The sequence below is a fragment of the Natrix helvetica genome, assembly GCF_964273705.1.
Source record: "Natrix helvetica genome assembly, chromosome: 7".
NCBI classification, from domain to species: domain Eukaryota; kingdom Metazoa; phylum Chordata; class Lepidosauria; order Squamata; family Natricidae; genus Natrix; species Natrix helvetica.
The window spans coordinates 53,146,296-53,290,474 of NC_138558.1; the positions used below are offsets into that span (position 1 = coordinate 53,146,296).

A 144,179-nucleotide genomic window follows, 5' to 3' on the forward strand; every position below is an offset into this window, starting at 1 on the left:
TATGTGTTTTCTGATGGTCTTAGGCGACCCCTGTGAAAGGGTTGTTCGACCCCCAAAGAGGTCGCAACCCATAGGGTGAGAACCGTTGGCTTAGATGGTGGGGTGGGGTTTTAACTAGAGCTTATGTGGGGGGGTAGGACTTATATTAGGTGTACACATAAAAAACAAGCTAGGGCTTATTTTTGGGACAGGTCATATTTTCAGGGGAACACGGTATTGAGCCAAGTTTCACCTAATCACCTAACAATTGTTTTTTTCTTGCGTAAGTGTAAAACCTTAGTTTTCTTTACACTGAATTTCATTGTTATATATGTCCCGGTGTTCAAGTCTGCTGTGGTCCATCTGGATCTTGAGCCTATCTTCTGGGATGTTGACTATTCCTGCCAGCTTGGTGATATCTGCAAATTCGATTTCTTTCTTCTATTCCCTCATCTAAATAATTTATGAAGCATTGAAGAGTACTGGACCTAAGGCAAAACTTTGGGATACCCCACTGCTTACTTCCCTCCATGTAGATGTAGTTCCATTAAGGTCTACACGTTGATTGTCAGTCATTTACAAATCCATCTAGTGGTGATGCTGAATATCCCATATTTTTCTAGCTTATCAAGAAGTAGGTTGTGATCTGCTTCGTCAAATGCCTTGTTGAAGTCTAAGTATACTATGTCCACAGCATTTTGCCGGTCCTCTAATTTAGTTACTTTGTCAAAGAATGAAATAAGATTTGTTTGGTATGATGTGTTTTTGACAAATCCATGTTGGCTTCTGTTTATATCTTTGCTTGGTATTCACACACCTGTGTCTTGATTGTCTTTTCTATGATCTTTCCAAGTATTGAAAAGTATTGATGGATTGGTCTGTAGTTTCCTGGATCTGTTTTTTTCCTCTTTTTTTGAAGATGGGAACCACATCAGCTCTTTTCCAGTTCTCTGATAGTTCCCTAGTGCTCTAGGACACTGGTGGGATTCAAAAATTATTACTACTGGTTCTTTGTGCGTAGCTAGGTGACCATGTGACTGGGGTGGTCATGTGACTGGGTGAACATGGCTAGCTGGTCACGATCCTAGTTTCCCCTATGAGGATTTCCCCATACAGACCTTTTGCAATTCCCCAAAGGGTCAAAGGAAACCAGATTTCATACAACTCTGAACCCTTAAGGCAAACCAAATACAAGCGGTCCTCATTTAATGCCAGTTGCTTAGCAAGTGTTCTAATTTATAAGTGACCTCTCCAGAGCTACTTGACCTGTTTTTGGAGTTTTGACACACACACACACACACACACACACACACGACCAGTTACAATATCCCACACAGGCATGTACTGAGGTTTTCTATGTTTTTTGCCAGTTTCCAACATTTCCTTCTGGTTTCCGGTTAAAAATGCCCATAGGGGAAAATGGACTTGTTTAACAACCACAGTGTTCGCTTAATGACCACAAGGTTCACTTAACGACCATGGTGTTTGCTTAACCTAGGGGTCTGCAACCTTAAACACTCAAAGAGCCATTTTTCTATTTTCTTTTAAACAGGCATCTCTCTGTGTGTCTCTCTATTATCTCCTTCCCTCTCTCATCTCTTTCTCCCTCCCTCTCTTTTTTTCTCTCATTTCTCTCTCATCTCTTTTTCTTTCTTTCTCCCTATCTCTCTCTCATTTCTTTTTCTTTCATTTCTCTCATCTCTTTCTTTGGAAAGGAAGAGAAGCATGATGGGAGGAGGCTTGGTGGGTGTCAGAGGGGCGGTGAGCGCTTTACGGCTCCTAAGGGGGGTTGAGCCTCCCCATTCCTGAGGGCCGTGAGGGCATTCCTGCAGTCACTTCCTGTGGTTCAGGAGATCCGTGCTCTTCCCGCTGCTGCTTGGCCTCCTCGATGTGCAGAGATGGGAGGCGGCGGTTTTGTTCGCTGCCTGCGAGCTCCGAGTGGTGAGAAGCTGAGTGAGCAAGCCAGCGATCTGCCGGCTGCCTCTAATCTGCAGTTTACTCATGAGCACCATTGGCCTTTCTCCCTGCCTCTCCTGGCCAATGGTGCTCACGAGTAAACTGCAGCTAGGAATCTCAAATATGGCTGGGAATGAACGTTTGTGTGGTAGCTGCTGGCTGGAACTACTAAACAGGTGGCCAAACTAAATGCCTGAAGGACCCCATCCCATCCCTGGGAGTCCAGGCAGCTTGCGATTGGTGAGCAGCTAAGCTCCTTGAGAGACAGTTCACAGGGAGCTGATCTACCACTGGCTACAATTTCAATTTAATTCAGTTCAATTTGAGGGGTTGTTACAAAGAAAAGGAGGTTAACCTGTTTTCCAAAGCATCAGAAGGCAAGACAAGAAACAACCAATGGAAATTAATCAAAAAGAGAAGCAACCTATAAGTAAGGAGAAATTTCCTAGCAGAATAATTAACCAGTAAAAAATTTTCCCACAAAGAATGTAGTTATCATGGAGGTGAGAAGAAATATGGAAGTCTCCAGATATATTCATCGACTCTAGAATTGCTAATACAGAGTTGGATTAATTAATGGTTTGACTTAAAAATCTACAGAAGTTGATCTATTCATTTTTCTCTATTATGCTTGCGATGAAATCATTCAAAAGGTAATTGTAATAGCATGTCTTGTTACCCCAGACTTACCTCTTTTTAAAAAATAAAATCTTTACTACTGATATCTATGTTTTCATAATAATTGTTGTTCAACTACTCAACTAACTCCTGCCATTCACAAGAACCTTGTCATTACTCAATATTTATTGTCTAAAATATTATATTTATTTGTATTTAAATACTATTAAACCTGTTTTTTTAAAATTTCTTGGATTCCATAAAGAAGCATACAATCATTAAAGTTTCTATTATTTGAAAATAAATCTTTCACTTTGGGGCATTTGACAAAAAAAGAAAAAAAGAAAATTCCAGACAAAGGCATAGTCTTTATTAAGAGGGAAGGGCAGATTCTGTCCGCTGCCTTTTGTTCATTTAGAAGTATGTAGTCATCTCCATCACAGGTCATCTTCCTCTGACAGAGCATCAAGGTAGTCTGTATCCACATATAAGAGAAATCCTGAAAACAGACTGTCTGCCCACGTGGGATCAGAAAAAAGGCCATTTTGGTCAGTGTAGAAGATCTCAAGCCAAACCTCATCCTCAGGCTGAAGGTAAATCACAGTTGACCCGGATGCCACATCATGGTTTCCTGTGTTAGCATCAAATGTCTTTATCCGGAACTTTCCATTATGAACTAGACCAATGGCAAGGTGTTTATTTGCCAATGTAATGTCATAGGAGAAATAATAAATCCCTGGGAAGGCACAGATGAATTTTCCTGTTGAAGGATTATAATGTCCCCCTTCATTAAAAAGGACTTTGTTAAATATGATTGGCAATCTTTCCTCTGGGTAACTTGTAGTAATACCCACAGAGAAAGCTGATCTCAGTATGATTTGCCCACATTTACAGATTCCCGGTGGACCTGTTTTTCCTCTTTCTCCTTTCTCCCCTTTTGGTCCTACTGGACCAAGAGGTCCCATGTCACCTTTACCTCCTACTAATCCTGTAGGCCCTCTTTTGCCAGGCTGCCCTTGGTCTCCTTTGTCTCCAGTTTGTCCTGCAGGACCCATCTTTCCTCTTACACCTAAGAGAAAGGAAACCATTTTAACCATACCATTATTTTATACAGTATTAATAAACACAAGATAATAATTCTCTTTGGCAGGGAATGGTGCATTTTGTTCCAGTAGGATCATTGCAAGTTAGGTGCACCTCTCTCTCTCTTTTACTGAAGGCATTGTATAGAAGTCTTGACTGATGAAAGCTGTAATAGACAGAGGGGGCCAAAGCCTCCCACACCCATCTTGTGGCAACCCACAGCATATCAAAGATGATAACTTGGAACATGAGAAAAGTAAAGAGAAAAGAGCATGCGCTGATGAAGAACATTCAAGGAAGCAAAAGAGGTAGCTTGTTGGAGTGTGATGAAAGGATGTAATTTGTGGAGTACATGTAGTCTTCATTTAACAACCACATATTCAGCAACCATTCAAAGTTACAATGAGACTCAATGACGGGGACTTACAATGGGTCCTCAGAGTTGCATCCTCAGAATCACTTGATTGCATTTTGGGCACTTGGTGACCTGCTTGCAACTAACATTGCAGTATTCCACAGTCACATGATCATCATTTGCCATCTTTACTGACAGTTTCTGAAATGCAAAGTCAATCAGGAGGGCAGCATGGATTTGCAAATTGTGGTCATCTGACCATGGGACACTATAATCATGTGGGATTTACCTAATGATGGCAACTGATGCTTTTGCAACTGTCATTGTAAATTGGTGCAGTCATTTTATAACTGAGTTGTTTAGCAATGTTGCTGACCCTAATTACCATTATTAAGCAAGAATTATCTGTAGATAAATATATAAAAGGAAGTGGAGTAGCATTATTAGAAATAGGAGTAGCATTATTAGAAATAGAAAAGCTAAAGTGTATGTCAGAAAGTATCAATTACAAGGTGTCATCTGATTGCTGTAGGTATAGTATATGTCAGTAGGAATCTACTTTAGGTTTGTGAGAATGCATGTTATGCTCCAATGAATAACAATAATGTAAAGAGCAGAATAAATGGGGAGAGGATTTGTAGCTTTCTGTTGAACACACTCCAGGAAATTTTTCTGATTATATGAATTGATGGGAAGAAAAAAGATCAGAGAGCACAGAAAACATAAGTGATTGAGTCAATTAGAGACTCAAGAATGAATAAGAATAATGTCTTATAAGAACGAAATAACTCTGTTTCATATATGTAAGTAAATAGATTACTATACTCACTCTTCTTAGGCACTCTTGACAAATCAGTTTAAAAGCCATATGTAATTTTATAAAGCTTGCAAGCTTTTTTGTTGGCTTTTCTTTTTCTTTCTTTTTGGCTTCTTGGTTCTGCTTTTAAATATGATATAGATAACAAGAAAAAGTAAGCTCAATTTACTTTCCTGTTTATGATGGAAAAACTGACAGAATTAATGAAGGACAAACGAATGAGGAAGGACCCTGAATGTAGGACAGCCCATTATTTGGTAATGTTAACTGTGGATTGTGGGAAAATAGATATGGAAGGAAAAGATGAGAATGAAAATGTGAAAGAACCTGGAGTGCACACTTCATATAGGAGTACTTTTTCCTATATGAAAAAGGAACAGTTCTCAATAGAATGAATGACTTGATAGTAGAGATTAAGAAGTAAGATATAGAAGTTGCTTTGAATATATTGAATATATTGAAAAAAGCTAAGTGTCAGGGTTAGCATCCAAAAGTAAATCAGAGTCCACGGCAAAATATTGCTCAAAGTTCCAATTTATTAAGAGAGCCATGTTGGCACATCTGGGAAAACCCCAATCTGAAAGCTTCCCGGTTTTCCCCACCCAGTTGAAAGTTCAAGCTCTTGCCCCCATACCCACAAGTCCATCACATGGTCCAATCTCCCACTGCCATGCTGGCAGTTCCACCCATTCAGTTCCGGTCAGGTGCAGAAGTGCAGAGACAAAGGATGACCTTGGCTTTCTAGAAAGAATTTTGTTGTGACTACATAGTATATGACTCCTTACAATCCCCTCTCCCATTCTCCCACAATAGAAAATGCATAGTAGAATAATAGAAAGTAAGGCAGGCCAAAGACCCAAAGGAAAAGATGGCTGTAGGCCTCACAGGCGGCCTCTCCTCAGAAGAAAAGCATATCCTGAAAAGAGAATAATGTGGGGGTTAACATGAGCATAACTAACCCCCTCCCAGGGGGGTCCTTTGACATTGAGAAATGTATCATGGAATTGTTCACTAACCTATTGGCTTTTACATTCCAACTTTTCATCCATGTAGCTTCAGACAATGGGTATCCCTTCCAATGCACTAAATATTGTAACTGACCTCTATATAATTTAGAGTCTAAAATTTTCTTCACTTCATAGTGAGTTTCTCCTTGTATCACTACTGGAAGAGGGGGAGGCTGGGTCAATGGTCTTAGATTGGACCCAATCACAGGTTTCAGCAAGCTACAATGAAAGGTAGGATGAATTTTCCCTAGAATTCTGGGCAGACTGAGCTGAACTGTAACTGGGTTAATTATTTTCACTATTGGGAAGGGACCTAAAAATGTTGGCCCTAATTTCTTGCTAGGCATTCTTCACCTTATGTATTCAGTAGACAAGAAAACTTTATTCCCCATGCAGAAGGGGGTTTGGAGCAAGCAGTGCTTATCAGCTTGTTTCTTCTGCTGCTTCTGACAGAGCTTTTTTCGTATTCTCCCACCCTTTTTAAAGGGCATCCATCCATTCAGTCAGAGACATGGAGGAGGGGGCAGTTCAGGCATGGGAACAAATTCCATGCCACTGGTAACTTGAAAAGGAGTTAATCCAGTGCTGCTGTGAACAGCGTTGTTATATGCAACTTCGGTGAATGATAGCAAATCCGACCAGTTGTAATCCACATAACAACATATGTATTGTTCCACCATCATGTTAATTCATTCTGCTGCCCCATTCCTGTTTGGATGGAAAGCCGAACTAAGTCCTTGTGTGGACCCAATGGACCTCAGCAACTCCCTCCAGAACTTGGCGGTGAACTGAATTCCGAGGTCTGAGATGATTGTCCTGGGTACTCTGTGCAGGCGGTAAATGTGTTTAACAAACATCTTTGCTAGCTTCTTTGTGGATGGTAATCCTGAGCAAGCAATGAAATGAGCTTGCTCGGAAAATAAGTCAATGACTGTCCAAATTACTTCATTTGCGCCTCTGTCTGGGAGCTCTACGATGAAATCCATTGCGATCTCCCATGATCTGCTAGGGCTGGCCACCTGTTGCAGTAATCCAGGGGGTTGCCTGGCCATATTTTCATGGTTGCATAAGTGGCACAGCTTTTCACGTAGTCTTCAACTTCTACTTTCATTTTTGGCCACCAAAACTGATGTCTGGCAAGGTGGGGCATTTTTAGGAATCCAAGGTGACCCCCCAATTTCATGACATAACTTCACTGTAGCCTCATTCACAGGAACATACATTTGGATCAGTGGTGGGCTCTGGATCAGCATCCACATGGACGTGTGCAGCATGTGCGCACATGCACACATCACGCACATGCATCTTAGCACCTCCGTGAGCTTCCACGATGTTCCAGCTACTAAGCGGAGCATCGCACAGGTGCTGTATGCGCCATGCACGTGCGCAGGTGTGCCAACGACTTAAAACACCAGTAAGGAGCTGGGGCAGGTGGGTGGGCCCTCTGGAGCACTGTACCGGAACGGTATCCGGTGCTCCGGGCAGGCTCCAGTACACCCGTACCAGGGCGTACCGCCTGCAACCCACCACTGATTGGGATCCTTTCCAGGCTAAGCCACCTCTCATTGTCAGGATGTTGTGGTTGAGCCAGGGGTCGTTTGGCAGCACTGATTTCATTGCTGTGGTCAGCTTGTCCTGGAAGAGGTCTGGCCTCTAGTGGTGACTTGAGCCGCCTTTTGGTTGGGGGGAATAATGGGGTCACTTCTTTTTTTTATAAAAAAATGTTTTTATTTTTAGACAAACATAAAACAAACAGACATAAACACACACAAAATAAAAACCCTTTTCCAATTACTTACAGTGTGTCGATTGGTTACAAAACGTTTGTGCTTTCTCCCAATAGACTTCACTTACAATTTACATAAAGACTCATATTCATCATTCTAATATTATCATTATTAATCATTTATTTAGCTATAACTATTATTACTTTATTTTATACATAGTACTCTAAATTTAACTAAGTTTAACTTAATTTTTATTCTAACATTTCATTTCATTATCCTGTATCCTTCCAGTAATAGTGCAGTCCTATATCTCTTGCCATTTGTGGTATTTGTATTCTAATTGTTTTCTTGATAAGTCTTATGTGGACTTCTCTTGGCACCTTGTTCCTTGCATATCTTGTAAGTACTCGAAACCCTCCATCTGTTCCTTCCATCCGCTTGCCTTTAGTTATCACCGGTGCTTCTGCCAGAATTTCTCTCATTGTTTCTGCCAACTTTTCTCCCTTTTCTTCTTCCATGTTTTGAGGTTTGAGATAGGTTTCCAGTTCGTTAATCTCTCCTTTCAACATTCCACTCCTGTTGTTTCCAACCACGCTCGATTTGCTGACAATATCAACAATTTTCTTATCACTTTGTTCATATTTTTCTTCAATTTTTTGAATTCTATCCTCAAATTTCATCATTGTTTTATAAATATTCTCAACTCTTCCCTCTATTTTTTCTGTTTTTTGTTCTATGTTTTCCATCCTCTTTTCAATGTTTTTGTACTTATTTGTATTTTTTGACTTTCTAACATAATCATTTGCAATGTTAATTCTTTTTCTTCTTCGGGGTGAATCACTTCTTCCCTCCGACTCTCATACTGTGGTTTTCTCGATAAGGCATCTGACAGCAAGTTCTTCCCTGTAGGGATGTGCTTCAGTTTGAATGTAAACCTTCTGAAATATTGTGCCCAGCGCAATACTCAGAAAAGATGAGCATGTTATCAAGGTTAATGAGCACCCCTTTGTACAAGTGCTCATGCAGCACCTCACTAATGAACTGCATGAAGACTGCAGGGGCCCCTTGTAGCCCAAATGGCATGACTTTGACTTGGAAACTACCAAGGGGGCAATTAAAGGTGGTCTTCCATTCATCTGCCCCCCTAATTTGTATGCGTTAATATCCTCTCTCAAGTCCAGTTTGGTGAACACTTTTCCTTTAGCCAAGTGGTTCAACATGTCTTTCATGAGGGGGAAGGGGGAGGTGTTTTTATGCAAATGCAGTTGACCCCCCAGAAGCCAATGCAGAGCCTAACACCTCCCCCCATCTTTCTTCTCTTTGAAAAGCACAGGGGCTGCTACTTCTGACTTGACTGGTTGGATAAAGCCCCACTTCAAATTGATATTGATGTATTTCTTTAATTCTGCCATCTCTTTAGGAGCCATGGAGTACATTTTTGGCTTTGGTAGGGTTGCCGCAGGCACGAACTCTATCGCACAATTGGTGGGTCTGTGAGCGGAGATATAATTGCAATCTTTCTCACTGAAAACCCCTGCCAGATCCCAGTATTTTGGGGTATTTGCTGGATGCCTGGTAGTTCAGTGTCTGCTGCCAGTGCTGCAGGCTCTGGATGGTCTGCTTTAAGGGGTTCGATGGTCCCTGGGTGTCCTTCTGGCTTTACAGTGGGTAGCGCCCAATGCCTTTTGTCAATTTTCGAATGCCGTCCTCCCACTTTATAAGTAGGTGCCCATTTGTCCAACCATGCAAGCCCTAAGATTATTGATTCATTCATTTTTGGTGCTATGATGAATCTGAGAAGTGCCTAGTGGCATCCAATCTGCAACTTCACCAAGTTGGTTATTAGCTTGGCAGGCCCCCCTCAAATTAGCATCCCGTCCATTTGCTCAAACCGAATGGGATTGGCTAAGGGTCTTGTGCATATGCCCAGCTGCTCCACAAGGACATGCTGATTAAGTACCAGGTGCAGCCCGTGTCCACAACTACCTCAACTTCCCCTTCTACCCCATCTTGGGCACTATGAGTTTGGCTTTGATGGCAAAGGGGCGGATGATACACTTACCATCGGGTAGTCTTTGCTGCTTTTTTCCTCCTCTGAACTGGGAGGCTTTCCCCATCTGGTATAGTATCCATCTCCTCAGGCTGGGGATCAGATCCTTCCATTTGTTGGGCAAGATGACTCTTTTCAGGTGGGTTTTGGGGCCCTTTTTTGTCCCACTGGCAGCTTGGGTGCACTCTTGTGGGATTGGGGTCAGGGCCAAGCATTCCGATGCTCTGTGTCCATGTTGACCACGCCGGTAACATTTTATTGCTCCCGCAGACTTGGGAGGAGGCGTCTCTGCTTGCTTCATTTGTGTTTGGCAGCCCAAAGGTCTTCTAGCCAGCTTTTCAGCAGTGGGCTTTCGATGGGGGGTAAAGTTCGTGAGCCAGAATGACTGCAGTGTTGTACCAATTCTGGATCCTTTCTGGCACCCCCCCTTAGGCTGCATGCCTTTCTCAGTTCGGGATCTAGGGCATCTTTGAACATGTGCACAAGGAGTCATTCTGGCCCTTAGTTTTCTGGCTGCCCTTCTAAACTCCCAAACTAATTCCTTCACGGGATAGCCAACTTGTTGCAATCTTTGGATCTGCTCTTCTGCTTCCACTAGTTGGGCCACATTGCTAAATCAGATTCGCATCAGCTGAACAAACCCATCTGCATCTTCTAATTCAGGAGATGCCTCATTGTGGAGCTCCGTTACCTATTCAGCCAATTCCCCTTCATTCAGCCCATCAGTTATCACTAGAATCAGCTCTTGGTCAGAAGGGTGTTGATCCCCAAATTGATCAATGTGTGCCCAGACTCGATTTAGGAAATAGGCTAGCTTCCCAGGGGTCCCATCAAAAGTTGCCCGAAATTGAGGGGGCATGGGAGTCAGCAGGGCTGGTGCCTGGATTTGCACAGGCAGTTGGGGCTGGAGCCCCCTTTGTGGCACTGCTCCTGTGGCTGAGGTTGGGCAGGAACCTGTTGGGGCATTGCGGCTGGGGGCTGCCCCTGTGGCAGCGGTTGGGCCAGAACCTGCTGAGGGGTCATTCCCTGGAGTTGCCCCAGGCCAGTTATCTGAAATGGTGCCATCTGCTGAGGAGAGGTGGCCATCCATTGGTATTACACCCAACCATGGCCTGGGAAGAAAGTCCACCCTGGTGGGACTTGACTCGCAGGCTGCAACCCAAACAACGGTGTCTGGCTAGGGGGTGAAATCCCCCACCCCCTCTGCTGCTGGCTGGGTTGACTTCCCCATCTCGGTTGATGCCATCTGCGCCCCAGGGTGAAGGGGCCATCTGCGCCCTAGGGTGAAGGGGCACTGGCATTGGTCTTATTCCAGCGGCAAGGTTTTGGGCTGAAATGCTTGTCGCTGTATGGAAGGAGCATAAATCCTCACTCCACTGCGTTGCAGAGTCTCAACCCAAGAAAGTAAACATTGGCTGGGTCATGGTCCACCTGGGTGGTTTGGAGCTAAGGCAAGGGTTAATTCCACTCACATTAAGCTGTCGGAATTGGTCTGGGAGACCGGTCAGAGACTGACTGCATGAGGGTGGCTGGGATCCCCAATCATTGGAGCGCCCAGTTGGCATCTGCTTTGGTCCCCTCCACTCATGGGTCGAGGCTGATCCTGCACCCCACTGTGGCTCCAACAGCAACTCCTTAGGGGAAGTAAATCCCATGACTTCATTTTGCAGAATTAGCTCCAATTGTGAGGGATGCCTAGGGGCTGGCTCTTTGCGCCTGGCTCCCAGCTGGTGTTCCCTCTCTGCCTCCGCAGCTTCCACCATGGCATGTAGATGGTCTTGACATAGATAGGCAATCCGTCATCTGCTATTTTCTCCATGGGCTCCATCTTCCCTGAGTCCTTATTCCACCCGGGCTCAAGTCGGTGCTGGGGCTCAGGATCCTGGATAGCAGCCCGAAATTCAGGGTGGCTGGTGAAGTATTTTAAGGGAGATTTGGGTTAATATTAGGGTTCCAAAGCAAAGTATTGCTCAAAATTCCAATTTATTAAGAGAGCCATGTTGGCACATTTGGGAAAACCCCAATCTGAAAGCTTCCCGGTTTTCCCCACCCAGTGAAAGTTCAAGATCTTGCCCCCACAGCCACAAATCAATCACATGGTCAAATCTCCCACTGCCATGCTGGCAGTTCCACCCATCCAGTTCCAGTCAGGTGCAGAGGTGCAGAGACAAAGGATGACCTTGACTTTCCAGAAAGAATTTTGTTGTGACCACATAGTATGTAACTCCTTACAATCCCCCCTCCCATTTCCCCACAATAGAAAATGCATTGCAGAATAATAGAAAGTATGGCAGGCCAAAGACCCAAAAGAAAAGATGGCTGTAGGCCTGACACTAAGTTCCAGAAAGTTGTGCTAAATTCAAAAAAGATATTTGTTTGCAATAATGATATGAAAGAGTCTGTGAATGATAAAAATGATTATAAAAGATTGATTGCTCCAAAAATGAGAATGAAATAATAATATTATATAATGTATATATTTAAAGATACTTACCAAAGAGAACAAACAATGGTTAACAACTATAAAGAGAGAAGGAGAAAATGCAGAGAGATATTGTTGGAAATTAAATAACATTTTGAAAAAGGGTGAAAATATCTAAAAATGGACCTTCTAGAGGAAGAAATGAATAGTAATTATTTGAATGAAGCAAGTCAGAGAATGCTGCAAGGAGTATTAAAATTGTATGGGAAATATAATTGTAATTGTAAACAATGATGAACAGGATGTAATAAATTTTTATGACAATATTGAAAAATCTTATAGCTGCAAGGTTTAATTGGAGAACTATGAAAATAGCTTTTGGGATGCCTAAGTGACTGTTCTAATAGGTTGTGAAGACTGCATCAGTATGTGAAGATTGGTAGAAAAATGAATGTAAAAATTAAAAGGACATTTGTTTAATTAAATATTCCTGAAAAAGTATGCAGTAGAAGTCTGATTTAAGAGACTACAAAAGATGACAATGAGCAAGATTTAGGAAATGATGATGGGGAAGTAGTATAAATGTGGAAAGCTGTATTATACAAATGTTGATTTATAAAAGTATAAAAGTAACAGACTTCCATTACAGAACATTTTGTGTGCATATTATATTAGAAGCTTATTGGTAAGAGTGATATATGATGTAAATATAAAATAAGCAGGGGGTTGGCCCAGAAGACCCCCAAGGTCCCTTCCACCTCTATTCTTCTATGGGATGAATATTTGGGAATCATCAAATGCTTAGCAAATAGTTCAGCACTGAGCAAAGAGTAGAACAAAGATAAGTGATGTTTACTTGGCTGCCATTATTTATGTAAAATGAATGCTTGCAGCAATATTAGCGTTTTGAGCTGTTTGGGAATGTCACTGTACATGTATTTTTTGTATGTAGACAATGTTATTGACTGAAAACCTGAATAATTTTCAGTGACTGTTGGGTGATTTGTCTGACCAGCATGGATATGAAAACTGCTGTTATCAAAGGTTATGTTAGTTGTTTTTTCCAGAGAAAATGGGATGAATTGTTAAAAACTTTATAAAATGGCAGAAAACAAGAGCAAGTAGATGTATTTGTGAACTTTGATAGATTGTTACTGAAAAATGGGAAATAGAGATATTTTAAATGCATAAATTATGCTAAAAGGGTAATAGAGTATGTAGAAAGAAGTGAAAATGGCTATATATCAGAAAAGACAGAAATAATAAGTTTAAAGTACAAAAAGCAATTTATGATGCAGTAAATGGATATAGTTGTAGGCTGGTTGGCTAGGACATACATTTTTCCTTGCATTAAGTTTTATCAATCGATGAGTCCATTGTTCAAGCAGTATATATTGAAGGAATTTTGTATCTTTTGTTAATGAAGTTACTACAAATTGGGTAAAGTGATGCAAATGACATAGTTGCACAAATAATGTACAATAACACAAATGACATAAATATATTACTTAGGAATTTATTGCACATTCTAGTTTAATGTACATCCCACTCTACTTTCATAGGCTGTGAACCCAAGGGTTTCTTGCATTTCTTTTCTTTTTCTTAATTCATAATTTATTTGACTTATTTCCTTTAATTTCTTTTTAGTGTTTGGTGCATATGTTTTTAATCATAGCTAAAAGAACAGGGTTCCTCCCTTCCTCTAAAAATTTCCATTGGGAAAATTTCCCTCATTCACTATCAGCAATTTCAGATTTGTGTCATTACTACTTAAAGTATGCATTTAATCCTATTAATCTTTTGTGTGACCCAAACTTTCATTAAATGAATGCAAACATTAGCATGACAATTTTTAAAGTGACTGAAACTGAAATCTGGATACATGACAGCATTCACATCTGCCATGAACTGATTTATTTAATTTCATTAATTGAGAACTGTATATTAATTACTTGAATTGCAGGGTTGCTTGATTTTTACTGCTTTTGGATCCAAGACTTTACAAAGTAATTTAGAATAAGGAGAAATTTAAACATCTAAATATCAATAAACATGTTTTACTAATTTTGACAATTCCATTGTCTTTACATCTGATTATGAAATTAGACTCCACCCCTTAAATTATATCATAATGCACTTAAGACTTCCTTCTTCCCATAGAGATGTCTCACTAAAACAATATTGGAATAAATCCTCATTACTAGCAGAGGATTCATTGATGATCAGAATGATGAATCAAATGATTTATAACTACTTTTGTTCGGGGAGTAGGACACATAACCACACCGAGTCCTGATAATGGTAACATCCTGGTTTCCCCTTAATGTTCCTCAGGCAACTTTCGGATAGTCTCTAAAGAAATCAGATTTTCTTCTTTTTCTCCCTTTCCCTAAATGGGCCATTCTCTTTAGCTAACAGCAAAATAAGAGACGATTTCAGAACTTAATATGGTTTCTCTCCCTCCCTCCCTCCCTCCCTCTCTGTCTCTGTCTCTGTCTCTGTCTCTCTCTCTTCTTTAATACAAACACATAGCACTTCAAAAATGTCTGCCAGTTGCATCCTTACCTAGATTGGGAGGCCCTGCACGCAGGCACTCATGTCTAGTCACCTCTTGGTTGGATTGCTGCAAAACGCTCTACATGGGGTACCCTTGAACAATATTCAGAAGCTAGAGCTGGTGCAGAATGCAGTGATGCACACAATTCTGAGGCCCCTGGGATGGCATGGATAACACTGCTATTGTGCAACTGTTAATTGATTACAGTTAGCTTCTGAGTCCAATTCAAAGTGTTGGTTATTACCTTTTAAATCGGAGGTGTCAGACTCAATTTCATTGAGGGCTGCATGAACGTTATGGTTACCCTCAAAGGCCCAGTTGCATGTAAGACTATGACAACTCACAGTGGCTGGGTGATCACAGCCAGCTCGCCATGACTAGGTGGACGTGACACCACTTATTGGATATGGCTGACTCGAGATGGCTGGCTCAGGACTGAACAAGTTGCATTGGTTAACTCAGCATGGACACAATTTGGTGCCCCACAAGCTCCTTGCCTTCCCAAACTGCTGGCGACCATGCGTGTGTGTGCTCGCACACATGCACCACCACCCCCATTCTAACTTTGAGGACTTTTATCCACAGAGGAAGGAGAGGGTGTTCTCCCCAAGCCCAGAGATGATTGGCAGTTTGCAAGCTCAGATTTGGATAAGTCTCCAAGAATGGAATGGTGTGTGTGTGAATCCTAGACATTATTGCCATTTCCCTGTCTGGTGCTGCTTCCCAGCAAAGCAGTAGGCAGAGGATGACACTGCTGTGTGTGAAAGTGCAGAGGAAAAAGTTTGCAGAAAAGAGTTTTCTCCAAGTCGGACTTCTGCCTTGACAGATCTCTGGAGAGCAAGAGGAGGAGGCAGGAGAGCAAGAGGAGGAGGCAGGAGGCATATGATCCTATATGAGGGAGGCTGGCTGTTATCGAAAGGGAATCCCTGTTTCTAATTGTGTGTGATAAGGTTGCTGGTTTGTTGGGGCAGACTTCCCTCATGCAGGTCCCCTGCCACCCCCTCTTCCTCTCCAAAGATCTGTCAAGGCAGAGGTTGGACTCGGAGGAAACTGCTTCCTGCAAACTTTCTCCTTCACGCTGCCACATATAGCAGCATTGTTCTCTAACTTCTGTGGGGGGCCAGGCAAGGCTTGGAGGTGGGATCTGAATGTCTCCAGCAGAAGAAGGCCAGACCAGGATGAGTGCTAGAGCTTCATCCACCAGAGAAGCCTTGCCAGCTCTCTCAGGCCACATGGAAGACATACCCCGGATGGTAGCGCAGGCTGTCTAGAACCCTGGACAATGGAGGGCAAGTGCCCAGCCCTCGAGCTCCCGGGGCACCAGAATCCTGTAGCCCAGCCCAGCCCTGCTTCCCTGAGGGGGCACCTTGCCACACCTATCTCCTCCTCGAGGCTGCTGCTGTGCTCACTCTCCTTGTCCAGGTTGTTCATGGTGGGTGCGGGAGGGCGAAGTGCTTGGGTCAGAGGGAGGCCCACTCCCTGGAGGAGACCCAACTTTGTAAGCTATCAGCGATAGGACGGGAGACCCCCAGGAGAGGCCAGGAGGAGGGGTCAAGGGGATGGTAAAAGAGGTGGCCAAGTGCTAAGGCAGGACTTCCCTCAGATCCTCCCTCCATCTCATTCCAATTTCCTTCCTCCCTCCCCCCTTTTCATTCCTATCTCCTTCCTTCCTTCCCTCCCTCCCTCCATGCCCAGTATTGAATATTCAATTAGGGGTGAAGCCGACATAAGGCTTCACTCATTGGTTCATTTCTCTGGCAGGAGAAATGAACGAGTGTCATTGGTTGAAGTGTCTGGGAGCTGCTGCGGTGTGGGAGCTGCCACTACCAATGTTCCCTCTAATTTTTTTTCAGTGTGCATGGAAAAGTATAGTGTTTGAGCAGCACATTTTCATGCCTGAGCACCTGAATTAACTATATAATATATATAGTAAGTTGAGGACTACTTGTATTCAACTTCAATGGATAACTCTCTATGGGAAAAGGATCAAAACTTCCCTCTATCCACATTTTCTATACTATGAATCACTTTATATGCTTTATACTTTCCCCCTTACTATCCAATAGTCTGCAGTGATATTAGCAAGTTATGAATAAATTACCAATTGATGTAGATTAGCAATTGGGGTATATAAAGAAACAAACCTGTTATTTATTGAATTGCATGTATACAACATTTATATATTGGCTGGCTGTAAACTATATTTAACCATTTGTTTTTATATGATGAGCCAAGAACTGGAACTATTTGCTGTATCAATACGATGGATGGTAACACCTAGCTGACCATGGCTGATCTCCAAAAACTAGTAGACTTTGTACTGCTGCCAAAACAATCTACATGGAGGTTAGCCAATTTGAACTTGCTAAAGAAATCTGATCAGTCACTTTTGAGAGGATGAACCAACAGAAAATAAAGTTGTTTTCAATATATTAAATGGCTCATTTAATATACAGCCCTTTCATATGCAAATAATATAATAATGCATGGAATGTGTGATGAAATGTTGATTTGTAAGTACTAATTTTCAGACGTAAAAATGCAAAGATGCATAAAAGATGTGAAACAATACCGTAGGTCAGTTTTCTGTTTCCTGAAAATTATCCCTTTCTTCTCTTATGCCATTGGTAAAAAAACATAAGACTAATTCAAAGCATTTAAAAAGAAAATATATAATGACAGCATGCAAGTGTCAGCAAAGCCTTCCCCTGACAGATAAGGGAAAGAGGTATATGACTCTACACTTTCAGAATCAAACAGAAAGAAATCCTCTCCCAGACTAAACGTGTGTGTGTGTGTGTGTTTCACGCCTATATTTTGCAATAGATAAGTGCAACAGACCGATCGGGAACCTGAAATCCAACTGCTTCCTCAAAGGCAGAGTGCTCTAATGTGCTTCCAGCAGCCCTTCAGGGCTGGTGGTCCTGTTCACGGTTATCACAAGGAAGCCCTGCTCCGTTAAGTGGAGATTACTTTCAGGCAAACAATTTGCGAACTCGCCGCCTGCCTTATGTGCTCAGAGCTTCAAAAAACAGTCCCGGATAGATGCCAATAAGCGATGGGGGCTGCAGGTGCTGGGTGATTGAAGAGCTCCGCTCTACCCAGAGAGAAAGAGGAGGAGCCTACCAGGAGCAGCCCCAGCGCCCACCAGGCCACATGGCAAAATGGATGCCACGTGCCCGTCCGAACTGAGGCATGAGCCGCCACCGCAATTCCCTCTCCACCACCGCCTCCCTCCCGTCCATTGCACATTTCCTTCTGTGGAGACCAAGTCTGCTCCCACCTTTTATTCCTGACCGCCTTTAAGTTGCTTGTGCGGTAATTGGCTGCGCCTGCCGAAAAACGGAACTGGCTTGGTAGCGCAGCCACTCCTTGGCAAGCTTGAATGGAGTCCTGGGCCAGGGGTTGCTGGTGGTGGCGGCGGGGGAGGATTTTTACCTGGCTGACTTGTCAATTCCTCTTGGTCCTGAATTGCATGGCATCATTTCAGCTTCATTGCTCGCCCCGGCTGGGCAGTTTCATTTCGGGAGAGGAAGGTAGCTGGCAGAGCCGAGGATTCATTATGCTAAAAAACACTGCGCAGCAGTTGGAAACTGCTGTGTGGCGTTTTCTTGACACGTGCGCGGCCATGCAGCTGCGCAGCTTAGAAGGAACATTGGCCACTACCACTGACCATCTTCCCAGCCTGATCAGGGTAGAGTGGTTCAATGTCTCGGGCTTGGGACTGACTGGCATCAACACTATACAAGAGGACGACATAGAAGCTGTGATAACTGAATTCAGTGACATCTTTGATGGAAGCCTAGGCAAGAATAAGGGGACCCCTATCTCGTTCAATCTAGACCCTCAAGTTGCCCCTGTCAGATTGAAGCCGCAAAGAGTCCCTTTTGCTCTCTGGCCCAAAATAGATGAGCAATTAGACAAACTAATTGCACAGGGGTTTTTGCAGCCAATTGATCACACGAGATGGGAGATACCAATTATCACACCAATCAAGCCAGATGGCTCAATTCGCCTCTGTGCTGATTACAAATGTACAATCAATTGCAACAGAACGTATATCCAGTGCCAGTGGTACAACACCTGTTGCATTCTCTGGGCAAAGGTTTCTTCGCCAAACTCAATTTAGCACAAGCCTATCAGCAGTTGCCTATTGATGCTGCTACTGCAGAGACACAGATGATTGTAACACATAGAGGGGTATTGCCATTTGAGATAACCGTGGCCTCAGGACTTTTCCAAAGCCTAATGGAGTGCCTTGGCACTCAAGAGGTGGTGCCTTATTTTGATGATGTCCTCATGGCAGCAAAAGACAAAGAACAACTAATTCATTGATTATGGATAGTCCTGAGTCGGTTTCAGGAAGTGGGACTCAAGGTGAAGAAAGAAAAATGCCAGATAGCTGTATCCCAAGTTAATTTTTTGGGATATTTAATTGATGAGTCGAACATTCACCCCACCAACAGCAAAATAAAGGCAATTCAGGAAGCCCCCACCCCAACCAATAAAACAGAACTTCGAGCATTCCTAGGCGTGTTGAACTTTTACAGCATCTTTCGGCCACAAAAGGCAACAGTTGCTGAACTGCTTCACCGGTTATTGGATAAAAAGTGGGCCTGGGGAGGTGAAAAGAAGCATCTGCCTTCACAGCCATAAAGGAACTTTTAACATCAAATTGTGTTCTTGTACAATACAATGAAATCTTACCCCTCATATTAACCTGTGATGCATCCACTTTTGGCATCGGAGCTGTCCTTAGCTACCGGTTGCCAAACAGTGATGAGGCAACCATATTTTACTCAAAGACATTGTCAAAAACCAAACAAAACTACAGCCAGATGGATAAGGAAGCACTGGCTGCAGTAGCAGAAGTCAAGCATTTTCACAAGTACCTATACGGAAGGGCGAATTAATCACAGATCACAAACTGCTATTTGGCATCATCGTAGGGGACTGACCAACACTAAACATATTGTCACCCAGAATGATGAGATGGGCTGTTTTCCTATCCGCTTATAACTATCGTCTTGTTTATCGGCTGGGAAAAACCATTGATCATGCAGAAGCCCTCAGTCAGTGCCCACTATCAGACCTTGTTGAGGACTAGCACCAGCCACATCCATCCTGTTAATCGAAGACTTTGCAACTGGCCCCATCACAGCTGCCAAAATTGTGAGACAAACTGCAAAAGATAGAACTTTGGCACAAATTTTAAACTGGATGTGGAGTGGGTGGCCAGAAGGAATAATAGGAAGTGAATTCAAGCTGTCCAAAACTCAGAAAGTAGAATTGTCCACACTAAAGGGGTGTTTGTTATGGGGGTTAGAGTGGTGATACCACAAGTATTAAGGGAATCCATATTAAAAGCATTGCACATGGGACATCCTGGCATGGTCAGAATGAAAGCATTAGCTAGGAGTTATGTCTGGTGGCTTGGGATGGATAAGGAGATAGAAGAATGGGTCGCAAACGTGTATGCCTTGCCAGGAATCCAGACCGGTACCACCTGTTGCACCCACACATGAATGGGAGGTCCCTACAGCACCCTGGACACAAATGCATATAGATTTTGCAGGGCCATTTCAGAGACAAACATTCCTCATCGTGGTAGATGCCTATTCTAAGTGGCTCAAAGTAGCAATTATGACCAGTACCACAGCCGAAGCGGTTATCAGGATTTTGAGGAAACTTTTTTCCACACATGGCCTGCCAGACATTGTAGTGTGAGATAATGGCCCACAATTCACGGCAAATCAATTTGAGATTTTCTTAACGGAGAAAGGAATCCACCAGGCCTTGTCTGAACCAGGACATCCGGCTGCCAATGGTCAAGCAGAAAGGATGGTGAGATCCACCAAGGAAACACTAGCATGAATGGGCCCCGGGAATTGGCAAGCAAAAATCGATAAACTACTATTAGCACAACACATTACACCAAGTGCTACCATACATACTAGTCCAGTAGGACTTTTAATGGGCAGGAAAATAAGATCACAGCTGGATAGACTTCACCCGCTCTACAAAGAAGAGACACCCATGGACTCAATCAGTAAATGTCAGTCATTTAGTGTGGGCAATCTAGTATATAGCCAAATTACACTACATGAGTGCCAACCAAATCACAGGACCTTGATCCTACCAACTAGAATTAGAGGAGGGTAAGATCTGGAGAAGGCACATTGACCACCTCTGGGGACAAACAAGCCATAATTACAGACAACAAGCAGAAACAGAAATGGCCCTAACAACTAGGGACACTGCAAACCAATTCAACCACACACCAATGCTAGTCTCAAGCCAGGAGGAGACACGCAAACACTTATCTGGTGAACCAGGTAAGGAGGGAGGGATCTCTGAATATCCAGGGGTCCAGCAAGGGGTCTTGGAAGAAGTCAGGCCATGCCACAAGACGACTTTGAGGCAGTTCCACAGAAGGAGGCGGGAGTGGCAAAAGACCTGCCTGCTCAGACCACTGCCGCCAATCTGAATGAGCATCATAGGTCCAGCTGCACACACCGTAGCTCCACCTATCTACGTGACTATGTGCCTTGAATGAAAATGATTGGGTAACACATACCATATTTTTGGAGTATAAGACACACCTTTTTTCCGCAAAAAAGAGGGTGAAAATATGGCTGCGTCTTATACACTGAATACAACATTTTTGGCCTCCTGAAACCCCACCCCCTTTGCAAAAATGGCCGTGCATAGCTTTTAGAAGGCTCCTGGAGGTTAGGGAGGGCAAAAATGAGCAAAGAACAGGCCATTGTTTTGCTCATTTTTGCCCTCCCCCCAGCCCCTAGGAGCACTCTATAAGCCCCCTAAAGGCTATGCATGTCCTTTATTTGACAAAAACAGGCCATTTTTGCTCATTTTTGCCCCCCTTAGCCCCAAGGAGCACTCTACAAGCCCCTTAAAGGCTATGCATGCTTTTTTGACAAAAAAACGGGCCTGTTTTCACAAAAATGAGCCATTTTGGGGAGATCTGCAGAGTGCAAAAACTTTTTTTTTTTAATTTGCCTCTTTAAAATCTGGGTGCGTCTTATACTCTGGTGTGTCTTATACTCCAAAAATATGGTTGTTCAGGAGTGGAGGGGTGTTGAATATTCAATTAGGAGTGAAGCCGACGTAAGGCTTTACTCATTGGTCCATTTCTCCGGTGAGAGAAATGAACGAGTGTCAGTGGCTGAAGTGCCGAACAGTTCCCTGTTAAAGGGAGTTGCTGCTGCATGGGTTTTTTTTTCTGGAGCTGAAATAAAGGATATTTCTCTAAATGGAGCCTCCTGCCTCTTCACTCATACCCCCTATCTAACACCCAGGAAGGCACAAGGGGAGGGGGAGAGTGTGGCAGTGCTCCTGGTGGCTGTGGCTTTCCCATGCGGGGCAGTGATGGAGGCTGTCCCGGTGAAAGGGAAGTGCTTGTGGGCTGTGGGGCCAGCGGGGAAAGGGCTGGCAAGTGGGCCATAGAAGCAGCAGAGGTATTAGTGGTGGGTTTGGTGCTGCTACTGGGACTCTACTAGATGCTGAACTACAACAACTTCATGGTGGTCACCAGGACCAAAATGCAGTCAGTCTTAAATCTGGCCTGCGGGGCCACCCTGGAGACAACAAGGGGCTGGCCCCTGCCACCTTGGCCCTGGTCCACCCCACCCTGGCCAGGTGCTCCCCCCTGGGTGTGCACACAGAGGCAGCAAGCACACAGGGGGCTGGCATCCCCAGTGACTGTCTTGTCTCCCAAACTAATTGCATTTCACCAGGGGCACCAGTTCCCATGTGCTCAATGCCTCCTGTGTGTGCACCCAGGGGGAGTGAATGGCTGGGCTAGGGTGGGCCTGGGCTGAGGCGGTGGGAGCCCACCCCTTACTGTCTCCAGGGTGGCCCTGCGGGTCAGATCTAATCATATAGCAGGCTGGATCTGGCCTGCAGAACCTGACTTTGACATGTCTGTTTTAAATCTATATCATATGGGTACAGGATATCTGAGGAGCTGCCTTACTCCATTGCTATTAGCCCACCCCACTCACCCCGGTGGAAGAGGTGTGCTACAGATCCCATCTGCCAAGGAATTCTGCCATGTGGAACTAAGGAGAAGAGACTTTTCAGCTATAGCCCTGACCCTGTGGAATACTCTGCCACTGTAAGTGAGAATTTTGCCCCCACCATTTTGGTCTTCCAGAAGGGCATTAAAATTTGGTTTTGTTGGTTGGTTTGGGGTCCTGGGGTGGGGCACTTACAACTGCAGGTGGTTGCCAAGGTAAGAAGACCCCATTTCTGTACTATTGGTTCCTGTACTATTGGTTCCTGTACTATGGGGTTCCTGTACTATTGGTTCCTGTTTGTTTACATAGTTTTAAAAAATTTAAGCCACCTGGTGTCATCGAGGAGATGGGTGGCATATAATTTTAATAAATAAAAAGAATCCATTTTATGGCTGTCTGAAAATATAAATAGGAACTTCATCATTGGAAGCATACAAATCCTCATATCCACTACTTTTACCACCAGTTACTCTGTCAATGTCAATATTACGCAATATTTTGCAATATTATTGTAAAAGGGGTGTTCACTTTGAGAATAAAGAGCTCGTCAAGATTTAAAATGAATTTTTAGCATCAATTTAATAGCTTTCAAATGTGGTGGATTACAAGTTCATTCTTCTCTGGAGATCATGAGTAGTAATACCACACCTTTAAAAGGAGGCATGTCAACAGGACTGACATGATTACTATTTTGTAGCCACCTGGCTGCACTAATTGTAGATAGTCTTACTGTTCAGCAGTTCAAGATTTAGAAAAACTGAAGGTCTTATTTGGACTAAAGCCTGTTTTGGTAAGTTTTTTAAAAGGTTTGAATATTCAGTACCTGCATTTCCTTTCTCACCCTTTTCTCCCTTTTTGCCTTCTCGTCCATCTCGTCCTGGGATCCCAATCCGGCCATGTGGTCCAGGTGAGCCATGGTTTCCAGGAGGGCCTGGGGGTCCAGGTAACCCAGGTATACTACAAACATATTTTGTGGAGTAGTTTTCTCCTTTAAACTGGCTGTGGAGAGGTTGGCCATTGATATAGAGAGCAAAACCTGTTACACACAGCAGCACAAACATCTCTGGTGCTGGAAAAAAAGAAGAATGCTGATATGAAAATAGTAAAACAATAGTAAAAAACCCATCTTATTTAAATTAAGTGTTAAGATTAATATACAGCATACTCTTTCCCACTAGACATGGTAAAAAGTTAATATGGAAGCTATGAGAGTATAATCAAAGCTCCAATTGTTTTATAATGTACCACATGTTGCAATGGGCATAAAAAGAGCAGAGCTTAATCAAACTCTCATGATTGTCGTCTTGGGTTTTTTTTTTTACCACTCTGTGGCCACCCATAATCACTTGCCAAAAGTACAATTTTCCATATATACTGTATCTTAAATGAATCTTAAATTACAATGTCTTCAAGATGTTTGCTTCTGTTTGTAAAAGAAAGTATAATTGAATGGTGTAAATTAATCTCCAAGTAATTTTTTTTTTTACTAAATAAGATTTCACTGACACATCTTTCCCACAACTTCTGCATAGTGAAGAAAATAATTCTTAAGCAATATACAATATGTGTAAGGTAAATAACTGTATAAAATATTCTAAAAACTAATTATATATGTCACCGTGAAAGACCGAAATTGGTGAATGTCGACATTCACCGGTGAATGTTGGTGAATGTCGACATTCACCGGTGAATGTCGACACATACCAATTTCGGTCTTTCACGGTGACATATATATAACGAGTCAGCGTAACGCTTTACTTTTGCTTTTCAATTCGCGGTCCTGGAAACTACTCGTTCTAACCGCGCAGGATCGCAGGTTTTAAAAAAAAAGAAGTCCGCGAATAGAAGATGCTTAAAAGGAAGCGAGGAGCCGAGGTGTCGAGAGGATAAGGGTATTAGGGTAAGGGTGTCGAGAGGATAAGGGTATTTAGCAAATATTTCGGATATACACCAAGCGACTATGTGAATGTCGACATTCACCGGTGAATGTCGACATTCACCAGATTTCGGACTTTCACAGTAACATATACGCTTGTATGAAATATGCCTAAAATACAATTTTAGCCATCAACTTGACAACATACTTTTTATAATAGTCTTAACGTTTTTTTAAAGTACTTTTCATGTAAAAAAATATTTATAAACTTATACTAAACATCCATTCCTGAAACTATTATACCCCTCTAGCAATTTGTAGAAAAAAGTAGCTGATGGCAGTCATTGCTGTTGGTTTTAATATTCTATAGATCTCATGTGGAAATGATATGTAAAGAGCAATGTAAAAGGGAATAAATAAATATATTCAGGGCTGTAAATATTCAAACAAATGCTATTAAACCTGAACATTTCTCAAAAATGTAATTTTGAAAGTAAATCTCAGGATGTAATACATTGGTGTAATTTAGAATTGTGAATTAATTCTAAGGCTGAGTTTGAAACCTATTTTTCCCCTGTCATAAATTTTATACTTTTCAGTTTAATGCCTTTTTATTGGTTCCCATACCCTTGGGTATTTTTGTTTAAGAACTATTGCTTTTTATTGCTTTAAATTATGTAGGGTTAGAACTTCATCTCTGTGATCTTCTGACATCTCATGTGAAAATCTTTTGGTTTTCATGGATATCACTTAGGGATGTTAAAAGCACAGGACCGGTGTGATGACTTTTGTGTGAATTATGTAAGGTGGCAATGGTGCAGAGAGCCCCTGGTGAAGACTTAAGAGACTGCCAAACATGAAAGTTAAAAATATCAGAAACCAAAAATGTTTGCTCTATGAGCAAGATGTCTGCAGCATTGAAACTGTCTTACTGTACACTTAATGCTGTGTTTTATAAAGTTGTGCCATTAATCCAGTTCACTGACCTAATTTATGTGGAAAATGAATGAAATACAATGATCAGCAACCAAAGAATAGTCATTCCCTCCAAGGCACCCCTCTTAGTTTTATTGTACAGGAAGTCCTCATTCAGTGACTAAAACTGGGATTGGCAACCTGGTCATTAATTGTAGTGGCTACTAAGTGAAACTACACTTATGCTGATGATCTTACTTCAGCTCTCCTTTGTTTTATGGACCTACAAAGGTTGTAAATATGAGATTGGTCATGAAGATACTTTTTCATCTCTCTCATAACTGTGAACAATCCCTAAATACGGCAATTGCTAAATGAGTTGCTGTTAATCTCTGTAAAAATTGAGAGAAATCTTCAAGTTGTGAATACGGCAATTGCTAAATGAGTTGCTGTTAATCTCTGTAAAAATTGAGAGAAATCTTCAAGTTGTGGAGTGATCCAAGAGTGGAAGAATTAAGAATTTTGTTTCTGCAGCAGAGAAACAAAATAGAATATTGGACAAGATGGATCCATTGTCATCTGCTCTATTCTATTCCGACCTGAAATAATTTGCCTGCTGGAAATCGAGACAAATGTAACTTTCCCTGGACTATTGCTGCCTATTCTTAACTTACACAGTGCTGTCTTGGAACACCACCTTCAACCAACCCTCTAGCCTCTGCTTGCCTTCTCTGAAGTATCTACTGTGGTTGTGCAGTGCACTTTCAGTTTTACTTGGCCTCAATGGGCAGAACAATTTGTAAGTTTGCCAAAGCTTCATGGCTGTTTGCCTAGATTTGTTGATGATGCTATGTTGTTGGATTGTTTTCATTTCTTTTCATTCTATCAAATGCCATTAAAGTGATGATTCATCCCTGTGCCAAATGTTATACAAGGATACACAATAATTGAACCAACGTAATCTGCCAACAATCCAATTGAAATAACTTAAGGCTTCATCTTAGACCAGGGGTGTCCAAACCTTTTGCAAGGAGCACCAGATTTGGTGAGGTGAGAATGTGTGGGGCTGACCATTCAGCTTGACATTCTTTGAACCATTAACATTAATGTGCGGTGAAGGAAAAAACGCCGGCCGGCGGGGATGAGTGACAGGCTGAGCCGGCGGGGAGAAGAGGCTGTGGGCCACTCAAAATTTGAAAATGGGCCGCAATTGGCCCCCGGGCCAGACTTTGGACATGCCTGTCTTAGACAATAGATAGAAAGCCACAAGAGGAATAAATTAAACCAGACTTTCAGTGGGTCTTTGTTTTGACAAACACATGGAAATGCAACCCTTTGCAATTGCCCCGTGAAGCAACACAGAACACAGAACATAGAATAATTCAGTTGGAAGGGACCTTGGAGGTCTTCTACTGTGACCCCTTGCCCAGGAGACCCCATATTACTCCAGCATTTCTTTGGGCTTGATGGGATCATAGACAGAGTAACAGAATAACCAAACAGAATAACAGACTTGGAAGAGACCCTGGAGGTCTTCCTGTTCAACCCTGCCCCCCAAGCAGGAGGTGCTATACCATTTCAGACAAATGGCTGTCCAATCTCTTCTTGAAAACCTTCAGTGAGGAAGCACCACCACTTCTGGACACAAGCCGTTCCACTAGTTACGGTAATTGTTCTCATTGTCAGGAAATTTCTCCTTAGTTCTAGGCTGTTTGTCCTTTGATTAGTTTCCATCCATTGTTTCTTGTCCTGCCATCAGGTGCTTTGGAAAATAGGTTGACCCATTCTTCTTTTTGACAGCCCCTCAAATATTTGAAAACTGCTATCATGTCACCCTTAGTCCTTTTTTTCACTAGACTAGACATACCAAATTCCTGCAACTCTTCTTCATATGTTTAAGCCTCCATCCACATAATTATCATGGTTGATCTTCTCTGAATTCTTTCTAGAGTCTCAAGACTCTCAACCACAGGTGGTATTCAGCAGGTTCTGACCAGTTCTGGAGAACCGGTAGCAGAAATTTTGAGTAGTTTGGAGAACCGGTAAATACCTCCTCTGACTGACCCCATCCCCATCTATTCTGTCTCTTGAGTCCCAGCTGATCAGGAGGGAACGGGGATTTTACAGTATCCTTCCCAGGGGTGGGTTTCAAAAAATTTTACTACCTATTCTGTGGCCATGACCTATTTTGTGGGCATGGCTTGGCAGTCATGTGACCAGGTGGGCATGGCCAACTTGTAAAATGTGGTGGAGCTCATTTAACAATGCTCTTGCTTAGCAAACAAAATTTTGGGCTCAATTGTAATTATAAGTCAAGGACTATCTTTGCCTTCCTTTGCATGGCAGCCTTGTCCTAGTAAACTCCTTCTCCTTTCTGGCAATTTTCCTCTCTGTTAGAGGCACCAAAATAATCCAGACAATGTAAGGTTTCCTGCTGCAGCAGGGGGTTGGACTAGATGACCTCCGAGTAGCCTTCTAGCCCTAAATTGCTGTGCTGTTTTTTTCTTTCTTTTTCTTTCTTTCCTTCTTTCTTTCTTTCTTTCTTTCTTTCTTTCTTTCTTTCTTTCTTTCCTTCCTTCCTTCCTTCCTTCCTTCCTTCCTTCTTTCTTTCTTTCTTTCTTTCTCCCTTCCCACTGTGGGAAGCAACCCCCCTGCAATAAAATATTACTCATAAGAAAAGGCTCTCAGAAAAGGAAAAATCAAGCTGCTAACAAAGAAACCTGCCTGAGGCTCATTCCACATTCCTGCTAGATAGAGATAATGAGATAACGAGCCTATAGAAAGTTTGGCTCCATTCACACAAGCAGGGAATCATCCAAACACAAAGCCCATATTGCACAGGAGTCACAGCAATTGCTCCATCAGGCTCTGGAAGATTCCCGGCAATGGAGATGCTGAATTGTAGCCTGCGGCAGCGGAAAAAACCCCCCAGTGGGTGATAATGGTCTGGGCGGCAGTGGCCTCATCATCTACCAGGAGCTGCTGATAGGCCTGAGCTATATCCAGTTTCGCAAAGATGCAGCCCTGCCCCAAGGAATGGAGCAAGTGCTGCACCACAGGAACCGGATATGGGTTTGCCTGGAGGTCCTTGTTGATGGTCGACTTATAGTCAGCGCAGATCCTGATGGACCCGTCGGTCTTTATAGGGACCACAATGGGGATCTCCTACTTGGAGTGGTTGATGGGTTCAAGCTCCACATTAACTGAGGCAATCGACCTGGTTCTCCTCAAGGTCATCTAGAGGGCCAGCTCGTCAATGAGGCAAGTTCTCAGAGGTGGCGCGACCAGTTCCTGGCATCTTTGGATTTTGGCTGTGGACCTGTCAGAAAGTTCTGCGGCCCTGGCTTCATCCACAGCCTGTTGTAAGATGATGTCTGAGCATGCCAGCAACCTCCGCTTAAAGCAGATGTCACACACCCAGCAGACAAATTGTTCCTGCAGCGAATCATCCAGGTCTGTGAACTTGCATTGGATGGCCGCTGTTCTAAGTGATTGCAGGAACTGGTTGACAGTCTCTGTGTCCTTCTGGACACATTGGCAGAAGGCATAGCAGCAAGTTAGGTGCGATGGTGTAGGCACATAGTGTTTTTTTTAGTTTTGAAATTAAGGTGTCCCACGATAAGCTATGGACTGCAAGCAGCGAGGCTAGAGCTCTTGTGGTGGTAAACATATCAGGACTGCAAGAGCTGAAAAATACCTATCACAAATTAAGAACCATAGACCCATCTCCTTGCTGAATTCAGACTATAAGCTATTTGCTTCGATACTAGCAGAAAGACTTTAAAAATATTTAAATGGTTTTATTCACCCCGACCAAAATGGGTTCTTACCAAAAAGACAAATTAAAGATAATATGAGAATAATTTTGAATACATTGGAGTATTATTTATTATTCATGCTTCTAGACCGCCCCCTCTCCCAAAAAGGGACTCGGGGCGGTGTACAGTCCATGCAAAATACATCAAAATACAATAAAAATTGAATATGTACAGTTGGAATGGAGGAGGTTAAAAATGGAATTAAAAGAACTGTACAAAGCAATATATATAAATATAGGATTTTGAACCCCTAAAACACACACAATAAGTTAAAAACAATACCCCTAAAATAACCAGTTAATACATTTGCCAGGAGGGACAGTTGTAATTATGCCAGGCCTGCTAATCGGAACAGGTGAGTCTTCAATTTTTGCCGGAAGGAGCGGAGATCAGTAGTGATTCTAATGTCGGGGGGGAGGTCATTCCAGAGGGTTGGGCCCATCACAGAGAAGGCCCTACTCCTTGGTGTCGCCCGTTGGCATTGCCTAGTGGACGGCACCAGGAGAAGTCCCTCTCTGTGTGAGCGAATTGGCCGCAGGGATGTATGTGGGAGGATGCGATCCCGCAAGTAACTAGGTCCCGTACCATGGAGCGCTTTAAAGATGGTAATCAGCACCTTGAAACGCACCCGAAAAACCACAGGTAGCCAGTGCAGCTCGCGCAGGAGAGGTGTTACGTGGGAGTACCTTGTACTCCCCATCACAGCCCGCGCGGCTGCGTTCTGAACTAACTGCAGTCTCCGGGCGCGTCCCAAGGGCAGCCCCATGTAGAGAGCGTTGCAGTAATCCAGGCGGGACGTCACCAACGCATGAGTGACCGTGCGTAGGGCATCCCGGTCCAGTAGGGGGCGTAATTGGCGCACCAGGCGAACCTGGTGGAACGCCCCCCTTGCCACGGCTGCCACATGGTCATCCATTGACAGCCGGGCATCAAGGAGGACGCCCAAATTGCGCGCCCGTTCCACAGGGGGCAATTGTTCGCCCCCTATGGCCAGCGATGGAATCAGCTGGCTGAACCGAGGTGCCGGTAGCCACAGCCACTCAGTCTTGGAGGGGTTGAGTTTAAGTCTGTTGTCCCCCATCCAGACCCCGACGGCTTCCAAACACCGGGACATCACTTCGACAGCCTCGTTGGGGTGGTTTGGGGTTGAAATATACAGCTGAGTATCATCAGCGTAGAAGTGACACTCAACCCCAAAACCACGGATGATCTCACCCAGCGGCTTCACATATGTGTTGAACAGGAGAGGCGAGAGGACCGACCCCTGTGGCACTCCACAAGTGAGTGGCCTCGGGGTCGACCTCTGTCCCCCTGTCAACACACATTGCTTCCGGTCGGAGAGGTAGGAGCCGAACCACCGCAGAACGGTACCTCCGACTCCTATCCCCTCCAACCGGCGCAATAGGATACCATGGTCGATGGTATCAAAAGCCGCCGAGAGGTCTAATAGGACCAGGATAGAGGAACAACCTCTATCTCTGGCCCTCCAGAGATCATCGACCAACGCGACCAAGGCTGTCTCCGTGCTGTGCCCGGGTCGGAAGCCGGACTGGCGTGAGTCTAGATAATCGGATTCGTCAAGGTGTCGTGGAAACTGCTGCGCCACCACATTCTCAACAACCTTCGCTAAAAAGGGAAGGTTGGAGACTGGACGGTAATTAGCTAGCTCCGTTGGGTCAAGCGAAGGCCCCTTAAGTAAGGGCCTCACCACCGCCTCCTTCAAGGCGGTTGGCAAGGATCCCTCACCCAATGAGGCATTCACCAGGCCCAGAAGCCAGCCTCGGGTCACCTCCCAAGATGCCAGTACCAACCAGGAGGGACACGGGTCCATTAAACATGTGGTGGGTCGCAGCCGTCCACGCAACCTATCCAAATCCTCGGGGGCAACAGAATCAAACTCCTCCCAGGATGGTCTCACAAAACTCGCTGTTGGCGGCCCGTCTGGTCCACTGAGGGGGGCCCATCCACTCCGGATCTGAGCGACTTTGTCCTGCAGATATTCCCCAAACTCCTCTGCTCTGCCCTGCAAGGGTGCCCCCCGCGTCCTCTGTGACAAGAGGGAGCGGGTCACCCTAAACAGGGCGGCAGGGCGGTTATCCGCGGACGCAATAAGAGCGGCGCAATATCTATGTTTGGCCACCCTTAATGCCACAAGGTAGGTCCGTAAATAGGCTCTTACCTGTGTTCGATCAGATTCGGAGCGTGAGGACCTCCACCTGCTCTCTAGACGTCTCCTATGGCGCTTCATCACCCTCAGCTCCTCGGTATACCAAGGAGCCCGGGTGGGTCGCTGTCGCAGGAGAGGTCGCAAAGGCGCAACCCGGTCCAAGGCCCCAGCCGCCGCCCTATTCCAGGCGGCCGCTAGGTCCTCCGACCGAGCGCGGGTCAGGGCTACAGGTAATGGCCCAAGCTCCGTCTGGAACCTCCTCGCGGTGGGGGGTAGCGCCAGGGAAGTCCAGCCAGAGACATGAGTGATCTGACCATGACAGGGGTGTGACAACCAGGTCCCCTATACCCAGATCACTCATCCACTGCTCAGATACAAAAACAAGGTCCAGTGTGTGGCCGCCTTCGTGTGTGGGGCCCTGAATTAATTGGGTCAGGCCCATGGCTGTCATGGAAGCCATGAACTCCCGAGCCACCTCAGATGCTGCTCCCGTCGACGGCAGGTTGAAATCCCCCATAACCACAAGCTTGGGGATCTCAACCGCCGTCTCCGAGATCAGCTCGAGGAGCTCGGGCAGGGCCGCTGATGTATAGCGAGGAGCCAAGTATACAATCAGCAAACCCACCTGCCTCCCTGGGCCCCATTTCACACCAAGGGACTCACACCCGGATATCTGAGGAACAGTGAACTCCCTCGGCTCTAGACCTTCCCGTATAACTACCGCCACCCCACCACCCTGTGGCGCACCCTGAAAAACAAATGGCTTTGATTTTCTTAGATGCCCAGAAAGCATTTGACAACATGAATTGGCAATTTATGTTCTTACAATTGGAACAGATGAATTTTGGTAAGAAATTCACACAAGCCATTCAAACCATATACCATAAACAAACAGCAAAGATAATGATAAATGGAGAATTGACGGACTCCATTGAAATAAAGAAAAGTACAAGACAGGGTTGCCCATTATCACCTTTACTCTTTGTCTTAACATTAGAAGTATTAAATAGAAAGATCAGAGAAGAAAAATAAATAAAAGGAATGAAAATCAAAAAAGAAGACTATAAACTATAAGCATTCGCAGATGACTTGGTTTTTATGCTCGAGGATCCACTTGAAACGGCACCTAAATTGATTGAGAGAATAGAGGAATATGGGAATGTAGCTGGTTTGAAAATAAATGAAAACAAAATGAAAATTTTGACAAAGAATATAACACCGAGACAAAAGAAAGAATTGGCAGAAGCATTGGATATCCAAGTTACAAACAAGTTTAAATATTTAGGGATATATTTAACTGCAAGATGTAGCACTCTTAAAAAGAATAATTATTATAAACTTAAACAACAGATTGCGTCTGATCTAATGAAATGGGAACATTTACAATTATCAATGATAGGGAGAATTTCTACAATCAAAATGAACATTTTACCTAGAATTTTATATCTGTTTCAGACAATTCCAATTAGACTAGGGAAACTTTTTTTGACGAATTAAACAAAATAGTACTGAAGTTCATTTGGCAGGGGTGAAAAGCAAGAATAAAATTAAAATCATTATAATATGCTAGTTCAAGAGGCATGGGAATTATATCACCAGGCAACTAGCTTGATGTGGGTTAAGGAGTGGATAACACTAAGGAATTCTAGATTATTGACTCTAGAAGGACATGACTTATTGTTGTGACGGCATGCTTTTTTATGGTATAAAGGTACTAAAACAGGGTTATTTCAGAAGACATTATTTAAGGGAAGCTTTGTTATTGAATTGGGAGAAGATTAAAAAACAATATTACTTAAAAATACCAGTCTGGCTATCAACTATTGAAGCCTTTTCATATCAAATAATATACAAAAAGGAACAAACGGTTAGATATAGTGAAATTTTGAATGCAGAGGGTAAACTCAAATCTATGCAAGAGCTGAAACAGGAAGGAATAGAAATGAATTGGTTTTCATATGTGCAAATACAATCTGGATATGACAAAGACTGCAAAATGGAAGGTTTTTATGATAAAAAAACAGATTAAATTTTGACAGGTACTGATGAAAAAGTAATTTAAAAACTATATGGACATTTACTAGAAGTTAAGCTAAAAGAAGAACAAGTTAAAGAACCTATGGTAGCTTGGGGAAAAAAATTTGGACATGGAATTGAACTAGAGAAATGGTAGAAATTGTGGTCCCAAAATTATAAAATGACCCCCAATGAGAATAGCAAGAATGTCCAAAAACAAATCAGAAAAGTGTTGGAAATGCCATCAGACACCGGGATCATACTACCACATGTGGTGGACTTGCACAGAAGCTAAAAGGTATTGGACTAAAATCCACATGTGGTTGGAAAAAATGACACAGAAATGCATAGACTTTAAACCAGAGACTCTTTTATTGGGTATTATACCAGATACATACAATAAAGACTTGAAATATTTGATCATAAATATTTTAACGGCAGCCAGAATTGTATTTGCAAAAAATTGGAAAAATGAGAAAATACCTACGCAGGAGAAAGTGATTCAAAAAAAAAAAAAAAATGGAATGTGCTGAAATGAGTAAATTGACATTTGAAATCAGAGAACAAGAGGATGAACAATTTTATAAGATTTGGGACTTGTTTTATCAATGGATACAATTACCATAATCTTGAATTGTAATAATAGAATATTATAAAGACATATTACTTTTATATAGATTTTATAGATTTATATCAATGTAATGATATTGGTATATATATATATATATATATATATATATATATATATATATATATATATATATATATATATATATATATATATATATATATATATATATATATATATATATATATATATGAATTGAATATATAGATTCTATAGATTCATAACAAAGTAATGGAATATTGGTATATATATATGAATTGAATATTTAGAATATCTTGTTTAAAATGTAGAAATAATAATTGTAGTTGATTATATGAGATACAATGATAAAGATGTATTTATATACATTTGATAGATATTTTATAATTTTACATTAATGATATACAAATACATGTTGGTGAATCCTTTTTTTATATATTGCAAGAAATATCAAAATAAGATAGATGATATCATAAATATATGTTATTATTTAATAGATTTACAATGATGTAACAGATAGTTAGCATTTATATGAATTTAATCTTTAGAATACATGTTTAACAAGAAGAAATTATGAGAAAACTGATCATATGATTTACAATGATAATCAATGTACTAACGTATATTGGGCTGATAACTACTGATTCTATATGCATTTGAAAGCGGTGATGCACAAATGTTTGTGACCAAACAACATGCTAAATAGATATGTAACTGATGATATTTTTATGTATATTTTTGTTTGTTTAAAAATAAAAAAAACTTTGTAAAAAAAATAACTGCACTTTCTATCCACAAGAAACTGATGGTAGTTGTTAGTGATTAGGATGCATTCGAACCTCTCAAGGAAACCAGCCCACGATTCTATAGTAGAACCGAACGTGCGAAGTGAGGGAGCGAAGCCATAGCCAAGGACTGGCGCTGAGGAGAAAGTGTGAGAAGAGAAAAAAAATCCTTCTTCTTCCGTACCTGTTCAAGTGGGTCGTCCCTCAGAATCCCACCTTCGTTGCCAGTGAAGAAGACTGGGCTGACAGATGAGGCATCAGACGGCTGAGGTAACTAGAACAGCTGTTTATTAACAGAAACGCTAGGGAGAGCAACTATGTACAAATTCAGGACCCTGCCCTGCTTGACAGCTATTTATACGAGAGCTGTCAAGCAGAGCAGCCAATAGCACAACAGCAGAAACCCGCTTCCAACCCAGCACGTCTTAGGCAATAAGTGCGAGCCCTTGGTTGCCGGGCTGTCAGTCATATGTCAAGGACTTGCAGCCAGTCGTAAGTCGAGGACCTAAGACTGGTCGCAAGTTGAGGACATAACACCAGGGATAAGCCATTCCCTGAGGCCCCGGAGCCGCCGTCCACGTCAGCCAAGTCAGGGAATGAGCCATTCCCTGGCTTCAGCCTTTCCTTGGAGCCACTGCCCACTCACTGTCCACCTCAGCCGGGTCAGGAAATGTGCCATTCCCTGGCTCCAGCCTTGCTCCGGAGCTGCTGCCCGCTCTCCCTTTGCCAGTCGCAAATGCCCTTGACTCATAGAAGAAAGGAATGTTGTTATAGCTAATCCTCCACCACTCCTTGTAATTCCCCATCCTGTTTTCCCAAACACTAAATGTGGCAGCCCTGAAGTTCCAACAAAAAAGATGGTTTCCAGGGCCGAAAGCCCACACATTGTCCTTCTGCTGTAGTGGAGAGTCATGTTACCATTTATTTCAGTAGGAATCTATGGAGTAATCAGGATTAGGAGAAAGAGAACAGAGATGAGCATACAGATTAGACAGATGCTGAAACAATCAAAAACATTCATGAGACGAGATGGGTAAGGGAAAAGCAGGCAGAATTTGGAAAGTTCAAGACTGAAAGCTGTCATTGGGAAAGGCAGTTTCCCCCTGTCTTTATACACTGAAGGAAGCCAAGAACAGGAAACACGTATGTGTGCACAAACAAGCAAACTGGAGTTCATACAACAAACCATCTTGCTGCTGCTACGAGGGTGGGGGGGAGTTATGTTGTGGATTTTTAATGTTGTAAGCTTCCTCTCACTTGTATGTGAGTTGGGCATCCATATAAATTTGTTTAATAAATACATAAATAAAATCTATATGCAAAGTAAATGATATTTTCAGGCATCTCTGTGCCAAGCCACTTGTCTTAGGAAGAGGGAGCAAAGGGTCATGATTCTTAGAAGAAGAAGGTCTGGTATTATTTGTTCTATTTCAGTCCATCATCTAGACATTTTGCCCGGCATTCATCTCTAACATATTCCTCTGAGCAGTCATGCACAATATACATAAAAAGCAGATGGAAGTTCAAATGCAGCTTTATTGACTTTTTTGACCATACCTGCAGACCTCCCTTTTAAGCAGTAGCCCAGTCTCTAGAGTGCTAGACTTAATTCTCACTCTTCAAATTTCCCTAATTTTGAAGCACAATCTATTGCTCATTAGTCATTTAGTAAGCAATGGAATTTAAACGAATGCATTGTAAAATGGCATGAAATTTGGCAATGTAGACCAGTGGTGGGTTGCTCTTACTGTTGCTACCGGTACGCTGATCACACACTCGCGTGTTCTATTTGTGCATGTGCCTGACTTGCGCTGTGTGTGCCTGCACAATCCACCGCCCCTGCAACAACCAGCCCCTTTTTGGGACTCGCGCAGGCACCGCACGCTGTGCGCATGTGTGCACTTTGCCGTTTGCGATAAAATCAGCTAAAGAACGTGGGCGGGTGGGTAGGCCAAATGAGCCACTATACCGTTACGCTCTCAACTGCTCCTGGCCACTACCGGTATGGCCGTACCGGGCCATACCCACTGCAACTCACCTCTGATGTATACTTGAAAATGATATTTCACCATTCTTTAGAGGGTTTACTGAAGAACAGCTCCCCCCTCTTTTTTTTAAATGTCTGGCAGTTGAGTTTCACCTGGTTACTCCAATGAATCAATTGGCTTATTAGGAAGTCTATTTAAAATTACTTTTACAAATCCTAACAAACAAATGCTTTGGTCTGATATGAACTAGGATGAATTCTAGTCCTGTAGCTTCAATTTAATCTGTGGTACCTCAGTGTTCATTAGGCAAACCATGCCTACAATAAAAACTCCTTCCTAAATATGATTGGTCAATTGGCACCATTTTGAAGTCTTTGGACTAAAATGATGAGAAATCTGGTTTTCAGAAGAAACCTCTGCAAACACACATTCTCAATGGAGAGACTTACCACTGCTTCTCTCCTATGTGTGTGAATGTATGCTTCTTCATATTTCTCTATGTGGTGGCACAACAGATGGACTTTGTGGGAATTGTTGCTTGGAGCTATATATGTGGACAAGGCAAAAAAATGGATAGCTATAAATTTAGAGAACATTGTAAGATAGTCCTGTATTTATTTATTTTTTGCAATAGAAGACATATTGAAACAGTCTTCATTTTTTTTCTATCTAGCATTTTGTCTTTCTTAGCCGAGTGTCTGTTTCTTTTGCACTGCCTTAACATTACTACATATATAGTAATATCCATATATGTATAGGGAAGTTATCAATGAACAATGCAACGAGGAGGTTGTTTCAGTTGGTTGTTGGAGAGCCTGGGAATAAAATAAAATGGTACATAGGCAACAAGATCGTACCCAAGATATAGCTGTTCAGTTTGGAGGCTCACTGTTTTTCTCTCAGTACAGTATAATTAGGGAATGAATTCCAGATTAACCCTGAATTTATACAGCTCTGACAAGCATTCTTTTGCATAGTTGTCATAAAACATTAAAGCTTATAATCCAACAGAAAAACATATAAGAAATGTGAAGAAGAAACTGGCCATCACAGGATGAGACATATGGTTTGTTAGCTCTGTAGCCAGGAAATGACATCATATTCCAATCAGAAGAAGTCTTGTTTTGGTGGAAGAAATCTGGACAATAATACCCAGCACATTCCTTCAGGCAAAAAATATATGAGCAACGCATTGGTGGATTAAGAAGAAATGAAAAGAAACTAACATCTGCAGACCAAAGGACATCTGTTTGATCAAAGAGATAAGGAGAATACCTAAAAGCTTTATTCTGCTAAATGTACATCTGTAGTGGATCAATGAAACTTATTAGCAATAACAGTGAGCAGCAGCTCCTCCTCCCCCTCCTCCCCCCTAACTCAAACATTAAAATACAGGTTTTTGCCTACTGCAATAGAGTGGTGATGTCGAAGTTTCAAAAGTTTTATTCTTCGGAAATTTACACCTCCATTTTTTAACCTTCCACAAATGATGAGAAGGAAAATCAGATTGAATGAGGTGGACCATTCAGCATTAGAACATTTTAGCAGGAATCAATTTTTTGGGTATCTAAAAGGAAGTCACATGGCTTCTGCACATTCCAGGAAAGCAAGTTATATCTGTGTTAAGCTGTATATGATCACAATATTAATATTTGATCATTATAGAAAAAGGTAAGCTGCCTAGCATAATATAGGAATATGCCATAGAAATGACTTGTAGATTTTTTTTTTTAATTATTAGAAAAGAGATTGAAAACAATGGCCCTAAGAATGCAAGAATAAATGCTGGCCATTTGAAATGTCGATTAAAGAGTAATGCATAAATAGTTTTCATAAAAGGCAGGGGTGGGTTCCTGCCAGTTCTAACCTTTTCTATGGAAGAGTTTCCACAAATCTACAGTGCCATTTAGAACCAGTTCCAGCTCCCTCCTCCCACCGTCCGCACATCATCAAGATGAAGAGCGAGAGGAGGAATTCTGGGAGTTGAAGTCCACAAGTCTTAAAGCTGTCAAGTTTGAACACCCCTGGGTTTTTTTTCTAAAGGGTTAGGGGTGCAAGGGTTTTGTAACTTGACAGCTTTAAGACTTGCGTGCTTTAAATGCCAGAGTTTCTGAGCCAACATTTTGGTTGCTAAGCAAGAGTGTTATTAAGTGAGTTTCATCACATTTTACAAGTTGGCCAGTCCCACCCAGTCACATGACTGGCAAGCCTGTCCCACCCAGTCACATGGCTGGCAAGTCACTCCCACAAAGCAGGCCACACCTACAGAAGAGGTTCTAAAATTTTTTGAAACCCACCACTGATAAAAGGTTATATAAAGTAAGTTAAACCTAAAAAACAAATGAAAATAAATGGTTTAGCATCAATGCAGTGGTGCTCAGTAGCTTAACACTCAAGGAATATCCATAATTTTATGTTTCCAGGATGTTGATTTTTGCACATCCTTCTTTTTTTCTATTTATAATAAAAGAAATTAACTTCCTGATTTAAAAAAATCAAGCAACTGACTATATCAGTTCCAAATCAAGCGTCTACAGTAGAGTGTGACTCTAAGTAGAGTCTCTGGTAAAAGTCTTCTGCTTATGTAAATAAGAGGTTTCTGGGAGCATATAGAAGGAAAATGCCCAAGGGCTGTTGAAAGAGTCATCACATTAAATGTAACAAAACATGAAATCTTGAATTCCCCCAATGGTGCCTCTACATCTGAAATAATGCTATGGGCGTAATTTTTCATATCGGTTTAATCTCACATATTCAATAAATTCCATGTGGATTTGATCCAAACTGACTAATTTAATTAAATTGTGAAGAAAACTGGCTTGTCACAAACAAGGAAAAAACCCTGATTATCTAACAAATACGTAACTTAACAGAGCAGATATGTCAGAATTTTTGCATTTTCTGAATAGCACCTCTGTATAGTAATGTAAAGAAAAAGAAATAGCTGTACCTTTTTATTGTACGAGCAATATTGTTATCAAGCTGCCTTCTCTATTGTTAAAAATGTTATATATTTTTTCACTATAAAGTTACTGGAAAGAGAGAGAGAGAGAAAGACAAGATTGCGAGGGAAGGAAGGAAGGAAAGAAAGAAAGAGAAGAAAGAAAGATAGAAGAAAAGATGAAAAAGAAAAAAGAAAAAAGAAAGGAAAGAGAAAAGAAAAAAAAGAAAAAAAAGAAAAAAGAAAAGAATCTGATATATGCCATACTAATTTCCAGTTTCCTGACAGCATCACCCTCTGCAAAGAAATGATACATATGAGAAAACAAACAATCTTTTTTTTCTTGCAAGGTGAAATACAGAGTGAAAAATTCAGTGCATTGAAAAGAAATGTCTGGCTAAGGAATAGGATAGCAAATCACTAAATTTACATGGAAAACATTCTCCTATCTACCATGGCCAGACACTATGAAGAAAGCAAATGAATAATGTCTTTGGAAAATGAAAGTTTTCAGGGTGTGGAAGAATAAAGGGAGAATAGGATTTAAATAAATAAAAGTTCTTTTTTTACTTACATGGCTTGAAAGAGTTCTGAACAGCTGGATCCTCAACAAAGTCTGCAGATGTTGTGTTTGGTTGAGCCTACCCCTCCCCGCTCAAACTTTGGCACCAACATTTCTGTAATGCTTAAACTTGATAAATAATTTCCTGGTTCCCTTTCCAAAATTCTCACATATTTGATCACTGATCTACCCTAATGGCAGAAGAATGCAGACTAAATTAGGCAGCCTGTATTTCTCCCTGAGGAGCAAAGCCTCTCTGGCTGCCTTGGTCTAAGCTGCCCACTCCCTCCAAATATTATACCTTGGATCAGTGCTAAATGAATAGTTCTGCAATAATACATGAACAAGCCACAGTATAACATGGTGGCATTTACCATGTGAATTGCAGACACATAGAAACACTGTCCCAGAGGCAGGTTGAATGTCCCTAACTGAGAATGTAGAGCATTTGGGAATCATCTAACTTAATCTGGAATACAGTTGAGAACTGTTAGCCTATTATCTATCCTTCTATCCAATCACATTATTTACAGTTTGTTCCAGTCTTGTCAACTTGTCTTATACCAATATTAGAATCTGTTCCAGACTTCAAAATATTCTGATTCCCCTTTATTTTTTAGTTCAAGGGCGAGCCTATCTGCTTCCGCACAGGCCAACATTTTTCTAAGTATATCTAACTCTGGTGGTGTATTTTCTTTTTTCCAATACTGCGCATAAGTTATAAGTGCCGCAGTTAGTACATGTATAATTAGATAAAGCACATCTTTCTTATACCCCTCCAGTATTATGCCTAGGAGAAAAATTTCTGGTTTGAACAAAATTTGATCTCCCACCATTTGTTCCAACCATGATTGTATCATTTTCCAGTATGTTTTTGCCTCATTGCATGGCCACCACATATGATAAAAAGTGCCTGGTGTGTTTTTTTTGCACTTCCAACAATTTTGGGGCCAAATTTTTAAACATTTTGGAGAGCCGTGCTGGGGGAAGATGCCATCTGTAGAACATCTTATACAGTTTTTCTTTATAAGCCATGGCCATTGTTAGTTTCCGATTAAGTATCCAAAGTTTTTCCCATTTAACCAAATCCACATTATAACCAAAACTTTTCACCCAGGCGACCAGTTTCTTTGACATGTTCTTGTCAAAGTTTATATTCTAGCAAAAATCTATACAGCAGTTTGATCAACCTATCTTTTGTCTCTATCAGAAGTTTATCTAATATTGTGTAATCTTTGGCAATACCTTCCTTTTTCCTGTCCTGTGCAAACCTTGATTGTATCTGTAAATAAGACCACCATTCTAGTTGTACACCTTGTGATGCCAATTCTAGTCTAGTTTTTATCTCCCCCAGTCTGTTCAATAACTCTTTGTATGTGACAATTTTTTCCATGTTAATTAAATTTGGATGTATGTATGCTTCCATCATAGATAGCCAAATGGGTATTTCAATATAGTGGTCATGTTTAATTTTGTTCTATACTAATAACAGGAACTGGCTGATGTAGTGTCTATAAAAATATTTATGTGTAGATCCTTTTTCATACCATAGGAAGGCATGTCATCCTGCTTGGAGATCATGACCTTCCAATTTGAGTAATCTTTTATTTCTCAACATTATCCATTCTTTTAACCATGTTAGAATGGCCGTAGTATAATAAAGTTCCCAATCTGATACACCAAATCCTCCCTTTTCCTTAGTATCCTGCATAGCTTTGAGTTTTATTCTTATTTTTTTCCCCTGCCATATAAATTTAGAAACCAATTGATTTAAAATCTTAAAAAAACCTTTTTCTAATTTAATGAGAATGTTCTGAAACAGAAACAGAAATTTTGGTAGTACATTCATCTTTATGACTGCGATCCTACTCATCAGGGACAGATGTAGGTTTTCCTACCGTTCTAAGTCTTGCTTGGTTTATTCATCAAATTAATATAGTTGTCTTCTTTGATGGACACACACCTCAATGATAAATGTATACCTAGATATTTTACTTTTTTGACAATTTGAATACTCAATTTCTTTGTTAACTCCTCTTCAATTTGAATGTCATATTTTTAACCAACATTTTAGTGTTTGTCATATTTATCTTTACTGTTCATACTAATCCTAGAAGTTTTAGCTAGGAATGTGCATAAAGAGGAACAGATAAAGGGACTAGAAATTAAAAAGGAACAATTTAAGTTACAGGCTTTTGTGGACAAATTAGTTTTCGTGTTAGAGGATCCTTTAAAGTTTGGTATGAAACTTATTGAGGAATTAACATGGGAAAGTAGCAGGGATAGGGGGCAACCTTGTCTTGTACCTTTCTGTATTGCTGTACTTTGCATTAATTCACCATTAATTATTACTTTGGCTTTTCAATTTGTATATATTGCTCTAATCATGTTTATAAACTTATCCCCAAATTCCATGTGTTCCAATTGTTGATGTAAAAATTCCCAGTTCACATTGTTGAATGCCTTTTGGGCACTGAGAAAAAGTAACACAACCTGTTTTTCATTATGCACTTCATAATATTCGAGAATGTCCAGCATAGTTCTCAGATTGTTTTTAATTTGTCTTCTGGGAAGGAATTCATTTTGAACTGTGTGGTTAAACAATGTGAAAAAAAATTTCAACCATTCTGCAATTATCAGAGCAAAAATCTTATAATCTGCATTTAACAATGAAATTGGTCTGTAGTTTTGTATAGACATCTGATCTGAGTCCTCCTTAGGTAATAAGACAATGTTAGCCTCCATCCATAATAGTGGTGTCTTTGCCTCTTTCAACACAACATTATAAACCTCCATCAGCATTGGAACAAGCATATCCTGGAATTCTTTATATATTTCTGCTGGCAGTCCATCCAGCCCTGCTGCTTTATTATTCTTATGCCTTTGTATGGCCTCAGTTATCTCTGATTTTTTATTTCCTCATTGAGCATATCTTTTACTTCCTCTGGTATCTTTGGCAGATCTGACTTTTCCAGATATTGTAGTATTCCTTCCTTTGTATAGTCTCAGTTTTCTCTATATAATTGTTCATAGAACTTTTGAATAATCCTTTTCTTTTCCTCTAGTTGATAGCAGATCTCGCCTTTTTCATCTTGTAATTTATTGATCCAATTCTCTTGCTTCTGCTTCTTCAACCTATAGGCTAGCCACCACCCCAGTTTATTTGCATTCTCAAAGAATTTTTTTTAATAGACTGTGCCAGTTTTGCTTTTTCAAATATACCAATTCATGTTTAATCAATTCCATACTTTCTTTTATACTATTTTACGGTTTCTTTTGAAGTTCACTCTCTAAATTTATGTATCTTTCTTTCAATTCTCTTGTTTTTTTATTCTTAATTTTTTTCTTCCTAGCTGTAGCCGATATCGTGACCCCTCTTATAAATGACTTAGTTGTATCCCATAGGTTTTGTATGGATGTGTCTCCTGGCCAGTTTTCTTTGAAGAAAAATCTCAGTTCCTGATTGACTCTTAATATATTCCTGATCTTTTAGGATTGCTCTATTGAATGACAATAACTGCCCTTTTGTTTTTTCCATGTAATCATCATGGGATTGTGATCAACCCATAGATTGGGTTCTATGTCTATCTCCTTCACTTCCGAAATTAACTCCATTGACATCCAGACCATATCTATCCTTGACCAGGATTCATGTCTATTCCAGTAGAAGGTACTGTATATTGCTCTCCCTCTGGTCATCTTTCTTGCCATACATCATAGATATTTAATTCTTCGGCCATTTGGAAGAACGATCTGGGCAAATTTCTTCTAACTCTTTTTCTCGTCTTTCCACTTTTATCGTCCCATTTCTGGTCAACTATAGCATTGAAATCTCCCATTAAGCAAACATTTTTGTTTCCCATCTCTTGAATAATGCTATGTAATCTATAATAATTTTTTTTCCTGACCTTCATTAGATGCATATATTACAACCAGTAACAACTTTTTTTGGTTTAACATTATTTCTACAACTAATATTCTCCCATCCTCATCATGATAGATTGGTTTAGTCTGGATCGTGTCTTTAACATATAACACTATTCCTCTTTTATTTTGATCAGCTAATATCATGTAAAGTTTATCCAATCTAAGATATTCCAAGGTCTGGATCTATTGTTTGGTTATATGGACCTCTTGCAATGCAATTATATCATAATTCAGACATTTTAATTTATTGAAGGTTGTTTTTCTTTTCTGGGGTGAATTTAGACCATTGATATTCAGTGATAGGATCTTGACTTCTCCCGACATAATTCTATGTGTATTTAGGTTGTGTGCTTCTTGTTGCCCTTATCTCTCTCGCTTCTTTTGGTTCTTCCTGTTTTTCTCTAAAACAGCTTCTTTCTCCTTTCTTGTCTCAGCTAGTTCCTTTTCTCTTCTTATCTGTGCCCTGAGTCCTTGCATCCTTGTTTCCAACAGTTCTCCTTCATTTTCCTCATCCTCCTGACCAATAAGTTGATTGTAGAATTCTGCTGCTTGTTCCACCATGTCTATTCTGAATCTTCTATCTCTTCAAGTTACCAGTATGCCCTCCGGAATCAACCATCTGAAGTTAATTTCATATTTATTCAGCATTGATGTTAACAAGGGCCTTCTTAGTTCTCTGATTCTTCTCGGTACCTGTTTTAGGATTGTTAGTTGTCATTGATTGCATACTATTGGGTCGTCTCTTGTTCTATTCAGCACCTCATCATGTATTGATTTCATAATGAACTTTACATGAACTTCTCCCAGGAGATTGTTCTTTTTTGCGCAGTTTGTCTGGATTCTATATGTCTCATTGATCTCATTTGCCATCTCATCCTTTCCTATTTCCAAAGCCTTTGCTATGAGATCTGCCATCATATCCAGTAGATCCTCACTTTTTCCTTTACTTTCTGAAACTGTAGAAATTGGGCCGCTTTCTCCAATTCTAACGTGAGGACTTTTAGCTCAAGTTCTTTGTTCGCCTGGATCAACCTAGAACTCAGCTCCTCCATTCTTTTCTCTTCCTTCTCCATCCTTCCTTCTTTTGTATTTATTCTTTGTTCGTTTTTATTAATCTGTTCCTGAAACTTTTCAAATTTATCATCCATCTTCTGCATTTTTTCCTTTAGTTCCTCAGTGTCATTTCTTACTTTTCCGATATCTTTTTCCCTGTTCCTCATGGGTTCTAGCCATTGTTTCTTGCATAGCCTGCAATATCATCTGAAGATCCTTCACTGAATTAGATCTTTCTCTCTGGAGCATATCCTCAGAGGATCTCTGATTTGAGGGGCTGGAGGCCACTAAAGACGTCTGGGATGCTGGCTTCCTCCCCGTGCCAATTTTGGTTAGAATTGTAATGCTTGTCATTTTTTTAAAAAAATGGATCCCTAATTTAGTTATTTTCTAGAACTCCCACTTTTTTCTCTCACCCGTAACTTTCTCCAGTCCTTCCTTCCTTCCTTCCTTCCTTCCTTCTTCCTTCCTTCCTTTCTTTCTTCCTTTCCCCCCTCCCTCTCCTTCTCCCTCTCCCTCTACTCAATAATCAATTTTAAGGAGTATTAAGGGATAGTATCATCTATATGTCAGTAGATCTGGAAAAAGGTACAGAAGCATTCAGCCCTGCACAAACAGACTGTGTAACAGTTTCTTTCCACAAGCCATCAGACTCCTCAACACACTCTAAATTCTTAGATTGAGAGCTATATGTAGTTCTGTGTTCTGCTCTTTTTCTTTTTATCTACGTTGTCTGATGTAGCACCTTGGTCTTGGGGAAATGTTGTTTCATCTCACTGTGTACTGTACTGTATATTGTTGAAATGACAATAAAACCTACTTGACTTCACTTGAGATTAGTATACTATATGTAAACAGCTATCAGAGGGTAGAAAGAGAATGAGAGAAACTTATCCATTTAGATTTATCTATCTATCTATCTATCTATCTATCTATCTATCTATCTATCTATCTATCATCTATCTATCTCTATCTCTATCTCTATCTCTATCTCTTTATCTATATCTATCTATCTATATGCAGGTCTTGGCATATTCAGGTCTTTTCCCATGTAAGATTGACAGTATCTTGGCGACATTTCAACGAGGTCATACTCATCATCTTCAGGCTGGTGCCTTTGGCTTAGTGCTTGTGCGAGCAAAGTGTGATAGGAGCTGCCATTTTTTTATAAAATAGGGGTGTGTGTGTGTGGAATGTTGGCTTTGTTGCTTTAAATGGATTGGTTGACCGTGTTGTCATATCTTGCTTGGTTAATGGAATTGATGTTTGGTGAGGGTGATTGGTGATGGTGTCCTGTGTTGTTCTGGGTCCTGTGTTGGTTTTTGTGGCTGGGACTCGTTTATTGACTAGCAAGAGGTTCCAGATGTCAAGTGGGCGGGAGGTATCATCACGTTTATTCATGGTGTGTGTGTGTGTGTGTGTGTGTGTGTGTGCGTGCATTAATATTACTATATTTCTATTAATCTAAGAGTAAATTCTAAGAGTAAATTCCTTATAATTATTAATTCTATTGTGAACAATCCATCTCCTTAATCAATAATAATGCCAATAATATCAAGAACAGTAGAGTTAATAATCTTATAGCAATAGCAATAACAATGACAATAACAATGTTTCTTTGATAGTAGTATTATAACATTAATTCCTAACCCTTAAGTTCAACTTTACATATGACCCTCCTATATTAAGTTCAAAAGTTATCATCAATGTCCTCCAATAGTCAGGCCTCTGCTATCCAAGCGATATAGTCAAATATTCTGCTTTCTCTTGAAGTATACCCTAGGGCAGTGATGGCTAACCTTTTTTTCCTTGGGTGCCAAAATTGTGTCCACGCACGCTGTCGCATGCACTCGTGTGCCCACACCCATAATGCAATGCTCCTCCCATGCACCCACTGCACATGCGCATGAGACACCTCCCCCAAGCACTCGCTCTGTGGATGCCTACAACATCCCCCCCCCCTTTTGACCTCACATCTCAAAAAAGCTCTGAGAGGGGGGAAAAGCCTGCCATCGAAAACAGTGCTGAGTGGCGTGGGGAATCCTCCCTTTCCTCCTCTTGGTGATCTTTTGCAAAGAGAGGCTTTTCCTCCTCTCAGCGATCTTTTGTGAAGGGAAACAGCTCTGAGGGGGGGGGGAAGCCTGCCATCGAAAACAGTGCTGAGAGGGGTGAGGAATCCTTCCTTTTCCTCCTCTCAGCGATCTTTTGTGAAGGGAGGCTTCTCAAAATGGGATGCCCCCATCTCTTTGCGCCCTTCAAGCCGTCTCTCTCTCTCTCTCTCTCCCTCTGCCCTCCCCCAATGGCTCAGGTGAAAAACTGGGGGGAACCGTGCAGAGGAAAAGGAAGAGGAAGGAAAGGGGGGAGGGAAACGAATCACCCAGGGTAAAGCCGGATGCTTTCCTGTTTTCCACGACCCACAGACCTGCTGTGGACTGAAACGTTTTCTTGAAATCTGCTTCTCATTTTCCATGGGAATTGACGTTCTCTACCTCCCACTCTCCAACTCTCTCTGCCATTTTATTTAACCCTTGGATCTATTGAACCACCAAGTCCAAGCCCCCAAACCCTTTTCTTAAAAGCAAGCCCATCAGGGCTCAGTATCTTCTCTGTTGCATTTCTCTTTTTCTCTGTTTCTCTTCCTCCCTCTCCCCCTCTTTCTCCTCCGTTTCTCCCCCCCACCTTTCCTTCCTCCTCCTTTTCCTCTGCGAGGTTCCTCCCAGTTCATGCTGAGCCATTTGGGGTGGGGGCGGAGAGAGAGAGGGAGACAGAGAGAAAGAGAGAGAGGGGGGGGAGGGGGATTGGGGAACCTCGGCCAAGCATGCCAGGGAGCAAAGAGACGCGGACGTCCTGTTTCGCAGCCACAGTAGCTGCAGATATTTTGGCGTTTCTTTTTATTTGCTCACTCTTGGAGAGTTCCCCCCCTTTTCTTCTCCTTTCCTGCCTGGCTTTGCAGGCACCCGCAGCTGCGGGCTGTGAAGAAGGAGCCCTGAGCCCTGATGGGGGCGGGAGGAAGGGGGGGAGAGACAGAGAGAGGGAGGAAGTCTTTTACGCCTCTTTCCTTTCATTGGATTTATATTAATTGTCCTTTCTAGTCCTAGACCCCGTCCTGAAGCCTCCAGAGACAAATGACCCAATGTGCAAATCGGAAGTCCGTTCACGAACTTCCAGTTTGCGTGTTGGGTTGTTTTTCGCCCTCCGGAGGAAAGGGGGAAAATGGCCAAAAATAAAGGCCAAAAATCAGCTGGCCAGCGCACACATGCGCACTGGAGCTGACAGGGCAATGCCTCGTGTTCCCTAGGAAATGGCTCTGCATGCCACCTGTGGCACGCGTGCCATAGGTTCGCCATCACGGCCCTAGGGGAAAATTGCTGGTAGATATCACTCTTCCGTAAGCAATCAAGATACAACAAAGTGCACAGTCAGTGTAAGCCATTTTAACTTCTTTCTCAGACCTTCAATAGTTAACTTATTTTCCCTTGGAGGCTTCCATGTTATCAGAGTTATTCAAAACCAGCCCTTGTTATGTTAACTAATTAAGTTTAGATTTGGCTCCCCAGACAGTTCAAAGAAGAAAAGAAAAAGTCTCCAGCCTCCACTGCAACTCTCTGATCTTCTTGCTTGCTTGCCGGCATCCAACTTCGCTCAACACTCTCCTCTCACTGCTATGGGGGGGGGGGAATAGAAAGGAAAAATCCACCCCCAGTCCTAGCTTCAAGGCCCTCAACCTCCTGGGCTATTTTGGAATAAAATACCTTCCACCAAGATCAGGAATCTGATAAGCCACTCGCAACTCCTGCAGCTTTCTCTGCTTGATCCCTGCTTGCTTTGAACTGCTGTCAGCACTCTGGGACGGCCATTACAGATCGCCCTCTTCCAAGCCCGGGGTTTCAAGCTGAGACCATGAACTGCCATCCTATGGCCACGCCAAACCAACCTTCTTCGGTTTTCCCTTCAGAAAACCACTGGTTTACAAAAACCTTGCAAAAAAACCCTTTCCCGGACACCAAACCCAGCTGCTCTTCACGGAGCTCTCCATTCAAGCAGCCATTCGTGTTGGCAACTAGCAGCTAGGTGAATTATGAAGACAAGGAGAGTTCATATTGAATGTAAACACGGGCAAGTTCTACCACTCTTGTCTTCAAAAATGCAATTGCTTCTCAACAGAGTTTTGAATATAGTGATGCATACGCACTTCTGTCTATAAGATGAGCATGACTGCTAGAAAGGCCTTATGGTTTTGATGACCAACAGCACCACAACTAGTAGTGCTCATCACTGCCACAAAAAGTTCTTTTTTTACATTTCAGACCTTACATGCGCAGGTCTGAATCAATCTTTCTGCACATTAAAGTTAAAAATTATTAAATATTTCCTACTCACCATTCTCTTTAATCACTATCAAACCAGAAGGTAAGCTGTCAGATTCCTTATATCCATATTTACCAACCTGCCTGTTTTCTGTTTGATTTTACAAACCAGTCTTATTATTCCAGTCACTTTCCATCACTTGTCAAATTCACACCCGTGAATCTGACTGATTATGCATGCCCTTCCTATCTCAGCATTGCTTGACAGAAGTGTCCAAATTAAAGAAGCAGGAATGAACATGACAAAAGAGAGTCAGACTTTGAATAGGATGGCATACTTTATCTGTAACCATCTACAAGGCTAGCATTGATATAATCGGAGTCTTCAACATCCCAGATTGCCTGCAGGCAAACCCGTGTCAATTCATAGGGCATGATGTTCACTAGGCGGTTTTTGAATTTGTTGCCAGGTCAAATTTTCTCTGCTTTTATAAGTAGCATTAAATTTTAGATGTTGATTGGGATGTGTTGATAGCTGGTTTTGAGGTCATTAGCTGTCATTTGCTTCTACTGCTTAGCCCTCATCTTCTAAGTACTTGCCACTTACAACAGGCACTATAAATACATAAGAGCACACAATCTGCTAGAGAGAGGTTCCCAGAAGATGGGCTCCTGCACAAATCCAAAAGCTTGGAAGACAAAACCTCTGGTCCTGGTGACTAACCTAGATTGGACCCTGCATCAACAATTAAGCTCATTTTAAGTAGTCAAATCAGAATCATAGAGAAGAGAAAATAAGAGAAGAGAAGCAAGGAACCTTGGAGGTCTTCTAGTCCAACCCCCTGCTCAAGCAGGAGAAGATATGGCTCAACCATAGTTTTACCATATCGCTCCTGACGGGTTTTTTAATTGTGTATTTTGTATTTTAATTGAGGGGATTTTAAATTGAAATTTAAATTCTTTTTTATTCATCTGTTTACCTCCTCCATGCATATGTATATGTATATGTACTGTTTATATTTGTATATTTTATGTGTTTTATTGTACGCCGCCCCGAGTCCTTCTGGAGAGGGTGCGGCTAACAAATAAAATTTATTATTATTATTATTATATACTATTTCAGATAAGTGACTGATTACAGATTACAGATTAACAGAGTTGGAAGGGATCTCATAGGTCCATGATGGCGAACCTATGGCATGCGTGCCACAAGTGGCACGCGGAGCCATTTGTCAGGGCACGCGAGGCGCTGCCCTGTCAGCTGGCCAGCGCACGTGCGCGCGCTGGCCAGCTGAGTTCACCTTTTTAAAAGCTATTTTTCGCCTTCCCCAGGCTCCAGAGGCTATATAGGAGCTTGGGGAGGGCGAAAAGAGCCCCCCTGCCCGCCCTGGAGGCTTCAGGGACCATCCGGAGGCTTCCCTAAAGCCTTCGGAGCGCTTAAAACGACCCTCCGAGCAAACCGGAAGTGACTTCCGGGTTGCTCGGAAGGTCGTTTTAAGCGTTCCGAAGGCTTCAGGGACCGTCTGGAGGCTTCCCTGAAGCCTTCGGAGCGCTTAAAACGACCCTCCGAGCAAACCGGAAGTGACTTCCGGGTTGCTCGGAAGGTCGTTTTAAGCGTTCCGAAGGCTTCAGGGACCGTCTGGAGGCTTCCCTGAAGCCTTCGGAGCGCTTAAAACGACCCTCCGAGCAAACCGGAAGTCACTTCCGGGTTGCTCGGAGGGTCGTTTTAAGCGTTCTGAAGGCTTCAGGGACTGTCCAGAGGCTTCCCTGATGCCTTCAGAGCACTTAAAACGACCCTCCGAGCAACCTGGAAGTCACTTCCGGTTTGCTCAGAGGGTGGTTTTAAGCGTTCCGAAGGCTTCAGGGAAGCCTCCGGACGGTCCCTGAAGCCTCTGGAGGGCCTCCGGGGGGGAGGCTCTTTTTGCCCTCCCCAGGCTCCTATAAAGCCTCTGGAGCCTGGGGAGGGCGAAAAAAGCATGTAAAAATGGGGGGGGGTCGCGCGTTGTTCGCGCACGCGCACTGGGGGGGTCATGTGTTGTATTATGGGTGTGGCACACCTGCACACAACCCCCCTGCACTCCCCCCACTTGTGGCACATAAGCCAAAAAAGGTTCGCCATCGCTGTCATAGGTCATCTAGTCCACTCAGTGGTGGGTTCCTAACAGTTCGGATCGGTTTGGGTGAACCAGTAGTGATTTGGCAGCCTGGGTCACTGCAACCGGCAGAGACCCAGGCCTGCCATGACCCCAAACTGGTTCTCTGGGTGGCACCATAGGCACCGCCATCTTGTTTTTTGCTTCTGCACATGCGCAGAACAATTTTTATTGCATTGCACATGTGCACACAGTGTGCATCAAGCGTGAGCATGGCATGCCCACAAGTGAACTGAAAGTAGTGACTGCTGGAACCCACCCCTGAGTCCAACTCTCCATCCACGCAGGAGATCCAATCCCCATTTCTCACAAATGGAGTCGTCTTGAAAGCCTCCAGTGATAAAGCTCCCACAACTTCCGAAGGCAAGCTGTTCCGTTGGTTCATTGTTCTCACTGTCAGAAAATTTCTCCTTATTTTTAGGTTGAATCTCTCCTTGGTCAGTTTCCATCCATTGTTTCTTCACTGATCTTCAGGTGCCTTGGAAAATAGCTTGATCCCTTCCTCTCTGTGGCAGTCTCTCAAATATTGGAACACTGCTATCATATGCCCCCTGGTCCTTCTCGTCACTAGACTAGCCATGCCCAGTTCCTGTAACATTCTTCATATGTTTTGGTCTCCAGACCCCTAATCATCCTGGTTGCTTTTCTCTGCGCTTTTTCTAGAGTCTCAATATATTTTTTATAGTGTGGTGACCAAAACTGGATGCAGTATTCTAGGTGTGGTCTTACTAGGGCTTCACAGAGTGGTATTAGTACCTTACTTGATCTTGATTGTATCCCTCTGTTAATGCAATTTAGGATTGCATTGGTCTGTAATTTCCTGGGTCTATTATTCCTTTCCTGTTCGGAAAATGGGAACCACATCAGCTCTTTTCCAGTCCTCTGGTAGTTTCCCAGTGCTCCAGGATTTTTGAAAGATGTTGTACAGTGGTTCTGAGATGACATCTGCCAGCTCCTTTAGAACTCTGGAATGTAGTTCATCAAGATCAGACAGGTGTTCTCTTACTATATTTTACTTATTTTAACTTTTATTTCCAGTCTATCTTTTACAGTTATTTTTTGGTAGGTTGGGCTATAGTTTCTTTTTGTATGAAGACCAATGCAAAGAATACAAGTTAAAGAACCCTTTTCCAACAGTGACCACAGCATGATTGACTTTTGTCTCAATTTATGTCTTTGCAAAGAGGGTCATAATGATGGTACATCAAATTGTAACTTTAAAAAAGCCAACTATGATCTCATAGCTGCCAACCTCTCATCTCTTGATTGGCACCTTCTCTTCACTGGCTGTAATACTGCAAAAAACCATTATAACACTTTTTTGCTCAAAGTCAATAGAGTCATTAAATTACACGTACCATTAGTAACCCCGAAACCCCCTCCCCCCAATTACCCATAACAATAAGAAAGCCTCAATTTAAAAAAAATCTCTTTGGCAAGAAAACAAAACTGGCTACATAGTTAACTTTAAAACTGCTGCAAAACCTTATGCCATCAGATAAAGGCAGAATGCACCAATTACCATTGCAAACAGGTGGAACAGTGTTACACTCAAAATCCAACTGAGCCTTCTATAATTTCATAAACGCCAAACTTAAAGACTCGAAAACTATCCTACCCCTAAAAGGGCCTAATGGGAAAGACTGTAATGATAAAGCCGTTAAGGCCAACCTCTTCAACACATTCTTCAGTTCAGTCTTAGTCAACGGCAATGGCTTCTGCCCCTCATTTCCTACTCGTACAACAACTAATAGTAAGGATCTGCTACATATTGATTTTACAGTAGATAGCGTTAAAAAGCACTTTGCAACATAAAGCCATCTCTATTTATTGGCTCTGATGGATTATGTGCCTACTTCTTGAAAAAGCTTTCCACTGCCCTAGCCAAACATCTAAGCACTATCTATGAGGTATCTTTCAAAACCAGCTCCTTGCCAGATCTATGGTTTCAAAAAGGAGGCTAATAGAAAATTACAGACCAATTTCACTGTGTTGCATCACCTGTAAAATCATGGAATCAATTATAAACCAATCTATCACCCTCCATTTAGAGACAAACAACCTGCTTTCTAACTAGCAGTTTGGTTTCAGGAAAAAAGTTGTTCAGTAATCTTGTTGCCAGGCCTGCAGACCTGGCAGCAGAGTTGGACAGTGAGGAGGTTGGGGAAGAACATGGGCCAGTTCTGGAGTCTGGGGAAAGCTCAGATGATGGCTCTGCGTCAGAGGCAGAGAGGGGGCCATGGCCACCTGAGAGTTATGTGCTGCCTCCAGAGCTGGACATCAGCGAGGAGAGGAACAGGGGGAGCTTGTTTCCAGTACGCACATGTGCAGAGCTGCCAGAAGGCAAGAACAGTTTAGACAAAAGAGATGACTTGGGAGTAAGGCTTGGAGGTGATTGCCCCTCCCATAGGACATAAAGGAGGAGGCAAAGGCACATGACCCATTGCAGGAAGCAACTTTGTTCATGCTGGTCGGTTTGAATTCTGAAGCTCCGTTTTGACTCTTTGCTCTGTATGGCCTTGCAAGCTAATTGCCAATTAGGTCTTTGGCAGCATTTCAAGGGAGATAAAGGTGGGTGCTTATCAGACTTATCCCGAAAGACTTTGGATATAATCCTGCTGGGCACTCCATGAAGCCTATAAATATGTTTGACAAACAGTCTAGCCAGTCTCTTGGCTGAAGGGAGTCCAGAACAAGCAATTAAATGGGCCTGCTTGGAGAACAAATCAACCACGGTCCAAATGATCGTGTTCCTGCCACATAGTGGAAGCTCCACTATGAATTTCATCCCTATTTCTTCCCAAGGTGGGGAAGGTTCTGCTACCATTTGGAGGAGTGGTCTTATTTTCATAGTTGCATATGTAGTACATAGTCCTCAATGTCTCTTTTCATTTTTGGCCACCAGAACTGTCTTCTAGCCAGATGCAATGACTTTAGGTATCCAAAATGTCCCCCTTGCTTAGAGTCATGTCTCTTCTGTAGCACTTGGATTCACAGGGAACTATACTTTGTATAATTTAGAGCCATTCTATGCTATTCCCTCTCTTAGGGTCAATGTCTCTTCATTGGCCAGGTACCAAGGGTTGGCAGCTAACTCGGTTTTCAGTATTTTGGCCATTCCATCTTTGTCTGTGGGATTGGGCCATTTAGATTACGCTCAGGTGATGGCTTGCAACACCGGTTGAGGAGGGGGAATAATTGTGTGGATTACTTCTTCCCATTTGCTGTTAAATTGTGGTTTCCTCGACAAAGCATCAGCAAGTAGTTCCCCCCCGCCCCTGGGATATACTTAAGCTGGAAGTGAAATCTTTTGAAATTCTGTGCCCAGCAAACTGGGGTTGTCCTGGCCGGAGTTTGGCTGGCCCTCCCCCTGTTTTTAGCTACTCAGTTATAGGCAATGCAAGTTCTGCAAATGCAGGAATAAATTGGTGGTAGAAGTTGGAAAATCCTAAAAAGCTCTGTAATTGCTTGCAAGTGCCAAGACCGCTTGGACTTTTCCTGAATCCATTTCTATTCCTTGGTTTGATGTGCAGTAACCAAGGTAATCGCTTTTGTGAAATTTGCATTTTGACAGTTTTACATATAGCTTGGCTGCAAGTAATTTCCTTAACACTGGTGGCACAAGTTTCACATGTTCTTCTAGGGCAGGGGTGGCGAACAAGTTCGACAAAAAGAGCCAAAATTTTAAACTGTGAGAGTCAGAGAGCCACACCACGCAGTGACCTGCCAAAACAGACAAACACTCACACAAAAGCATATAATTTTAACAATAATATATTAAACACATAATATAACATGCTCAGTCAGGTGTTTTTTGTTATAAATTTTTATAAACCCATTAGAGCTGCTGTATAACTTTTAAATCCATAAATAAGTGGAATCTCTGTCCACCTAACAACCTACAAGATTACTTGATGACCACAACCAGGAATGCCACACTTGCAGTCATTAAACAAAGCAGTCACATATCTCGCTTAATGACTGCTTTGCTCAGTGACGAGATTGTGATTGTAAATCGAGTACAACCTATACATGGGTAAAGCCTGGTCCTAATATTATCTTCCTTTAACCTAATATATGTATTATAATATATATATGAGTTTGGATTATCTTTGATATCTATTACAATTACAGGTTGTGAGAAAAACACTCGTAGAATTTTGGGAAATATACTAACCATGGAAATTCAATTAAATGTTTTCTCCTATTTAAAACTCTGCTGCTCCTGAACCCAGAGCTTCAATATGCAACCATTATTATTAATTTGAGCAATCATTAGAACCTCACCGGAATCCTGCAGCAACTGTGCTAGACTTTGAAGCATTATTTTTTTGGTTTATCTCAACAGCAGAGGGCGCTGTTGAGATAAACCTGGAAGTACGGTCGACGCGACGACCAGCTCAGAGCTGGTGGAGTGCAGGCAAGCGTCGACCGTACTTCCGGGTTTAGCACGCGATCCGAGCCACAGTATACTAAATAATGGTAAGAGGCAAAGAGCCTCATTTATTTTGGCCGCGAGCCGCATGCGGCTCGCGAGCCGCGTGTTCGCCACCCCTGTTCTAGGGTTTCATTGTAGATGAGACTGTCATCCAAGTAAACTAGAACTCCTTTATATAGGTGCTCATGCAGGACCTCATTTATTAATTACATGAACACCCTGAGGGCACCTTGAAGCCCAAATGGCATTACTTTAAATTGGAAACAACCTAAGGGACAGTTAAAAGCGGTTTCCCATCATCTCCCTCTTTGATACAGACTCGTTAGTATTCTTCTTGGAGGTTGAGTTTTGTAAACACCTTTGCTTTAGCTAGGTGACCCAGCATGTCTTTCATAAGGGGTAGAGGGTAAATGTTTTGTATGCACACTGCATTTATTCCTTTAAAGTTCATGCAAAGTCTCATCCCTCCCATTTTTATTTTCTTTGAAGAGCAGCCACTCTGGATTTTGCTGGTTGTATGAAGCCTCTAGCTAGGTTAGAGTCAATGTATTTCCTCAGTTCTTTTATTTCTTTGGGTGTCAAGGAATAAATTTTTGATTTAGGCAGTTTTGCCCCCTCCACTATTTCTATCACACAGTGTTTAGAACATTGCAGTCCTCTTCACTGAATACCTTAGCAAAGTCTCTGTAGTCCCTGGGGATGAGAGGAGTTCCCAGGGACTGTTCAGATAATGCTGCTGATGCCTCCACTCTGCTAGTGTTTGATCATTGTGGTTGATCAGCTCATTTGGTGGGTTTTGGAAGCAGCTCAGGGCCAAGAGTTAGCTTAATTTTCTGGTAGCCACCTGCCCAGGTGATTGAGGGACACCATTTGTCTAGCCAGGCAAGACCCAATATGACTGATTATGTCATTTTTGGCACCATTATAAAGCAAATCAGATCCCAATGCTTTCCCATCTCTCAAGTTTTAATTTTTCGGCAACCTCTGAGGCTGGGCGTCCCCCTATCATTGACCCATCGACTTGCTCAAACCGAATGGGTGATTTAGTGATTTTGTTTAAGGCCCAATCTGCTCACCATGGCTGGGCTGATGAGGCAGCGTGTGCAGTCAGTGTATGTTATAATCTCTATGACCCTTGGGTCCCTGTCCAGGGCACAGTTATCTTTGCCTTAATTAGAAAAGGTTGGATGGCTTCACTTATCATCGGGTCTCATCCCCGCTGTCTGTGTCTTGTATTATTGGCCCAGCTGAGGCCCAAGTTCTTTCCTCCTCCATGGGATGGGGGGGAGGGGACCTCCATGGCTTGGCAGAAAAACTTCCTTTTTTCGACTGGCTTTTTCGGAGCTCTCCTTGGCTTTGCTGAGGCAGGTGCTCTCATTTGAGGAACCACAGCTGCCACAAGGCAGTCGGAAGCTTGATGGCCCTGCTGCCCACAATGGAAGCACTTGATGGGGTTGGTTGCTGTCACCTTAGGACATTCCTCGATCTGTCAGGGAGTGCTATGGCATCCAAGTTGCCTCTGGGGGTGTTTCTCTGGTGCAGCTCTGCAATGCTGTCTCAACTTTATCCATCACAATTGCCATTCTGTACCATTTGAGGATTTGATCTGGCACTCTGCAGCACAGGCATATTTTTAGTAGTTCCTCGTCAATGCATTCCTTGAAGAAATGCACTAGGATCTGTTCATGCCAGTTTCTCAGCTTACTGGCTTGGCAGCAGAATTCTTGCATGACTTCTTTTGCCAGGCATCCATTTTGCCCGATCAATTTGATTTGATTTCTGATTCTGCCTCCTGGGCTTGGGAGAAATCCTCTAAATCCTCTTGGGTCTGGAGTTCTCACAGGAAGTCATCAATGTTCTCCAACCCTTATAAAAGTTGGTCTAGTGATAGGATCAGTTGATTCGGGTTATTTCCTCTGCACGATCTTCCCTGCATCTTCTTAGATGATTTTGGACTGTATCTTTTTTGTTTGTCCCCATTTTGTTGGACACCAATTCCCCTCACTCTTAAAAATTTACCACACTAGTGAGGTCATTCCAGTTGCAAAGCAACTGCTAAAGCATGCATTCATAAAGATAAAATAATGTGAATCCTAGGAAAACAAGCAACTGCTGAAATAAAATGAACAGTGACGCCTGGCAGGAATACAAGGCTGTAAAAAGCTTCAGTACATTTTAAAGATGAAAACTCTAAAAGGTTTAAGTGACTAAACATGGCTTCCACTGGCTTCTCTCTCTGTGTGTGCTATAGAGAGAGCATTCCATTAGGACTGTTGGTCCAGGTAAAACCCAGGCTAATGTAAAGTATCTTAGCTAGGAAAAAATTTTGTGCAAATACTGGCACAAAATAACAAATTCCCTTGGTTTGTTAATTATATGTCCATTTTAAGTATTTATTTTTCAATTATTAATTAATTATAATTATGAAAATATCAGCCATTCTTTTATATACAGTGTAACATTTTTGCATGTCATTCTTATAGGTTGTCATTTTAAAATCCACTTTCAGCTCTGTCTGAATCTTGTCTGGTGAAACCTGTTCCTCTTCCATAGCAACTTTTAAACACTAACTATCTATAGTGTCAGACACTCTTAAAAGTAATTAAATATTACTAATCTCAGCTCCTCGCTCACTTTCCTTGCTCACCAGTCTTCGCTTCCTAATTTTTGGTAAGTTGCTCTATCCAGGGACTGTGTGATCCCCCCCCCTCCCACCCCACTGCATATGACAAAACTGAATTGATGGAGCTGTTCACATTTTCTGACATTGAGAACAATCAACCAATGGAACAGTTTGCATTTGGATATTGTGGGAGCTTCATCACTGGAAGATTTCAAGAAGAGACTGGACTGCCATCTGTCAGAAATGACGTAGGGTCTCCTGCTTGGGTGGGGGGTTGGACTAGATGACCTACAAGGTCCATTTGTTAATCTGTTAAAATAAGAAAAGGGGAGGAATGAGGCCAATAGTAAACCTAGAGTTGGAAGGGAACATGGAGGTCTTTTAGTCCAACCTCCTGCTCAGGCAGGAAACCTTATACCATTTCAGACAATTTGTATTTGTACATTACAAATTGTCCACAGAAATGGATGAAAACAGACTACATTGTTGGGTGAAAACAGGGATCCCTTCTTTTACCAGTAGTCTTCAACTTACAACCACAATCAAATCCAAACTAAAACATTAAAAAAAAAAAATTTTTCAGCAGCCCTTAACAGGATGAAAAGGCAACAGAGTTTGACAGATGTTTTCAGTAAGAAACCAAGATCGGAATCAGTTGTATCACAATTGGCCTTGGATGATCCAAAACAGTCACAAGCACAACCCCTCCAACTTGGAGAAAGCAGCACATCAATTATTGAAATAACCAATAACTCTGAAATTGAAAATAATCTTCCTGACTGCTGGACATTGCAACAATATAATAACTTTAAAGAAAAAATATGAGGGACTGATAATTTCTAACAAAAAGTTAGGTTGCAATTACTGTGCAAAATATGACTTCACAAAAAAGAAAAGTGTTCATGTCTGAAAAGAATGGAAATATTTTCAGATTGAGACAGCAGGGAAAAATAAAGAGTTAACAGCAACTTCTCTTAGGAAAAAAAATGAAAGAACATTTTTCATCAAAAGCTCATAACATTTGTAAAGGGAACTTAAAACAATGTGTGCAGGATTCAATAACAAAAGGAATAGATAAGAAGACTGAAAAATATGTAGGTATTACTTGTAGAATATTTAATACAGTTTACAGCCTGGCACAAAGATTGTAAACCATTTTCAGACATAGAAGATGAGATAGACATGCAAAATAAAAATGGATTAGATATGGGAATAGGATTATATTCACATGCAGTGAAAATAGTTGATTTCATTGCAAAAGAAATTTTAAAAAACCCTATTTACTAAAAATATTGAAAATAATCTGAAAATCTGGTTGTTTATTGACAAAGCCTCAACGATATCTTGCAAACCAAGTTGTTTATACTTTTCTTAAAAGTTGAGGATTCAGTTAGCTCACCAACAATTTTGATTGAGCTAGTTGAATTGGAAAAACAAGATGCAGAGACAATATGTTTTTCAGTTATGGAAAGTTTAAATAATGTTGGGCTTACTAAGAACTACCTAGAAAAAAAATTAATAGGATTTTGCTCCGATGTGTCAGAGTTATGCTTGGGAGAAAATCTGGAGTGAGGACTAGGATAACAAAAGAGTTTCCAAACATAGTAATATGGCACTGCTTAAACCATCACCTTCAACTTGTTTTAGGTGATTCGATAAATGAAATAAAGCAAGTAAATCATTTTAAAATAATTATTGATAAGATATATACTATTTTTCATCAATCCAATAAGAACCAAATTGAAGTTACCAAAATATCTGAACAACTTGGAATTGAAATTATAAAGATTGGTAGTGTTTTGGGATAAGATGGTCTGCCTGTACTTTAAGGTCAATCCTAGCTGTGTGGCATGCTTATCCAGCGTTACATCAGTATTTTCATTCAAATGAAAAATATTTAGATATGGCTGTCTGTCTTGAAAATAGATATTTTATGATATTTTATTTTATGGCATTAATGATCGATATTCTAAATGAAATTTCTCTTCTTTCAAATACACTGCAAGCAAAAAATGTAGACATAATGAAGGCTGAAAAACTTGTGATAAGATCTATTAAAGCATTTCAAATGTTTGGAAACAAAAAAAGTGCATACAAAAAAAAGTTGATGAATTAATTACTTCAGAAACCTTCAAAAATATACAATTTGTAGAAAATCATCCATTTGTTGGGCTTCCTCAGGAAAGTCTTTTAGAAAGCACTGGAATAAATTTGAATAAAAGACTAATGGATTGTGAACATTCAAAAATAAGTTGTAGCCAATTTCAAGACAGGAATAAATTACAATTTTTCAATTTTTGGGGAGCCAGATTAGTGAAATATTGAAGAAGTAGTAGTTCCATGGAAAGCAGCTGAAAAACAATTGCTTGTATTTAGTGACATTTTAAATTATCAAATTGATATTAATGATTATTAAGATTTTATAGAAAATGTTTTTAAAAATTCCCAGACATATGCAATTCCTGACAGTATTCAAAAATCTAAAAATATTGTCAGAACAATTGCTGTAAGTTCAGCAGAAGTTGAAAGGGTTTTTCCAAAGATGAACATCATATGTTCAGAGAAGAGAATTCACCTGTTTCTAATATAACAAATGCAATGACTATTAGTCTAATTGGCCTACTTCTAAAGGAATGGGATCCTACTCCCACAGTGAAAAAATGGTTAATGGTAAATCACCACAGCGATGAGGCTCAAGTAAAAAGGAAGAAAATTGCAAGTGAGGATGCCAATCAAAAAGCAATTTGGAAATACCTTACATAACAGTTTTATTGTTTTTTGTTAGGTATTATCTAATAGTTTTTCATTAATATTTTAAAACTCTTTCTTGTAACAAAATCTAGTTTTGTGTACCTCTTTTATTGTTCATATTTCAGTATTAAATGCATGTAATAAGACTACCTTTTTGTATATCTTTTTTATACATAAAAAAGTCATTAGTGCAAAAAAGTGACAGCGAGTTGGCCATGCCCACACAGTCACATGACCACCAGCCCCACCCACTTAGCCATGCCCACCCAGCCACTCATTAGGGCAGAGAACCTGTTGTTAAATTATTTGAATCCCACCATTGCATTGCATCCTCACTGGGCATTTTTCTTCCTCTAATATCTGATTTGTTTTTCTGGTCTTAAATAAAGTAATCACAGGAAATTGATGTGGGGCTACCAATCAGACCCTATTATCAGCTTTTCTTTCCTTTCCCATCACCCTTAATTCCAATCTCAGTGCACACACACATATATCAACTCTCTCCCAGTTATGTTAGCCCCTTTCCTAAATCGTCACCGAGCCAACATGACAAAGGAGTTTAGGAACTTTTCAGCAGTCATTTAATTAATTTTTAAAACAATAAAGTAGTATCAGATTCAACTTATAATGAAAATGTTACAGACACCACCCCAAAACACCCCATCAAATTAGACAGAGAAGAATCAAGTAAGAATATCTGTGCTTTGCAACCCTTTTAAGAGAATTTGGAAATACTGGATTCAATTAATAACACAGTACCAGTTTATTTCCAGAAAAGAGAAACAATGAATATCTTCTAAATCTATAAAGGTTGCTTCTACTTTCTAATGAAGTATAAGCTAAGTTGCCTTAAATTTCATTAGACTTTGTTTAAAGTTTTCTTATTTTGTATCCTAGCTAGAAAACAACTTGAAATTTAAAAGGGAAATTAATAGGACTACTTAATATTTGCATACTTAGCAAAATATTTGCATTATACACAAGCAAGCATTCAGATTTGATGAACTGGAACATGACAGTCATAAATTTGAAAGAAACAGACAATTACTAAATGTTTTGTTTATACAACTGAATAATTAACAAACCTCAGCTTTGCTTGGAATTACATTTTGGACATTTAGCAAAGAGATCTCTGTGGGATTTACTGGGTTGCTAAAGCAGCTCTCTTCTTTTGCACAAACCTGTATTCCAGGTCCATTTCATTTTGCATTTCTCATTAGCTGCTTTTCAAAGAGCTTCACAAGAAAGTCACCAGCCTCTTACCTTGCTTTGGAGCCACTGAACTCAAATTTTCCAGCAAAACCATATGTTTCCTTTGGCGTTGCAACATTCTTTTAAAAGGCTTAGCAAAATAAAGATGTGCCAGACTCATGCAAATCCTTCCAAAAACAAGCAGTATCTTACCAATAATGGCCTCCTCCAGGCTCAGTTTCCAAGTTGTGCAACTGTCTTTTTTAACTAAATGAACTCCCACCCTTTGTCTTGAAATGCAGCCAAAGACTCTAATTTAAAGCAACTGTCAACTTTGCTATAAAGCTTTCAGAAGTCGTCCACACACACAACAAAAGAGGCAGAAAATCCTCTTGGCTTCTAAACTAAGGAAATGGTTAAATACACTTTAAAATTGCAGCATATCGGGAAGTAAACCTCACTGAAGTCCATGGGACTTCACATATGTCCTGAGCACATAAATCTTAAATTATATTGCAAATCTAAGAGGATAATGTCTTCTGGGCCGGACAATATTTGTGCATATTGTTTAAATCAGGAGTCCTCAACCCCCAGGCCACAGCCCAGTACTGGGCCATGGTACATTCAGAACCAGGTTGTGGAAGCAGTGCATAAGCGAATGTGCACATGTGCAGCTCTACTTGCATGAGTAATGGGTGAGTGCTGCACACAGCTCCATTTGTATGAGTGCCATGTATACATGCCTGCTGCTTGCACAAATAGAGCTGCGTGCTTGTGTGCGCTCATCCACCACTCACACAAAACCATCCCCTCTCCCCTCCCCTGCTGGTTCTCAAAGCTGGAAAGGTTCTTAACTGCTGGCTTAAGTTGTCTTATGAGAAAAGAAAAATATAAAAGAAGACAAGCTCTTCTGGATTCTGACCAAAGGAGGCATTTATGGTGAAAGAAACTGGGGGAACCAGAACAGAACCTGTGAGTGCAGCTCAGCTAGGGCCCTGCCGTGTTTGTATCAGAGTATATTAATAGACTGCAATAGGCAACAAAGTCAGCCAATGAATAGACATGGCAACTGGGTCAGACAATGGGGACTGTTTGGAAACTGAAACAGTATTTGCTGGAGACAGCTAGGAGTCTGGGCGTGGCTTAATACTATAGCTCTGAGTCTGTGCAAAAGCTGCAAACTAGTCATCTGAGCTTTGAACTGAAACTGGAAACTGTTCTGTCTTCTGCCTGTGTTTGCTGTACTCGCTACCATGTTGGAGGAACCAGCCATTGGTATTGTATATGGCCTATGTGTTATTATGTATATAAAGAGAAGTTAATGAATCCTGCTGCATCAGTTACCTGTGTGTGCTTTCTGGATTTGATTGCTGTAACAAACTCTGACAGTTTTCTGGAAAATAAGACCCACCCTGAAAACAAGCCCTAGCCTGATTTTTTTGGTGGGCTGCTATAAGCTCTACCCCCAAAATAAACCCAGGGGTGGGCATGGCCAGCACGAGAGGCAGCAAGCACGCAGGGGCTCACTGTGTCTGGCTGCAGCTGCAGCCCACTTGGTGCAGTGCAAATACCGTTAATTCTGAGCAAGGAGGCAGAGGTGGGGAGGAGAAGACAGGTGATCCGGATGTGCTGCACAGTTGCCTGACTCACGGGAGGCTTGCAGGAGGCTTGGGTGGATGCCCCATGTGGGTGCCTGTTTGGTGTGTCTGTAGGCAAGCTGAGAGATGGTGGGACAGAGTCAGCGGCATGTTTAAATAGCCTCTGCCTCGACCTAGCTCTACTGCACACTTTTTGCCCAGAGGGAAACTAAGTTTTGTTTGCTGACAAAGAAGATGCTTTGAAAGGGACCTAATTGCTCCATTTCAAACCGTCCCCTTTGCAAGCACACAAAGCTTTGAGTCTCTCTCATTTCTCCATCTGGGCAAAAAGTATTTGATCATCTATCAGGTGCTTGGGAAGAGAGCAAATTGCTGCTCTAACAGGCACCTGCACATGGTGCCGGAATTGCCTGCCTTACCCATCCCCCATACATCTGCTTCTGCCTGCTGCCAGTGCCACTGCACAAGCCTCCCTTGAGTCAGGCAGTCACACAGCATGTCTAGATTGCCTGTCTTCTTTCCCCCCGCCTCTGACTCCGTGCTTGGAATTAATGGTATTTGTGCTGTGCCAAGGCAGTCGAGGCGTGCAAACAGCTTTACCTGTTGCAGCCATGGGCAAGCAGATAGTGGGACCAAGAGGGCAGGGCCAGCTGTAGCTGTGCTCCCACTCCTATCAACCCCCATATTCACCACCTCCAGCACTTTAAAAAAAAGTCCTCCCCAAAAATAAGCCTGAGTGCTTATTTTCAGGCTCAAAAGAAAATTAGACCAGGTCTTATTTTCAGAGAAACATGGTAATTCATTACTGTCCAAGGTTTTGTTGCTTTAAAATTTAATAGTGAAGTAGTAATCACTTCTATTGGATCATTTCAATTGAGAAAAGGTAACCAATTGGATGGGAGAGTTAACTTCACTCCTTCTGGATCATAGCACTGTTGGTTGAATCAGTTGGACAGGTCTTCTCAAATCCATCTACAGATTTTTTAATGAAACTTCCCTGCACTTCCATATTGTGTGTGGCCAAATTGAGATATGCAGCTTTAAATACAAAGAGGATCCTCTTTGTCTCAAGGGGATTCATTTTCAAGGGGTCAAGTTACGAAGTATCATAAGAAATTCAGATGGTCAGCAGCCAAGAAGTCAAAATCTGATAGAACAACAGAATAACTATCAGTCTCTGATGCTTGCTTGCTATCGGCTGCCATAATAACAGGGAGGGGGAGCATTGGCATTTGGGTGGGGAAGCATCTGGAAGAGATGTCTGGCCCTGTGTGAATGAAAAGGGATGTTTGCTCTCATCTTCTACTATGCAGCTGAATGGACTTGTTTATACCCAGTCAAGGTCAACTGTTTTGGCATACCAGATAGATGGAATTACCTGAAGATGCGCTCCACATGACACCATATTGCGTTGGGGATTGGACATTCAGTCTGGGTCCTGTTGTTGCTATCATTTCAAATGCAGTAAAAGTAGCTCTTCTCTAACAAGCATGGAGTTGGGGGTTTCCTTTCTTGGGTTTTTAATGGAGGCATGGCCGACATTAAACAAGATCTGCTTTATCAGCCATCCCGGAGATTAACTACCGTGGGGGCTGAGCAAAGAATGTCTAACCAAGGCATTGACCAAGAGGACATGGGAGCTGCTAGGTCCACTCCCCTCCCCCTGTCCTGCTGTGGCTGGGAGAAGATGGAGTGGATGTCTGAGATGCAGATTGAGGAGATGCCAATCCGAGCCAAATGGTCATTGGGCATAGGACAGATGGAGGTTCTGGAGGAGATTCCCCCTGGAGTAACAGCTACTAGATGCCAGAGTGGAAAGGCTGTCTGGCAGGAAGCTGACAAAAAAGACCTCCTGCTGACTCAGGCCCTGTATCTCCTACACAAAGTTCTTGAAAGTTGGAGAGCACATGAAAGGTATGCCTTACCTGTGTATGAAGAGGCTGAGGAAACGGGGGGGGGGGGAAACCCCTGCATACCTCAAAGTGATTCCTAGAGCTTGGCGAGGGTGGCAGGGTTGGCAGGCTGCAGGAATTCAAGCGGCAGCTCCCCTCCTCCCCGAGGTGCCAAATTCCAAAGGTTCCTCAGCTAGGAGTAAAATATGGAGGGGATTCCAAGGCTCTGGGATTCTTCCTAGCCCAAATTTGTAATCACACGCAGGAGTATGGGGAGGATTTTGCTTCGGAAGCAGCAAAAGTGAAGTGTGTCACCATGGCCCTGGAAGGGACCGCAGCTGAGTGGATTGTTGCCCATCACAATGAGGATTCCCCACAGCTGAGAGATTACATCTTTATGATGGCCCTCTGAGCATGTTTCAAAGACCCCCTAGCTCCGTGATGGCGAACCTATGGCACGCATGCCACAAGTGGCACACAGAGCCATTTGTCAGGGCACGTGAGGCGCTGCCCTGTCAGATGGCCAGCGCGCATGCGCGCGCTGGCCAGCTGAGTTCACCTTTTTAAAAGCCATTTTTCGCCCTCCCCAGGCTCCAGAGGCTTTATAGGAGCCTGGGGAGGGCGAAAAGAGCCCCCCGCCCCCCCGGAGGCCCTCCGGAGGCTTCAGGGACCATCCGGAGGATTCCCTGACACCTTCGGAGCGCTTAAAACCACCCTCCGAGCAAACCAGAAGTGCTTTCAGAGTTGCTCAGAGGGTCGTTTTAAGCGTTCCAAAGGCTTCAGGGACCGTCCGGAGGCTTCCCTGATGCCTTCGGAGCGCTTAAAACCACCCTTCGAGCAAACCGGAAGTGACTTCCGGTTTGCTCGGAAGGTGGTTTTAAGCGTTCCGAAGGCTTCAGGGAAGCCTCCGAACAGTCCCTGAAGCCTCCGTAGGGCCTCTGGGGGGGGAGGCTCTTTTTGCCCTCCCCAGGCTCCTATAAAGCCTCTGGAGCCTGGGGAGGGCAAAAAAAGCATGTAAAAATGGGGGGGCGCGTGTTGTGCACCCATGCACACTGGGGGGTCGCGCGTTGCATTATGGGTGCGGCACACCCGCACACGCCCCCCCTGCGCTCCCCCCACTTGTGGCACGCGAGCCAAAAAAGGTTCGCCATCGCTGACCTAGCTGAACGTAAGGCTAGGACTAGGATGAAGACCCTAAATCTGTGGCCGAATACACCCAGGAGTTTCGTAAGTTGGCTTGCCACATGCGAGGATACTCCCAAGAGGCTCTAATGGAATGTTACAAGGATGTCAATGATGATATCTACCAAAGCTGTTATTCCCGTGGGGCCCCTTGAGACCTTCAGTGTTGGTATGTTGGCAGCTGATGTGGAAATTGACCAGGCCAGAGACTGGCACCGTGGGGGCCACAGCTTGAACAAGCCTTCCCCCTCTGTCCTGAAGCCCCCAGAGTAGCCAAAGGAGGGGTTAGCAGCCAAGTCCAGATCCATGGCATGCTTCAGATGTGGGAAAGAGGGGCACCGAGCTGTTGATTGCTTCACCAAACCTGGCTCCAAACCAAACTCAGCTGGAGAAAAAAAAGCCGAGAAGCCACCAGGCAAGAACCACAAAATGGCTCTTAAAGGTGTGGAAGTCATAGAGTTCGCTCCTCCAGGCCTGGAGGAGTTGGGAACTCCAATCACCCCAGAGGAAAGTGAAACTGACTCCGACGATGACCCCCTGGTAAGTCAGCACATAGTCCCCATGACCATTCTAGTGGAGTTAAGAGTGCCCTCGTCCAGCACCCAGAGAAAGATGCTAGCCCTTTTGGACTCTGGGTGTACCAGGTGTGTAATTAGCCCAGAAGTGGTGGAAAAAATGGGACTGAGACTGAGAACAATGAAAGTGCCCATAGCGTTTTGCCAATTGGATGGGTCTGTAGCTGGGGGAGAAGCCCACTATGTGACAGAACCAGTTGAGATGTGGATGGGGGATCACCAAGAGACTTTGAGTTTTATTGTAGCCCTCAGAATGGAAAGGCCCGTCTTACTCAGATTACCCTGGCTCCGGAAATGGAACCCTCATGTGAACTGGAGGAAGGGATTGTTGCACATCTGTTCCACCCAGCAGGGAAAGAGGGAGGAAAACCCTCCTGCATAGCCAAAGCCGCGAAGGAGCTGGCAGTGGCAGTGAGCAAATGCATTGTTGGGGAGGAGAAAATCCCAAAGGAATATTGGAATGTCAGGGAGGCATTCAGTGAGGGCTTCAGATGTGCTCCCATCCCATCGCCCCACGGACTGCAGTATAGAAATCCTCCCGGGGTGAAACTCCCTAAGCCAAAGATCTACTCAATGACCCTGCATAAGCTGGAGGAACTGTGAATCTTTATTGATAAAAACTTAAAACAGGGATTCATCCAACCAGCTAGGCCATGATTAGCTGCTCTGGTGTTGTTCCCTGAAAAAAAAGATGGCTCCCTTTGCCTATGCATGTATTACAAAAACCTGAATGCCATTTGCATAGAAAATGTTTACCCATTACCCCTAATGAAGGACATGTTAGCTCATCTGGCCAAAGGGAAGACCTTCACTAAGCTGGACTTGAGAGAAGTTTACTAAAGTGTTTGAATTAAGGAAGGGGATGAGTAGAAAACAGCCTTCAATTGCCCTTTCAGTTGTTTCCAGTTTAGAGTGCTCCCATTTGGGTTACAGGGAGCACCAGCTGTGTTCATGCAATTGATTAATGAGGTATTGCATAAACATCTTTACAAGGGGCTCCTGGTTTACCTAGATGACATTCTTATTTACATGGAAACCATGGAAGAACATGTAGAAATAGTGTTCAGTCCCGAAAAACTCAGGGCTGCTGAACTGTATGCCAAATTGTCAAAGTGTGAAATTCACCAGATTAAAATTGACTATTTGGATTACTGCATATCACATGAGGGGATTGGAATGGACCCGGAGAAAGCCAGGGCAGTCATGGAGTGGGTGCTTCCACGCACTCACAAGCAGTTGCAAAGCTTCCTAGCTTTTACTAACTTTTATCGACAATTCATCCCCACTTTTGCTAAAATTGCCTATTGCCCATTACTAACCTCCTAATGGCAAATGGAGAAGCAAAACCAAGGCCTAGCTACTCCCTTGAGTGGACCACGGAGTGCCACTTTGAGAAACTGAAACAACTGTTTGCAGCTGAGCCTATCCTTAAACATCCCATTATGGATGCCCCTTTTGTAGTCCAACTGACACTAGTGATGGGGTGCGGTACTACTTCAAGCTAATGCTGCTGGAACTTTACAACACTGCACCTACACCTCTCGAAAGTTAACTGAAACTGAAAGGAGATGGGCAATATGGGAGAAGGAAGCATTTGCTGTCCAATGGACCCTGTTAACCTGGAGGCATTTCCTCAAAGGGGCAAAACACCCTTTTGAGGTGTGGACAGACCATAAGAACCTAGAGGCCTTAAAAACACCCGGAAATTGTCACCCAAGCAAGTCTGTTGGGCACAACACTTTAATTGGTTTAATTTCTCTCTGTGCTACCTTCCTGGGGGGGGGGGGAGAACTTTATGGCAGATGCTCTATCCTGATTACCCTAATCAGCACATGGCCAGAAGTAATACTCCCAGTTATCCCCTCCAAGCAATTGGCTGCCCCCATGGATACCAGAGCCCAGGGGAAGGTGGACCTTCTATCTACCTACCAATTTAAGTAAATGGCTAAAGGAAGCATTAAAAACTGATGACTGGTTTAAGTCCCACTCAAATGAGTATACTGCTCGTGATGACCTTGCATGGATAGGTGCTAAGTTCTATGTCCCCGTCAGTCTTAGGGGAGCTGTAATTACAACAGGCCCATGATTTGAAAGCTGCTAGACACTTTGGGTTCATGAAAATATTACACTTAAACAGCAATTCTGATGGCTCTCTTTGAAAAATGACATAGATGCCTATGTCGCTAGTTGTCCTGTGTGTGCTCATGCAAAGAGGCCACCTGGAAAGCCATCTGGATTACTCTGGAACATTGCTAGACCTGGTGCTCCATGAAAGGAAGTATCCATGGACTTCATCGTTGAACTACATGAGAGTGGGGGAAATATGGTCATTTGGGTGATCACATACTTGTTTTCCAAGCAGGCGCATTTTGTACTCTGGTCCAAGATTCCTTCAGCAAAAATGTTAGCTACACTGTTTATTCAACATGTGTATAGGTTACACAGTGCCATAAGAGCTTAGTTTTAACAGTAGTTTGTTGTGTACCACTGAGTCAAAGGCTTTGCAGAAGTCTATGTAAATTGCACATATTGCTTTACCCTGGTCGAGTTGTATAGTTGAAATGTTTCTGCAGTGTAGGAGTTCCAGATTACAGGACAAATTTTTCCTGAAACCAAACTGCTTGTTAGAGATTAGGTTGTTTGTCTCTAAGTGGAGGGTAATGGATTGGTTTATAAATGATTCCATGACTTTGCAGGTAATGCAACACAGTGAGATTGGTCTGTAATTTTCAACTAGGCTGGGGTCTCCCTTTTTGAAGGTAGGAATGACCGTGGCTAATGACCATAGGTCAGGCAAGAAGCTGGTTCTGAAAGTTATCTCATAAATTGTGCTTAGAGGTTCGTGGCACTATGGCAGTGGAAAGCTTTTTCAAGAAGTAGGCACATAATCCATAGGACCAATAGATAGAGATGGTTTTAGGTTGCATAATGCCTTTTCAATGTTAGCTTCTGTAAAATCAATATGTAGCAGATCGCTGCAATTAGTTGTGGTATGACTTGGAAATGTGGGGCATGAGCCACATTTGCTGTTGACAAAGACTGAACTGAAGAACAATTTGAAGAGGTTGGTTTTAACTATTTCATCATTGCAGTCTTTCTCGTTAAACCCTTTTAGGGGTGGGATGGTTTTTGAGTCTTTAAGTTTGGTGTTTATGAAATTATAGAAGGCGCGGGTGGATTTCGTGTGTTGTTCGCGTGTTGCTTTTTCTCTTGTTTGCAGTGGTAATTGGTACATTCTGCCTTTATCTGGCAGCATAAGGTTTTGTAGCATCTTTTGAAGTTAGCTATGTAGCCAGTTTTGTTTTTTCACCAAAGAGATTTTTTTTAATTGGAGCTTTTTGATTGGGTAATTTGTTTTTTCTGGCTTTGGGGATTATTAATGGTACGTATAGTTTAATGACTCTTGACTTTGAGGAACAAAGTATTATAATGGTCTTCAGTAGTATTACAGCCAGTGAACAGAATGTGCCAATCTAGAGATGAGAGATCATAGTTAGCTTTTTTAAAGTTATAATTTGGAGTCCCATCATTGTGACCCTCTTTGCAAGGATGTACATTGAGACAAAAGTCGATCATTCTGTGATCACTGTTGGAAAAGGGTTCATTTATTTGTAGACCATAAATTGAATTAAACTGTTAAACTGTTTAATATTAACGCATATATTAATAATAAACTGTTGCAGAAGAAGAGATCAAGGCAGTTGTTGAGTCTAGTATTATTTGTTACTGATTGGCCCAGTCCCAGAGTAGTAACGGCATTGTACAGGGTTGCATGTATAGGTTCAGTTGTACATTCGTTTAGGGTCCAATTAATAAGAGGTAAATTGAGGTCACCAAAAAAGATAAGAGGGTGTGGGCAGGTGGCTGCCCACATTAGTAGTGAAGTTAGCTTGTTTGCATGAACAAGATCATAATCATGAGCTCTGTAACATAGTAAGATGCAAAATGTGGTATTTAGGGACAGTTCGCAGACAATGGTCTCAGGAAGAGCAAGCTCATGTATAACTTGAAACTTTTTCAGATCTAAGAACTTTTGATAGAAGATAGCAACAACACCCCCTCTATGGATTTCACAGTCAGACCGGTAAACATGATAATCACTTACTGTGGTAATGGAGTCTGGAAGGATACATTCAACCACATCTCACAGACAAATATAAGTCGGATAGAGCCATACTTAGTAAGAAGAGGAATTCAGGCATTTTGTTTGCAAGGCTTCTTGAATTAAGTAGTTTGCATTTAAGGTCTGTAGTGGTGGATCTTGAGGAAGTTAGGGGCATGCATGCCCAGTTTTGGTTGGTGATTTTACCAGGAAAGGCATTGTTGGAGGATTAGAGATTTGGGGGGTGGGGAGTAGATAGCTTGCAGGCAGAGTTTGAAAAGAAGCAACACATCAGTATTGCAGTTACTAAATAGATAAACTGGTAACAATATTGGGATATCACAGACGAGAAATAGGCGTCTGGATACACATGTTTCAGGAAAGAGATGAATAGGTAAAATCATTTAAACACACAATAAATGCAAGGATGAAACTTTTCTTGTAAATGAACTTAAAACATTCCCTCATAACTTTGGGTTGGTATTTTAAGGTACAGAAAGGGAAGGAAGAAAGAATACTTCGCTTCACTCTGTTTTTGTTGGCCAAAGGGCAAAGGATCCTTTTTTTCTTTGAGACATTTTACAGTTACAATTACCTCGAGGGCGCACAAAGACTTAGACATACACACACAAACAAGGACAAAGGGGATAACAAAACTCTGAGGTTTACACACACATTAATCATTCCCGCCATAAATTTCAGTTAAATTTGGGAAGGCACAAATCTTAACAAACCATGTGGTTGCATAGAAGACAGAGAACGAGACAGACAAGAAAAAACAAACCCCCCAACTTTTTCCCTTTTCCTTTACATACCTTTATTTAGCCAAATTGGTTTTCCTGTGTCATCCCTCAGCAAAGCCCATTTCTTACATATTTTTTCTCTCTTTTTATTCATGCTGGCTAGGACAGGCATCTGCCGTTTGTCTGAAGCCTCAATCAAATCTCCAAGGGGGGTTCCTGTCAAGACCCTCAAACTACAGTTCACCATGTTCCCCTTCCGATGTGGGGCTCACTTCGACTTAGTTGGGTCACCAAGCTATCAGTTTTGCGGACTAAAAAAATGCGGACATACAGAGTATGTGCCCTCCCCTCAAAGGGAAAGTCAAGCCAAGTTTTCAGACTGGGGAAATAAAAACATCCATGAGGACTTGCCACCCCCTGGCAGACAAGTACTGGCCCTCCTACATTTCACAACATCACAACTGCACAATTACCTAACTATCTAACTAACTAAATTCACAATTACCTAAAAATCCTGGGGTTTGCTCTGGCATACACTAGACAGAAACAGCAATAACAATTATTTTCCCTTCCCACCCTTCAGGCACAGCCTGCTCAGCTTTCTCTCTTATATACAGAAGGTTCCACACTCTGATGGCTCCCCCTTGCTTTCCCAATCCTTCCGGTCCCTGCTCTTTCGAACTAGCAGCATGTTGGGGGGCAGCTAGAGGCCAAACAGAGAAAGGAAACCCAGCTGCTGTGCAAGGGTGAAACCACTCAACATGCACACAAGCATACACACATTTCTGATGCTTTAAAATTAAATTTTAGAGAATTAAAATTTAGAGGTACTCACCTTCTTTCCAAGCAGCCTTTGAACTCAAAACTCAAAATCCCTTTATGTTAGATTCGGGCAACGAGAGAACAGACTCCAGACGATAGTGACAAACAGCTCTTTATTTATTAGTAGTAGTGATCCAGCTTGCTATGGGGTCGTGTAGCTCCCCTTTTATAGGGATCTGGCAGACCTCCCATCCAATCAGAACAACCCCTTGTTCCCGCCCTAGTGGCGGACCTGAGTGGAGACTACAGCAGTTTATGCAAATATCTAACACCCCTCCCCTCTTAGATGGAGTGTTCCGGTTAGTGACAAAGTCCTGTAAGTATGCCGGTTTCTGCCTTGCTCGGGTGGACCTGCGAAGTTCAGGTTGTGCCGGAGCGGGCGTGAGATCGGAGTGTCCTTTTTGTTCCGTTCCCCTGGCTGGGGATGGTAGGTTCTCCTCGCTGGGAGGCTGCTCCGCTCTTTCGTTGGTCTCAGGTTCCACTCCGGGCTCTGCGGGGCCGTAGTCATCTGTGCTGGGAGATTCGGGTTGTTGCATCGGCTGTCTTTCTGATGGGATGAGTTCTTCATTTGCTGATCATAGGTTGGAGTGCGTTAGGCGACCTCGGAGTTGGTCGATGTGTCTTTTCCAATTCCTGCCTTCCTCCAATTCTAACAAGTAGGAACGAGGACCGGTGATACCTATTACCCTTGCCGGAATCCACAGTGTCCCCCCTGCATAGTTGTGGGCGTATACTGCATCCCTTATGCTAAAGTTCCGAATCTTGCTTGTAGAGTCTGGGGGCGATGTGGCAGAGTAATTTGGGTGTAGTCGGTCTAGGTGAGACCTTAACCGGCGACCCATGAGGAGTTCAGCGGGGCTCCTTCCCATCGTGGCGCTAGGGGTAATGTGTTGGATTAAAAGATAATGATCGATCCGTGTTTGCCAATCACCCGGGCCCATCCTAGCGAGAGCCTCTTTTGCAGAGCGCACCATTCTTTCCACCTGTCCATTCGATGCCGGATGGAATGGTGCGACGAGGGCATGCCGAATTCCCTGACTTGCTAAGTATGTTTCGAATTGCATGGCCATGAACTGGGGCCCATTATCGGAAACCAGGAGGTTGGGCAGGCCGTGCATGGCGAAAAGTCGCCGTAGTACCTTGATGACTGCCTCTGCCATGATCGAAGTCATCAGGACTACTTCTAACCATTTGGCGTATGCGTCCACAACTATTAAGAACGTTTGCCCTTGCACTGGCCTTGCAAAATCGATGTGTATTCGCGACCAGGGTGCTTTCGGTTTGTCCCACTCCATAGCGGGCGCTTCAGGGGGGGCTGGTCTGGACTCTTGGCACGGATTACAAGTGGCTACCCATTCCTCTATCTCCTTGTCCATGTTTGGCCACCAAACGTAACTCCTAGCTAATGCTTTCATCCTTATGATCCCTGGATGCCCAACATGCAAAGCCTCTAATACATTTCTCCGCAGGTTGTACGGTACAACAACTCGATCCCCCCACAATAAACAACCTTTTAAAACCGACAGTTCATCACGCTTAGCCCAAAACAGTTTGAATTTGGGTCCCACAATCCCTTTGGGCCACCCCCTCCATACCCAAGTTTGCACTTGTCTGATTACGTTGTCCTTAGCAGAGAACCTAGCAACGTCCACAGAAGAAACTGGCCCTGTGTCCAAACAGTCAATCAAAAGGACTGGTATTTCTGGAGTGGGGTCGGTTAACAGTTCCGGTAGCGGGCAGCAGCTGAGCGCGTCTGCATGCCCCAATGTGGAACCCGGTCGATGTATCAGTTTGTAGGAATACGCAGCCAGGAAAACAGTCCACCTGGTCATGCGTGGGGAGAGGGAGACCGGTGTGGGGCGGTTTCCCGCCAGAAGACCCAGCAATGGTTTGTGGTCTGTGATAAGTTCGAAATCGCGGCCGTAGAGGTATTCGTGGAAACGCTTGATTCCAGCCACAGCGGCTAATGCTTCCCTGTCCAGTTGGCTGTAGTTTCGCTCCGCCGAAGACAAAGTTCTTGAGTAGAACACGATGGGGGCTTCGTTCCCGTTTGGCATTCTGTAGCTGAGTACTGTACCGACGCCGAAAGGTGATGCATCGCAGGTCAATACCAGTGGTAGGGTTTGGCTGTACTGTATGAGTAGAGAGTCGGTCGTCAGCAGGCGCTTGACTGCAGCAAAGGCGGCTGCCTTGGAACGTCCCCAGGTCCATTTCGCGTTCTTGGCTAGGAGTCGGTGTAACGGCTCAGCGACGGTGGCTTTCTGTCTGAGAAAGACGCTGTAGAAGTTAAGAAGTTCGAGGAAGGCCTGCAACTCGGTCTGATTTCGTGGTGTGGGGGCGTCCTGGATAGCCTTAATTTTCTTTGATGTCGGGTGTATACCTAGTCCATCGATTCTATAACCCAGGAATTCTACGCTGGGCATGTTAATTTGGCATTTTTCCTTTTTTAGGCGGAGACCCTTTTCTCGAATTCTACTCAAAACAGTCCTAACACGTTTCAATAATTGCTCCTCGTTTGCAGCCGACACCAAGATGTCGTCGAAATAGGGGACGACTCCTGGTATGCCCTGCAAAAGCCGTTCCATGACACTTTGGAACAATCCCGGAGCGATACTCACGCCGAATTGTAACCGGTTGCATTTAAAAGCACCCCTGTGCGTCACTATAGTTTGGGCCTCTGCTGTGGCGCTATCCACTGGCAGCTGCTGATACGCTTGTGCCATGTCTAATTTTGCAAAAAAAATTCCTGGCCCCAACGAGTGCAATAAGTGTTGAACCACGGGCACAGGATATGCGCTTTGTTGTAGGGCGACATTAATTGTGCATTTATAGTCCGCGCAGATACGGACTGACCCGTCCGGCTTAACGGGGGTAACGATTGGGGTTTCCCAGCGAGTGTGATCCACCAGTTCAAGGATCCCTTGCTCTACGAGCTTATCGATTTCTTTATCAATTTTGGGACGGAGCGCAAAAGGCACTCTTCTAGGTTTGAGCCGGATTGGCGCCACATTTGGATCCAAATTGAATGATATTGGCTTTCCCACATACTTACCAAGGCCGGGGCTGAACACATCCTCAAACTCCTTAAAAATCCCCTCAGCGCTGCTGTTACCCACGGCGTTGATTCCGGTAACTTCTAGCCCCAGGGCTTCGAACCAATCCAGTCCCAGGAGGCTTTGTAATGGCGCGCTGGTGACGGTCACGGGCAGCTGGGCTGTGATGTCCTTGAACTGAACTCGAAACGTGCCTTGACCCACGATGGGGACCCTGTTCCCCTGGTAGTCTCGAAGCAGGATGTCTGGTGTTCGTAGTTGGCACTTCTTCAGGCTCGGAATCGCCTTCTTCATTGCTGACCACGAGATGATCGTCAGGGACGATCCCGTGTCGACTTCAACCTTGCAAGGGGAGTCCTCCAGGAGGACGGTGAGCTTCAGCTTTTTTGGCCGCTTTGTGCGGACCTGACCTATCGTAGTGAGATAGGTTCTCAACGGTTCTCTCTGGGCATACTCTCTCTCAGCTCCCTGGGAATACTCTCTCTCAGCTCTCTGGGAATACTCTCTCTCAGCTCTCTGGGAATACTCTCTCTCGGCTGACTCCCTCGGGTCTCTCTCTGGGTGCCCTTTATTTTTCCGCCAAGCCCCTGGGTTGGGCTTCTGTCGGCGATACATTGGAGGCTGCCATTGTGTGGCAGGGACTTCGCTCCGGCACACTCTTGCAATGTGCCCAAGTTTGTCGCAATGCAAGCAAACAACGTTTCTGAAATGGCAGGTAGACGGGGGGTGATTTCCTCCGCAGCTTGCGCAGGGTGGTAAACGGAATTTGGATTTTCGCGCCGGTCTTGTGTGACTGCTGCGCATGCGATGGCTGTCTTCGTACTCGCTTCCTCGGTTTCTTGATCAGTGGCCTCGTGATGCACCCGGGCTTGTCTGGCTCCGGACTGGCTTGCGCTGTACCTGCGGTGTAGCGTTTCTGCAGATCTGTCCGCTGATTCAGAAGCTCTTGCCTCATCTAGCGCTATCTGCAGGTTTAGGTTGGATTTGGCCAACAATCGTTTTTGCAACAAAACGTCCTTTAATCCGCATATGAGGCGTGCCAGGATTTGCTCATCCAGGTCCCTGAACTCGCAATGTGTTGCTGCCTTTCGGAGTGCTGCAACGTACTGATTGATGGATTCGTCCGCCTTCTGGTTCCTCGTGTTGAATTCCTGGCGGCGAACGTGGCGGGAAGGTTTTGGCGCGAAATGCGTCTGCAATGCTTGCTGTAGCACCGTCCATGTTACCGCCTGGATGGGGGTTGGCTCAGAGAGGTCCCTGGCCGTCTCGAAGACCTCTCGACCACAGTAGCTCAGGAACATATTCTTTTTCCGGGAGTCCGGTACTCCCATGAGATCGTTTGCCTCGAGGAAGCATTCGAATCTCAGCATGTAGGATTCCCAATGCTCGGTGATTGGGTTGTATGGGGTTGGTGGAGCGTGCATCGCCATCTTGTCCTGCATTCGAATTTGCCGTGCTGAGATGGCTGCCGGAATTTCCGCCGAATTCCGGGGCTGGATCGGATCCGTAGATTCTGGTGGTGGCTCTTTGTCCTATCTGTCTCTCGATCCCATCCTCGTCGCCAATGTTAGATTCGGGCAACGAGAGAACAGACTCCAGATGATAGTGACAAACAGCTCTTTATTTATTAGTAGTAGTGATCCAGCTTGCTATGGGGTCGTGTAGCTCCCCTTTTATAGGGATCTGGCAGACCTCCCGTCCAATCAGAACAACCCCTTGTTCCCGCCCTAGTGGCGGACCTGAGTGGAGACTACAGCAGTTTATGCAAATATCTAACACTTTACAACCTAGTTCCAAATGGCTAAGGCCAGGAAAAATCCACCCACAGACTCAATGGGGACTGTGCCGGCAAGGGAGGCTTACATGGGCCATATCCATTGGTTAGGTTAGCTTGGGGTCCCATCTCTGGGGTGCCAATTGTTGGGAGAAATGTCCTTCTGGGTTCAGCTCCAAGTGGGGGGAAAAGACACTGAAAACATGGAGGCTGATTGGAAAGATGGTTTAATGGTGGACAGGACCACATGTCTTGAAAAAGGTGATCACGTGCTTCCAGATGTTGGGTAAAGAAGAAGAAAAGAGGGTGAAGAAGGGGCTTGCTGGGTTTTTATACTCTGTTCGGTCCCACCTCTCTGTTTCCTATTCCTGTGTAAGAAATGTATTCTGATTGGTTGTCAGACTCCCATGGGCCATGCAGGGGCAACTCTCTAGGCTGAGTTTTGAGTCCCATTTTTGGTTGAGTTCCCAGATGCTATGTGGTGAGTTTCTATAGAAAATTAATCCTATCTTGTTATGCAGAATAAACTAGCTCAGGGCCCTTAAGGGCCCATTGTTTCTCCATTTCTGATCCAGGGAAATATAATATTCTGCCTTTTCAATATTTCCTAGGATATTTCATTCTTCTAGGAGAGGGGTGGGTGCTAATTTCCTGTGTGTGTGTGTGTGTGTGTGTGTGTGTGTGTGTGTGTGTACATACATACATACATATATGATATTTGAATAATTTATAGATTGGATAAAATACTAACTTCGATTGATAAAGCATTAAGTAGCAATTGTTTAAACTACATATATACATTTGACAGATACTGCTTGTTCCATATGTGATTATATCACATTTATACTATATTATATTGTATTGTATGTATGATATGATATTCATACACACACGCACACACACACACACACATGCTTAATAGGGGACTTCAGTGCAGTTGTAGATGTGAAAAAAGATTACGGAAGTAGTATAGTAGTAAAAGAAATAAGAAAAAATGAAGAACACTTCCAAACACATTCTTTGAGATGGTACAAGAATTAGACTTACAAGATGCGTGGAGAGAATTAAATATAAAGACCAATCAATATACATTCTTTCAATCACATACTAATCATGGTCAAGAATAGATATGATGTGGATGATCTCGGGAATAAGAGTAGACATCCAAGAGAGAGACATAGTAACAAACACATGGACAGACCACAACCCGATAAAAGTGATATGGAGAGGACAGAAGAAGAAGCGGAGATGGGCAATAAATCAAAACACCTTAAAAGATAAGGAATACATACAAATGGTGAAAAAGGAAATGAAATTCTTTTTCAAGGAAAATAGGAAAGAAGAAACATCATTGCAAAATGTGTGGTATATGGCAAAAGGATATATTTGAGGATAAACAATAACATACATGGCAAGGAGAAATAAGAAAAAGAAACAACAGCAAAGTATACTACAGGATGAACTCAAAAACTGGAGTTAGATCTACAGACAGACCCCCAAAAAACAAAACAAAAGAAAAAAGGGATTTAATAAAATACAGATTGAGTTTAATGGTATAAGAGGAAATGGCACAAAAAGTTAAAATGGTGAAACAATTTTTTTTGAATGTGCAAATAAGCCAGGGAGAGGGTTAGCATATAAGCTAAAAAAAAGGAAAAAGAGAAGAAAATAATACACCAACTGCAGGACGAGAAGGGAATCCTTCATCATCAGAATGAAGATAAAAAGAATATACCATATTTTTCAGAGTATAAGATGCACCTTTCCTCCCCCAAAAGACAGTAAAATTTTGGGTGCATCTTAATGCACCTGAATGTAGCCCCACCCACTCCCACCAGAGGCCAAAAATGCAAGGCATGGAGGCAGCAATGGTCTGTGGCAATCCCTGTAGCCTGGAACAGTTGATTGGGGGTATCCGGCAGTCTGATCCATCCGCCAATCAGCTATGCTGAATCAGGCTGCAATGTGCTGAAGCTGACCTGGCTGGTCAGAGTGCAGCAGCAATCACATTCAGAAAGCATAGTAACTCAGCTGGATTCAAAATAATAATAATATACAATACATTAACAAAAGCAGGTTTTCCAAGGTATCAGTAAATACAAACAAAACACAAGAAGTTTCACTTTCAGTTCTCAGCTAAGCCAGGGTCCTTCCTGTTGTCTTCTTGCTCACACAGCAAATTTCAGAGTCCAAATAGCCCTCATTGGCTGACTTAGTTGTTATGCCTATTCATTGGCTGACCTTGTTACCATGTGTCAGCTGAATACATGGATGCTGGTAGGCAGAGGCACAATTTTTTTCTTCTTATTTTCCTCCCCAAAAGCTAAGGTTTGTCTTATACTCTGGAGCATCTTATACTCCAAAAAATATGATAACTCAAAGCTGGTCTAACCAAAATAACCAATACAATAGAACGATGCTAAACGAAAGAATAACAACAATGGAAATAATGGAGGCAGTTAAGAAACAAAAAAAAAAATAAAACTCCTGGTCCAGATGGACTTCCCGCAGAATTGTATAAAATCATACAACAATCACTAGAATTCTTACTGTTAGAGGTCTACAATGATGCATTATTAGGGTCAAAACTACCTAAATCTTGGTCAGAAGCATATATTACATTAATACCAAAAGAAGACCCAGACCACCAACAGATAAAAAATTACATGCCAATATCACTATTAAATGTTGACTACAAAATATTTGCCTCCATAATCTCAGAAAGATTAAAAAGACTTTTAAATGAATCCATACATGCGGACCAGAATGGCTTTTTATCCGAAAGACAGTTGAAAAACAATATGAGAATATAATGAATGTCTTGGAGTACTACGAAGCCCATCCTGAAAAACAAATAGCACTGATTTTCTTAGACACACAAAAAGCATTCGAGAACTTGAGCTGGCTACTACGTGGCTGCTACTACTATGATACTACAATTAAAAAACATGAACTTTGGAGAGAAATTCGTAGAGATGGTTCAAACAATATACTCCAACCTTCCCATATATAAAAAATGGAATAAAAAGGATCCTAGTAATTATAGGCCATTAGCCTGATTGACATTGCAGCTAGGTACCTTTTGAACAGAATTGAAATCTGGGTAGAGAAAAAGAATATCCTCACAGAAGGACAAGGTGGTTTTAGACAAAGCCGATATACTATTGATAACTGCTTTGTCTTGAACGATCTAATTGCCAAATATGCATATAAGAGGAGACCGCTGTTTGCTGCTTTCATAGACCTTACAGCAGCATTTGATATGGTAAACAGAGAAGTATTGTGGACTAAATTGACATCTCTTAAAATAGAACCTAGATTCCTGGCTTTAATTAAAGCCCTTTATTAAGGTGACCAACTTTTTTACAATGAAAAGGAGGACAAATAAATTGGAAAAAAATATCGTAAATAAAAGAAATATTTTATTCATTGCAACAATAATACACTAAAATATGATATATGCACAATAAAAACATTTGTAACATCTTATATTGTAATTATGCTTACATGCCTGTTAATTATTATTTAAATGAGTACTTTTCCATTGAATTGCCCCCTACTGCAATACAAAATTCTCCTCTGCAAGTATTGCAGAAAACAATGGCATCTTTCTTTGATATGAGCTAGGTACCTTTTGAACAGAATTGAAATCTGGGTAGAGAAAAAGAATATCCTCACAGAAGGACAAGGTGGTTTTAGACAAAGCCGATATACTATTGATAACTGCTTTGTCTTGAACGATCTAATTGCCAAATATGCATATAAGAGGAGACCGCTGTTTGCTGCTTTCATAGACCTTACAGCAGCATTTGATATGGTAAACAGAGAAGTATTGTGGACTAAATTGACATCTCTTAAAATAGAACCTAGATTCCTGGCTTTAATTAAAGCCCTTTATTAAGGTGACCAACTTTTTTACAATGAAAAGGAGGACAAATAAATTGGAAAAAAATATCGTAAATAAAAGAAATATTTTATTCATTGCAACAATAATACACTAAAATATGATATATGCACAATAAAAACATTTGTAACATCTTATATTGTAATTATGCTTACATGCCTGTTAATTATTATTTAAATGAGTACTTTTCCATTGAATTGCCCCCTACTGCAATACAAAATTCTCCTCTGCAAGTATTGCAGAAAACAATGGCATCTTTCTTTGATATGAGGAATGGAAATTCCTTTTTCAATTGATCATTGAAATGGCATTTCCTCTTTTTTGATTTTTCCATCCCTAAATGAAATTTAAAATTAAAAATAAAATATAAAGCTACACGAACGATGCAAACACATTATGAATAAATAAAATTAATTATTACAACTGACACTTTAATAACATAAACAAATAAACTTCACTAAAATTTAAATTATTTTACACTTCTGTTGACAACAGGGTTGTATAAAATTATACATATTTGGAAATTATTAAATAGATAATGAATTAATAAAACATGAATTGTACTTACATCTGTATAATTGAATATTCACTGAGAAAGAAATAATTACCGTGAGTCATTCTATTGCTGACGTGCCGTTAGTCTATTGGGTGCGTATGTGCCATGTCGTGTTTCGGTAAGAAGTAAACAAAGCAGTGGTGGGTTCCTACTGGTTCGCACCGGATCGCGCGAACCGGTTGGCGACCGAACCCGGAAGTAACCGGACCCGGAAGTAACTTCTGGGAACCGGCACCGGTCCTGTCGCTCAATCGCCCTTGCCGTCCCAATGCAGCTCGCTTGCTCCCCCGCCCATCCGCACTAAACTAGCTAGCCCAGCCAGCCGCTCACTGATTGGCTGGAGTCCAGCCAATCAGTGAGCGGGCTGGAGGGGACCCGTTTAAAAGCGGGTCCTCCATTTCAAAACTCCCTTCTCTTCGCCTTCCAGGAGCTTGCTGCTTCCCTCAGGTAAGCAACTAAGCGCGAGGGGGGGTGGGAGGCTAGCTTTGGTGAGGAAAGGCCTCTAGGCCTTCCCTCGCTGAAGCGGTGGGCTGGCGTGGGCCGTGCGGGCGGTGGGCAGCTAGCTTCACCCAGGAAAGGCCTCTGGGCCTTTCCGGGACGAAGCGCAGGGGTCGCGTGGAACGCGCGGCCATCGGGAAGCTAGCTTCGCCCGGGAAAGGCCCCTGGGCCTTTCCAGGACTAAGCGCCGGGGTCGCGTGGAACGCGTGGCCGCCGGGAAGCTAGCTTCGCCCGGGAAAGGCCCCTGGGACATTCCGGGACGAAGCACCGGCGTCGCGTGGAACGCGCGGCCGCCGGGAAGCTAGCTTCGCCGGGGAAAGGCCCCTGGGCCTTTCCGGGACGAAGCACCGGCGTTGCGTGGAATGCGCGGCCGCCGGGAAGCTAGCTTCGCCGAGGAAAGGCCCCTGGGCCTTTCCTCGATGAAGCACCGAGCTGGCGTGGGCGGCAAGCCTCCGCGAGGCTAGGCCAAAAGCCCCCCACCCTCCCCTCTCCAGCCTCGCCTGGCTGGCTAAGCCCTAAGCAGTCTTAAACAGTCTTACCTGTCCTCCTGCCTCTCTGCCTGTCTGCTGCCTGTTGCAGCATCGGAGAGCTGCTGATTCTGCCTGCTGGTAAGTAACCTGGTTTTTTTTCTTTTATTTTTTTAATGTATTTTAAAATAATATTTTATTTATTGTGCATAGAATTTTTTAAAATAATTTTACTTAAAAGTATTGAGTATAGAATATTTTAAAATGGTTTACTTCAATTTATTCTGTATGGATTCTTTTTTTAAATTGTCTCAGACTATTTTAAAAAAGATTCTATCCAAAATAAATTAAAATAAACCATTTTAAAATATTCTATACTCAATACTTTAAAATGTATTGTGTATAGAATTGTTTTAAATTGTTTTATTGTAATTTATTGTGTATTGAATGTTTTTAATGGTTTCATTTTAAATTATTGTGTGTGGAATAGTTTGAAATGGTTACAGTATAAATTATTGCTGGTGGAATAATGGTTACAGTTGGTACAATACCTTAAAATAGTTATAGTATAAATTATTGCTGGTGGAATACTTAACATTGGTTTTTAAGAATTTTTTTTTATTTATAGAATATCTTTTTTAAATTATTGTTTGGGAATTTTTATGTTTTAATTGTTTATAAAATATATTTACTACAAGAAATGTTATTCCTTTTTGCAAATGTTTTCTTTGTGGTGCAATATGTTGCTTAAAAGTGTTCAGACCAGGTTTATATATCTCAAAGTGGGTGCTTTTCTATGGGCAGGCCAGGTTGGTGCAAGGCAGCTTTGCCACATTTAATGTGTTTCACCCTGGTTGTTTAGGTAATTCTGAGGTGGTTGCTGGTTCTGTGAGCTTCCTGGCACTGTCCTTTATAATTTCCCACAATGTCTTGATGGTTTTTATTCCAGTGGCTTTGTCTTTCCTGTCCTTAGGGTTAGGGGGGAAAAACCCTGGTTTCATTTGCAGTCTTTGGGGGGGGGGGGGACAAAAAGGAGAAAGAGGGAGGAGGTGGGGGAAAGTGGGATCCTTGCTGCTTTCTGAGCTTGGTGGTTTTTTTTACAGACATTTCACTACCAAACTAGGTAACATCATCAGTGCTAGATGGGGTTGTGGGGAAAGGAGGAGGAGGAGAAGTCGAAGGACAAAAAGGAAAAAGATAAGGAGGGAGAGGACTGTGGGGTCCTTTGGTGTTCTCTGAACCTGGTGGTTTTTAATTATTTTTAGGGAATTTTTATTTATTTATTGTTTATAGAATGTTTATTACAAGAAATGTTATTCCTTTTTGCAAATGTTTTATTTGTGATGCAATATGTTGCTTTTAAGTGTACAGGTTGGTGTATGGTATGTGTCTCAAGGTGGCTTCTTTTCTATGGGCAGGCCAGGTTGGTGCAAGGCAGCTTTGCCAGATTTTGTGTGTTTCTGTGTGATACCTGGCTGTTTAGGTAATTGTGAGGTGGTTGCTGGTTCTGTGAGCTTCCTGGCACTGTCCTTTATAATTTCCCACAATGCCTTGATGGTTTTTATTCCAGTGGCTTTGTCTTTCCTGTTCTTAGGGTTAGGGAAAAAAACTGGTTTCATCTGCAGTCTTTTGGGGGGAAATTGTTTTTTGTGTGTGTATGTGTGTGTGTTTTCCTGGCACTGTCATAGTTTGTGTTTGTGGGTATGTAATGTCCCGCAGTTATCTACACATTAATAATGATCAAGTACTAATAATATTTCCTTATACATTTTAGTGACCTTTCCTTTCATAATTGGTGTTTTCTTTCATACTTTTAGATTTCTAATAGCTGTTTCTGTTAGTTAGCAATTGATAAAACAAATTCCACGTGAAAAAGTATTCAAAGCCTTTTTGGTTTTAATTGTCAATTTATTCATTCTTGCACATTCTAATATTTATTCATTTTCATATCTTTGTTTTTTCCACTGTTGTGCAAACACAATTCCAACAGCTGTTAACATGTGTAAAATTAAATATGTATTTATTTCCTTTGAAATGCAAGTAGTAAGTAGTAAGCTACTTACCTTCTGTAAGTATCTCTTTTATTGTTTTGTGTACTTATTTTAATCTTATTTAAGTAGTAAGTGCACAAAATAATAAATTTCCTTTTTGATATCTTCTTTTTGTAGATCATTCATTGGGGCAAAAAATTCAGTGACATTGTCTTGGCCACTCCCATCCGGTCACATGACTGCCAAGCCACTCCCACCCGGTCACATGGCCAGCAAGCCACTCCCACCCGGTCACATGGCCGGCAAGCCACTCCCACCAGGTCACATGGCTGGCAAGCCACTCCCACAAAGGAGGCCACACCCACAGAGTAGGTTCCAAAAATTTTTGAAACCCACCACTGAAACAAAGCCACTTGCACGCGGCGCTCTCTCTCAAGGTCTCCCGTGCGGAGCGCATACGTCTCATAATCCTGTCTTATACCGCACTATACCGAGCCTTCACGAATTGTCATGCCAAATACAAATACGTCACATAACGTGCAACAGATTAGTCTTCAAATATTGAAAAGAAGGACATGTAGGAGGACACTTTTCGAGGGAGGACAGAACTTACAAAAGAAAGACTGTCCTCCCTAAAGGAGGATGATTGGTCACCTTACCGTTATACAAGTACCTGTTTGAGGGTGTGATATGGGGTTAATGGGGCTCTGACTAACAGGATTCACAGAAATAAAGGGGTAAGGCAAGGGTGTATCCTGGCCCCATTATTATTTAGTTTATATATCAACTACTTGCCAGGGTTAATGAAGGATCCCATGGTACACATGCCAATGATTCTAAATACTTGCTGTAACAGCTTGCTTTATGCTGGTGATATGATTTTATTAACATATTCACAAGTAGGATTACAGTAGGCTATTAAGAAGATTCAGCTCTTATTGCCAGGATAATTCCCAATCATCAGTAAATCGAAATAAAAAATAATGGTGTTTAGAAAACACCATCAGAGATATAGGTGGCGATTAGATGGTAAACCAATTGAACAGGCTAACACCTTTGTATATTTAGATGTAACTTTTTCCAAGACTGGATCTTGGGCTTGCCATAATCAACAGAGTACATTTAGAGCAAAAGCCCATTTGACTTGACTGTTTAAACTAAAGAACCATAGTTACCCAGGCTCCCTAGCCCCATTAATTAAGATTTATAAACCTAAGGTTACCCCTACACTCTTGTATGGAGCAGAAGTTTAGGGTCAATACTCAACCACAGTCCTAGAACAAACACAGTCCCAGCACTTGAGATGTATTTTGGGTGTAGATCCAAGAACATCTGCTGCATCAGTTAGAGCTGAATTGGAATTCATACAATTCATGCACTATCCAAAATTAGAGCATATAACTACTGGTGCAAAGTCATTGAAATGGAGACTGACAGACTCCCCAAGTTACCGTATTTTCAGAGTATAAGATGCACCGGAGTATAAGACGCACCAAGGTTTTGAAGAGGCACATTTTTAAAAAAGGTTTTGCACTCTGCAAACCTTCCAAAAATGGCCCGTTCCCCCCCCCCCCAAAAAAAGGGGCATGAATAGCCTTTGGGAGGCTTATAGAGTGCTCCTGGGGGCTGGGGGGGGCAAAACTGAGCAAAAAATGGAGCTCTCTGAAAGCCCCCTAAAAGCTATGCACAGCCATTTGATGAAGGGGGCAGGGTTTTGGGAGGCAAAAAAATACTGTATTCAGTGTATAAGGTGCACTCAGATTTTCAGCCTCTTTTTTGAGGGAAAAAGGTGTGTCTTATACTCTGAAAAATTGCGGTATGTCTACTAGAGCAAATAAAATTACAATCACAAATCTCTAACAAATTTTGTAAGAAGCTATGGCCTTCCTGTCTCTTGCGTAACAGGGAACAACTCAAAAAAAAAGAGCTGCCCAAAGAAATAAGGATATAGAAGCACAAAATGATATAGCTATCCTTAGTAAGGTGGCTGAGTAAAAACAAATGTACTTTTCAAGTAGACAGCTATTTGAAGTTACAACTGCCAAAATATCTTAGGGAGATATTTACACGAGTGAGATTTGAACAGCTTGACCCAATGGTCAGATATGGGAGATTCCATTCTATACCCTACAATGAGCATATCTGCATTTGCAGAGTGGCAGAGGTAGAAGACCTGGCTCACATCCTAGTTGATTGTTGCTTTTATAAGGGGGTGAGAGACAAGTACTATATACCCAACGAATGGCCCATTGGGATCCCTCTATCAAAACTTACCTTATATGTGGTCAGAACTGGAAAATAACATTTAACATAGCACACTACTTAAACAAAATGGTTTGGTTGAGTCAGAAATGTCTTGAGTATCCTGCTTGGCAAAATCTATTCCTTAGCAGATGTTGGGGTAATTAGTCTCCCATTATTGCTCCCTTTAAAATTTTCTACAGTTAATTGTTGCTTTTAGGGCAATTTGGATTGAGCCCATTGTGGGTAAATGCAAACCATATTAGTTCTGTTTTTTATAATGGAGAAAAAAAAACCTGTTAGACACTTCAGTTACAAATTTCCCATGGCATGGTTGGTTGGATTTCAAGTATGAACAACAGCTGGAAGAACTTGTTCAAATCTTTCTTCTCAGATCTTTGCCCAGGAGACAGGGCAAAGGAAGGAGACCAATGAGATGGTTTTACTGATCTTCCTTCAAAATGGGCTTTTGGGATTCCGGACCCTTTAATTGTGCCATAGATGAGCACCATTACTCCAATGTTTTTCAATAGCACACATCAGATATCAGAGATGCATAATGCAAAGTAATGCTCCTTCAACACAAATGATTATGTCAATACAGAATGATGATGTCATTACATACATTTTCTAACAGTTGCTTCTCAATAAGCAAGAAAAGTGGTCTTTGAAGTAAAGGAATAGAATTGCAATAGACATAGTTTCTACTAATAATTGTTCCTAGCAAATGCATGCTCTGGGATAGATAGACCTATTCCTCACACACTCACACCCACACTACTGAATTTAGGAGTTTTCAATTTTTATGGTACAACGTGATGATTTGTTGTGTGGAGGAAGACAATGAATTACATTACTGCAAAGAGTGAAATGAATTGATTTCTAGACCACCATGCTGAGAAAGGCAGATGATATAGTGAGATAGCCAGGAAGAACTTTAATTAAATCTGAGCTTGGAATTGTTCTCATATTTTGGAAGAAACAACAACTAAGGGAGGGCCTTGATCAGAATTTGGAACACAGTGCAAAAATCTAATCCTTTCTCTCTGGGAAATGCCCCCCTCCCATCTGCTATGTGCATCACATCAGACATTTGAAAACATTTTGCACTAAATTTTTCAAAAGTTTGCCCTAAGATACTGTTTGTCTTACAACGGGTAGGATTAATTTGATTTAGAAATGTTTACATTATCCAATCCACATTGGTTATGACCATTAACACGCTAGAGGTCAGGAATCTCATCAGAGAGAGGGCAAGAGGCATAATTGCAAACTATTGTTAAGCTGTAAGGCTTTCAAGAACTCAGAAAACTATATTACTATTGGACAGCTAGATTAATACAGTATTAGATAGCTGGAGCAGCCTAGGAAGAAAATTTACAGAATTACAGAACAACAGAGGTGGAAGGGACCTTGGAGGTCTCCTAGTCCAACGTGCTGCTCAAGCAGGAGACCCTATACCCATGATAGCGAACCTATGGCACACGTGTCAGAGGTAGCACGCAGAGCCCTTTCTGTGGGCACGTGTGCCGTCGCCAGCTGCTCTTCTGGTTTCTGGCACACTGGCCAGCTGATCTTTGGGGCTGCAGAAAATGGCCTGAAACCAGCTGTTTTTCAGGCTATTTTCTGACAGTTTTTCAGGCCATTTTTGGCCCCCCAAATGCCCCCCCCCCAACAGCCAAAGAATAGCCATGCACACACAGGTCAGCTGGTCTTTGGGTTTCCGGCATGCGCACACATGCACGTGCATGCACTCGTGTTCTGGTTTGTGCTGAAATGTTCGCCATCACTGCCCTATACCAGTGGTCGGCAAGCCGCGGCTCGCGAGCCACATGCGGCTCTTTACACATTTTAATGCGGCTCTTCTGTGTGCCGGGCGCCTGCTCCCCTCCCTCCCACTGTTCCCTCTAAGGTGCGCGGCTGCGCGCCCACGCAGGTGGCAAAAAAACACCGCGCAGCAGTTTCCAACTGCTGCCAGTGCTTTCTGCTGTCACAGGCGCCGGAGGCTGGGGAGGTCCTTTGCAGACAGCTAGAACTGGCCGCCCGCAAAGGACCTCCCCGGACTTGTTTTGGTGAGCGCGGGGCGACTGACGCCAGGAAAGCAAGCCCGGGGAGGAGGTCCTTTGTGGGTGGCCAATCCTAGCTGCTTGCGCCCGGCGCGGCAGCTAAAGTAAAGCCCCTGCCGCTACAGGTTTTAAGGAGGAAGACATGGGGGGGGAGTGACTCGCTAACAAACTGTACTTTCGCTTTATCTCCTTCGGCCTTAATCTGTTTAAATTGCCCTCGGTATTGGTGTGAAATGGGGCCCAGGGAGGCAGTGGGGCTTGCTGATTGTATACTTGGCTCCTCGCTATGCATCAGCAGCCCTGCCCGAGCTCCTCGAGCTGATCTCAGAAATGGCAGTTGAAACCCCCAAACTTATGGTTATGGGGGATTTCAACTTGCCGTCGACGGGGGAAGCGTCCGAGGTGGCTCGGGAGTTCATGGCTTCCGTGACAGCCATGGACCTGACCCAATTAATTCAGGGCCCAACACACGAGGGCGGTCACACGCTGGACCTTGTTTTTGTATCTGGGCAGTGGACGAGTGATCTGGGAATAGGGGATTTGGTTATTACCCCCCTGTCATGGTCAGATCACTCATCTCTCCGGCTCGACTTCCCTGGCGCTACCCCCCACCGCGGGGAGGCGGAACCAGACTGTCCAAGTTGGTACCGCCCCAGGCGCCTGATGGAACCGGATAGATTCCAGATGGAGCTTGGGCCACTTCCTGTAGCCCTGACCCGCTCTCGGTCGGGGGACCTAGTGGCCGCCTGGAATAGGGCGGCTGCTGGGGCCTTGGACCGGGTTGCGCCTTTGCGGCCTCTCCTATGGCAACGAACCACCCTGGCTCCTTGGTTCACCGAGGACCTAAGGGTGATGAAACGCCACAGGAGATGCCTAGAGAACAGGTGGAGGTCCTCGCGCTCCGAATCTGATCGAACACAGGTAAGAGCCTATTCACGGACCTACCTTGTGGCATTAAGAGCGGCCAAACGTAGACATTGTGCCGCTCTTATTGCGTCCGCCGATAACCGCCCTGCTGCCCTGTTTCGGGTGACCCGCTCCCTCTTATCACAGAGGCCGCGGGAAGCCCCTTTACAGGGTAGAGCAGAGGAGTTTGGGGAATATCTGCAGGACAAAATCGCTCAGATCCGGAGTGGATGGGCCCCCTTCAGTGGACCGGAGGAGTCATCAACAGCGAGTCTTGAGAGACCATTCTGGGAGGAGTTTGATTCTGTTGCCCCCGAGGATTTGGACAGGTTACGTGGGCGGCTGCGAGCCACTACATGTTTATTGGACCCGTGCCCCTCCTGGCTGGTACTGGCATCCTGGGAAGTGACACGAGGCTGGCTCCTGGGCCTAGTGAACGCTTCATTGGGTGAGGGGTCCCTACCGGCCACCTTGAAAGAGGCAGTGGTGAGGCCCTTACTCAAGAGGCCTTCCCTGGACCCGACGGAACTAGCTAATTATCGTCCTGTCTCCAACCTTCCCTTTCTAGCGAAGGTTGTAGAGAATGTGGTGGCACAGCAGTTCCCACGACACCTGGAAGAAACCGATTATCTAGACCCGCGCCAGTCCGGTTTCCGACCCGGTCACAGCACGGAGACAGCCTTGGTTGCGTTGGTTGATGATCTCTGGAGGGCCAGAGATAGGGGTTGTTCCTCTATCCTGGTCCTATTAGATCTATCAGCGGCTTTTGATACCATTGACCATGGTATCCTATTGCGCCGGCTGGAGGGGATGGGAGTTAGGGGCACCATTTTGCGGTGGTTCGGCGCCTACCTCTCCGACTGGACGCAATGTGTGTTGGCAGGGGAGCAGAGGTCGACCCTGAGGTCGCTCACTTGTGGGGTGCCACAGGGGTCAGTCCTCTCGCCCCTTCTGTTCAACACATATGTGAAGCCACTGGGTGAGATCATCCGTGGTTTTGGGGTTGGATACCATCTGTACGCTGATGACACTCAGCTGTACATTTCCACCCCAAACCACCCCAACGAGGCTGTCGAAATGATGTCCCGGTGTTTGGAAGCCGTCCGGGTCTGGATGGGGGACAACAGACTCAGGCTTAACCCCTCCAAGACAGAGTGGCTGTGGTTACCGGCACCTCGGTTCAACCAGTTGATTCCATCACTGGCCATAGGGGGCGAGCAACTGCCCCCTGTGGAACGGGCGCGCAATTTGGGCATCCTCCTAGATGCCTGGCTGTCGATGGATGACCATGTGGCAGGCGTGGCAAGGGGGGCGTTCCACCAGGTTCGCCTGGTGCGCCAATTGCGCCCCCTATTGGACCGGGATGCCTTATGCACAGTCACTCATGCGCTGGTGACGTCTCGTCTGGACTACTGCAATGCTCTCTACATGGGACTCCCCTTGAGATGCACCCCAAGACTACAGCTAGTTCAGAATGCGGCCGCGCGGGCTATCATGGGGAGTACTAGGTACTCCCACGTAACACCTCTCCTGCGCGAGCTGCACTGGCTGCCTGTGGTTTTTCGGGTGCGTTTCAAGGTGCTGATTACCATCTTCAAAGCGCTCCATGGCACAGGACCTAGTTACCTGCGGGATCGCATCCTACCCCACACATCCCTGCGACCAATTCGCTCTCACAGGGAGGGACTCCTCCGGGTGCCGTCCACCAAGCAATGCCAACGGGCGGCGCCTAGGAGTAAAGCCTTCTCTGTGATGGGCCCAACCCTCTGGAATGACCTCCCCCCCGATATTAGAACTACTACCGACTTCCGCTCCTTCCGACAAAAACTCAAGACTCACCTGTTCCAATTAGCCGGCCTGGCCCATCTATAGTTCCATTCTTACCTCCTGGCGGATATTCTTATCTGGGATAGTTTTTAGGGTTAATGTATTTTAAATTTTTAAAATTTTATTCTAACTTAAACTAAATTTGTACAGTGAACTATTGTTACCTCCTCCAGCCCTATATTTATTTTATGTTTATACTATGTATATTTATTGTTTTCTTGTTTTAATATGACTGTACACCGCCCCGAGTCCCTTCTGAGAGAGGGGCGGTCTAGAAATTGAATAAAGTTAAGTTAAGTTGGGGGGGGAGAAGACACAGAAGATATTGCATTTCAATGACACTTTGTGGCAAGGACACGTGTTAGTTGCTCCCTTTCAGCCTCAAAATGACTCCGAAAGCGGCAAGCAGGGAACGGCAGCAACTTCCCTCTTCCAACAGCCCCCCCCTGGGAAAGTGGCTTTTGTCGGTTGCCTTTTGAGCGGCCAATCCTAGCTGCTTGCGCCTGGCGCTGCAGCTAAAGTAAAGCCCCTGCCGCTACCGGAATATCTGCTGCTGCCTCCTCCTCCTCTAACAGCACCCGACGCTGCGGCAGAGGTGAAGCCGCCAAAGCTCCCGCAGGCGCCCCCGCCTATGGCAGCGGCGCCTCCCCTTCCGTTCGGAGCACCTGAGTTGGGCCCCGTGTTACCCTGCCCCCTCCTCCTCTGCTGTGCTTTTGAGGAGCCATGAGGCCGCGGGAGCCAGTAGGAAGGCGGCGGGAGGGGGGCAGGAGCAGGGGAAAAAGGCCTCATGGCTTCTCAAAAGCATGGCGGCGGTGGAGAAGGCAGCAGGGGTAACGCGGTGCTCCAAGTGGAGGGGGGCGCCAGCGGGAGCTTTGGCGGCTTCACTCCAAATGTAGTGGTGCTGTTGGAGGAAGAGGAGGAGGCAGCTGTTGTTCTGGTGGCAGCAGGGGCTCGTCGACATCTTCAGCAGCAGCCCTGCCCCCTGTGAAAAAAGCCAAAGATGGATCCACGCAGATGACGTCGCCGCAACATGACTGGAGGAGGAATTCTGGGAGTTGAAGTCCACAAGTCTTCAAGCTGTCAGGTTTGAAGACCCTGGGTTTTTTCTTTTTTCTAAAGGGTTAGGGGTGCAAGGGTCTTGCAACTTGACAGCTTTAAGACTTGCATGCTTCAATGCCAGAGTTCCTGAGCCAACATGACTGGAGGAGGAATTCTGGGAGTTGAACTCCACAAGTCTTAAAGCTGTCAGGTTTGAAGACCCCTTGGGGTTTTTTTCCTAAAGGATTAGGGATGCAAGGATCTTGTAACTTGACAGCTTTAAGACTTGCGTGTTTCAAATGCCAGAGTTTATTGAAACTAAAAACAGTGTACCATCCTATGTATTTTCGGTTTTAAAAATGTGGCTCTCAAAACAAATTTCAATCGTGGTTTTGGCGAGATTTGGCTCAGTTGAAAAAAAAGGTTGCCCACCATTGCCCTATACCATTCCAGACAAATGGCTGTCTGATCTCTTCTTCAAAACCTCCACTGATAAGAGCACCTACAACTTCTGGAGGCAAGCCATTCCACTGATTAATTGTTTTCACTGATGGGAAATTTCAAATCAATTCTAGGTTTGACCTCTCATTGATAAGTTTTTATCTGTTACTTCTTGTTCTGATAAGTTTCATTGATAAGTTTTTATCTGTTACTTCTTGTTCTGCCCTGAGATGCTTTGGAGAATAGGTTGACCATAGGTTGACCATCCTCTTGGTCCCTCAAGTTACCAAAAAAGTAACTATCATGTAACCCTTACTTCTTCTCTTCATTAGGCTATATATCCAGTTCCTACAATTGTTTGTCATATGTGTTAGCCTCCAGAGCCTTAATCATCTTTGTTGCACTTCTCTGCACTCTTTCTAAATCTCAACATCTTGTTTGCATTGTAGTGACCAAAACAGGACACAGTATTCCCAATGTGATCTTATTAGAGCAGTATAAAGTAGTAATAGCATTTCACGTGATCTTAATACTATCCCTCTGTTTATGCAGCCTAGGATTGCATTAGCTTTTTTTACACATTGCTGGCTCATATTTAAATGATTGTGCACTAGGATACTGTGACATTACTGCAGTTGAGTCAGGTATCACCTATTATATACCTGTGCATTTGATTTTTCTTGCTTAAGTATAAAACCTTCCTTTTTTCACCATATTGTTGCATTCTTTAAACCTTTTATTAGATCATAGAATTAAATACAACATACAAAAGCAAATAGGAAGACACAGGATGGGGGGAGAGAGAAGTGAGGGGAGTAGGGAGAAAAGAAAAAAAAGTGTTGACTTCCAACTACCTTTGTGGCAGAAAAATAGAGCATTAATATTGAACCACAACTTTTTACATTTCCATAATAATATAAACTAACAATCTAATCCAGTGATGGCTAACCTTTTTTTCCTCGGGTGCCAAAATTGTGTCCGCGCACCCTGTCGCATGCACTCGCGTGCCCACACCCATAATGCAATGCTCCTCCCACGCACCCACTGCACATGCGCATGAGACACCTCCCCCAAGCACTCGCTCTGTGGATGCCTACAACATCACCCCCCCCTTTTGACCTCACATCTCAAAAAAGCTCTGAGAGGGGGAAAAAGCCTGCCATCGAAAACAGTGCTGAGTGGGGTGGGGAATCCTCCCTTTCCTCCTCTTGGTGATCTTTTGCAAAGAGAGGCTTTTCCTCCTCTCAGCGATCTTTTGTGAAGGGAAACAGCTCTGAGGGGGGGGGAAGCCTGCCATCGAAAACAGTGCTGAGTGGGGTGGGGAATCCTTCCTTTTCCTCCTCTCAGCGATCTTTTGTGAAGGGAGGCTTCTCAAAATGGGACGGCCCCATCTCTTTGTGCCCCTCAAGCCGTCTGTCTCTCTCTCTCCCTCTGCCCTTCCCCAATGGCTCAGGTGAAAAACTGGGGGGAACCGTGCAGAGGAAAAGGAGGAGGAAGGAAAGGGGGGAGAGAAACGGATCACCCAGGGGAAAGCTGGATGCTTTCCTGCTTTCCACGACCCACAGCCCTGCTGTGGGTTGAAATGTTTTCTTGAAATCTGCTTCTTATTTTCCATGGGAATTGACGTTCTCTACCTCCCACTCCCCAACTCTCTCTGCAATTTTATTTAACCCTTGGATCTATTAAACCACCAGGTCCAAGCCCCCAAACCCTTTTCTTAAAAGCAAGCCCTCTTCTCTGTTGCATTTCTCTGTTTCTCTGTTTCTCTTCCTCCCTCTCCCCCTCTCCCCCTCCAAGAGGAGGAAAACTCCTGACCCCTCGGTCACAAAAAATTGTGCTTCAGAGCCCAAATTTTTTGTGTGCCCAAATTGAAAAATCCTTCAGGGGACTTGGCTTTGGGTGGAATTTCATGCTGAAAAATGGTATTTCTTGCTGTTTCTAAAAATCAAGCTTTTTGCACCCAGAGGAGGAAAACTCCTGACCCCGCGGTCACAAAAAATTGTGTTTCGGACCCCAATTTTTTTTTGTGCCCAGATTGAAAAATCCTTCAGGGGACTTGACTCGGGGTGGAATTTCATGCTTAAAAATGGTATTTCTTGCTGTTTCTAAAAAATCAAGCTTTTTGCACCCAGAGGAGGAAAACTCCTGACCCCGCGGTCACAAAAAATTGTGCTTCAGAGCCCAAATTTTTTTTTTGCCAAAATTGAAAAATCCTTCAGGGGACTTGACTCAGGGTGGAATTTCATACTGAAAAATGGTATTTCTTGCTGTTTCTAAAAATCAAGCTTTTTGCACAAAGAGGAGGAAAACTCCTGACCCCGCGGTCACAAAAAATTGTGCTTCAGAGCCCAATTTTTTTTCTGCCCAAATTGAAAAATCCTTCAGGGGACTTGACTCGGAGTGGAATTTCATGCTTAAAAATGGTATTTCTTGCTGTTTCTAAAAAATCAAGCTTTTTGCACCCAGAGGAGGAAAACTCCTGACCCCGCGGTCACAAAAAATTGTGCTTCGGAGCCCAAATTTTTTTTGTGCCCAAATTGAAAAATCCTTCAGGGGACTTGACTCGGGGTGGAATTTCATGCTGAAAAATGGTATTTCTTGCTGTTTCTAAAAATCAAGCTTCTTGCACCAAGAGGAGGAAAACTCCTGACCCCGCGGTCACAAAAAATTGTGCTTCAGAGCCATTTTTTTTTGTGTGTGTCCAAATTGAAAAATCCTTCAGGGGACTTGACTCGGGGTGGAATTTCATGGTTAAAAATGGTATTTCTTGCTGTTTCTAAAAATCAAGCTTTTTGCACCCAGAGGAGGAAAACTCCTGACCCCGCGGTCACAAAAAATTGTGCTTCAGAGCCCAATTTTTTTTTTTTGTGTCCAAATTGAAAAATCCTTCAGGGGACTTGACTCGGGGTGGAATTTCACGCTTAAAAATGGTATTTCTTGCTGTTTCTAAAAATCAAGTTTTTTGCACCCAGAGGAGGAAAACTCCTGACCCCGCGGTCACAAAAAATTGTGCTTCGGAGCCCAAATTTTTTTTGTGCCCAAATTGAAAAATCCTTCAGGCGACTTGACTCGGGGTGGAATTTCATGCTGAAAAATGGTGTATTTCTTGCTGTTTCTAAAAATCAAGCTTTTTGCACCCAGAGTAGAAAAACTCCTGACCCCGCGGTCACAAAAAATTGTGCTTCAGAGCCCAATTTTTTTTATGCCCAATTTGAAAAATCCTTCAGGGGACTTGACTCGGGGTGGAATTTCACGCTTAAAAATGATGTTTCTTGCTGTTTCTAAAAATCAAGCTTTTTGCACCAAGAGGAGGAAAACTCCTGACCCCGTGGTCACAAAAAATTGTGTTTCGGAGCCCAAATTTTTTTTTTGCCAAAATTGAAAAATCCTTCAGGGGACTTGACTCAGGGTGGAATTTCATACTGAAAAATGGTATTTCTTGCTGTTTCTAAAAATCAAGCTTTTTGCACAAAGAGGAGGAAAACTCCTGACCCCGCGGTCACAAAAAATTGTGCTTCAGAGCCCAATTTTTTTTCTGCCCAAATTGAAAAATCCTTCAGGGGACTTGACTCGGAGTGGAATTTCATGCTTAAAAATGGTATTTCTTGCTGTTTATAAAAATCAAGCTTTTTGCACCCAGAGGAGGAAAACTCCTGACCCCGCGGTCACAAAAAATTGTGCTTCGGAGCCCAAATTTTTTTTGTGCCCAAATTGAAAAATCCTTCAGGGGACTTGACTCGGGGTGGAATTTCATGCTGAAAAATGGTGTATTTCTTGCTGTTTCTAAAAATCAAGCTTTTTGCACCCAGAGTAGAAAAACTCCTGACCCCGCCGTCACAAAAAATTGTGCTTCAGAGCCCAATTTTTTTTATGCCCAATTTGAAAAATCCTTCAGGGGACTTGACTCGGGGTGGAATTTCACGCTTAAAAATGATGTTTCTTGCTGTTTCTAAAAATCAAGCTTTTTGCACCAAGAGGAGGAAAACTCCTGACCCCGTGGTCACAAAAAATTGTGTTTCGGAGCCCAAATTTTTTTTGTGCCCAGATTGAAAAATCCTTCAGGGGACTTGACTCGGGGTGGAATTTCATGCTTAAAAATGGTATTTCTTGCTGTTTCTAAAAAATCAAGCTTTTTGCACCCAGAGGAGGAAAACTCCTGACCCCGCGGTCACAAAAAATTGTGCTTCAGAGCCCAAATTTTTTTTTTGCCAAAATTGAAAAATCCTTCAGGGGACTTGACTCAGGGTGGAATTTCATACTGAAAAATGGTATTTCTTGCTGTTTCTAAAAATCAAGCTTTTTGCACAAAGAGGAGGAAAACTCCTGACCCCGCGGTCACAAAAAATTGTGCTTCAGAGCCCAATTTTTTTTCTGCCCAAATTGAAAAATCCTTCAGGGGACTTGACTCGGAGTGGAATTTCATGCTTAAAAATGGTATTTCTTGCTGTTTCTAAAAAATCAAGCTTTTTGCACCCAGAGGAGGAAAACTCCTGACCCCGCGGTCACAAAAAATTGTGCTTCGGAGCCCAAATTTTTTTTGTGCCCAAATTGAAAAATCCTTCAGGGGACTTGACTCGGGGTGGAATTTCATGCTGAAAAATGGTATTTCTTGCTGTTTCTAAAAATCAAGCTTCTTGCACCAAGAGGAGGAAAACTCCTGACCCCGCGGTCACAAAAAATTGTGCTTCAGAGCCATTTTTTTTTGTGTGTGTCCAAATTGAAAAATCCTTCAGGGGACTTGACTCGGGGTGGAATTTCATGGTTAAAAATGGTATTTCTTGCTGTTTCTAAAAATCAAGCTTTTTGCACCCAGAGGAGGAAAACTCCTGACCCCGCGGTCACAAAAAATTGTGCTTCAGAGCCCAATTTTTTTTTTTTGTGTCCAAATTGAAAAATCCTTCAGGGGACTTGACTCGGGGTGGAATTTCACGCTTAAAAATGGTATTTCTTGCTGTTTCTAAAAATCAAGTTTTTTGCACCCAGAGGAGGAAAACTCCTGACCCCGCGGTCACAAAAAATTGTGCTTCGGAGCCCAAATTTTTTTTGTGCCCAAATTGAAAAATCCTTCAGGCGACTTGACTCGGGGTGGAATTTCATGCTGAAAAATGGTGTATTTCTTGCTGTTTCTAAAAATCAAGCTTTTTGCACCCAGAGTAGAAAAACTCCTGACCCCGCGGTCACAAAAAATTGTGCTTCAGAGCCCAATTTTTTTTATGCCCAATTTGAAAAATCCTTCAGGGGACTTGACTCGGGGTGGAATTTCACGCTTAAAAATGATGTTTCTTGCTGTTTCTAAAAATCAAGCTTTTTGCACCCAGAGTAGGAAAACTCCTGACCCCGTGGTCACAAAAAATTGTGTTTCGGAGCCCAAAATTTTTTTTTGCCAAAATTGAAAAATCCTTCAGGGGACTTGACTCAGGGTGGAATTTCATACTGAAAAATGGTATTTCTTGCTGTTTCTAAAAATCAAGCTTTTTGCACAAAGAGGAGGAGAACTCCTGACCCCGCGGTCACAAAAAATTGTGCTTTGGAGCCCAAATTTTTTTTGTGCCCAAATTGAAAAATCCTTCAGGGGACTTGACTCAGGGTGGAATTTCATACTGAAAAATGGTATTTCTTGCTGTTTCTAAAAATCAAGCTTTTTGCACCAAGAGAAGGAAAACTCCTGACCCCGTGGTCACAAAAAATTGTGTTTCGGAGCCCAAATTTTTTTTGTTGCAAAATTGAAAAATCCTATAGGGGACTTGACTCGGGGTGGAATTTCATGCTGAAAAATGGTGTATTTCTTGCTGTTTCTAAAAATCAAGCTTTTTGCACCCAGAGTAGGAAAACTCCTGACCCCGCGGTCACAAAAAATTGTGCTTCAGAGCCCAATTTTTTTTTGTGCCCAAATTGAAAAATCCTTCAGGGGACTTGACTCGGGGTGGAATTTCATGCTTAAAAATGGTGTATTTCTTGCTGTTTCTAAAAATCAAGCTTTTTGCACCCAGAGTAGAAAAACTCCTGACCCCGCGGTCACAAAAATTTTTGCTTCGGAGCCCAAATTTTTTTTGTGCCCAAATTGAAAAATCCTTCAGGGGACTTGACTCGGGGTGGAATTTCATGCTGAAAAATGGTATTTCTTGCTGTTTCTAAAAATCAAGCTTTTTGCACCAAGAGGAGTGAAACTCCTGACCCCGCGGTCACAAAAAATTGTGCTTCAGAGCCCAAATTTTTTTTGTGCCCAAATTGAAAAATCAAGCTTTTTGCACAAAGAGGAGGAAAACTCCTGACCCCGCGGTCACAAAAAATTGTGCTTCGGAGCCCAAATTTTTTTTGTGCCAAAATTGAAAAATCCTTCAGGGGACTTGACTCAGGGTGGAATTTCATACTGAAAAATGGTATTTCTTGCTGTTTCTAAAAATCAAGCTTTTTGCACCAAGAGGAGGAAAACTCCTGACCCCGCGGTCACAAAAAATTGTGCTTCAGTGCTCAAATTTTTTTTGTGCCCAAATTGAAAAATCCTTCAGGGGACTTGACTCGGGGTGGAATTTCATGCTGAAAAATGGTGTATTTCTTGCTGTTTCTAAAAATCAAGCTTTTTGCACCCAGAGTAGGAAAACTCCTGACCCCGCGGTCACAAAAAATTGTGCTTCAGAGCCCAATTTTTTTTTGTGCCCAATTTGAAAAATCCTTCAGGGGACTTGACTCGGGGTGGAATTTCATACTGAAAAATGGTATTTCTTGCTGTTTCTAAAAATCAAGCTTTTTGCACAAAGAGGAGGAAAAATCCTGACCCCGCGGTCACAAAAAATTGTGCTTCGGAGCCCAAATTTTTTTTGTGCCCAAATTGAAAAATCCTTCAGGGGACTTGACTCGGGGTGGAATTTCATGCTTAAAAATGGTATTTCTTGCTGTTTATAAAAATCAAGCTTTTTGCACCAAGAGGAGGAAAACTCCTGACCCCGCGGTCACAAAAAATTGTGCTTCAGAGCCCATTTTTTTTTTTGTGCCCAAATTGAAATATCCTTCAAGGGACTTGACTCGGGGTGGAATTTCATGCTGAAAAATGGTGTATTTCTTGCTGTTTCTAAAAATCAACCTTTTTGCACAAAGAGGAGGAAAACTCCTGACCCCGCGGTCACAAAAAATTGTGCTTCAGAGCCCAATTTTTTTTTGTGCCCAATTTGAAAAATCCTTCAGGGGACTTGACTCGGGGTGGAATTTCACGCTTAAAAATGATATTTCTTGCTGTTTCTAAAAATCAAGCTTTTTGCACCAAGAGGAGGAAAACTCCTGACCCCGCGGTCACAAAAAATTGTGCTTCAGAGCTCAAATTTTTTTTGTCCCCAAATTGAAAAATCCTTCAGGGGACTTGACTCGGGGTGGAATTTCATGCTGAAAAATGGTGTATTTCTTGCTGTTTCTAAAAATCAAGCTTTTTGCACCCAGAGTAGGAAAACTCCTGACCCCGCGGTCATAAAAAATTGTGCTTCAGAGCCCAATTTTTTTTTGTGCCCAAATTGAAAAATCCTTCAGGGGACTTGACTCGGGGTGGAATTTCATGCTTAAAAATGATGTATTTCTTGCTGTTTCTAAAAATCAAGCTTTTTGCACAAAGAGGAGGAAAACTCCTGACCCCGCGGTCACAAAAAATTGTGCTTCGGAGCCCAATTTTTTTTTTGTGCCCAAATTGAAAAATCCTTCAGGGGACTTGACTCGGGGTGGAATTTCATGCTTAAAAATGATGTATTTCTTGCTGTTTCTAAAAATCAAGCTTTTTGCACAAAGAGGAGGAAAACTCCTGACCCCGCGGTCACAAAAAATTGTGCTTCGGAGCCCAAATTTTTTTTGTCCCCAAATTGAAAAATCCTTCAGGGGACTTGACTCGGGGTGGAATTTCATGCTGAAAAATGGTGTATTTCTTGCTGTTTCTAAAAATCAAGCTTTTTGCACCCAGAGTAGGAAAACTCCTTACCTCGCGGTCACAAAAAATTGTGCTTCAGAGCCCAATTTTTTTTTGTGCCCAAATTGAAAAATCCTTCAGGGGACTTGACTCGGGGTGGAATTTCATGCTGAAAAATGGTGTATTTCTTGCTGTTTCTAAAAATCAAGCTTTTTGCACCCAGAGTAGGAAAACTCCTGACCCCGTGGTCACAAAAAATTGTGTTTCGGAGCCCAAAATTTTTTTTTGCCAAAATTGAAAAATCCTTCAGGGGACTTGACTCAGGGTGGAATTTCATACTGAAAAATGGTATTTCTTGCTGTTTCTAAAAATCAAGCTTTTTGCACAAAGAGGAGGAGAACTCCTGACCCCGCGGTCACAAAAAATTGTGCTTTGGAGCCCAAATTTTTTTTGTGCCCAAATTGAAAAATCCTTCAGGGGACTTGACTCAGGGTGGAATTTCATACTGAAAAATGGTATTTCTTGCTGTTTCTAAAAATCAAGCTTTTTGCACCAAGAGAAGGAAAACTCCTGACCCCGTGGTCACAAAAAATTGTGTTTCGGAGCCCAAATTTTTTTTGTTGCAAAATTGAAAAATCCTATAGGGGACTTGACTCGGGGTGGAATTTCATGCTGAAAAATGGTGTATTTCTTGCTGTTTCTAAAAATCAAGCTTTTTGCACCCAGAGTAGGAAAACTCCTGACCCCGCGGTCACAAAAAATTGTGCTTCAGAGCCCAATTTTTTTTTGTGCCCAAATTGAAAAATCCTTCAGGGGACTTGACTCGGGGTGGAATTTCATGCTTAAAAATGGTGTATTTCTTGCTGTTTCTAAAAATCAAGCTTTTTGCACCCAGAGTAGAAAAACTCCTGACCCCGCGGTCACAAAAAATTTTGCTTCGGAGCCCAAATTTTTTTTGTGCCCACATTGAAAAATCCTTCAGGGGACTTGACTCGGGGTGGAATTTCATGCTGAAAAATGGTATTTCTTGCTGTTTCTAAAAATCAAGCTTTTTGCACCAAGAGGAGTGAAACTCCTGACCCCGCGGTCACAAAAAATTGTGCTTCAGAGCCCAAATTTTTTTTGTGCCCAAATTGAAAAATCAAGCTTTTTGCACAAAGAGGAGGAAAACTCCTGACCCCGCGGTCACAAAAAATTGTGCTTCGGAGCCCAAATTTTTTTTGTGCCAAAATTGAAAAATCCTTCAGGGGACTTGACTCAGGGTGGAATTTCATACTGAAAAATGGTATTTCTTGCTGTTTCTAAAAATCAAGCTTTTTGCACCAAGAGGAGGAAAACTCCTGACCCCGCGGTCACAAAAAATTGTGCTTCAGAGCTCAAATTTTTTTTGTGCCCAAATTGAAAAATCCTTCAGGGGACTTGACTCGGGGTGGAATTTCATGCTGAAAAATGGTGTATTTCTTGCTGTTTCTAAAAATCAAGCTTTTTGCACCCAGAGTAGGAAAACTCCTGACCCCGCGGTCACAAAAAATTGTGCTTCAGAGCCCAATTTTTTTTTGTGCCCAATTTGAAAAATCCTTCAGGGGACTTGACTCGGGGTGGAATTTCATACTGAAAAATGGTATTTCTTGCTGTTTCTAAAAATCAAGCTTTTTGCACAAAGAGGAGGAAAAATCCTGACCCCGCGGTCACAAAAAATTGTGCTTCGGAGCCCAAATTTTTTTTGTGCCCAAATTGAAAAATCCTTCAGGGGACTTGACTCGGGGTGGAATTTCATGCTTAAAAATGGTATTTCTTGCTGTTTATAAAAATCAAGCTTTTTGCACCAAGAGGAGGAAAACTCCTGACCCCGCGGTCACAAAAAATTGTGCTTCAGAGCCCAATTTTTTTTTTGTGCCCAAATTGAAATATCCTTCAAGGGACTTGACTCGGGGTGGAATTTCATGCTGAAAAATGGTGTATTTCTTGCTGTTTCTAAAAATCAACCTTTTTGCACCCAGAGTAGGAAAACTCCTGACCCCGCGGTCACAAAAAATTGTGCTTCAGAGCCCAATTTTTTTTTGTGCCCAAATTGAAAAATCCTTCAGGGGACTTGACTCGGGGTGGAATTTCATGCTGAAAAATGGTGTATTTCTTGCTGTTTCTAAAAATCAAGCTTTTTGCACCCAGAGTAGGAAAACTCCTGACCCCGTGGTCACAAAAAATTGTGTTTCGGAGCCCAAAATTTTTTTTTGCCAAAATTGAAAAATCCTTCAGGGGACTTGACTCAGGGTGGAATTTCATACTGAAAAATGGTATTTCTTGCTGTTTCTAAAAATCAAGCTTTTTGCACAAAGAGGAGGAGAACTCCTGACCCCGCGGTCACAAAAAATTGTGCTTTGGAGCCCAAATTTTTTTTGTGCCCAAATTGAAAAATCCTTCAGGGGACTTGACTCAGGGTGGAATTTCATACTGAAAAATGGTATTTCTTGCTGTTTCTAAAAATCAAGCTTTTTGCACCAAGAGAAGGAAAACTCCTGACCCCGTGGTCACAAAAAATTGTGTTTCGGAGCCCAAATTTTTTTTGTTGCAAAATTGAAAAATCCTATAGGGGACTTGACTCGGGGTGGAATTTCATGCTGAAAAATGGTGTATTTCTTGCTGTTTCTAAAAATCAAGCTTTTTGCACCCAGAGTAGGAAAACTCCTGACCCCGCGGTCACAAAAAATTGTGCTTCAGAGCCCAATTTTTTTTTGTGCCCAAATTGAAAAATCCTTCAGGGGACTTGACTCGGGGTGGAATTTCATGCTTAAAAATGGTGTATTTCTTGCTGTTTCTAAAAATCAAGCTTTTTGCACCCAGAGTAGAAAAACTCCTGACCCCGCGGTCACAAAAAATTGTGCTTCAGAGCCCAATTTTTTTTTGTGCCCAATTTGAAAAATCCTTCAGGGGACTTGACTCGGGGTGGAATTTCATACTGAAAAATGGTATTTCTTGCTGTTTCTAAAAATCAAGCTTTTTGCACAAAGAGGAGGAAAAATCCTGACCCCGCGGTCACAAAAAATTGTGCTTCGGAGCCCAAATTTTTTTTGTGCCCAAATTGAAAAATCCTTCAGGGGACTTGACTCGGGGTGGAATTTCATGCTTAAAAATGGTATTTCTTGCTGTTTATAAAAATCAAGCTTTTTGCACCAAGAGGAGGAAAACTCCTGACCCCGCGGTCACAAAAAATTGTGCTTCAGAGCCCAATTTTTTTTTTGTGCCCAAATTGAAATATCCTTCAAGGGACTTGACTCGGGGTGGAATTTCATGCTGAAAAATGGTGTATTTCTTGCTGTTTCTAAAAATCAACCTTTTTGCACCCAGAGTAGGAAAACTCCTGACCCCGCGGTCACAAAAAATTGTGCTTCAGAGCCCAATTTTTTTTTGTGCCCAAATTGAAAAATCCTTCAGGGGACTTGACTCGGGGTGGAATTTCATGCTGAAAAATGGTGTATTTCTTGCTGTTTCTAAAAATCAAGCTTTTTGCACCCAGAGTAGGAAAACTCCTGACCCCGTGGTCACAAAAAATTGTGTTTCGGAGCCCAAAATTTTTTTTTGCCAAAATTGAAAAATCCTTCAGGGGACTTGACTCAGGGTGGAATTTCATACTGAAAAATGGTATTTCTTGCTGTTTCTAAAAATCAAGCTTTTTGCACAAAGAGGAGGAGAACTCCTGACCCCGCGGTCACAAAAAATTGTGCTTTGGAGCCCAAATTTTTTTTGTGCCCAAATTGAAAAATCCTTCAGGGGACTTGACTCAGGGTGGAATTTCATACTGAAAAATGGTATTTCTTGCTGTTTCTAAAAATCAAGCTTTTTGCACCAAGAGAAGGAAAACTCCTGACCCCGTGGTCACAAAAAATTGTGTTTCGGAGCCCAAATTTTTTTTGTTGCAAAATTGAAAAATCCTATAGGGGACTTGACTCGGGGTGGAATTTCATGCTGAAAAATGGTGTATTTCTTGCTGTTTCTAAAAATCAAGCTTTTTGCACCCAGAGTAGGAAAACTCCTGACCCCGCGGTCACAAAAAATTGTGCTTCAGAGCCCAATTTTTTTTTGTGCCCAAATTGAAAAATCCTTCAGGGGACTTGACTCGGGGTGGAATTTCATGCTTAAAAATGGTGTATTTCTTGCTGTTTCTAAAAATCAAGCTTTTTGCACCCAGAGTAGAAAAACTCCTGACCCCGCGGTCACAAAAATTTTTGCTTCGGAGCCCAAATTTTTTTTGTGCCCAAATTGAAAAATCCTTCAGGGGACTTGACTCGGGGTGGAATTTCATGCTGAAAAATGGTATTTCTTGCTGTTTCTAAAAATCAAGCTTTTTGCACCAAGAGGAGTGAAACTCCTGACCCCGCGGTCACAAAAAATTGTGCTTCAGAGCCCAAATTTTTTTTGTGCCCAAATTGAAAAATCAAGCTTTTTGCACAAAGAGGAGGAAAACTCCTGACCCCGCGGTCACAAAAAATTGTGCTTCGGAGCCCAAATTTTTTTTGTGCCAAAATTGAAAAATCCTTCAGGGGACTTGACTCAGGGTGGAATTTCATACTGAAAAATGGTATTTCTTGCTGTTTCTAAAAATCAAGCTTTTTGCACCAAGAGGAGGAAAACTCCTGACCCCGCGGTCACAAAAAATTGTGCTTCAGTGCTCAAATTTTTTTTGTGCCCAAATTGAAAAATCCTTCAGGGGACTTGACTCGGGGTGGAATTTCATGCTGAAAAATGGTGTATTTCTTGCTGTTTCTAAAAATCAAGCTTTTTGCACCCAGAGTAGGAAAACTCCTGACCCCGCGGTCACAAAAAATTGTGCTTCAGAGCCCAATTTTTTTTTGTGCCCAATTTGAAAAATCCTTCAGGGGACTTGACTCGGGGTGGAATTTCATACTGAAAAATGGTATTTCTTGCTGTTTCTAAAAATCAAGCTTTTTGCACAAAGAGGAGGAAAAATCCTGACCCCGCGGTCACAAAAAATTGTGCTTCGGAGCCCAAATTTTTTTTGTGCCCAAATTGAAAAATCCTTCAGGGGACTTGACTCGGGGTGGAATTTCATGCTTAAAAATGGTATTTCTTGCTGTTTATAAAAATCAAGCTTTTTGCACCAAGAGGAGGAAAACTCCTGACCCCGCGGTCACAAAAAATTGTGCTTCAGAGCCCATTTTTTTTTTTGTGCCCAAATTGAAATATCCTTCAAGGGACTTGACTCGGGGTGGAATTTCATGCTGAAAAATGGTGTATTTCTTGCTGTTTCTAAAAATCAACCTTTTTGCACAAAGAGGAGGAAAACTCCTGACCCCGCGGTCACAAAAAATTGTGCTTCAGAGCCCAATTTTTTTTTGTGCCCAATTTGAAAAATCCTTCAGGGGACTTGACTCGGGGTGGAATTTCACGCTTAAAAATGATATTTCTTGCTGTTTCTAAAAATCAAGCTTTTTGCACCAAGAGGAGGAAAACTCCTGACCCCGCGGTCACAAAAAATTGTGCTTCAGAGCTCAAATTTTTTTTGTCCCCAAATTGAAAAATCCTTCAGGGGACTTGACTCGGGGTGGAATTTCATGCTGAAAAATGGTGTATTTCTTGCTGTTTCTAAAAATCAAGCTTTTTGCACCCAGAGTAGGAAAACTCCTGACCCCGCGGTCATAAAAAATTGTGCTTCAGAGCCCAATTTTTTTTTGTGCCCAAATTGAAAAATCCTTCAGGGGACTTGACTCGGGGTGGAATTTCATGCTTAAAAATGATGTATTTCTTGCTGTTTCTAAAAATCAAGCTTTTTGCACAAAGAGGAGGAAAACTCCTGACCCCGCGGTCACAAAAAATTGTGCTTCGGAGCCCAATTTTTTTTTTGTGCCCAAATTGAAAAATCCTTCAGGGGACTTGACTCGGGGTGGAATTTCATGCTTAAAAATGATGTATTTCTTGCTGTTTCTAAAAATCAAGCTTTTTGCACAAAGAGGAGGAAAACTCCTGACCCCGCGGTCACAAAAAATTGTGCTTCGGAGCCCAAATTTTTTTTGTCCCCAAATTGAAAAATCCTTCAGGGGACTTGACTCGGGGTGGAATTTCATGCTGAAAAATGGTGTATTTCTTGCTGTTTCTAAAAATCAAGCTTTTTGCACCCAGAGTAGGAAAACTCCTTACCTCGCGGTCACAAAAAATTGTGCTTCAGAGCCCAATTTTTTTTTGTGCCCAAATTGAAAAATCCTTCAGGGGACTTGACTCGGGGTGGAATTTCATGCTGAAAAATGGTGTATTTCTTGCTGTTTCTAAAAATCAAGCTTTTTGCACCCAGAGTAGGAAAACTCCTGACCCCGTGGTCACAAAAAATTGTGTTTCGGAGCCCAAAATTTTTTTTTGCCAAAATTGAAAAATCCTTCAGGGGACTTGACTCAGGGTGGAATTTCATACTGAAAAATGGTATTTCTTGCTGTTTCTAAAAATCAAGCTTTTTGCACAAAGAGGAGGAGAACTCCTGACCCCGCGGTCACAAAAAATTGTGCTTTGGAGCCCAAATTTTTTTTGTGCCCAAATTGAAAAATCCTTCAGGGGACTTGACTCAGGGTGGAATTTCATACTGAAAAATGGTATTTCTTGCTGTTTCTAAAAATCAAGCTTTTTGCACCAAGAGAAGGAAAACTCCTGACCCCGTGGTCACAAAAAATTGTGTTTCGGAGCCCAAATTTTTTTTGTTGCAAAATTGAAAAATCCTATAGGGGACTTGACTCGGGGTGGAATTTCATGCTGAAAAATGGTGTATTTCTTGCTGTTTCTAAAAATCAAGCTTTTTGCACCCAGAGTAGGAAAACTCCTGACCCCGCGGTCACAAAAAATTGTGCTTCAGAGCCCAATTTTTTTTTGTGCCCAAATTGAAAAATCCTTCAGGGGACTTGACTCGGGGTGGAATTTCATGCTTAAAAATGGTGTATTTCTTGCTGTTTCTAAAAATCAAGCTTTTTGCACCCAGAGTAGAAAAACTCCTGACCCCGCGGTCACAAAAAATTTTGCTTCGGAGCCCAAATTTTTTTTGTGCCCACATTGAAAAATCCTTCAGGGGACTTGACTCGGGGTGGAATTTCATGCTGAAAAATGGTATTTCTTGCTGTTTCTAAAAATCAAGCTTTTTGCACCAAGAGGAGTGAAACTCCTGACCCCGCGGTCACAAAAAATTGTGCTTCAGAGCCCAAATTTTTTTTGTGCCCAAATTGAAAAATCAAGCTTTTTGCACAAAGAGGAGGAAAACTCCTGACCCCGCGGTCACAAAAAATTGTGCTTCGGAGCCCAAATTTTTTTTGTGCCAAAATTGAAAAATCCTTCAGGGGACTTGACTCAGGGTGGAATTTCATACTGAAAAATGGTATTTCTTGCTGTTTCTAAAAATCAAGCTTTTTGCACCAAGAGGAGGAAAACTCCTGACCCCGCGGTCACAAAAAATTGTGCTTCAGAGCTCAAATTTTTTTTGTGCCCAAATTGAAAAATCCTTCAGGGGACTTGACTCGGGGTGGAATTTCATGCTGAAAAATGGTGTATTTCTTGCTGTTTCTAAAAATCAAGCTTTTTGCACCCAGAGTAGGAAAACTCCTGACCCCGCGGTCACAAAAAATTGTGCTTCAGAGCCCAATTTTTTTTTGTGCCCAATTTGAAAAATCCTTCAGGGGACTTGACTCGGGGTGGAATTTCATACTGAAAAATGGTATTTCTTGCTGTTTCTAAAAATCAAGCTTTTTGCACAAAGAGGAGGAAAAATCCTGACCCCGCGGTCACAAAAAATTGTGCTTCGGAGCCCAAATTTTTTTTGTGCCCAAATTGAAAAATCCTTCAGGGGACTTGACTCGGGGTGGAATTTCATGCTTAAAAATGGTATTTCTTGCTGTTTATAAAAATCAAGCTTTTTGCACCAAGAGGAGGAAAACTCCTGACCCCGCGGTCACAAAAAATTGTGCTTCAGAGCCCAATTTTTTTTTTGTGCCCAAATTGAAATATCCTTCAAGGGACTTGACTCGGGGTGGAATTTCATGCTGAAAAATGGTGTATTTCTTGCTGTTTCTAAAAATCAACCTTTTTGCACCCAGAGTAGGAAAACTCCTGACCCCGCGGTCACAAAAAATTGTGCTTCAGAGCCCAATTTTTTTTTGTGCCCAAATTGAAAAATCCTTCAGGGGACTTGACTCGGGGTGGAATTTCATGCTGAAAAATGGTGTATTTCTTGCTGTTTCTAAAAATCAAGCTTTTTGCACCCAGAGTAGGAAAACTCCTGACCCCGTGGTCACAAAAAATTGTGTTTCGGAGCCCAAAATTTTTTTTTGCCAAAATTGAAAAATCCTTCAGGGGACTTGACTCAGGGTGGAATTTCATACTGAAAAATGGTATTTCTTGCTGTTTCTAAAAATCAAGCTTTTTGCACAAAGAGGAGGAGAACTCCTGACCCCGCGGTCACAAAAAATTGTGCTTTGGAGCCCAAATTTTTTTTGTGCCCAAATTGAAAAATCCTTCAGGGGACTTGACTCAGGGTGGAATTTCATACTGAAAAATGGTATTTCTTGCTGTTTCTAAAAATCAAGCTTTTTGCACCAAGAGAAGGAAAACTCCTGACCCCGTGGTCACAAAAAATTGTGTTTCGGAGCCCAAATTTTTTTTGTTGCAAAATTGAAAAATCCTATAGGGGACTTGACTCGGGGTGGAATTTCATGCTGAAAAATGGTGTATTTCTTGCTGTTTCTAAAAATCAAGCTTTTTGCACCCAGAGTAGGAAAACTCCTGACCCCGCGGTCACAAAAAATTGTGCTTCAGAGCCCAATTTTTTTTTGTGCCCAAATTGAAAAATCCTTCAGGGGACTTGACTCGGGGTGGAATTTCATGCTTAAAAATGGTGTATTTCTTGCTGTTTCTAAAAATCAAGCTTTTTGCACCCAGAGTAGAAAAACTCCTGACCCCGCGGTCACAAAAATTTTTGCTTCGGAGCCCAAATTTTTTTTGTGCCCAAATTGAAAAATCCTTCAGGGGACTTGACTCGGGGTGGAATTTCATGCTGAAAAATGGTATTTCTTGCTGTTTCTAAAAATCAAGCTTTTTGCACCAAGAGGAGTGAAACTCCTGACCCCGCGGTCACAAAAAATTGTGCTTCAGAGCCCAAATTTTTTTTGTGCCCAAATTGAAAAATCAAGCTTTTTGCACAAAGAGGAGGAAAACTCCTGACCCCGCGGTCACAAAAAATTGTGCTTCGGAGCCCAAATTTTTTTTGTGCCAAAATTGAAAAATCCTTCAGGGGACTTGACTCAGGGTGGAATTTCATACTGAAAAATGGTATTTCTTGCTGTTTCTAAAAATCAAGCTTTTTGCACCAAGAGGAGGAAAACTCCTGACCCCGCGGTCACAAAAAATTGTGCTTCAGTGCTCAAATTTTTTTTGTGCCCAAATTGAAAAATCCTTCAGGGGACTTGACTCGGGGTGGAATTTCATGCTGAAAAATGGTGTATTTCTTGCTGTTTCTAAAAATCAAGCTTTTTGCACCCAGAGTAGGAAAACTCCTGACCCCGCGGTCACAAAAAATTGTGCTTCAGAGCCCAATTTTTTTTTGTGCCCAATTTGAAAAATCCTTCAGGGGACTTGACTCGGGGTGGAATTTCATACTGAAAAATGGTATTTCTTGCTGTTTCTAAAAATCAAGCTTTTTGCACAAAGAGGAGGAAAAATCCTGACCCCGCGGTCACAAAAAATTGTGCTTCGGAGCCCAAATTTTTTTTGTGCCCAAATTGAAAAATCCTTCAGGGGACTTGACTCGGGGTGGAATTTCATGCTTAAAAATGGTATTTCTTGCTGTTTATAAAAATCAAGCTTTTTGCACCAAGAGGAGGAAAACTCCTGACCCCGCGGTCACAAAAAATTGTGCTTCAGAGCCCTTTTTTTTTTTTGTGCCCAAATTGAAATATCCTTCAAGGGACTTGACTCGGGGTGGAATTTCATGCTGAAAAATGGTGTATTTCTTGCTGTTTCTAAAAATCAACCTTTTTGCACAAAGAGGAGGAAAACTCCTGACCCCGCGGTCACAAAAAATTGTGCTTCAGAGCCCAATTTTTTTTTGTGCCCAATTTGAAAAATCCTTCAGGGGACTTGACTCGGGGTGGAATTTCACGCTTAAAAATGATATTTCTTGCTGTTTCTAAAAATCAAGCTTTTTGCACCAAGAGGAGGAAAACTCCTGACCCCGCGGTCACAAAAAATTGTGCTTCAGAGCTCAAATTTTTTTTGTCCCCAAATTGAAAAATCCTTCAGGGGACTTGACTCGGGGTGGAATTTCATGCTGAAAAATGGTGTATTTCTTGCTGTTTCTAAAAATCAAGCTTTTTGCACCCAGAGTAGGAAAACTCCTGACCCCGCGGTCACAAAAAATTGTGCTTCAGAGCCCAATTTTTTTTTGTGCCCAAATTGAAAAATCCTTCAGGGGACTTGACTCGGGGTGGAATTTCATGCTTAAAAATGGTGTATTTCTTGCTGTTTCTAAAAATCAAGCTTTTTGCACCCAGAGTAGAAAAACTCCTGACCCCGCGGTCACAAAAAATTTTGCTTCGGAGCCCAAATTTTTTTTGTGCCCACATTTGAAAAATCCTTCAGGGGACTTGACTCGGGGTGGAAATTTCATGCTGAAAAATGGTATTTCTTGCTGTTTCTAAAAATCAAGCTTTTTGCACCAAGAGGAGTGAAACTCCTGACCCCGCGGTCACAAAAAATTGTGCTTCAGAGCCCAAATTTTTTTTGTGCCCAAATTGAAAAATCAAGCTTTTTGCACAAAGAGGAGGAAAACTCCTGACCCCGCGGTCACAAAAAATTGTGCTTCGGAGCCCAAATTTTTTTTGTGCCAAAATTGAAAAATCCTTCAGGGGACTTGACTCAGGGTGGAATTTCATACTGAAAAATGGTATTTCTTGCTGTTTCTAAAAATCAAGCTTTTTGCACCAAGAGGAGGAAAACTCCTGACCCCGCGGTCACAAAAAATTGTGCTTCAGAGCTCAAATTTTTTTTGTGCCCAAATTGAAAAATCCTTCAGGGGACTTGACTCGGGGTGGAATTTCATGCTGAAAAATGGTGTATTTCTTGCTGTTTCTAAAAATCAAGCTTTTTGCACCCAGAGTAGGAAAACTCCTGACCCCGCGGTCACAAAAAATTGTGCTTCAGAGCCCAATTTTTTTTTGTGCCCAATTTGAAAAATCCTTCAGGGGACTTGACTCGGGGTGGAATTTCATACTGAAAAATGGTATTTCTTGCTGTTTCTAAAAATCAAGCTTTTTGCACAAAGAGGAGGAAAAATCCTGACCCCGCGGTCACAAAAAATTGTGCTTCGGAGCCCAAATTTTTTTTGTGCCCAAATTGAAAAATCCTTCAGGGGACTTGACTCGGGGTGGAATTTCATGCTTAAAAATGGTATTTCTTGCTGTTTATAAAAATCAAGCTTTTTGCACCAAGAGGAGGAAAACTCCTGACCCCGCGGTCACAAAAAATTGTGCTTCAGAGCCCAATTTTTTTTTTGTGCCCAAATTGAAATATCCTTCAAGGGACTTGACTCGGGGTGGAATTTCATGCTGAAAAATGGTGTATTTCTTGCTGTTTCTAAAAATCAACCTTTTTGCACCCAGAGTAGGAAAACTCCTGACCCCGCGGTCACAAAAAATTGTGCTTCAGAGCCCAATTTTTTTTTGTGCCCAAATTGAAAAATCCTTCAGGGGACTTGACTCGGGGTGGAATTTCATGCTGAAAAATGGTGTATTTCTTGCTGTTTCTAAAAATCAAGCTTTTTGCACCCAGAGTAGGAAAACTCCTGACCCCGTGGTCACAAAAAATTGTGTTTCGGAGCCCAAAATTTTTTTTTGCCAAAATTGAAAAATCCTTCAGGGGACTTGACTCAGGGTGGAATTTCATACTGAAAAATGGTATTTCTTGCTGTTTCTAAAAATCAAGCTTTTTGCACAAAGAGGAGGAGAACTCCTGACCCCGCGGTCACAAAAAATTGTGCTTTGGAGCCCAAATTTTTTTTGTGCCCAAATTGAAAAATCCTTCAGGGGACTTGACTCAGGGTGGAATTTCATACTGAAAAATGGTATTTCTTGCTGTTTCTAAAAATCAAGCTTTTTGCACCAAGAGAAGGAAAACTCCTGACCCCGTGGTCACAAAAAATTGTGTTTCGGAGCCCAAATTTTTTTTGTTGCAAAATTGAAAAATCCTATAGGGGACTTGACTCGGGGTGGAATTTCATGCTGAAAAATGGTGTATTTCTTGCTGTTTCTAAAAATCAAGCTTTTTGCACCCAGAGTAGGAAAACTCCTGACCCCGCGGTCACAAAAAATTGTGCTTCAGAGCCCAATTTTTTTTTGTGCCCAAATTGAAAAATCCTTCAGGGGACTTGACTCGGGGTGGAATTTCATGCTTAAAAATGGTGTATTTCTTGCTGTTTCTAAAAATCAAGCTTTTTGCACCCAGAGTAGAAAAACTCCTGACCCCGCGGTCACAAAAATTTTTGCTTCGGAGCCCAAATTTTTTTTGTGCCCAAATTGAAAAATCCTTCAGGGGACTTGACTCGGGGTGGAATTTCATGCTGAAAAATGGTATTTCTTGCTGTTTCTAAAAATCAAGCTTTTTGCACCAAGAGGAGTGAAACTCCTGACCCCGCGGTCACAAAAAATTGTGCTTCAGAGCCCAAATTTTTTTTGTGCCCAAATTGAAAAATCAAGCTTTTTGCACAAAGAGGAGGAAAACTCCTGACCCCGCGGTCACAAAAAATTGTGCTTCGGAGCCCAAATTTTTTTTGTGCCAAAATTGAAAAATCCTTCAGGGGACTTGACTCAGGGTGGAATTTCATACTGAAAAATGGTATTTCTTGCTGTTTCTAAAAATCAAGCTTTTTGCACCAAGAGGAGGAAAACTCCTGACCCCGCGGTCACAAAAAATTGTGCTTCAGTGCTCAAATTTTTTTTGTGCCCAAATTGAAAAATCCTTCAGGGGACTTGACTCGGGGTGGAATTTCATGCTGAAAAATGGTGTATTTCTTGCTGTTTCTAAAAATCAAGCTTTTTGCACCCAGAGTAGGAAAACTCCTGACCCCGCGGTCACAAAAAATTGTGCTTCAGAGCCCAATTTTTTTTTGTGCCCAATTTGAAAAATCCTTCAGGGGACTTGACTCGGGGTGGAATTTCATACTGAAAAATGGTATTTCTTGCTGTTTCTAAAAATCAAGCTTTTTGCACAAAGAGGAGGAAAAATCCTGACCCCGCGGTCACAAAAAATTGTGCTTCGGAGCCCAAATTTTTTTTGTGCCCAAATTGAAAAATCCTTCAGGGGACTTGACTCGGGGTGGAATTTCATGCTTAAAAATGGTATTTCTTGCTGTTTATAAAAATCAAGCTTTTTGCACCAAGAGGAGGAAAACTCCTGACCCCGCGGTCACAAAAAATTGTGCTTCAGAGCCCAATTTTTTTTTTGTGCCCAAATTGAAATATCCTTCAAGGGACTTGACTCGGGGTGGAATTTCATGCTGAAAAATGGTGTATTTCTTGCTGTTTCTAAAAATCAACCTTTTTGCACAAAGAGGAGGAAAACTCCTGACCCCGCGGTCACAAAAAATTGTGCTTCAGAGCCCAATTTTTTTTTGTGCCCAATTTGAAAAATCCTTCAGGGGACTTGACTCGGGGTGGAATTTCACGCTTAAAAATGATATTTCTTGCTGTTTCTAAAAATCAAGCTTTTTGCACCAAGAGGAGGAAAACTCCTGACCCCGCGGTCACAAAAAATTGTGCTTCAGAGCTCAAATTTTTTTTGTCCCCAAATTGAAAAATCCTTCAGGGGACTTGACTCGGGGTGGAATTTCATGCTGAAAAATGGTGTATTTCTTGCTGTTTCTAAAAATCAAGCTTTTTGCACCCAGAGTAGGAAAACTCCTGACCCTGCGGTCATAAAAAATTGTGCTTCAGAGCCCAATTTTTTTTTGTGCCCAAATTGAAAAATCCTTCAGGGGACTTGACTCGGGGTGGAATTTCATGCTTAAAAATGATGTATTTCTTGCTGTTTCTAAAAATCAAGCTTTTTGCACAAAGAGGAGGAAAACTCCTGACCCCGCGGTCACAAAAAATTGTGCTTCGGAGCCCAATTTTTTTTTTGTGCCCAAATTGAAAAATCCTTCAGGGGACTTGACTCGGGGTGGAATTTCATGCTTAAAAATGATGTATTTCTTGCTGTTTCTAAAAATCAAGCTTTTTACACAAAGAGGAGGAAAACTCCTGACCCCGCGGTCACAAAAAATTGTGCTTCGGAGCCCAAATTTTTTTTGTCCCCAAATTGAAAAATCCTTCAGGGGACTTGACTCGGGTTGGAATTTCATGCTGAAAAATGGTGTATTTCTTGCTGTTTCTAAAAATCAAGCTTTTTGCACCCAGAGTAGGAAAACTCCTTACCTCGCGGTCACAAAAAATTGTGCTTCAGAGCCCAATTTTTTTTTGTGCCCAAATTGAAAAATCCTTCAGGGGACTTGACTCGGGGTGGAATTTCATGCTGAAAAATGGTGTATTTCTTGCTGTTTCTAAAAATCAAGCTTTTTGCACCCAGAGTAGGAAAACTCCTGACCCCGTGGTCACAAAAAATTGTGTTTCGGAGCCCAAAATTTTTTTTTGCCAAAATTGAAAAATCCTTCAGGGGACTTGACTCAGGGTGGAATTTCATACTGAAAAATGGTATTTCTTGCTGTTTCTAAAAATCAAGCTTTTTGCACAAAGAGGAGGAGAACTCCTGACCCCGCGGTCACAAAAAATTGTGCTTTGGAGCCCAAATTTTTTTTGTGCCCAAATTGAAAAATCCTTCAGGGGACTTGACTCAGGGTGGAATTTCATACTGAAAAATGGTATTTCTTGCTGTTTCTAAAAATCAAGCTTTTTGCACCAAGAGAAGGAAAACTCCTGACCCCGTGGTCACAAAAAATTGTGTTTCGGAGCCCAAATTTTTTTTGTTGCAAAATTGAAAAATCCTATAGGGGACTTGACTCGGGGTGGAATTTCATGCTGAAAAATGGTGTATTTCTTGCTGTTTCTAAAAATCAAGCTTTTTGCACCCAGAGTAGGAAAACTCCTGACCCCGCGGTCACAAAAAATTGTGCTTCAGAGCCCAATTTTTTTTTGTGCCCAAATTGAAAAATCCTTCAGGGGACTTGACTCGGGGTGGAATTTCATGCTTAAAAATGGTGTATTTCTTGCTGTTTCTAAAAATCAAGCTTTTTTCACCCAGAGTAGAAAAACTCCTGACCCCGCGGTCACAAAAAATTTTGCTTCGGAGCCCAAATTTTTTTTGTGCCCAAATTGAAAAATCCTTCAGGGGACTTGACTCGGGGTGGAATTTCATGCTGAAAAATGGTATTTCTTGCTGTTTCTAAAAATCAAGCTTTTTGCACCAAGAGGAGTGAAACTCCTGACCCCGCGGTCACAAAAAATTGTGCTTCAGAGCCCAAATTTTTTTTGTGCCCAAATTGAAAAATCAAGCTTTTTGCACAAAGAGGAGGAAAACTCCTGACCCCGCGGTCACAAAAAATTGTGCTTCGGAGCCCAAATTTTTTTTGTGCCAAAATTGAAAAATCCTTCAGGGGACTTGACTCAGGGTGGAATTTCATACTGAAAAATGGTATTTCTTGCTGTTTCTAAAAATCAAGCTTTTTGCACCAAGAGGAGGAAAACTCCTGACCCCGCGGTCACAAAAAATTGGGCTTCAGAGCTCAAATTTTTTTTGTGCCCAAATTGAAAAATCCTTCAGGGGACTTGACTCGGGGTGGAATTTCATGCTGAAAAATGGTGTATTTCTTGCTGTTTCTAAAAATCAAGCTTTTTGCACCCAGAGTAGGAAAACTCCTGACCCCGCGGTCACAAAAAATTGTGCTTCAGAGCCCAATTTTTTTTTGTGCCCAATTTGAAAAATCCTTCAGGGGACTTGACTCGGGGTGGAATTTCATACTGAAAAATGGTATTTCTTGCTGTTTCTAAAAATCAAGCTTTTTGCACAAAGAGGAGGAAAAATCCTGACCCCGCGGTCACAAAAAATTGTGCTTCGGAGCCCAAATTTTTTTTGTGCCCAAATTGAAAAATCCTTCAGGGGACTTGACTCGGGGTGGAATTTCATGCTTAAAAATGGTATTTCTTGCTGTTTATAAAAATCAAGCTTTTTGCACCAAGAGGAGGAAAACTCCTGACCCCGCGGTCACAAAAAATTGTGCTTCAGAGCCCAATTTTTTTTTTGTGCCCAAATTGAAATATCCTTCAAGGGACTTGACTCGGGGTGGAATTTCATGCTGAAAAATGGTGTATTTCTTGCTGTTTCTAAAAATCAACCTTTTTGCACAAAGAGGAGGAAAACTCCTGACCCCGCGGTCACAAAAAATTGTGCTTCAGAGCCCAATTTTTTTTTGTGCCCAATTTGAAAAATCCTTCAGGGGACTTGACTCGGGGTGGAATTTCACGCTTAAAAATGATATTTCTTGCTGTTTCTAAAAATCAAGCTTTTTGCACCAAGAGGAGGAAAACTCCTGACCCCGCGGTCACAAAAAATTGTGCTTCAGAGCTCAAATTTTTTTTGTCCCCAAATTGAAAAATCCTTCAGGGGACTTGACTCGGGGTGGAATTTCATGCTGAAAAATGGTGTATTTCTTGCTGTTTCTAAAAATCAAGCTTTTTGCACCCAGAGTAGGAAAACTCCTGACCCCGCGGTCATAAAAAATTGTGCTTCAGAGCCCAATTTTTTTTTGTGCCCAAATTGAAAAATCCTTCAGGGGACTTGACTCGGGGTGGAATTTCATGCTTAAAAATGATGTATTTCTTGCTGTTTCTAAAAATCAAGCTTTTTGCACAAAGAGGAGGAAAACTCCTGACCCCGCGGTCACAAAAAATTGTGCTTCGGAGCCCAAATTTTTTTTGTGCCCAAATTGAAAAGTCCTTCAGGGGACTTGACTCGGGGTGGAATTTCATGCTGAAAAATGGTATTTCTTGCTGTTTCTAAAAATCAAGCTTTTTGCACCAAGAGGAGTGAAACTCCTGACCCCGCGGTCACAAAAAATTGTGCTTTGGAGCCCAAATTTTTTTTGTGCCCAAATTGAAAAATCAAGCTTTTTGCACAAAGAGGAGGAAAACTCCTGACCCCGCGGTCACAAAAAATTGTGCTTCGGAGCCCAAATTTTTTTTGTGCCAAAATTGAAAAATCCTTCAGGGGACTTGACTCAGGGTGGAATTTCATACTGAAAAATGGTATTTCTTGCTGTTTCTAAAAATCAAGCTTTTTGCACCAAGAGGAGGAAAACTCCTGACCCCGCGGTCACAAAAAATTGTGCTTCAGAGCTCAAATTTTTTTTGTGCCCAAATTGAAAAATCCTTCAGGGGACTTGACTCGGGGTGGAATTTCATGCTGAAAAATGGTGTATTTCTTGCTGTTTCTAAAAATCAAGCTTTTTGCACCCAGAGTAGGAAAACTCCTGACCCCGCGGTCACAAAAAATTGTGCTTCAGAGCCCAATTTTTTTTTGTGCCCAAATTGAAAAATCCTTCAGGGGACTTGACTCGGGGTGGAATTTCATGCTTAAAAATGGTATTTCTTGCTGTTTCTAAAAAATCAAGCTTTTTGCACCCAGAGGAGGAAAACTCCTGACCCCGCGGTCACAAAAAATTGTGCTTCGGAGCCCAAATTTTTTTTGTGCCCAAATTGAAAAATCCTTCAGGGGACTTGACTTGGGGTGGAATTTCATGCTGAAAAATGGTATTTCTTGCTGTTTCTAAAAATCAAGCTTTTTGCACCCAGAGGAGGAAAACTCCTGACCCCGCGGTCACAAAAAATTGTGCTTCGGAGCCCAAATTTTTTTTGTCCCCAAATTGAAAAATCCTTCAGGGGACTTGACTCAGGGTGGAATTTCATACTGAAAAATGGTATTTCTTGCTATTTCTAAAAATCAAGCTTTTTGCACAAAGAGGAGGAAAACTCCTGACGCCGTGGTCACAAAAAATTGTGCTTTGGAGCCCAAATTTTTTTTGTGCCCAAATTGAAATATCCTTCAGGGGACTTGACTCGGGGTGGAATTTCATGCTGAAAAATGGTGTATTTCTTGCTGTTTCTAAAAATCAAGCTTTTTGCACCCAGAGTAGAAAAACTCCTGACCCCGCGGTCACAAAAAATTGTGCTTCAGAGCCCAATTTTTTTTTGTGCCCAAATTGAAAAATCCTTCAGGGGACTTGACTCAGGGTGGAATTTCATACTGAAAAATGGTATTTCTTGCTATTTCTAAAAATCAAGCTTTTTGCACAAAGAGGAGGAAAACTCCTGACCCCGCGGTCACAAAAAATTGTGCTTCGGAGCCCAAATTTTTTTTGTGCCCAAATTGAAAAATCCTTCAGGGGACTTGACTCGGGGTGGAATTTCATGCTTAAAAATGGTATTTCTTGCTGTTTATAAAAATCAAGCTTTTTGCACCAAGAGGAGGAAAACTCCTGACCCCGCGGTCACAAAAAATTGTGCTTCAGAGCCCAATTTTTTTTTTGTGCCCAAATTGAAATATCCTTCAAGGGACTTGACTCGGGGTGGAATTTCATGCTGAAAAATGGTGTATTTCTTGCTGTTTCTAAAAATCAACCTTTTTGCACAAAGAGGAGGAAAACTCCTGACCCCGCGGTCACAAAAAATTGTGCTTCAGAGCCCAATTTTTTTTTGTGCCCAATTTGAAAAATCCTTCAGGGGACTTGACTCGGGGTGGAATTTCACGCTTAAAAATGATATTTCTTGCTGTTTCTAAAAATCAAGCTTTTTGCACCAAGAGGAGGAAAACTCCTGACCCCGTGGTCACAAAAAATTGTGTTTCGGAGCCCAAAATTTTTTTTTGCCAAAATTGAAAAATCCTTCAGGGGACTTGACTCAGGGTGGAATTTCATACTGAAAAATGGTATTTCTTGCTGTTTCTAAAAATCAAGCTTTTTGCACAAAGAGGAGGAAAACTCCTGACCCCGCGGTCACAAAAAATTGTGCTTCAGAGCTCAAATTTTTTTTTGTGCCCAAATTGAAATATCCTTCAGGGGACTTGACTCGAGGTGGAATTTCATGCTGAAAAATGGTATTTCTTGCTGTTTCTAAAAATCAAGTTTTTTGCACCCAGAGGAGGAAAGCTCCTGACCCCGCGGTCACAAAAAATTGTGCTTCGGAGCCCAATTTTTTTTTGTGCCCAAATTGAAAAATCCTTCAGGGGACTTGACTCGGAGTGGAATTTCATACTGAAAAATGGTATTTCTTGCTGTTTCTAAAAATCAAGCTTTTTGCACCAAGAGGAGGAAAACTCCTGACCCCGTGGTCACAAAAAATTGTGTTTCGGAGCCCAAATTTTTTTTGTGCCAAAATTGAAAAATCCTTCAGGGGACTTGACTCAGGGTGGAATTTCATACTGAAAAATGGTATTTCTTGCTGTTTCTAAAAATCAAGCTTTTTGCACCAAGAGGAGGAAAACTCCTGACCCCGCGGTCACAAAAAATTGTGCTTCAGAGCTCAAATTTTTTTTGTCCCCAAATTGAAAAATCCTTCAGGGGACTTGACTCGGGGTGGAATTTCATGCTGAAAAATGGTGTATTTCTTGCTGTTTCTAAAAATCAAGCTTTTTGCACCCAGAGTAGGAAAACTCCTGACCCCGCGGTCATAAAAAATTGTGCTTCAGAGCCCAATTTTTTTTTGTGGCCAAATTGAAAAATCCTTCAGGGGACTTGACTCGGGGTGGAATTTCATGCTTAAAAATGGTGTATTTCTTGCTGTTTCTAAAAATCAAGCTTTTTGCACCCAGAGTAGAAAAACTCCTCACCCCGCGGTCACAAAAAATTGTGCTTCGGAGCCCAAATTTTTTTTGTGCCCAAATTGAAAAATCCTTCAGGGGACTTGACTCGGGGTGGAATTTCATGCTGAAAAATGGTATTTCTTGCTGTTTCTAAAAATCAAGCTTTTTGCACAAAGAGGAGGAAAACTCCTGACCCCGCGGTCACAAAAAATTGTGCTTCGGAGCCCAAATTTTTTTTGTGCCCAAATTGAAAAGTCCTTCAGGGGACTTGACTCGGGGTGGAATTTCATGCTGAAAAATGGTATTTCTTGCTGTTTCTAAAAATCAAGCTTTTTGCACCAAGAGGAGTGAAACTCCTGACCCCGCGGTCACAAAAAATTGTGCTTTGGAGCCCAAATTTTTTTTGTGCCCAAATTGAAAAATCAAGCTTTTTGCACAAAGAGGAGGAAAACTCCTGACCCCGCTGTCACAAAAAATTGTGCTTCGGAGCCCAAATTTTTTTTGTGCCAAAATTGAAAAATCCTTCAGGGGACTTGACTCAGGGTGGAATTTCATACTGAAAAATGGTATTTCTTGCTGTTTCTAAAAATCAAGCTTTTTGCACAAAGAGGAGGAAAACTCCTGACCCCGCGGTCACAAAAAATTGTGCTTCAGAGCTCAAATTTTTTTTTGTGCCCAAATTGAAATATCCTTCAGGGGACTTGACTCGAGGTGGAATTTCATGCTGAAAAATGGTATTTCTTGCTGTTTCTAAAAATCAAGTTTTTTGCACCCAGAGGAGGAAAGCTCCTGACCCCGCGGTCACAAAAAATTGTGCTTCGGAGCCCAACTTTTTTTTGTGCCCAAATTGAAAAATCCTTCAGGGGACTTGACTCGGAGTGGAATTTCATACTGAAAAATGGTATTTCTTGCTGTTTCTAAAAATCAAGCTTTTTGCACCAAGAGGAGGAAAACTCCTGACCCCGTGGTCACAAAAAATTGTGTTTCGGAGCCCAAATTTTTTTTGTGCCAAAATTGAAAAATCCTTCAGGGGACTTGACTCAGGGTGGAATTTCATACTGAAAAATGGTATTTCTTGCTGTTTCTAAAAATCAAGCTTTTTGCACCCAGAGTAGGAAAACTCCTGACCCCGCGGTCATAAAAAATTGTGCTTCAGAGCCCAATTTTTTTTTGTGGCCAAATTGAAAAATCCTTCAGGGGACTTGACTCGGGGTGGAATTTCATGCTTAAAAATGGTGTATTTCTTGCTGTTTCTAAAAATCAAGCTTTTTGCACCCAGAGTAGGAAAACTCCTGACCCCGCGGTCACAAAAAATTGTGCTTCAGAGCCCAATTTTTTTTTGTGCCCAAATTGAAAAATCCTTCAGGGGACTTGACTCGGGGTGGAATTTCATGCTTAAAAATGGTATTTCTTGCTGTTTCTAAAAAATCAAGCTTTTTGCACCCAGAGGAGGAAAACTCCTGACCCCGCGGTCACAAAAAATTGTGCTTCGGAGCCCAAATTTTTTTTGTGCCCAAATTGAAAAATCCTTCAGGGGACTTGACTTGGGGTGGAATTTCATGCTGAAAAATGGTATTTCTTGCTGTTTCTAAAAATCAAGCTTTTTGCACCCAGAGGAGGAAAACTCCTGACCCCGCGGTCACAAAAAATTGTGCTTCGGAGCCCAAATTTTTTTTGTCCCCAAATTGAAAAATCCTTCAGGGGACTTGACTCAGGGTGGAATTTCATACTGAAAAATGGTATTTCTTGCTATTTCTAAAAATCAAGCTTTTTGCACAAAGAGGAGGAAAACTCCTGACGCCGTGGTCACAAAAAATTGTGCTTTGGAGCCCAAATTTTTTTTGTGCCCAAATTGAAATATCCTTCAGGGGACTTGACTCGGGGTGGAATTTCATGCTGAAAAATGGTGTATTTCTTGCTGTTTCTAAAAATCAAGCTTTTTGCACCCAGAGTAGAAAAACTCCTGACCCCGCGGTCACAAAAAATTGTGCTTCAGAGCCCAATTTTTTTTTGTGCCCAAATTGAAAAATCCTTCAGGGGACTTGACTCAGGGTGGAATTTCATACTGAAAAATGGTATTTCTTGCTATTTCTAAAAATCAAGCTTTTTGCACAAAGAGGAGGAAAACTCCTGACCCCGCGGTCACAAAAAATTGTCCTTCGGAGCCCAAATTTTTTTTGTGCCCAAATTGAAAAATCCTTCAGGGGACTTGACTCGGGGTGGAATTTCATGCTTAAAAATGGTATTTCTTGCTGTTTATAAAAATCAAGCTTTTTGCACCAAGAGGAGGAAAACTCCTGACCCCGCGGTCACAAAAAATTGTGCTTCAGAGCCCAATTTTTTTTTTGTGCCCAAATTGAAATATCCTTCAAGGGACTTGACTCGGGGTGGAATTTCATGCTGAAAAATGGTGTATTTCTTGCTGTTTCTAAAAATCAACCTTTTTGCACAAAGAGGAGGAAAACTCCTGACCCCGCGGTCACAAAAAATTGTGCTTCAGAGCCCAATTTTTTTTTGTGCCCAATTTGAAAAATCCTTCAGGGGACTTGACTCGGGGTGGAATTTCACGCTTAAAAATGATATTTCTTGCTGTTTCTAAAAATCAAGCTTTTTGCACCAAGAGGAGGAAAACTCCTGACCCCGTGGTCACAAAAAATTGTGTTTCGGAGCCCAAAATTTTTTTTTGCCAAAATTGAAAAATCCTTCAGGGGACTTGACTCAGGGTGGAATTTCATACTGAAAAATGGTATTTCTTGCTGTTTCTAAAAATCAAGCTTTTTGCACAAAGAGGAGGAAAACTCCTGACCCCGCGGTCACAAAAAATTGTGCTTCAGAGCTCAAATTTTTTTTTGTGCCCAAATTGAAATATCCTTCAGGGGACTTGACTCGAGGTGGAATTTCATGCTGAAAAATGGTATTTCTTGCTGTTTCTAAAAATCAAGTTTTTTGCACCCAGAGGAGGAAAGCTCCTGACCCCGCGGTCACAAAAAATTGTGCTTCGGAGCCCAATTTTTTTTTGTGCCCAAATTGAAAAATCCTTCAGGGGACTTGACTCGGAGTGGAATTTCATACTGAAAAATGGTATTTCTTGCTGTTTCTAAAAATCAAGCTTTTTGCACCAAGAGGAGGAAAACTCCTGACCCCGTGGTCACAAAAAATTGTGTTTCGGAGCCCAAATTTTTTTTGTGCCAAAATTGAAAAATCCTTCAGGGGACTTGACTCAGGGTGGAATTTCATACTGAAAAATGGTATTTCTTGCTGTTTCTAAAAATCAAGCTTTTTGCACCAAGAGGAGGAAAACTCCTGACCCCGCGGTCACAAAAAATTGTGCTTCAGAGCTCAAATTTTTTTTGTCCCCAAATTGAAAAATCCTTCAGGGGACTTGACTCGGGGTGGAATTTCATGCTGAAAAATGGTGTATTTCTTGCTGTTTCTAAAAATCAAGCTTTTTGCACCCAGAGTAGGAAAACTCCTGACCCCGCGGTCATAAAAAATTGTGCTTCAGAGCCCAATTTTTTTTTGTGGCCAAATTGAAAAATCCTTCAGGGGACTTGACTCGGGGTGGAATTTCATGCTTAAAAATGGTGTATTTCTTGCTGTTTCTAAAAATCAAGCTTTTTGCACCCAGAGTAGAAAAACTCCTCACCCCGCGGTCACAAAAAATTGTGCTTCGGAGCCCAAATTTTTTTTGTGCCCAAATTGAAAAATCCTTCAGGGGACTTGACTCGGGGTGGAATTTCATGCTGAAAAATGGTATTTCTTGCTGTTTCTAAAAATCAAGCTTTTTGCACAAAGAGGAGTGAAACTCCTGACCCCGCGGTCACAAAAAATTGTGCTTTGGAGCCCAAATTTTTTTTGTGCCCAAATTGAAAAATCAAGCTTTTTGCACAAAGAGGAGGAAAACTCCTGACCCCGCTGTCACAAAAAATTGTGCTTCGGAGCCCAAATTTTTTTTGTGCCAAAATTGAAAAATCCTTCAGGGGACTTGACTCAGGGTGGAATTTCATACTGAAAAATGGTATTTCTTGCTGTTTCTAAAAATCAAGCTTTTTGCACAAAGAGGAGGAAAACTCCTGACCCCGCAGTCACAAAAAATTGTGCTTCAGAGCTCAAATTTTTTTTTGTGCCCAAATTGAAATATCCTTCAGGGGACTTGACTCGAGGTGGAATTTCATGCTGAAAAATGGTATTTCTTGCTGTTTCTAAAAATCAAGTTTTTTGCACCCAGAGGAGGAAAGCTCCTGACCCCGCGGTCACAAAAAATTGTGCTTCGGAGCCCAACTTTTTTTTGTGCCCAAATTGAAAAATCCTTCAGGGGACTTGACTCGGAGTGGAATTTCATACTGAAAAATGGTATTTCTTGCTGTTTCTAAAAATCAAGCTTTTTGCACCAAGAGGAGGAAAACTCCTGACCCCGTGGTCACAAAAAATTGTGTTTCGGAGCCCAAATTTTTTTTGTGCCAAAATTGAAAAATCCTTCAGGGGACTTGACTCAGGGTGGAATTTCATACTGAAAAATGGTATTTCTTGCTGTTTCTAAAAATCAAGCTTTTTGCACCCAGAGTAGGAAAACTCCTGACCCCGCGGTCATAAAAAATTGTGCTTCAGAGCCCAATTTTTTTTTGTGGCCAAATTGAAAAATCCTTCAGGGGACTTGACTCGGGGTGGAATTTCATGCTTAAAAATGGTGTATTTCTTGCTGTTTCTAAAAATCAAGCTTTTTGCACCCAGAGTAGGAAAACTCCTGACCCCGCGGTCACAAAAAATTGTGCTTCAGAGCCCAATTTTTTTTTGTGCCCAAATTGAAAAATCCTTCAGGGGACTTGACTCGGGGTGGAATTTCATGCTTAAAAATGGTATTTCTTGCTGTTTCTAAAAAATCAAGCTTTTTGCACCCAGAGGAGGAAAACTCCTGACCCCGCGGTCACAAAAAATTGTGCTTCGGAGCCCAAATTTTTTTTGTGCCCAAATTGAAAAATCCTTCAGGGGACTTGACTTGGGGTGGAATTTCATGCTGAAAAATGGTATTTCTTGCTGTTTCTAAAAATCAAGCTTTTTGCACCCAGAGGAGGAAAACTCCTGACCCCGCGGTCACAAAAAATTGTGCTTCGGAGCCCAAATTTTTTTTGTCCCCAAATTGAAAAATCCTTCAGGGGACTTGACTCAGGGTGGAATTTCATACTGAAAAATGGTATTTCTTGCTATTTCTAAAAATCAAGCTTTTTGCACAAAGAGGAGGAAAACTCCTGACGCCGTGGTCACAAAAAATTGTGCTTTGGAGCCCAAATTTTTTTTGTGCCCAAATTGAAATATCCTTCAGGGGACTTGACTCGGGGTGGAATTTCATGCTGAAAAATGGTGTATTTCTTGCTGTTTCTAAAAATCAAGCTTTTTGCACCCAGAGTAGAAAAACTCCTGACCCCGCGGTCACAAAAAATTGTGCTTCAGAGCCCAATTTTTTTTTGTGCCCAAATTGAAAAATCCTTCAGGGGACTTGACTCAGGGTGGAATTTCATACTGAAAAATGGTATTTCTTGCTATTTCTAAAAATCAAGCTTTTTGCACAAAGAGGAGGAAAACTCCTGACCCCGCGGTCACAAAAAATTGTGCTTCGGAGCCCAAATTTTTTTTGTGCCCAAATTGAAAAATCCTTCAGGGGACTTGACTCGGGGTGGAATTTCATGCTTAAAAATGGTATTTCTTGCTGTTTATAAAAATCAAGCTTTTTGCACCAAGAGGAGGAAAACTCCTGACCCCGCGGTCACAAAAAATTGTGCTTCAGAGCCCAATTTTTTTTTTGTGCCCAAATTGAAATATCCTTCAAGGGACTTGACTCGGGGTGGAATTTCATGCTGAAAAATGGTGTATTTCTTGCTGTTTCTAAAAATCAACCTTTTTGCACAAAGAGGAGGAAAACTCCTGACCCCGCGGTCACAAAAAATTGTGCTTCAGAGCCCAATTTTTTTTTGTGCCCAATTTGAAAAATCCTTCAGGGGACTTGACTCGGGGTGGAATTTCACGCTTAAAAATGATATTTCTTGCTGTTTCTAAAAATCAAGCTTTTTGCACCAAGAGGAGGAAAACTCCTGACCCCGTGGTCACAAAAAATTGTGTTTCGGAGCCCAAAATTTTTTTTTGCCAAAATTGAAAAATCCTTCAGGGGACTTGACTCAGGGTGGAATTTCATACTGAAAAATGGTATTTCTTGCTGTTTCTAAAAATCAAGCTTTTTGCACAAAGAGGAGGAAAACTCCTGACCCCGCGGTCACAAAAAATTGTGCTTCAGAGCTCAAATTTTTTTTTGTGCCCAAATTGAAATATCCTTCAGGGGACTTGACTCGAGGTGGAATTTCATGCTGAAAAATGGTATTTCTTGCTGTTTCTAAAAATCAAGTTTTTTGCACCCAGAGGAGGAAAGCTCCTGACCCCGCGGTCACAAAAAATTGTGCTTCGGAGCCCAATTTTTTTTTGTGCCCAAATTGAAAAATCCTTCAGGGGACTTGACTCGGAGTGGAATTTCATACTGAAAAATGGTATTTCTTGCTGTTTCTAAAAATCAAGCTTTTTGCACCAAGAGGAGGAAAACTCCTGACCCCGTGGTCACAAAAAATTGTGTTTCGGAGCCCAAATTTTTTTTGTGCCAAAATTGAAAAATCCTTCAGGGGACTTGACTCAGGGTGGAATTTCATACTGAAAAATGGTATTTCTTGCTGTTTCTAAAAATCAAGCTTTTTGCACCAAGAGGAGGAAAACTCCTGACCCCGCGGTCACAAAAAATTGTGCTTCAGAGCTCAAATTTTTTTTGTCCCCAAATTGAAAAATCCTTCAGGGGACTTGACTCGGGGTGGAATTTCATGCTGAAAAATGGTGTATTTCTTGCTGTTTCTAAAAATCAAGCTTTTTGCACCCAGAGTAGGAAAACTCCTGACCCCGCGGTCATAAAAAATTGTGCTTCAGAGCCCAATTTTTTTTTGTGGCCAAATTGAAAAATCCTTCAGGGGACTTGACTCGGGGTGGAATTTCATGCTTAAAAATGGTGTATTTCTTGCTGTTTCTAAAAATCAAGCTTTTTGCACCCAGAGTAGAAAAACTCCTGACCCCGCGGTCACAAAAAATTGTGCTTCGGAGCCCAAATTTTTTTTGTGCCCAAATTGAAAAATCCTTCAGGGGACTTGACTCGGGGTGGAATTTCATGCTGAAAAATGGTATTTCTTGCTGTTTCTAAAAATCAAGCTTTTTGCACAAAGAGGAGGAAAACTCCTGACCCCGCGGTCACAAAAAATTGTGCTTCGGAGCCCAAATTTTTTTTGTGCCCAAATTGAAAAGTCCTTCAGGGGACTTGACTCGGGGTGGAATTTCATGCTGAAAAATGGTATTTCTTGCTGTTTCTAAAAATCAAGCTTTTTGCACCAAGAGGAGTGAAACTCCTGACCCCGCGGTCACAAAAAATTGTGCTTTGGAGCCCAAATTTTTTTTGTGCCCAAATTGAAAAATCAAGCTTTTTGCACAAAGAGGAGGAAAACTCCTGACCCCGCGGTCACAAAAAATTGTGCTTCGGAGCCCAAATTTTTTTTGTGCCAAAATTGAAAAATCCTTCAGGGGACTTGACTCAGGGTGGAATTTCATACTGAAAAATGGTATTTCTTGCTGTTTCTAAAAATCAAGCTTTTTGCACAAAGAGGAGGAAAACTCCTGACCCCGCGGTCACAAAAAATTGTGCTTCAGAGCTCAAATTTTTTTTTGTGCCCAAATTGAAATATCCTTCAGGGGACTTGACTCGAGGTGGAATTTCATGCTGAAAAATGGTATTTCTTGCTGTTTCTAAAAATCAAGTTTTTTGCACCCAGAGGAGGAAAGCTCCTGACCCCGCGGTCACAAAAAATTGTGCTTCGGAGCCCAACTTTTTTTTGTGCCCAAATTGAAAAATCCTTCAGGGGACTTGACTCGGAGTGGAATTTCATACTGAAAAATGGTATTTCTTGCTGTTTCTAAAAATCAAGCTTTTTGCACCAAGAGGAGGAAAACTCCTGACCCCGTGGTCACAAAAAATTGTGTTTCGGAGCCCAAATTTTTTTTGTGCCAAAATTGAAAAATCCTTCAGGGGACTTGACTCAGGGTGGAATTTCATACTGAAAAATGGTATTTCTTGCTGTTTCTAAAAATCAAGCTTTTTGCACCAAGAGGAGGAAAACTCCTGACCCCGCGGTCACAAAAAATTGTGCTTCAGAGCTCAAATTTTTTTTGTCCCCAAATTGAAAAATCCTTCAGGGGACTTGACTCGGGGTGGAATTTCATGCTGAAAAATGGTGTATTTCTTGCTGTTTCTAAAAATCAAGCTTTTTGCACCCAGAGTAGGAAAACTCCTGACCCCGCGGTCATAAAAAATTGTGCTTCAGAGCCCAATTTTTTTTTGTGGCCAAATTGAAAAATCCTTCAGGGGACTTGACTCGGGGTGGAATTTCATGCTTAAAAATGGTGTATTTCTTGCTGTTTCTAAAAATCAAGCTTTTTGCACCCAGAGTAGAAAAACTCCTGACCCCGCGGTCACAAAAAATTGTGCTTCGGAGCCCAAATTTTTTTTGTGCCCAAATTGAAAAATCCTTCAGGGGACTTGACTCGGGGTGGAATTTCATGCTGAAAAATGGTATTTCTTGCTGTTTCTAAAAATCAAGCTTTTTGCACAAAGAGGAGGAAAACTCCTGACCCCGCGGTCACAAAAAATTGTGCTTCGGAGCCCAAATTTTTTTTGTGCCCAAATTGAAAAGTCCTTCAGGGGACTTGACTCGGGGTGGAATTTCATGCTGAAAAATGGTATTTCTTGCTGTTTCTAAAAATCAAGCTTTTTGCACCAAGAGGAGTGAAACTCCTGACCCCGCGGTCACAAAAAATTGTGCTTTGGAGCCCAAATTTTTTTTGTGCCCAAATTGAAAAATCAAGCTTTTTGCACAAAGAGGAGGAAAACTCCTGACCCCGCGGTCACAAAAAATTGTGCTTCGGAGCCCAAATTTTTTTTGTGCCAAAATTGAAAAATCCTTCAGGGGACTTGACTCAGGGTGGAATTTCATACTGAAAAATGGTATTTCTTGCTGTTTCTAAAAATCAAGCTTTTTGCACCCAGAGTAGGAAAACTCCTGACCCCGCGGTCACAAAAAATTGTGCTTCAGAGCCCAATTTTTTTTTGTGCCCAAATTGAAAAATCCTTCAGGGGACTTGACTCGGGGTGGAATTTCATGCTTAAAAATGGTATTTCTTGCTGTTTCTAAAAAATCAAGCTTTTTGCACCCAGAGGAGGAAAACTCCTGACCCCGCGGTCACAAAAAATTGTGCTTCGGAGCCCAAATTTTTTTTGTGCCCAAATTGAAAAATCCTTCAGGGGACTTGACTCGGGGTGGAATTTCATGCTGAAAAATGGTATTTCTTGCTGTTTCTAAAAATCAAGCTTTTTGCACCAAGAGGAGGAAAACTCCTGACCCCGCGGTCACAAAAAACTGTGTTTCGGAGCCCAAATTTTTTTTGTTCCAAAATTGAAAAATCCTTCAGGGGACTTGACTCAGGGTGGAATTTCATACTGAAAAATGGTATTTCTTGCTATTTCTAAAAATCAAGCTTTTTGCACAAAGAGGAGGAAAACTCCTGACGCCGTGGTCACAAAAAATTGTGCTTTGGAGCCCAAATTTTTTTTGTGCCCAAATTGAAATATCCTTCAGGGGACTTGACTCGGGGTGGAATTTCATGCTGAAAAATGGTGTATTTCTTGCTGTTTCTAAAAATCAAGCTTTTTGCACCCAGAGTAGAAAAACTCCTGACCCCGCGGTCACAAAAAATTGTGCTTCAGAGCCCAATTTTTTTTTTGTGCCCAAATTGAAAAATCCTTCAGGGGACTTGACTCGGGGTGGAATTTCATGCTTAAAAATTGTATTTCTTGCTGTTTCTAAAAATCAAGCTTTTTGCACCCAGAGGAGGAAAACTTCAAGGGACTTGACTCAGGGTGGAATTTCATGCTTAAAAATGGTATTTCTTGCTGTTTCTAAAAAATCAAGCTTTTTGCACCCAGAGGAGGAAAACTCCTGACCCCGCGGTCACAAAAAATTGTGCTTCAGAGCCCAATTTTTTTTTGTGCCCAAATTGAAAAATCCTTCAGGGGACTTGACTCGGGGTGGAATTTCATGCTTAAAAATTGTATTTCTTGCTGTTTCTAAAAATCAAGCTTTTTGCACCCAGAGGAGGAAAACTCCTGACCCCGCGGTCACAAAAAATTGTGCTTCAGAGCCCAATTTTTTTTTGTGCCCAAATTGAAAAATCCTTCAGGGGACTTGACTCGGGGTGGAATTTCATGCTTAAAAATTGTATTTCTTGCTGTTTCTAAAAATCAAGCTTTTTGCACCCAGAGGAGGAAAACTTCAAGGGACTTGACTCAGGGTGGAATTTCATGCTTAAAAATGGTATTTCTTGCTGTTTCTAAAAAATCAAGCTTTTTGCACCCAGAGGAGGAAAACTCCTGACCCCGCGGTCACAAAAAATTGTGCTTCGGAGCCCAAATTTTTTTTGTGCCCAAATTGAAAAATCCTTCAGGGGACTTGACTCGGGGTGGAATTTCATGCTGAAAAATGGTATTTCTTGCTGTTTCTAAAAATCAAGCTTTTTGCACCAAGAGGAGGAAAACTCCTGACCCCGCGGTCACAAAAAATTGTGCTTCAGAGCCATTTTTTTTTGTGTGTGTCCAAATTGAAAAATCCTTCAGGGGACTTGACTCGGGGTGGAATTTCACGCTTAAAAATGGTATTTCTTGCTGTTTCTAAAAATCAAGCTTTTTGCACCCAGAGGAGGAAAACTCCTGACCCCGCGGTCACAAAAAATTGTGCTTCGGAGCCCAAATTTTTTTTGTGCCCAAATTGAAAAATCCTTCAGGGGACTTGACTCGGGGTGGAATTTCATGGTTAAAAATGGTATTTCTTGCTGTTTCTAAAAATCAAGCTTTTTGCACCCAGAGGAGGAAAACTCCTGACCCCGCGGTCACAAAAAATTGTGCTTCAGAGCCCAATTTTTTTTTTTTTTTTGTGTCCAAATTGAAAAATCCTTCAGGGGACTTGACTCGGGGTGGAATTTCACGCTTAAAAATGGTATTTCTTGCTGTTTCTAAAAATCAAGTTTTTTGCACCCAGAGGAGGAAAACTCCTGACCCCGCGGTCACAAAAAATTGTGCTTCGGAGCCCAAATTTTTTTTGTGCCCAAATTGAAAAATCCTTCAGGCGACTTGACTTGGAGTGGAATTTCATGCTTAAAAATGGTATTTCTTGCTGTTTCTAAAAATCAAGCTTTTTGCACCCAGAGGAGGAAAACTCCTGACCCCGCGGTCACAAAAAATTGTGCTTCAGAGCCCAATTTTTTTTTGTGCCCAAATTGAAAAATCCTTCAGGGGACTTGACTCGGGGTGGAACTTCACGCTTAAAATGGTATTTCTTGCTGTTTCTAAAAATCAAGCTTTTTGCACCCAGAGGAGGAAAACTCCTGACCCCGCGGTCACAAAAAATTGTGCTTCAGAGCCCAATTTTTTTTTTTTTGTGTCCAAATTGAAAAATCCTTCAGGGGACTTGACTCGGGGTGGAATTTCATGCTGAAAAATGGTGTATTTCTTGCTGTTTCTAAAAATCAAGCTTTTTGCACCCAGAGGAGGAAAACTTCAAGGGACTTGACTCAGGGTGGAATTTCATGCTTAAAAATGGTATTTCTTGCTGTTTCTAAAAAATCAAGCTTTTTGCACCCAGAGGAGGAAAACTCCTGACCCCGCGGTCACAAAAAATTGTGCTTCGGAGCCCAAATTTTTTTTGTGCCCAAATTGAAAAATCCTTCAGGGGACTTGACTCGGGGTGGAATTTCATGCTGAAAAATGGTATTTCTTGCTGTTTCTAAAAATCAAGCTTTTTGCACCAAGAGGAGGAAAACTCCTGACCCCGCGGTCACAAAAAATTGTGCTTCAGAGCCATTTTTTTTTGTGTGTGTCCAAATTGAAAAATCCTTCAGGGGACTTGACTCGGGGTGGAATTTCACGCTTAAAAATGGTATTTCTTGCTGTTTCTAAAAATCAAGCTTTTTGCACCCAGAGGAGGAAAACTCCTGACCCCGCGGTCACAAAAAATTGTGCTTCGGAGCCCAAATTTTTTTTGTGCCCAAATTGAAAAATCCTTCAGGGGACTTGACTCGGGGTGGAATTTCATGGTTAAAAATGGTATTTCTTGCTGTTTCTAAAAATCAAGCTTTTTGCACCCAGAGGAGGAAAACTCCTGACCCCGCGGTCACAAAAAATTGTGCTTCAGAGCCCAATTTTTTTTTGTGCCCAAATTGAAAAATCCTTCAGGGGACTTGACTCGGGGTGGAATTTCATGCTGAAAAATGGTATTTCTTGCTGTTTCTAAAAATCAAGCTTTTTGCACCAAGAGGAGGAAAACTCCTGACCCCGCGGTCACAAAAAATTGTGCTTCAGAGCCATTTTTTTTTTGTGTGTCCAAATTGAAAAATCCTTCAGGGGACTTGACTCGGGGTGGAATTTCATGCTTAAAAATGGTATTTCTTGCTGTTTCTAAAAATCAAGCTTTTTGCACCCAGAGGAGGAAAACTTCAAGGGACTTGACTCAGGGTGGAATTTCACGCTTAAAATGGTATTTCTTGCTGTTTCTAAAAATCAAGCTTTTTGCACCCAGAGGAGGAAAACTCCTGACCCCGCGGTCACAAAAAATTGTGCTTCAGAGCCCAATTTTTTTTTTTTTGTGTCCAAATTGAAAAATCCTTCAGGGGACTTGACTCGGGGTGGAATTTCATGCTGAAAAATGGTGTATTTCTTGCTGTTTCTAAAAATCAAGCTTTTTGCACCCAGAGGAGGAAAACTCCTGACCCCGCGGTCACAAAAAATTGTGCTTCAGAGCCCAATTTTTTTTTTTTTTGTGTCCAAATTGAAAAATCCTTCAGGGGACTTGACTCGGGGTGGAATTTCATGCTGAAAAATGGTGTATTTCTTGCTGTTTCTAAAAATCAAGCTTTTTGCACCCAGAGGAGGAAAACTTCAAGGGACTTGACTCAGGGTGGAATTTCATGCTTAAAAATGGTATTTCTTGCTGTTTCTAAAAAATCAAGCTTTTTGCACCCAGAGGAGGAAAACTCCTGACCCCGCGGTCACAAAAAATTGTGCTTCGGAGCCCAAATTTTTTTTGTGCCCAAATTGAAAAATCCTTCAGGGGACTTGACTCGGGGTGGAATTTCATGCTGAAAAATGGTATTTCTTGCTGTTTCTAAAAATCAAGCTTTTTGCACCAAGAGGAGGAAAACTCCTGACCCCGCGGTCACAAAAAATTGTGCTTCAGAGCCATTTTTTTTTGTGTGTGTCCAAATTGAAAAATCCTTCAGGGGACTTGACTCGGGGTGGAATTTCACGCTTAAAAATGGTATTTCTTGCTGTTTCTAAAAATCAAGCTTTTTGCACCCAGAGGAGGAAAACTCCTGACCCCGAGGTCACAAAAAATTGTGCTTCGGAGCCCAAATTTTTTTTGTGCCCAAATTGAAAAATCCTTCAGGGGACTTGACTCGGGGTGGAATTTCATGGTTAAAAATGGTATTTCTTGCTGTTTCTAAAAATCAAGCTTTTTGCACCCAGAGGAGGAAAACTCCTGACCCCGCGGTCACAAAAAATTGTGCTTCAGAGCCCAATTTTTTTTTTTTTGTGTCCAAATTGAAAAATCCTTCAGGGGACTTGACTCGGGGTGGAATTTCACGCTTAAAAATGGTATTTCTTGCTGTTTCTAAAAATCAAGTTTTTTGCACCCAGAGGAGGAAAACTCCTGACCCCGCGGTCACAAAAAATTGTGCTTCGGAGCCCAAATTTTTTTTGTGCCCAAATTGAAAAATCCTTCAGGCGACTTGACTTGGAGTGGAATTTCATGCTTAAAAATGGTATTTCTTGCTGTTTCTAAAAATCAAGCTTTTTGCACCCAGAGGAGGAAAACTCCTGACCCCGCGGTCACAAAAAATTGTGCTTCAGAGCCCAATTTTTTTTTGTGCCCAAATTGAAAAATCCTTCAGGGGACTTGACTCGGGGTGGAATTTCATGCTGAAAAATGGTATTTCTTGCTGTTTCTAAAAATCAAGCTTTTTGCACCAAGAGGAGGAAAACTCCTGACCCCGCGGTCACAAAAAATTGTGCTTCAGAGCCATTTTTTTTTTGTGTGTCCAAATTGAAAAATCCTTCAGGGGACTTGACTCGGGGTGGAATTTCATGCTTAAAAATGGTATTTCTTGCTGTTTCTAAAAATCAAGCTTTTTGCACCCAGAGGAGGAAAACTCCTGACGCCTCGGTCAAAAAAAATTGTGCTTCGGAGCCCAAATTTTTTTTCTGCCCAAATTAAAAAATCCTTCAGGGGACTTGACTCGGAGTGGAATTTCATGCTTAAAAATGGTATTTCTTGCTGTTTATAAAAATCAAGCTTTTTGCACCCAGAGGAGGAAAACTCCTGACCCCGCGGTCACAAAAAATTGTGCTTCGGAGCCCAAATTTTTTTTGTGCCCAAATTGAAAAATCCTTCAGGGGACTTGACTCGGGGTGGAATTTCATGCTGAAAAATGGTGTATTTCTTGCTGTTTCTAAAAATCAAGCTTTTTGCACCCAGAGTAGAAAAACTCCTGACCCCCGCGGTCACAAAAAAATTGTGCTTCAGAGTCCAATTTTTTTTATGCCCAATTTGAAAAATCCTTCAGGGGACTTGACTCGGGGTGGAATTTCACGCTTAAAAATGGTATTTCTTGCTGTTTATAAAAATCAAGCTTTTTGCACCCAGAGGAGGAAAACTCCTGACCCCGCGGTCACAAAAAATTGTGCTTCGGAGCCCAAATTTTTTTTGTGCCCAAATTGAAAAATCCTTCAGGGGACTTGACTCGGGGTGGAATTTCATGCTGAAAAATGGTGTATTTCTTGCTGTTTCTAAAAATCAAGCTTTTTGCACCCAGAGTAGAAAAACTCCTGACCCCGCGGTCACAAAAAAATTGTGCTTCAGAGTCCAATTTTTTTTATACCCAATTTGAAAAATCCTTCAGGGGACTTGACTCGGGGTGGAATTTCACGCTTAAAAATGATGTTTCTTGCTGTTTCTAAAAATCAAGCTTTTTGCACCAAGAGGAGGAAAACTCCTGACCCCGTGGTCACAAAAAATTGTGTTTCGGAGCCCAAATTTTTTTTTTGCCAAAATTGAAAAATCCTTCAGGGGACTTGACTCAGGGTGGAATTTCATACTGAAAAATGGTATTTCTTGCTGTTTCTAAAAATCAAGCTTTTTGCACAAAGAAGAGGAAAACTCCTGACCCCGCGGTCACAAAAAATTGTGCTTTGGAGCCCAAATTTTTTTTGTGCCCAAATAGAAAAATCCTTCAGGGGACTTGACTCGGGGTGGAATTTCATGCTTAAAAATGGTATTTCTTGCTGTTTATAAAAATCAAGCTTTTTGCACCAAGAGGAGGAAAACTCCTGACCCCGTGGTCACAAAAAATTGTGTTTCGGAGCCCAAAATTTTTTTTTGCCAAAATTGAAAAATCCTTCAGGGGACTTGACTCAGGGTGGAATTTCATACTGAAAAATGGTATTTCTTGCTGTTTCTAAAAATCAAGCTTTTTGCACAAAGAGGAGGAAAACTCCTGACCCCGCGGTCACAAAAAATTGTGCTTCAGAGCTCAAATTTTTTTTTGTGCCCAAATTTAAATATCCTTCAGGGGACTTGACTCGAGGTGGAATTTCATGCTTAAAAATGGTATTTCTTGCTGTTTATAAAAATCAAGTTTTTTGCACCCAGAGGAGGAAAACTCCTGACCCCGCGGTCACAAAAAATTGTGCTTCGGAGCCCAATTTTTTTTTGTGCCCAAATTGAAAAATCCTTCAGGGGACTTGACTCGGAGTGGAATTTCATGCTTAAAAATGGTATTTCTTGCTGTTTCTAAAAATCAAGCTTTTTGCACAAAGAGGAGGAAAACTCCTGACGCCTCGGTCAAAAAAAATTGTGCTTCGGAGCCCAAATTTTTTTTCTGCCCAAATTAAAAAATCCTTCAGGGGACTTGACTCGGAGTGGAATTTCATGCTTAAAAATGGTATTTCTTGCTGTTTATAAAAATCAAGCTTTTTGCACCCAGAGGAGGAAAACTCCTGACCCCGCGGTCACAAAAAATTGTGCTTCGGAGCCCAAATTTTTTTTGTGCCCAAATTGAAAAATCCTTCAGGGGACTTGACTCGGGGTGGAATTTCATGCTGAAAAATGGTGTATTTCTTGCTGTTTCTAAAAATCAAGCTTTTTGCACCCAGAGTAGAAAAACTCCTGACCCCGCGGTCACAAAAAATTGTGCTTCAGAGCCCAATTTTTTTTATGCCCAATTTGAAAAATCCTTCAGGGGACTTGACTCAGGGTGGAATTTCATACTGAAAAATGGTATTTCTTGCTGTTTCTAAAAATCAAGCTTTTTGCACAAAGAGGAGGAAAACTCCTGACCCCGCGGTCACAAAAAATTGTGCTTCAGAGCCCAATTTTTTTTCTGCCCAAATTGAAAAATCCTTCAGGGGACTTGACTCGGAGTGGAATTTCATGCTTAAAAATGGTATTTCTTGCTGTTTATAAAAATCAAGCTTTTTGCACCCAGAGGAGGAAAACTCCTGACCCCGCGGTCACAAAAAATTGTGCTTCGGAGCCCAAATTTTTTTTGTGCCCAAATTGAAAAATCCTTCAGGGGACTTGACTCGGGGTGGAATTTCATGCTGAAAAATGGTGTATTTCTTGCTGTTTCTAAAAATCAAGCTTTTTGCACCCAGAGTAGAAAAACTCCTGACCCCGCCGTCACAAAAAATTGTGCTTCAGAGCCCAATTTTTTTATGCCCAATTTGAAAAATCCTTCAGGGGACTTGACTCGGGGTGGAATTTCACGCTTAAAAATGATGTTTCTTGCTGTTTCTAAAAATCAAGCTTTTTGCACCAAGAGGAGGAAAACTCCTGACCCCGTGGTCACAAAAAATTGTGTTTCGGAGCCCAAAATTTTTTTTTGCCAAAATTGAAAAATCCTTCAGGGGACTTGACTCAGGGTGGAATTTCATACTGAAAAATGGTATTTCTTGCTGTTTCTAAAAATCAAGCTTTTTGCACAAAGAGGAGGAGAACTCCTGACCCCGCGGTCACAAAAAATTGTGCTTTGGAGCCCAAATTTTTTTTGTGCCCAAATTGAAAAATCCTTCAGGGGCCTTGACTCAGGGTGGAATTTCATACTGAAAAATGGTATTTCTTGCTGTTTCTAAAAATCAAGCTTTTTGCACCAAGAGAAGGAAAACTCCTGACCCCGTGGTCACAAAAAATTGTGTTTCGGAGCCCAAATTTTTTTTGTGCCAAAATTGAAAAATCCTATAGGGGACTTGACTCAGGGTGGAATTTCATACTGAAAAATGGTATTTCTTGCTGTTTCTAAAAATCAAGCTTTTTGCACCAAGAGGAGGAAAACTCCTGACCCCGCGGTCACAAAAAATTGTGCTTCAGAGCTCAAATTTTTTTTGTCCCCAAATTGAAAAATCCTTCAGGGGACTTGACTCGGGGTGGAATTTCATGCTGAAAAATGGTGTATTTCTTGCTGTTTCTAAAAATCAAGCTTTTTGCACCCAGAGTAGGAAAACTCCTGACCCCGCGGTCACAAAAAATTGTGCTTCAGAGCCCAATTTTTTTTTGTGCCCAAATTGAAAAATCCTTCAGGGGACTTGACTCGGGGTGGAATTTCATGCTGAAAAATGGTGTATTTCTTGCTGTTTCTAAAAATCAAGCTTTTTGCACCCAGAGTAGGAAAACTCCTGACCCCGCGGTCACAAAAAATTGTGCTTCAGAGCCCAATTTTTTTTTGTGCCCAAATTGAAAAATCCTTCAGGGGACTTGACTCGGGGTGGAATTTAATGCTGAAAAATGGTGTATTTCTTGCTGTTTCTAAAAATCAAGCTTTTTGCACCCAGAGTAGAAAAACTCCTGACCCCGCCGTCACAAAAAATTGTGCTTCAGAGCCCAATTTTTTTTATGCCCAATTTGAAAAATCCTTCAGGGGACTTGACTCGGGGTGGAATTTCACGCTTAAAAATGATGTTTCTTGCTGTTTCTAAAAATCAAGCTTTTTGCACCAAGAGGAGGAAAACTCCTGACCCCGTGGTCACAAAAAATTGTGTTTCGGAGCCCAAAATTTTTTTTTGCCAAAATTGAAAAATCCTTCAGGGGACTTGACTCAGGGTGGAATTTCATACTGAAAAATGGTATTTCTTGCTGTTTCTAAAAATCAAGCTTTTTGCACAAAGAGGAGGAGAACTCCTGACCCCGCGGTCACAAAAAATTGTGCTTTGGAGCCCAAATTTTTTTTGTGCCCAAATTGAAAAATCCTTCAGGGGACTTGACTCAGGGTGGAATTTCATACTGAAAAATGGTATTTCTTGCTGTTTCTAAAAATCAAGCTTTTTGCACCAAGAGAAGGAAAACTCCTGACCCCGTGGTCACAAAAAATTGTGTTTCGGAGCCCAAATTTTTTTTGTTGCAAAATTGAAAAATCCTATAGGGGACTTGACTCGGGGTGGAATTTCATGCTGAAAAATGGTGTATTTCTTGCTGTTTCTAAAAATCAAACTTTTTGCACCAAGAGGAGGAAAACTCCTGACCACGCGGTCACAAAAAATTGTGCTTCAGAGCTCAAATTTTTTTTGTCCCCAAATTGAAAAATCCTTCAGGGGACTTGACTCGGGGTGGAATTTCATGCTGAAAAATGGTGTATTTCTTGCTGTTTCTAAAAATCAAGCTTTTTGCACCCAGAGTAGGAAAACTCCTGACCCCGCGGTCACAAAAAATTGTGCTTCAGAGCCCAATTTTTTTTTGTGCCCAAATTGAAAAATCCTTCAGGGGACTTGACTCGGGGTGGAATTTCATGCTGAAAAATGGTGTATTTCTTGCTGTTTCTAAAAATCAAGCTTTTTGCACCCAGAGTAGGAAAACTCCTGACCCCGCGGTCACAAAAAATTGTGCTTCAGAGCCCAATTTTTTTTTGTGCCCAAATTGAAAAATCCTTCAGGGGACTTGACTCGGGGTGGAATTTCATGCTGAAAAATGGTGTATTTCTTGCTGTTTCTAAAAATCAAGCTTTTTGCACCCAGAGTAGAAAAACTCCTGACCCCGCCGTCACAAAAAATTGTGCTTCAGAGCCCAATTTTTTTTATGCCCAATTTGAAAAATCCTTCAGGGGACTTGACTCGGGGTGGAATTTCACGCTTAAAAATGATGTTTCTTGCTGTTTCTAAAAATCAAGCTTTTTGCACCAAGAGGAGGAAAACTCCTGACCCCGTGGTCACAAAAAATTGTGTTTCGGAGCCCAAATTTTTTTTTTGCCAAAATTGAAAAATCCTTCAGGGGACTTGACTCAGGGTGGAATTTCATACTGAAAAATGGTATTTCTTGCTGTTTCTAAAAATCAAGCTTTTTGCACAAAGAGGAGGAAAACTCCTGACCCCGCGGTCACAAAAAATTGTGCTTTGGAGCCCAAATTTTTTTTGTGCCCAAATTGAAAAATCCTTCAGGGGACTTGACTCGGGGTGGAATTTCATGCTGAAAAATGGTGTATTTCTTGCTGTTTCTAAAAATCAACCTTTTTGCACAAAGAGGAGGAAAACTCCTGACCCCGCGGTCACAAAAAATTGTGCTTCAGAGCTCAAATTTTTTTTTGTGCCCAAATTGAAATATCCTTCAGGGGACTTGACTCGAGGTGGAATTTCATGCTGAAAAATGGTATTTCTTGCTGTTTCTAAAAATCAAGCTTTTTGCACCAAGAGGAGGAAAACTCCTGACCCCGTGGTCACAAAAAATTGTGTTTCGGAGCCCAAAATTTTTTTTTGCCAAAATTGAAAAATCCTTCAGGGGACTTGACTCAGGGTGGAATTTCATACTGAAAAATGGTATTTCTTGCTGTTTCTAAAAATCAAGCTTTTTGCACAAAGAGGAGGAAAACTCCTGACCCCGCGGTCACAAAAAATTGTGCTTCAGAGCTCAAATTTTTTTTTGTGCCCAAATTGAAAAATCCTTCAGGGGACTTGACTCGGAGTGGAATTTCCTGCTTAAAAATGGTATTTCTTGCTGTTTCTAAAAATCAAGCTTTTTGCACAAAGAGGAGGAAAACTCCTGACGCCTCGGTCAAAAAAAATTGTGCTTCGGAGCCCAAATTTTTTTTCTGCCCAAATTAAAAAATCCTTCAGGGGACTTGACTCGGAGTGGAATTTCATGCTTAAAAATGGTATTTCTTGCTGTTTATAAAAATCAAGCTTTTTGCACCAAGAGGAGGAAAACTCCTGACCCCGCGGTCACAAAAAATTGTGCTTCGGAGCCCAATTTTTTTTTTGTGCCCAAATTGAAATATCCTTCAAGGGACTTGACTCGGGGTGGAATTTCATGCTGAAAAATGGTGTATTTCTTGCTGTTTCTAAAAATCAACCTTTTTGCACAAAGAGGAGGAAAACTCCTGACCCCGCGGTCACAAAAAATTGTGCTTCAGAGCTCAAATTTTTTTTTGTGCCCAAATTGAAATATCCTTCAGGGGACTTGACTCGAGGTGGAATTTCATGCTGAAAAATGGTATTTCTTGCTGTTTCTAAAAATCAAGTTATTTGCACCCAGAGGAGGAAAACTCCTGACCCCGCGGTCACAAAAAATTGTGCTTCGGAGCCCAATTTTTTTTTGTGCCCAAATTGAAAAATCCTTCAGGGGACTTGACTCGGAGTGGAATTTCATGCTTAAAAATGGTATTTCTTGCTGTTTCTAAAAATCAAGCTTTTTGCACAAAGAGGAGGAAAACTCCTGACCCCGCGGTCACAAAAAATTGTGCTTCGGAGCCCAAATTTTTTTTGTGCCCAAATTGAAAAATCCTTCAGGGGACTTGACTCGGGGTGGAATTTCATGCTGAAAAATGGTGTATTTCTTGCTGTTTCTAAAAATCAAGCTTTTTGCACCCAGAGTAGAAAAACTCCTGACCCCGCGGTCACAAAAAATTGTGCTTCAGAGCCCAATTTTTTTTATGCCCAATTTGAAAAATCCTTCAGGGGACTTGACTCGGGGTGGAATTTCACGCTTAAAAATGATGTTTCTTGCTGTTTCTAAAAATCAAGCTTTTTGCACCAAGAGGAGGAAAACTCCTGACCCCGTGGTCACAAAAAATTGTGTTTCGGAGCCCAAAATTCTTTTTGGCCAAAATTGAATAATCCTTCAGGGGACTTGACTCAGGGTGGAATTTCATACTGAAAAATGGTATTTCTTGCTGTTTCTAAAAATCAAGCTTTTTGCACAAAGAGGAGGAAAACTCCTGACCCCGCGGTCACAAAAAATTGTGCTTTGGAGCCCAAATTTTTTTTGTGCCCAAATTGAAAAATCCTTCAGGGGACTTGACTCGGGGTGGAATTTCATGCTTAAAAATGGTATTTCTTGCTGTTTCTAAAAATCAAGCTTTTTGCACCAAGAGGAGGAAAACTCCTGACCCCGTGGTCACAAAAAATTGTGTTTCGGAGCCCAAAATTTTTTTTTGCCAAAATTGAAAAATCCTTCAGGGGACTTGACTCAGGGTGGAATTTCATACTGAAAAATGGTATTTCTTGCTGTTTCTAAAAATCAAGCTTTTTGCACAAAGAGGAGGAGAACTCCTGACCCCGCGGTCACAAAAAATTGTGCTTTGGAGCCCAAATTTTTTTTGTGCCCAAATTGAAAAATCCTTCAGGGGCCTTGACTCAGGGTGGAATTTCATACTGAAAAATGGTATTTCTTGCTGTTTCTAAAAATCAAGCTTTTTGCACCAAGAGAAGGAAAACTCCTGACCCCGTGGTCACAAAAAATTGTGTTTCGGAGCCCAAATTTTTTTTGTGCCAAAATTGAAAAATCCTATAGGGGACTTGACTCAGGGTGGAATTTCATACTGAAAAATGGTATTTCTTGCTGTTTCTAAAAATCAAGCTTTTTGCACCAAGAGGAGGAAAACTCCTGACCCCGCGGTCACAAAAAATTGTGCT

At 42.1% G+C, this 144,179-nt stretch overlaps 1 protein-coding gene across 4 annotated transcripts; it reads right to left on the reverse strand.

The window, feature by feature from the left end:
* Positions 1–2,077: 2,077 nt before the first annotated feature.
* C1QTNF7 (C1q and TNF related 7) lies at positions 2,078–63,001 on the reverse strand. 4 transcript variants are annotated; one of them, XM_081959426.1, is made up of 3 exons: positions 62,942–63,001; positions 23,434–23,679; positions 2,078–3,622 (listed from the first exon to the last, which is right to left on the reverse strand). In XM_081959426.1, exons 2-3 carry the CDS (start codon positions 23,669–23,671, stop codon positions 2,991–2,993), a joined length of 870 nt encoding a protein of 289 aa, XP_081815552.1. In that variant the 5' UTR covers positions 23,672–23,679; positions 62,942–63,001; the 3' UTR covers positions 2,078–2,990. The 4 variants fall into 4 exon arrangements, with proteins under 4 accessions (XP_081815552.1, XP_081815549.1, XP_081815550.1 ...); XM_081959423.1 differs by lacking the exon at positions 62,942–63,001 and adding an exon at positions 62,801–62,925; XM_081959424.1 differs by lacking the exon at positions 62,942–63,001 and adding an exon at positions 62,719–62,782.
* Between the last annotated feature and the right edge of the window lie 81,178 nt (positions 63,002–144,179).

What these genes read in the sequence shown, in the direction of transcription:
- C1QTNF7 (XM_081959423.1), bottom strand. Translation starts at nt 62,909, where the DNA reads ATGAGTCTGGCACATCTTTATTTTGCTAAGCCTTTTAAAAGAATGTTG. An exon ending in TTCAGTGGCTCCAAAGCAAG is followed by an intron (nt 23,680 to 62,800) that starts GTAAGAGGCTGG and finishes CTTTTTTTCCAG; the next exon opens with CACCAGAGATGTTTGTGCTG. An exon ending in GGGTGAGAAAGGAAATGCAG is followed by an intron (nt 3,623 to 23,433) that starts GTACTGAATATT and finishes CCTTTCTCTTAG; the next exon opens with GTGTAAGAGGAAAGATGGGT.